Source organism: Lactuca virosa, chromosome 4, assembly GCF_052849685.1.
Source record: "Lactuca virosa cultivar CGN04683 chromosome 4, Lactuca_virosa_CGN04683_v6, whole genome shotgun sequence".
In the NCBI taxonomy this organism is placed as follows: Eukaryota; Viridiplantae; Streptophyta; class Magnoliopsida; order Asterales; family Asteraceae; genus Lactuca; species Lactuca virosa.
This window is the reverse complement of record NC_136429.1, coordinates 269,301,022-269,445,200: the sequence shown is the minus strand read 5'-3', so window position 1 is coordinate 269,445,200 and position 144,179 is coordinate 269,301,022.

The following is a 144,179-nucleotide window of genomic DNA, read 5'->3' as shown; positions in this document are numbered from 1 at the left end:
TCACACACCCATTATTTCATCTACCCATGTTTTACCCAACATTTTTGTAGATAAAAATACATATACATTTTAAATTATTTAAAAACATGTATAAATCACACCTTCAACATCCAACTCAAATAAACAAACAATAAATATTCACACAACACGTATATTATGTGAAATACTTCATATCTATGTGTAAGGTGAAAGTAACTACACACTCACCTGATTTAATGAAAATCGGGCAACAATTCGTTTCCTAAAACGATCGTTTCTAATAAAACCGGGAGTTTTATTGAGAAACCGGGCTCTGCGAAGGGTCGGGCTTCGAAACCGAAAAGATAAATTTTTCGGGCTTCTCGGGCACTTCGTGGCGTATTCCGGGGTTATAATCGATACCGGGGCTTCGGGGGAAGTTAGAATGAAAGAAATATGGGTTTAGGGGCTAAAATTGACAAGTTTTCAAAATACCCCCGGGAGGTCTCGCACCCTTCTATTTATAGGGGCGAGCCTCCTGATCCAACGGCTGAGAAGCCTCCAGGTGTGCTCATCCGAGGACTCACAGGGGATGGCTCGCATATGGCTCGCACCTGCGAAGGGTTGCTGGCAGCTCCTTACTGGACTGAGGTCTAGGGTCCGAAGTAGAGGCATCGTGGCATGCCGCGAGGGTTCGGTCTCGTGCAAGAAGGTACGTGTCGCACCGCTATTGGACCACTTCGGATCAGATCAGGTGCTCGGATGACTCAGCAGCTCGGACACGTGGCTCGCCTGACTCACCCATTTCGGACACGTGGCACGTTCTAAGCGAGGGTGACGTGGCAAATCGTGACTATGCGAATTTTCTCGGTTTTTGTGCAAAAACTTCTAAAATCATAACTTTCGCATACGAACTTCGTTTTTGACGTTCTTTATATGCACACGTAGGTAAAATTACGCTCTACAACTTCCGTTTAGACTTCGTCGGCTAATTTTGACTTTAATTTTTATATTATTATTTTTAACAGACCGGGACAGGAAATCCGTTAAAATTTCATAACTTCTTCATCCGACGTCCGTTTTCGTCAGACTTTTTACCATTGTGCTACTATTTATGAGACCTTCGATTCTCATTTAGGTCGTGTCGGCTAAAAATCACTCGAACTAAAATTCGAGTTTTTAGTTGTCTACTGCTAAGCTGAAACTTCGAAAAATCATAACTTCCTCATACGAAGTCAGATTTGGGCGTTCTTTTTATTGAACTTCTCGGTTTAACGAATACTACGAGTTTCGTTTAGATTACTAAGGCTAAAAAGTAGTTTATCAAAAACTCACTTTTTACGACATTCGGCACCGTGTCGGTTTGTTGCGAAACTTCGACAGGTCATAACTTCTTCGTTATAACTCGGATTTCGGCATTCTTTATATATCTGTAATCCTTGTGATGCCCACCACAAGTTTCTTAATAGATATCGGCTTTATCTAAAATTTAATTTTTGACGCTCATTTTTATTCTTAATTATTTAAACCCTAATAATTAAGCATAAAACACATAAAACACATAATATTCACATAATTCCTTTTCATTTCTCCAAAATGAGTCACAAAGGTTAACCTAGACCATTATGTCAATATTAATGCCTAGCCTAGAAACACGGGCGTTACAACTCTCTCCCCCTTAGGATGATTCCATCCCCGGAATCACACAACGACAAACAACTACGGGTAGCGACTCACCATGTCACTCTCCGTTTCCCAGGTGAGATTTGGCCCATTTATATGTTTCCAACGCACAAGCACTAAATCGACTATCTTACGTTACAACTTCTTAGTCTTACAGTCAACGATTGCCTCAGGTTCTCCAAATTAACCTCTTGCTCTCATCCAACCTTAATTCAGAAATGGGAATTATGTCGGGCACACCTCCCGTGAACTTCCTCAAATAACACACATGAAATGTGTTATGAATACCCTCCAGTTCTTCCGGTAATTCTAGCTTGTAAGCTTGATTCCCGATCCTCCGAAGAACTTTAAATGGTCCAATAAACCTTGGACTCAACTTTCCCCTTCTACCAAACCTTATAAGTCCCTTCCATGACGAGACTTTAAGTAAAACCGAATCTCCAACTTCGAATGATATCGGTTGTCTTTTCTTGTTAGCATAGCTCTTTTGAGCAGCTAATATTCTTTCCCTAATCACTTTCAACTTTCCAGCAATCTGATGGATTATTTCAAATCCCATAAGCTGCTTTTCCCCAGCTTCCAGTCACCATGACGGCATTCAACACTTTTCCCCATACAAAGCGTGATAAGGTGCCATCTAGATGTTCGAGTGGAAACTGTTATTATAGGAAAATTATACTAAAGGTAAATGTTCATCCCAGTTACCTTGGAATTCCAGGGTACATGCTCTCAGCATATCCTTCAACGTTTGAATCGTTTATTCGCTCTGACCATCGGTTTGCGGATGGTAAGCTGTACTCAAACACAACTTGGTACCCAATTCCTCTTACATACTCCTCCAACACCTTGAGGTAAAACGGTTGTTACGATCGGATACAATCGTTAACGGAACACCGTGAAGCCTCACAATTTTCTTCACGTAAGAATTCGCAAGTTTATCCATAGACCATTTCCTGTTGGCTGCTACGAAATGCACACTCTTAGTGAAGCGATCAACGACCATCCAAATTATGTCGTGACCGTTCCTTGTTCTGGGTAGTTTAGTCACAAAATCCATAGTGATGTCTTCCCATTTGCCCATGGGCATAGGCAAAGGTTCTAAACTCCCATATGGTTTCTGATGTTGTGCCTTAACCCTAGCACAAGTTATACACTCTTCCACATACTTTGCAACATCGAGCTTCATCGTCGGCCACCAGTAATAGGGTTTTAGATCCCTATACATTTTCGTACTGCCGGGATGAATCGAGTACATGGTTTTGTGAGCTTCTTCCATCATAAGACCTCTTACTCCTCCCGCCTTAGGTACCCAAATCCTATCTTTGAATACCTTCAGTCCTTGACCGTTTGTATCAAACACCAACGTTTTTCCCAAACGTTCCTCCTTTCGGTCACTTCTCTCTAAAGCTTCCTCTTGAGATTTCACAATTGTCGAGACAACTTCAATTCTCAACGCTCTTGGCCTTTTCTTTTCAAGATTTACCTTCTGACTGAGAGCATTAGCAACAACATTTGCTTTACCAGGGTGGTAAAGTATCTCACAGTCGTAGTCCTTGAGTAACTTTAGCCAGCGTCGTTGCCTCATGTTCAATTCCTTCTCCATACCTTTAAGGCGAATACTACCGCTGCCAACTCCAGACCATGAGTGGGGTAGTTCTTTTCATGCTCTTTCAATTGCCTCGACGCATACGCTATCACTTTATCCCTTTGGGTCAGAACACAACCTAACCTAACTCCAGAGGCATTACTATAAAATGTAAAGTCATCAACTCCTTCAGGTAACGAAAGAATCGGTGCTTCACACAACTTCTTCTTTGACTTCTCAAAGCTTCCTATGCTTCTTATTCCAAGTATAGACAGCTCCTTTGTGGGTCAAAGCTGTCAATGGAGTCGCGATCGAAGAAAAGCCTTGGATAAATCAGCGATAATATCCAGCTAATCCTAAAAAGCTTCCGATCTCCATAGGACTTTCAATCGTAACCTTCGAGTTACAAAGTAAATCCTTATTGAGGACTCCTTCTTCTTCTTAGAATAAGTATTTTCCTTCGTTTATTGTAACAGACCGATGGGTCATGTTCTAATGATCTCTCATTGTATACTGCACTACTTAGACTCAGATCTCCTAGGGACAAATTTCGGAGCAAACTATACCTTCCTTCATGTTCTAATGTGATACAATCACAGTTCAGCATGTATCATTTCTAACTACCTACTTTTTTAACAATGAGTGCGATACTTCTATTGATCGCTTTGATCATTTCTCACGTCAATCTTCTGGCTTAAGTCAAATACTACATCGAACTTGGTTCTCTAAACCACATAATAAACTCATCTTAGTCGGACTTGATTTGATATGACCTCTAAGGTCGGAATAACAATCATCTTCTTAGTCATTACCGAAACGATGGTAAAGACAGACTAGAATAAGATGGAATCAATTACTAGCTCCTTGGTAACCTTGTGACTTTCCCTGATCCAAGTGTGAGTTTTGTGCTTCCAGTAGTATAGATCTCTACTACTATTCACACCTACTCATACTCGTCCCAAGTACTGTCTCGCAGTCCCCAAGTCCTAAAATCACAAAACAATTTAACACATAAGAATGTGTCCAATTAATCATAAAATTTTCCTAGACTCTACTAGGACTTCTTCCATACGTATCTTCAATCATCAATTCTGCTTCAACTTGGTTGGTGATGGAAATTCCAGACGATTGGGACAACTTCAAGAATTACACCAACCATTCATCATCCTGCCAATCGGAGGTGTGCTTCAGACGTACCGTATCCCTCTAAACGTTTCGTTATTTTATTAGACATATTCTAAAGGCAAGATACCACTCTTATGATATCTTCTGATAGGTATCATTCACTATCATAAGCTTTTCATTTCCTCCGTCTACTTAATTCTCTACGAGTCTTCACCATAATGTTTTGTACACCCAAGCAGGCGTTCGGTGTACCGGGCGAGAATTTAAGATAGGAAAGCTTTATTTACGATAGACGTATAAATCTCCTTATCACTTCGAAACGATTACATGTTAGTTCTAATCTCGTAATCATACGCTTAGAATCCTACACACATAAGGTTTCCAGATCCGGTCGGCAACAGACCATAGATCCGAACAAATAATAGCATCATTATAGCTATAACACAAAACATTTAGCACATAAAAGCATTTTAGGCATCTTTCCTAAAATAAACTAGTGCTCGTGTCAATTTAGGTATACTACCTAAAATATAATAGACACACTCAACTCACAATCATCGCTTAGCATTCTAAGTTTAAGTCTAAAAATCCTACAAATTTCCTAGTTCGCTTAAACTAATGCTCTGATACCAACTGTGACATCCCCTAATTTCTCGGCTAGAAAAGACCAATTTAATTTATGCTTTTTAAAATAAAATCAGAGAAATTTTTTCAAAAGATATTGCGGAATAGGTCCCCAATATAAAACATGATAATGTTTATCAAAACCTTTCTTTAAGAAATATATAATTTCCTTTTATATTAAAACCTCGGGATGTCATGTTCCGATACAAATCAAAAGCATAAACAAGACATTATAAGCCTTACAACAGTTATTGATAACTACTGGCCTATAATCCATAAATCACTCATCATCATCATCCGACTATGCTCGGGGTCCACTTCCTGTAATCATAAAAAGCTGAGTGGGTCAGGCTTGGAAGCCTGGTGAGCATATAGGGTTTTCAACCCACAATAAATAAATTTATTGTACTTAAACATCAATCAATCAACCAAATTACCCCAACCCCATTATCTTATTTATTTCTTAAGGTTTTACCCTAAGAATCAACTATCACTCCTTCGTAAGGATTCATCCTAAGGAATAGACACAAGGTCACACCATCACCAGGGTTTATACAACAGGGGCTAAATTCATAGCTCTTATTTATTGACAGTATTCACCCCTGTCATACATGTCAATGGGTTTTTAGAGTATTCCAAATGAACATATAGTTCATTACACCTATAGGTTGCGGGCCTGCTAGTGTTCTACATACCATCTAGAATAGTCCATGGTTGTCATCCCTACTCTGCTGAATGACGGGGGCCAACATTTTGGGTAAATGATTCTCTCAAATTTCACCACTCATCGTCAACTCATGATCAATATTACTGATCATCTCCTTTATCCAACTCACCTATCATCACACACCCATTATTTCATCTACCCATGTTTTACCCAACATTTTTGTAGATAAAAATACATATACAGTTTAAATTATTTAAAAACATGTATAAATCACACCTTCAACATCCAACTCAAATAAACAAACAATAAATATTCACACAGCACATATTTTATGTAAAATACTTCATATCTATGTGTAAGGTGAAAGTAACTACACACTCACGTGATTTAATGAAAATCGGGCAGCAATTCGTTTCCTAAAATGATCGTTTCTAATAAAACCGGGAGTTTTATTGAGAAACCGGGCTCTGCGAAGAGTCGGGCTTCGAAACCGAAAAGATAAATTTTTCGGGCTTCTCGGGCACTTCGTGGCATATTCCGGGGGTTATAATCGATACCGGGGCTTCGGGGGAAGTTAGAATGAAAGAAATATGGGTTAGGGGCTAAAATTGACAAGTTTTCAAAATACCCCCGGGAGGTTTGGGGAAGCCCTAACTCAGGGGGTGGAGGCATTAGTGTGTTAGAAGATGGTGTTTCTGCTACCAGGGTCACCGCTGGATTTGTTCGGCCTTTTCTGGGGCGTCCAGCTCTCGGTTGTGCTGTCGGTTGTGGAGTTGGTACACCTGGGTTTAAACGAGTGCTCTTTCTTGGAGGCATATTGTCGTCCTATAATAGTCAGTAAGTTTGCGATGTTAGTGTTAGCCATTTTAGGAATTTATTTTGGAACAATTATTTCTGTTTGATTTTTTTTAGGAATTGTTGTTTACAAAATGGTTCATATGATAGTTCGACAAGGTTTTGAAACTAAATACATCATATATTTCATTTTAAACATTAGTATCCGTTTACATCGGTCTTTACTTGTAGAAAATGTAAAGACCTAAGTTTTAGGGGTACAAAAGCCCTAAATTTTGTTATAGTACAAGTGAAACAAGCAAAGCTAACGTATGCTCACATCACCTAACATATCCGAAGAGTTATATCCAAATTTGCAAGTTTAACAACTTCCCCTGCCATAACCCGAGTGTTTCATGACTTTCTTCGAGTGTTTCATGGTTTTCTTCGAGTGCTACATGCCTTTCTTCGAGTGTTTCATGACTTTCTCTGAGTGCTACATGCCTTTCTTCTATTCCATGTGTCAGAGAGAGAGCAATATCGTTTTGATTCTCCATAGAAGTCATCCTTGAATTGCAGTTCATCCAATTGCTATGGTGATAGTTCATTCGTTGGTGGAGGTTATCCAGCTCAATCTGCTATTGTTCTTGTTGTCTCCCCATACGAGTCATTCCTCCTCTGGTCTGTGCTACCTGTCCCTGCATGGTGCTCAGTTCATCACTGATGTGCCAGACTTGTCCATGCAAGCAGGTATTATCTTCGAATAGGAGAGACAAGTCGTCAATGTCCATGGGAGACGGAGGTGCCGTTCCCGACGCTTGACCTTTCTCGAAAGTTCCTGCGGCCTTCGTTTCGGATATCCACTTGTTCACCCTGTTGCTCTCCCAAGCAGGTCGATCTACCCTCTTTTGGGTGTAGGAAAACCTCTTGCTTTGCCTCAGAGTTGTGGGTCTCCGATCTGGGATTGATATCCTGGCAGTTCTCCTGGGACATCGACTTGGAGCTGTAGTGAAAGAGTGAATCGGGGTGGATGGAGTTGTGACAGATGATTCTGATTCAATTATCATGATCACTTCGTCATTATGTTCCTCATCTATATCTTCCTCAGGATCTTCCTCGGGATCCTCTTCCATGTCCTCCTCAGGATCTTCTTCCTCGGGATCCTCTTCCATGTCCTCCTCAGGATCTTCTTCGATCTCGATCTCCTTCTACTGTATCGGTTCCTCCTCGACTGGTGGGATAGGGTTGTACGCCACAGGGAGCTCGGGGTAGTATGGATCTCCAGGGATTACAGGAAGCATGGGTGGGTTTGCTGGGGGTTGAACCAACATCTATAGTTCGTCCATCTAGAAATATTAGAACCCAAGGTACATCAATAAATAAAAATATTATAATTATTTATTTGGTTCTATCAATTATTCGTGTCTATTGACTGGTTTCAGTTTCCTTAAAACTCCAAGCTTTTAGTTTATCAATTATTTCATTTAGGTTGGATAATGCACAATGCCCGATCATAATAAAACTTAGGTGCGCAAGCTAGGTCTAGTTGTGATAAAGCATATGTATTATGAAACCTATTTGATTAATTGATCTAAATTCTTGTGTTTTAAGTTTTTATATAATTTGTTATACACATAGATGAGTTTTTATAAAATAAATAAATATTAATTTATGTTTAGTAAAACTCTATTTTTAAGTTTTTGTAGGATAGTGGTATATCTATACCTACTAGAGTAAGCCCTAGACTATAGTTGTATTTTTTTTAGGAAAATACTTAGTTCTCTATAGTCGTTAGCTCTGATACCAATCTGTCACACCCCGATCGACGGCGGAAACGTCGGGGTTGCGACGTTTACAATTGAAACCAAAGTCAACCACATATATCGAACATTCATAAATTGATATATTACAAACTTTGGTTTTGTAAACATTATTACAATATAGTAATTATTGAAATATGAAACAATAAGATAAACCAAATTCATAACAAGAGAAAAGAAATATAATTCTTTGGGACCGATGTTCTACTTCCGGCTTCTTAGTTACCTGAGAATACACATTTTAAAAATACGTCAACACAATTTGTTGGTGAAATCCACAGGTTTTTGACTCTATAAATTTTATATAAAATAAGTTTCATAAAACCTACAAGATTAGCAAAAAAAAATGTTTGTATCAAAAATATTATCGATATAATCCGTGTGAGTTGTATACTTGTAAACCGATACCTCAGTAATAATAATCGACATATTTTCGCGACGTGTAATATAAAGTGTTTATTTTATATAAATAAACACAAACAAATCGGTCAATGTTCTACAAGCGAAGCCTTATACTACATACAACCTTGGCGAAGTTTGTATTAGTATTTATGTGTCTGGGATTTTGTGGAGTAAATAACTGAGCTATGACTTGTTCAAGCCTCTGTGAAGCACAATAAGGTGCTTGTTGTCCCAACGACGCTTCATCAACGTCGTGATAAAAGAAATAAGATAAAAACAAGACGTTATCGTCCGATTTGTCTCATCACACGAAGGTTGTAGCTAACAACCATACGGACGGGGGTGTCAACCTGTATAGATCTATACACAACATTCTTCGCTCGCAATTGATTAACGGTTATTACAGAGGACTTCACTAAGTTGATGTTCTTAGTTTTGATGAATGAGAAAAACCCCACAAAAATCCCAATTTTAATTGTCGTCCTACTATTGTCAATGTTTGGATATATATAGTGTCATAAAATTTGCTAACTCTAAATAAATGTAAGTCAATATGGTTTTTCTCATGAAAATATAATAACTTGATTAAAGGGTTAATGTACATATTATTATCAACAAATAATACTTTCCTTTACCGTTCATTGTCATATATAAATAATGATAGTAAATTTCTAGTTATTTATGTCGTAACCATGAAAATATGCCTTTATAAATCATTTCATATAGATTCATCACATGGAATTTATTTATAACATGGTCGTGATATTTTTAAGAATATAACTGCAAGTGTATATTGTCAATATAAGATGAAACATAGATTTGAAATAACATGGATGCACATAAACTCCAATAAGTGTAAATAAGTTTAAATATCATATTTTGTTGTGTGTATTCCCCCCGGAAATGATTTAAAATATTTTAAATGGGGCCGTAGATACTCACTTTTGTCGCGTGACGGTATTTGGTTCGAGGAAGTCGGGATGTTTCTGGTTCCACCGAGGCTTGAGATTTGAATGCTTATTGGGAGGTCTTAATACATAAATTAACAATAAGTTAGACATCCATTACATTTTATTTTAGTTACTACAAGTTAGTTTTATGATAGGAAAAGAAAGATAATAATCAAGAATTTACCTAGTTCCTTCTTGAGTTCACAACGAGTTACCAAAAAGGGATTGAAAGGTGATGTGATTTGAGTGAATTTTTTTTGGAGAGAGTTTGGTGGACAATTGATAAGAAAGAAGTGAAACAAAAGTGGGAAAGATGGTTTATATAGAGAGGAGGGTACTCGATATCTTTCCTCAGATTTCTTATAATTACTTTGATCTCTCAATCTCTATCTAGTTAGAATCCAAGTGGTTTAGTTAGGATAAATAAAAAAAATCATATATACTTATAAAGCTAGCATTTTTTCTTGAATCTCATGCAATTGAAACCCCCTTTTTTAACTTCCTTTCACCACATTCATTTGAAACTCCCATAACTTTTCAATTTCTTTACAATAATATTATAAATAAGTTAAATAATGTTCTATAAACAAGAAAGGGTGTTTTATTACAATGTCTTCATCCCACATCGATGGTGAGAGTAAACAAGAGAATGTTTCCTCTTCTATAAATAGGAAAGATTGTGAAATGTTTCAAAAGGACCAAACATGAGAACTTCCTCATGCCTACCTTTGTAGGATTTTGAAGGTATTATTTGGTGAGATTGTATATATTGGCAAGTGTCCAATTAACTTTTAGAATTCCAAAAATGGTTTTGAACATAATTTTTTCAGGTTTAAACCGTGTTTCAGTAAGAAAAAAATTTATGTAGTTGGGTATATTGAGTTGAACCGGAGCTGGATCAATTTGGACCGATAAAGGAATCATTTTCCTTTCACATCAAACATTTGAAACTCCCATGATTTTTCAAATTATTTCTGATAATATTATAAATAACTTACATAATTTTATATAAATATAAAAAAACATCTACCTAAACCTAAAATTATAACTGTTTGAAAAATCACTTTGATTCAAAAGCACGAAATATATACAAACCGGGTTTCACTAGAAAAAAAAATATGTAGTTTGGTATATTTAGTTGAATCGGTCCGAGTTTGATCTATTTGGACCATAAACGAAGCATTTTCCTTTCACTACATACATTTGAAACTCCCGTGATTTTTCAAATTGTTTCCAATGATATTTTAAAAAAGTTACATAATGTTATATAAATATAAAAAAACATCTACCTAAACATAAAATTATAATTGTTTGAAAATTCGATTTGATCAAAAGCACGAAATATATACGCAGATTATATTTTATAAATGAATTCTTTTTATAATGAACTTTTGAATCTTGAAAATACATGTAAACAAACTTTCTATATTAAGTACCTAACTGAATTTATGATTTTAGAATTGAACAAAAAGTCATTCAATAAAAACTTACTTTTTTGGATAGCAACTTACGAGATTATAGAAAAATGGAACTATTGAACAATAAAGAAAGGGTAAACAAGAGAAAGGGTGTTTTACTAAATAAGTTGAATAATGTTTTATTAACAAGAAAGCGTGTTTTATTACAATGTCTTCATCCCACATCGATGGTGAGAGTAAACAAGAGAACATTTCCTCTTCTATAAATAGGAAAGGTTGTGAAATGTTTCAAAGGGACCAAACCATGAGAACTTCCTTATGTCTACCTTTTTAGGATGTTGAGGGTATTCTTTGGTGAGATTGTCTTTATTGGCAACTGTCCATTTAAGTTTTAGAATCCCGAAAATGGTTTTGAACAAGATTTTTTTAGGTTCAAACAGAGTTTCAGTTGAAAAACCGTTATGTAGTTTGGTATATTGAGTTGAATCGGTCTGACTTTGATCAATTTGGACCGATAAAAGAAGCATTTTCCTTTCAGCAGATACATTTGAAACTCCCATGATTTTTCAAATTGTTTCTAATAATATTATAAATAAGTTACCTAAACATAAAATTATAATTGTTTGAAAAATAAATTTGATTCAAAAACACAAAATATATACAAACTGGGTTTCAATAGAAAAAACGTTATGTAGTTTAGTATATTAAGTTGAATCGGTCCGAGTTTGATCAATTTGAACCGATAAATGAAGCATTTTCCTTTCACCACATACATTTGAAACTCCCATGATTATTTAAATTGTTTATAATATTATTATAAGTTACATAATGTTATATAAATATAAAAAAATCTACCTAAACATAAAATTATAATTGTTTGAAAAATCACTTTGATTCAAAAGCACGAAACATATACTCGATTATATTTTATAAATGAATTCATTTTATAATGACATTTTGAATCATGAAAATACATATAAACAAACTTTCTATATTAAGTACCTAACTGAATTTATGATTTTAAGATTTAACAAAAAGTTATTCAATAAAAACTTAATTTTTTATAGCAACTTACGAGATTACTGAAAAATGGAACTATTGAACAATAAATTTTCTGGATAACGTTTTATTTTTATTATTTAATATTTTATTTAACAAAATGAAATTATTGGCAAATAAAGAAATGAGTTTAATTAAAATGTCTTCATCCCACATTGATCGTGAGAGTAAACAAGAGAATGTATTATCCTCTATAAATAGGAAAGGTTGTGAAATATTTCAAAGGGACTAAGCCATGAGATCTTCCTTGCATCTAACTTTGTCGGACGTTGAGTGTATTCTTTGGTGAGATTGTCTTTGTCGACAAGTGACCAATTAAATTTCAGAATTTTGAAAATGATTTTGGACCGTATACTTTAGATTTGGATCGAGTTTAATAAGGATCCGAGTGTCTTCTGTCTGAGTTAGGCAAACTCGCTTCCATTGGAGGCCGAGTTTAAGTAACATGCCAAGTAGTTGGTTGTGTTAGCCAAGTTTTACAACCCTGTATATAATACAATTTAAAGTTTTAACCTTATAAAAGACGTCACTATTATCATATGTTCTACATAATTATGGTAATATTTATGATACAAAACATTTTTTTTTACTATTTAAGATAAAAAGTTGTCTCTATTATCATATGTTGTACATAATGATAAAATTTAAGATAGATAAAAAGATGTCTATATTATCGTATTTTCTACATAATGATAATATTTAATATAAACGTTTTAATTTAATATGAAATTATTATTTAATAGATAACAATAACAATTTAATTATTTTTAAAAATTAATTTTTTTTCTGTTTTAATCATATAACTTTGTATATGCAAAACAACTTCAAGTTTCAACCTTATCTCTTATAATATAGTTCAACATAATAACAATACTAAAAATCATTTTTTATATTTTTTATGAAATTATTATTTAATTGTTAATAACAATGATTTAGTTATTTTTAATATAAAATATTTTTTTATATCTCATGCAACGCGCGGCATTCGCTAGTATATAATAATTGTGAGAGAAGGAGGGGGTAACGAAATGAAGTGTGCGGGAATAGGCTATTATAGCTTATATGATGCAATATTTGCAAGTGGCATTGCAGACTTGAGCTTCTTTGCTTATCAAATTTATCATATTCCTTGATTGGATTTTACCTTTTTTATTCCCTGTACTCCTTTCACTTTCTTTCAACACCCATACTTTCTTATTTCTTAAACTTTTATTTATTACTTATGTATAGCAATTAATACTTTGGCTAAAATATTAACGTAGAATATATGTATTGGTATTTAAGAGTTTATATTCTTGGTTGTATTATTTATAAACATTTGGGTGTTTTTAACTATGACTGATAGTAAATCATTTTATATTTTTACAAAATAAGTAAAAGAATGGTTGCCTAAGTTATAACTACGTGATGCGCTTTCCGTCGTATTTGTTCATAAACGACTTAATTTAATTAAATTCAATCTCGTATATAAGTTTATTGACGGTATCACACATAACCATTCTAATTACATTTATGAGATCAAAATCTTCCGTTATTCGAAGCCGTGTGAATATAATGATTTGAACAAACTTTTTTTTTTTTAATCTTTTTCACATAACTAGTTCTAATTAAGGATAATTAATTAAAAATAAACTTTGCTATTAGACGTAATCTTAGACCAGGAAATTTTCCCAAGTTATTATCTAAATTGTAACAAAGTTTCTCCGAATTCTTAGATAATACAACGTTTGTTATTAATTATCAATATATATTATCTTACAAAATTCTATATTTTTTCCAATTGCTACAAGATCAATGAGAGCCTCAACTTCGTGGAAGAACCCATAGAAATCATGGATAGGGAAGTCAAGCAAACGAAACAAAGTCGTATCCCGATAGTGAAGGTTCGCTGGAATGCAAAATGAGGACTTGAATTCACTTGGGAGCGGGAGGATCAAATGAAACATAAGTATCCTCATCTTTTCCCTTAGTCCATGTGTATTTCTTAGTTTTAATTTCGGGACGAAATTCCCTTTAACAGGGGATGATGTGACAACCCGTAATTTCTATCTTGTAAAAGTCAAACTTGGTCAACTAAAGTCAAACATATCAATCAAGGGTCAAGGAACTTGTATATATGAGTAATAGGGTTTATGGAGGAAAGTCATTAGGAACCGAGGACCGCAAACGAGCTTTCGGGCCGTGAACATGCCTTCGGGCCGTGAACATACCCTCGGACCGTGAACCCTCGGTGTACGGCCGTGAACTCCCCTCTATATATATATTAGTGTTGACTGATTTTTGACTTACTTCTATACTTCTAGCCGTGAACTCCAACTTTTCTCCCAAGGATCTTCAACCGAAAACACCTTCCTCTCAACTATCATCCTTTTCCTTTGAATCTTCTTAGAGATATTGCTAAGGATCCTCTAGTGTTCTTGAATCTTCAAGATTTTTGGGCCGTAAACTCAAGAACATCGAGTGTTCTTGGGCCGTGAACCCTTGCATCCTCACCATTTGTCAAGAACATCCAGCCGTGAACCCAAGATCATCAAGATCTTTGGGCCGTGAACTCCTTCCAGCCTCCCCTTTTCGACTCTAGCACCCTCTTTTGTAAGTTAATCTTGCAACTAAATCAGTTTCCTTGCTATATTTATGATTATGATCACTAAATGTATACATATATATGTCTTAATATGCTAAATAGGACTCATTTGTGCTTCGGGAGTTCACCCGTGAAACTTATCTTCCTATATCGAACATCCAAACAACTCACTCACCTAAGGTGAGTTCATACCCCTACAAATTACAGTTTTAAATGCTTTTAAATGCTTTTTAGAGGGGGGGGGGGGAATACAAGTTGAACACAATTAAATTGTGTTAATATTTAACTGTGATAACAATCACACAAAATGTTTTCTTATGCTTTTAAAATATTTTAGATTGTTCTTTATTATCAAAATCATAATAATTAATATATTTATGTATAAGTATGCTTTAACAGACTTAGGACTAATGCTAAATACCTTGACTCATGTTCCTTGTTTGCTTGTGGGCTTAGGGTAGGATCACTAGTCCGACAGTCGGCTAAATCATAGTTATACTTGCTAAATATATACATGAATATTAAACCCCATTTTTAAAGTACATGCTTAACTCAGTTGCAAACATTCAGCAATAGAGTCTTTCCACAAATCGGTTACAGTTCAAACAAACATTCTAGTAAACTATAATAGGTATAGTTTAGGGGATCAATGCATATTATATTCTAGAACAGAGGATCAATACATGATTCACGTACATATACTTTACAATCCAAGTAAACTAGGAAAGGAACGTACCATCAATTCATTTATTTATAACAAAATATAATAATACTTTTAGTATATGGTTATATATATATATATATATATATATATATATATATATATATATATATATATATATATATATATATATGGGGTACATCTACAAAGTACCGGGTTATATATGGGGTACATCTACAAAGTACCAGGTTCTATATAGGGTACATCTACAAAGTACCGGGCCATATATGGGGTACATCTACAAAGTACCGGGTTTTATATGAGGTACATCTACAAAGTACCGGGTTTTATATGCGGTACATCTACAAAGTACCGGGTTTTATATGTGGTACATCTGCAAAGTACCAGGTTTTATTTAAAAGGGTACATCTACAAAGTACCGGTTTATAACAAATAAAACATAACAATCTATAAAACAGTCTTATTATAGTCTTATTGTGAACTAAAAATATGTTATACTATTTTATTAGTACAATGACACTTACACCAAATGGTTTTAGGGAATTAAAAACTACATTTTAGTTGCATCAGGAAATATAGGATTTTCTGGAACAGTAAACATATTAAAGGAACAGAAAACAAACTTTAAACATAAATACTTATGCACTCACTCAACTTTATGTTGATACTCTCTTTCAAAATAACTTGTATTCTCAGGTCGCCGGTAGACAGGTACACTGGACCAGGTTTTGAGAAGACGGAGCATGTTCAAGACTCGTCTTTTATTTTGATATATTTTTGGTTTCTTGCAACTATACACAGAACACACATGTATTAACTATTCTATTAATGCAATGGATGTTGTTGCTTGTTTTACTATTGTGCATTGTTATGATACTGTACATGACGTCCTCTGCCCCGAACGTTTCCGCCGTTCTGGTTTGGGGGTGTGACAGATTGGATCTCGTTGTCTATTGACTTTTTCCATTTAGACGACTCAGGGCCCGCCATGGCTTCCTTATAGTTAGAAGGTGTAGGGTTTTGAGCATTCTAACACTCCTATGGTGTACATTCAACCCTATAAACCTTGGATCTATGTTTTCTCTATTATACATGCAAATATTCAATATTCCAAGGTTTCATCCTAACTAGCATAATATGATATCACACCCCCAAAACGAAACGGCTGAAACGTTCGGGGGCGGAGGACGTCATGTACAGTATCACAACAATTGAATAATAGTAATCAAAGCAACAAAAACCATTGTATTAATAGTATAGTGTTTACATTACATTTGAATCATACACGATTGACTCCAAAAGTAAATACAAGTAAAGACTCGAAGCTACTATGCTCCGTCTTCTTGCATCCGGGCGTGTACTTGTCTACTAACGTCTTGAAAATACGAGTACGTTTTGAAAGAGTATCAGCATAAAGCTGGTGAGTTCATAAGCATTTTGTTTTGGAAAAACTGTTCTTTGTTCTTTTGAAAAGTGCGTTATGTTTCTCCCGAAAACCTTATATTTTCTGATGTAATGAATGTATAAACCTTAAGTAAAAATGATTCTTACCAGTTCCTCCTGCGAGTACTTAGTGTATACAAATCATATACATTCCAGATCGAACAAACAATCGATTGTGTGGTTCTGCCCCAAGCCCACAACCAAACAAGGAACGGGAAATGAGGCGAAGGCCACACATTCCACTGGTTGTCGGATCCTCATGTACATAATCCTGAAGTATTCACTAGATACTTACAAAGTTAACTGTATTGGTCCTTTGATATTTGTTGAAAGTGTTCCTCAAGAAAATCCAATATTTTCTTATGGAAAGCATGATTAAACCCATTCTTTCTATAACTACTTAGCTCATACTAGTTACGTATAAACCAATATCTAATGGACAGTTAATTGCGTGGATCTGCCCTAAACCCACAACCAAACAAGGAACAGGGAATGAGGCGGAAACCACACATTCCACAGTCTATTGGATATTCTTCATACGTAACCCGGATGCATAAACTATGGAATTATAGAATTAATAATGAATATTCGTTAATTGAATAATTAACCAATTGTTTGTAAAGTACCGATATTTGCCCTGGAAAATCCTATATTTTCCCTAAGTGTAAGTTATTGAATCCTCTATTCCAAATCGTAGAGTACAAGTATCTACCATACTTATGTTGTTTAAACATTGTTCTGTTTGAAAACCCTGGCTACCACCAGTAATGTATAGTAGTCTTATTACATAAATAAAACTAGTTGAAAATGTGTTGTTTTGTATACTGAAAGTGTTGTTAATACCCTCCTGTGATCACTTAGTACATATGAGTTATAGAAATCTAGATCGAACAGATAGTCGATTGGGTGACTCTGCCCTACGCCCACAACAAAACAAGGAACAGGAAATGAGGCCGAGATTACACATCCCACTGCATGTCAGATGTTAATTTCATATTACCCTAATGTACATACTAAGTCATCACATAGTTACTAATCCTGTTGACTGTTTGTTAAGTATATTATTACGTGAATGAGTCGTTGTTTCCTCTGTGAGTTCTTATAACTATACTGATGGTCAAATACCAAAACGACGTACTTCGGACGTCGAAAACAGAACAGACGTTTGTCACCCCCGGTTGACTGTAGCTAATAGTCAGGGTGCGGGATTGTCAGTCTCGTATAGATCTATACACAAACTCACGCTCTCCCTCCAGGTGACTCTAGCTATAAGGCATGTCTCACACTGTAGTTCTCTCAATGAATCCACGAATAATACTATGAAAACCCTTTTTGTTATTAACATGAATTCTTATAAAATATTACCTTTTATTTCATAATTCATAAGTTTGTTTCCTTTGTTTTGAAAGCTGTACTCGTAACGTTTGTATCTTAACATGTTTTGTAAAATGATTTCAAGTCTAGTAGTAACTATGTTCATCATGTTTAGTAAGTTCTGTGTTTAATGTATACTAATGATAGGAAAATATAATAAACCAAATTATATTTTTAAACACAAGATTACTTGTACTTTTACTTGTATCCCCCCCCCCTTAAAACATTAAAAACTCGGAAAATATAGGGGTATGAACTCACCATTAGTTGTGTACAAGCGTCGAATCAACGAACTGAAATGGAGACCCTCGAGTTGTAGTGTGTGGCACTTAACGGAATCCTAATAACAATTAAATACATATATGTATCTAAATTAGTGATTTCGTTAAATAAAGTGTTAGAAAAACACTTGCTTTCATTTAAGGAATGTTATCGGGACTTGATTGAATCGAGGAAAGTGGGTTTTCAGTCTAATGCACCACTTAGGAAGTGTTTACGGTCGTGAATGGGGTTTACGGCCGTGAAGGGAGTTTACGGCCATGAACTGTTTATGGTCGTGAATTGTTTCTCGAAGGGTTTACGGCCTTTGAAGGTTTGAAGTGTGTACGGCTGTGAATTGGTTTACGGTCAATGAAGATTTGCAGACTTGAAGGGTGTACGGCCGTACACTCAAGAACAAGGATGTTGGATTCGATGTAAAACATGTTCTAGATGCTCCAAATCAACTCCCAATGACGTGTTCTAGATGATTTTCGGAAGGATAAGGGTGTTTTTGGAGTTTATGGTCAAGAGGTAGAGAGAGAGAATGAGAGAGTTTTCGGCCAAGAAGGTTCAAATGAAGGTGGGGGTCCCATATATATAGACTGGGGGTATGGTCGGTGATGGGGTCCACCTGGCACCAACCGTAAACGAGTGTACGGCCGTAAACTCATTTAGGCCGAAAACTGTTTGGTTTTTCAAGAAAATTTGGGTTCTTCGCGCGATTTTGGTTCTGACTCGTATAAAAATTTAATTATATAAAACTAGATGATTTTCTTAACCAAGAAGTTTGACGGGAACTTAATAAATTCAAATTTTATTAACGGAAATCGGTTAATGGAAACGGAAAAAGGTTCGGGTTGTCACATATGAAGTATATACAATACAAGAATCTAGTAGAATGACATACCTCTTTGTTATAGCTTGATTCCATGGAGCTTAAGAGCCTAGTGCCCCAAGTGTGACACCTCAAATGGCTCACACAACACCACCAACAAGTTGGAATAACTTGAGAGAAAAGTTCTTATGCTCAAAATCGGCTAGCCCTCTCATATGAATCCATAGGGCCGATTTCTTGAGCTATGGGGTCTTTATATATTGTGGCTATTAGGGTTACACCATGTAACTCATGACATTCCATATTCCTCATGATCCATGGGTTTTAACCTCCATGGAGTATCCATGGGTTACCCCATGGGTTTAGCCCAACATGAAGAACTATGGATCATAAGCCCACATATATAAGAATGAATGATTTACATAATCTATCCCCATATATTTAGTTAGTTTCTTTTGATCACATAATTAATTCATAATTAATTCTTGATCAATACTAATTAAATAATATGATTTCATATTAATATATTAGAACTTATAATATATTAATAAATCATAAATATCCTTTTCTCACAAAAGTCTATCCAAATTGTTTCGATGCCATGCAACCCAAATGGACCATGCCAAATCGGGTCAAGTACATACCAATTATAGTTATGGACTTAGACACTAGTCCAACAGTCTCCCACTTGGATAAGTCTAATAACTATTATTGCAAGTATGACTCTGCAACCTGACTAGCAATCATAGTTCTTAAAAGCCGCTGTTGAACTCTGAACAAATCAATGACGCGTCCATTAGATAAGGGATCATATATTCCTCGATTCTAGATATCAAATGGACTGAGACATGGATTATAACCATTCTCTCTGTCCATCTGTTGTTTCACGATTTCCAATTTATGACGACCGACTAATTGAACAAATCAAATCATTTCAGTCCCGGCCGAGCACTTACGTTTGTCATCACTAAATCATCGAGTGGCCCACATATATCGCTTTTATCTCTCCAAGGGTAAACGGAATGGATAAACTTCGACTTAAATGTTCGCTTGTACTTACTCATCAAATTACACACAACGATATGTTTTATAACAACCAAGTTACTAGTTGCGTTTACATATGTCAATGTGCAACCGACGCGCACCTACAACTTACACTTCTCCGTTTGAAGAATATAAGATATTATCGTCTCATGATCACTCGTGATAATATCCATGAAGTGATTCAAATGAGCGTGGGTTTAATCCAACACTCGAATCTCATTCCAGGAGCACTCATGAATGTTGCAGCAACTTTTGCTATGTCTAAATACTTTAGACATCTACAAGCCCAATTCATGACAGTCTTGATTCATACCTACTTCCAAAGTATGATTGACTGTGGAGAGTTTGAATAACCTAGTTATTCGGGAAGTCAAAACATGCAAAGTGAAACACAAGAATAATCGAATCTAGTATGGTCTCAGAACTTATGAATATAAATAAAACACATTTTATTTATCACCATATTGATTACACATTATTTAATGTATAATGTTTCGAATAATCAACTTAATACTTGAACTGGAACAATAGTCATGCCATGCTCCAAGCATGTACACTATGTTTGTCCAAACAATAGTTATGCCATACTCCAAGTATGCACACTATGTTTGTCTATGATCCTTACTTTGTGAAATAGATCAATTGAACATGATTCCAATGATGCTCATTTCACAATCCCAAATCCTTACCATAAATGTAAGAATACAAGATTCTTTGCCATTTACTGAAATCTGTTAGATTATAAACTTATATGCATTGATCCTCTTGTAATGACTATGCACAAAAGTCACAAAGACTTGACAACAAACATTTACAAAATATTCCAATGGAAAGCAATTCCATGGAAACAAAGTCTCACATTCAAAGTACATTCCTTTGAACATCCTTCTTGCATTAAGTTTCCTAATCTTCCACAGATTTAAAGAATAACTTCCACTTATGGAAACATTTCCATATTCTCATTTTTGACTATCACTTCTGAACAAGAGTTGCCTCTTTTCAGAATATGTCAATAAGGTCCTTCCAAAATTAACACTATACTTCCAACTGTCCATGAGCAACCAATCTTTGGTAAACCTCAGATTCTCCTCGACAATTGCTTAATCATTTTAGTAATATCCAGTTCCATTCCTTTTTCCCTCTTAATCATTTTAGTCATATCCAGTTCCACTTGGATAAGTCTAATAACTATTATTGCAAGTATGACTCTGCAACCTGACTAGCAATCATAGCTCTGAAAAGCCGATGTCGAACTCTGAACAAATCAATGACGCGTCCATTAGATAAGGGATCATATATTCCTCCATTCTAGATATCAAATGGACTGAGACATGGATTATAACCATTCTCTCTGTCCATCTGTTGTTTCACGATTTCCGATTTATGACGACCCACGAATTGAACAAATCAAATCATTTCAGTCCCGGCCGAGCACTTACGTTTGTCATCACTAAATCATCGAGTGACCCACATATATCGCTTTTATCTCTCCAAGGGTAAACGAAATGGATAAACTTCGACCCAAATGTTGGCTTGTACTTACTCATCAAATTACACACAACGATATGTTTTATAACAACCAAGTTACTGGTTGCGTTTACATATGTCAATGTGCAACCGACGCGCACCTACAACTTACACGTCTCCGTTTGAAGAATATAAGATATTATCGTCTCATGATCACTCGTGCTAAAATCCATGAAGTGATTCAAATGAGCGTGGGTTTAATCCAACACTCGAATCTCATTCCAGGAGCACTCATGAATGTTGCAGCAACTTTTGCTATGTCTAAATACTTTAGACATCTACAAGCACAATTCATGACAGTCTTGATTCATACCTACTTCCAAAGTATGATTGACTGTGGAGAGTTTGAATAACCTAGTTATTCGGGAAGTCAAAACATGCAAAGTGAAACACAAGAATAATCGAATCTAGTATGGTCTCAGAACTTATGAATATAAATAAAACACCTTTTATTTATCACCATATTGATTACACATTATTTAATGTATAATGTTTCGAATAATCAACTTAATACTTGAACTGGAACAATAGTCATGCTATGCTCCAAGCATGTACACTATGTTTGTCCAAAAAATAGTTATGCCATACTCCAAGTATGCACACTATGTTTGTCTATGATCCTTACTTTGTGAAATAGATCAATTGAACATGATTCCAATGATGCTCATTTCACAATCCCAAATCCTTACCATAAATGTAAGAATACAAGATTCTTTGCCATTTACTGAAATCTGTTAGATTATAAACTTATATGCATTGATCCTCTTGTAATGACTATGCACAAAAGTCACAAAGACTTGGCAACAAACATTTACAAAATATTCCAATGGAAAGCAATTCCATGGAAACAAAGTCTCACATTCAAAGTACATTCCTTTGAACATCCTTCTTGCATTAAGTTTCCTAATCTTCCACAGATTTAAAGAATAACTTCCACTTATGGAAACATTTCCATATTCTCATTTTTGACTATCACTTCTGAACAAGAGTTGCCTCTTTTCAAAATATGTCAATAAGGTCCTTCCAAAATTAACACTATACTTCCAACTGTCCATGAGCAACCAATCTTTGGTAAACCTCATATTCTCCTCGACAATTGCTTAATCATTTTAGTCATATCCAGTTCCATTCCTTTTTCCATCTTAATCATTTTAGTCATATCCAGTTCCACTTGGATAAGTCTAATAACTATTATTGCAAGTATGACTCTGCAACTTGACTAGCAATCGTAGCTCTTAAAAGCCGATGTCGAACTCTGAACAAATCAATGACACGTCCATTAGATAAGGGATCATATATTCCTCCATTCTAGATATCGAATGGACTGAGACATGGATTATAACCATTCTCTCTGTCCATCTGTTGTTTCACGATTTCCGATTTATGACGACCGACTAATTGAACAAATCAAATCATTTCAGTCCCGGCCGAGCACTTACGTTTGTCATCACTAAATCATCGAGTGGCCCACATATATCGCTTTTATCTCTCCAAGGGTAAACGGAATGGATAAACTTCGACCCAAATGTTCGCTTGTACTTACTCATCAAATTACACACAACGATATGTTTTATAACAACCAAGTTACTGGTTGCGTTTACATATGTCAATGTGCAACCGACGCGCACCTACAACTTACACGTCTCCGTTTGAAGAATATAAGATATTATCGTCTCATGATCACTCGTGATAAAATCCATGAATTGATTCAAATGAGAGTGGGTTTAATCCAACACTCGAATCTCATTCCAGGAGCACTCATGAATGTTGCAGCAACTTTTGCTATGTCTAAATACTTTAGACATCTACAAGCCCAATTCATGACAGTCTTGATTCATACCTACTTCCAAAGTATGATTGACTGTGGAGAGTTTGAATAACCTAGTTATTCGGGAAGTCAAAACATGCAAAGTGAAACACAAGAATAATCGAATCCAGTATGGTCTCAGAACTTATGAATATAAATAAAACACCTTTTATTTATCACCATATTGATTACACATTATTTAATGTATAATGTTTCTAATAATCAACTTAATACTTGAACTGGAACAATAGTCATGCCATGCTCCAAGCATGTACACTATGTTTGTCCAAACAATAGTTATGCCATACTCCAAGTATGCACACTATGTTTGTCTATGATCCTTACTTTGTGAAATAGATCAATTGAACATGATTCCAATGATGCTCATTTCACAATCCCAAATCCTTACCATAAATGTAAAAATACAAGATTCTTTGCCATTTATTGAAATCTGTTAGATTATAAACTTATATGCATTGATCCTCTTGTAATGACTATGCACAAAAGTCACAAAGACTTGGCAACAAACATTTACAAAATATTCCAATGGAAAGCAATTCCATGGAAACAAAGTCTCACATTCAAAGTACATTCCTTTGAACATCCTTCTTGCATAAAGTTTCCTAATCTTCCACAGATTTAAAGAATAACTTCTACTTATGGAAACATTTCCATATTCTCATTTTTTACTATTACTTCTGAACAAGAGTTGCCTCTTTTCAGAATATGTCAATAAGGTTCTACCAAAATTAACACTATACTTCCAACTGTCCATGAGCAACCAATCTTTGGTAAACCTCAGATTCTCCTCGACAATTGCTTAATCATTTTAGTCATATCCAGTTCCATTCCATTTTCCCTCTTAATCATTTTAGTCATATCCAGTTCCACTTGGATAAGTCTAATAACTATTATTGCAAGTATGACTCTGCAACCTGACTAGCAATCATAGCTCTTAAAAGTCGATGTCGAACTCTGAACAAATCAATGACGCGTCCATTAGATAAGGGATCATATATTCCTCTATTCTAGATATCAAATGGACTGAGACATGGATTATAACCATTCTCTCTGTCCATTTGTTGTTTCACGATTTCCGATTTATGACGACCGACTAATTGAACAAATCAAATCATTTCAGTCCCGGCCGAGCACTTACGTTTTTCATCACTAAATCATCGAGTGGCCCACATATATCGCTTTTATCCCTCCAAGGGTAAACAGAATGGATAAACTTCGACCCAAATGTTCGCTTGTACTTACTCATCAAATTACACACAACGATATGTTTTATAACAACCAAGTTACTGGTTGCGTTTACATATGTCAATGTGCAACCGACGCGCAACTACAACTTACACGTCTCCATTTGAAGAATATAAGATATTATCGTCTCATGATCACTCGTGATAAAATCCATGAAGTGATTCAAATGAGTGTGGGTTTAATCCAACACTCGAATCTCATTCCAGGAGCACTCATGAATGTTGCAACAACTTTTGCTATGTCTAAATACTTTAGACATCTACAAGCCCAATTCATGACAGTCTTGATTCATACCTACTTCCAAAGTATGATTGACTGTGGAGAGTTTGAATAACCTAGTTATTCGGGAAGTCAAAACATGCAAAGTGAAACACAAGAATAATCGAATCTAGTATGGTCTCAGAACTTATGAATATAAATAAAACACCTTTTATTTATCACCATATTGATTACACATTATTTAATGTATAAGGTTTCGAATAATCAACTTAATACTTGAACTGGAACAATAGTCATGCCATGCTCCAAGCATGTACAGTATGTTTGTCCAAAAAATAGTTATGCCATACTCCAAGTATGCACACTATGTTTGTCTATTATCCTTACTTTGTGAAATAGATCATTTGAACATGATTCCAATGATGCTCATTTCACAATCCCAAATCCTTACCATAAATGTAAGAATACAAGATTCTTTTCCATTTACTGAAATCTGTTAGATTATAAACTTATATGCATTGATCCTCTTGTAATGACTATGCACAAAAGTCACAAAGACTTGGCAACAAACATTTACAAAATATTCCAATGGAAAGCAATTCCATGGAAACAAAGTCTCACATTCAAAGTACATTCCTTTGAACATCCTTCTTGCATTAAGTTTCCTAATCTTCCAAAGATTTATAGAATAACTTCCACTTATGGAAACATTTCCATATTCTCATTTTTGACTATCACTTCTGAACAAGAGTTGCCTCTTTTCAGAATATGTCAATAAGGTCCTTCCAAAATTAACACTATACTTCCAACTGTCCATGAGCAACCAATCTTTAGTAAACCTCAGATTCTCCTCGACAATTGCTTAATCATTTTAGTCATATCCAGTTCCATTCCTTTTTCCCTCTTAATGCCCTAGGCATTTGGAAAATTTAGAACGGATGAATATTATAGCACATAAAATCGATCCTATATCTGAAGCATATGGGACACGATTCATGATGTTTCACATAAAGACATGATACTAGACTAGTCTTTTGCTATAATACTTTCCTATTTCTATTTGCCATGCTCTCATAATTCAGATTATGAAAAGGGATTCCGTAATCATAATCGAATTTTAGAACGCAATTAATGTTCTCATATATAGAATTTCTTTATGTTGAACCATTCCAACATAACATTCATATATATACTTAACAAAATTTGATTAAAATCTCAATCTAAGCTTTTAGAATTGGGATGAAGTATAGTTTCCTCTCCCTATTATAGCAAAACAACTTTTCAAACCCTGCAACTTTGCAAATTGAAACTTTTGTTTTCTATAATTAACATTGCTAACTTGCAACACTTAACATAATAATAATCATGCTCCCACTAACATGATAATTATATCCTTATTAGCATAACACTTATGCTCCCACTAGCTTTGACATGTATCCAGAAATCAGCTGGATTTCCAGAAATCAATACTATTGACTTTCTTACCAAAGTTCAGATTTCTGATACGAGATGCTTCGATAAAACTTTATCAACATCATACACCTTTTCATAGATAGCTCACATGTGTGTCTAAACAATTTTTAGAACTATGAAAAAGGATGTCGTAATCATAGTCTCAATCGTTTAGACCTTTGCCATTTCTCACAAGTCCATGTTAGTGTGTCGGTTAACCACACACGCTCCACTAATGACTTTGAGAATGCAAATATCACAATTTCTATCTACTTAAAATCTACTTAGTGGAAGCGTTTCCTCACCATCATTTTCATGAATCGGAGAGAAACCTTATGACATTAGATTTTATGGTGTATGTGTTCCTATCCATGTGAATTTGTCATAACCACAAGAGGAAGTTAGTGACAAATCCAAACTCATATGGACTGAACTTGTTCAATCTGAACTTCTTGCCACCTGGCAGCACAACGGCCTACCATTGCTTCCAGGTTGTTATGCAAACAATTGAGAACTCATAGAACTCATATGCATAGTCAACTTTAACTGAAATGGACATAGAAACAAGAATATGTCAACACGATAGGTTATAAGCCTCAAGTTGTGTGCTAGTGATTAACAACAGGTTTTATACTTGATTAGTTCTAGAAACTTTTCAAGATCTTTAAGACTCCCACTAACCTCTTGACATATAAGATTCTCTTATCAAGAACCATTCCTTGACAAATAAAATATTCAAGAGTTAGTGCAGATTCTTATCAAGACAAACACTTCACACAATTGGCCTTAGTTGGTCTTTGTTTTATCCAAAACATCACAACTTACCAATTTCAAATGTACAAGAGTAGAAAACATTTTACTCTACATTTGACAAGTGTTATGACTCTAAGACTTGTTTCGGAACGAAGTATGATTCATCCTTTTTTGATTTTAACCATTTCAACAATCCACGATTCCTCTTCTTAGCCAAAAAAATGCACTAAGATGTCCTTAGAGAATCAATTGTGATATGGTTTCATAATCACTAAGATAATCATAAAACAAGATACTCAAGTACTCTCCCATCTTTTCAGATTGGAGAAACTTTTATCTTTCTGTCTAATTTGATTCTTCTTATTCGTTCTACCTTACATTGAAATTTTCCAATGTTTTAGAATTATACTCAACCTTGTAAGCACAACCACATTTACTAAACTTTAGTAAATCATGACGAATAGCCTTATAGCTCTTTGTGGTGGACCTGACCAACGCACAACCAAGTGTACCCGATCTCCTAGTCCTTCACTTGACTCACATATACATGTGAACAAGGAATTAGTCTTAATTTTCCAAAGATGAAAAATTTTCATTCATCATACAATACAAGTTGCATGATTCCAAGTTTCTATCCAACTGAAACTTGGGTGATCAGGAATCTTTCCTTATTTGGTAAATTACGACACTACCACAAACGAAAGAATCAAATCCATTTTCCAATATTGCTAGCAATGGAATCATATAAACAACAATTTTTCACAAATGCCATTGTAAGGATGTTTAAAAATAAATAAAATTAAAACCTCTTCTTTTATTTTTAAAACTTGCGGAAAAACTTATCCTTACAATGCAAATCCATATGAAAACTATGTTGTTATCTATTCCTAAGCAATATATCATAACTCTTAAGTAGCAACTCAAGATTCTGATCTTCAGATCATGCAATTGAAATCCATCTCTTCACGATCAGATTTAGCTTACTCTTCCTTTATGCTTCCTTTCTTCGATTCTACGAAACATCAAAATGTGACCTAGTCACATCATGTAATAAGAATCTCTAAATAGGAACTTAATAGAGTTAGATAGTGGACTTACCTGAAGAAGAGTCATACATTCTGAATTTACAATCCTTATGATTCTTCAGGTAAATGGGCAGCTTCGCAACCAATTCCCCTTCTTATGGCATATGGACTCTTTAGTAATGGTACATGGGACTATCTCAGACTTAGCCTTTCTCTTTACCATTTGGTCAACCGGGTTGACTATTGCCGATCCCTTTCCATTGGGAATAGAAGACTTTTCTGGACTTCCAAGGTTTGGGAAGTAGATTTTCCAATCAAATTTACTTTACCAGTGCCATAAATCATTGTTGATTCAACAGCATCAAGAAAATAGGTAAGATTATTAAGGGTCATGTCATGTTCTGTCATATAGTAGTCCCAAAGGAACTCACTATGTGACTTAGGAAGTGATTTAAGAACTTATTCAACAACCAACTTCCTCAAGACTTTGACACCCAACTCTCCCGGCCTGTCTATATATGACTTCATCTCCAAGATGTGAGCACACACAGACTTCGCTTGCCAATAGAGCTTTAGTGACCTTGAACTTGTGGGTTAGGGAGAATAATTGTAGGAGGTGGAGGAAGAGAAGTATGATTTCCATGATCCAATCGCGGGACATCATCTTCATTACGAAAATCTTGTTCCAAGAGATTTGGGAAGATCATAGTTGTCTGAACCAGACATCTACAATGGGAGAAATTCAAGTTAGTTGATTTAAGTCCTTAATATAACACCCAATATGAAATATTAAGACTAGGACCCAACACAATATTTTATAACTTGGAAGAGGGATGCCGTAATCCAAGCTATAAAATATTTGAAGGTAGGTGAATGACGATTCACCAATTTCCACCATGAAAACCTAATAGGGTATTGGGTTTTAATTGGATTGAAACTCCTAGATCTTTTGAGATTCATTGAACTTTTCAATGGCATGTTTAAATCTCGGTTGTGCCCTCTCAAGTTTGTGACTGGGATGCCGAGGATCACAAACAAGGTGTGAATAACCATGCAAATTAACTTGGTACCCTTAACTTTATCACCCAATCGATGTGTCGGTTAACCACACGCGCTCCACCAATCTATGATAAACATTAAGTTACCCTTTGCCACACTTACTAGTCCATGTTAGTGTGCCGGTTAACCACACACGCTCCACTAACGACTTGGTAAGGTACAAAGTGTAATTTCATGGGTTAGCACCAAATTCACATTTTCCTAAGTAACTAAGATTGAGAATTTATAAGGTTTAGTTACTTTATATTTATCATTATACTTTTAATGAAAGGAGAATTAATGTCCTTTTCTACCCGTTCGGCTAACGACCCTCCACCAGTCAAGGAAGCGGTGGGTGAGAGTGAACACCCATTAAACTGCCATTTTGTAGGCAGTAACCTTATACCCCCTTATAGACCGGCTTCGTGAATGAGGCCTACTAACGGTAAGACTGGCTTACTCTTATACATATATATAAATATTAAACCTATAATATTATAATAGTATCAGAGTTGAATTTTAAACTATTAAAATTCTAAGGGTCTAACTTGGAATTAAAGTATTCATGGGGGGGGGGGGGACTTTACAAATTCCAAAACTTGAGGGCAAGTTTTGAACAATTCAAAAACTTTTGGTTTCTATAACATATGAGTTTAATATAGGTTTAAATAAAAGACTTTTGACATTCCATAACTTGAGGACAAGTTATGGAGTTCATAAAACCATTTATGGGAAAAGACTCTTCAAATGTCTATAACCTATGGCTTTAATAACTATTTTAAAGAAAAACTTTTGGTTTTCCATAACTTGAGAACAAGTTATGGAATCCATTAAAGGCCATTTAGATCATCTAATAAACAAACAAACATGTCAAGAAAACTATGATCTAGATTAAGCTCATATGAACAAGACAATTCAAATCAAACAATTTTCATGTAATTATGCTAACCATTAAACTAATACAAAACATGAATCTATTGACAATTATCTTTTGAATTGGATTAGAATGATAATTACCACATCAAAAACAGTTTTATAAGTTCAAAAACAGCTTAGGGTAATGATTCTAGTCCAATTCCAGCCAAAAAACTTGAAAATCTGCTGTTAGAGGCTCCAACTCGCCGAGTGCAAGAACAAACTCGACAAGTTGGATGAGTTTGTACATGGACTCGTCGAGTCCCTCAATGGACTCGTCGAGTCCCCTGTCCAGACTGCAAAAAACTTCGATTTCCAGGCATTTCCATCAAGTATAATTGAAAACAAGCCTTGGCTCTGATACCACTGTAGGGTTTTGAGCATTCTAACACTCCTATGGTGTACATGCAACCCTATAAACCTTGGATCTATGTTTTCTCTATTATACATGCAAATATTCAATATTCCAAGGTTTCATCCTAACTAGCATAATATGAAGTATATACAATACAAGAATCTAGTAGAATGGCATACGTCTTTGTTGTAGCTTGATTCCATGGAGCTTAAGAGCCTAGTGCCCCAAGTGTGACACCTCAAATGGCTCACACAACACCACCAACAACTTGGAATAACTTGAGAGAAAAGTTCTTATGCTCAAAATCGGCTAGCCCTCTCATATGAATCCTTAGGGTCGATTTCTTGAGCTATGGGGTCTTTATATATTGTGGCTATTAGGGTTACACCATGTAACTCATGACTTTCCATATTCCTCATGATCCATGGGTTTTAACCTCCATGAAGTATCCATGGGTTACCCCATGGGTTTAGCCCAACATGAAGAACTATGGTTCATAAGCCCACATATATAAGAATGAATGATTTACATCATCAATCCCCATATATTTAGTTAGTCTCTTTTGATCACTGAATTAATTCCAAATTAATTCTTGATCAATACTATTTAAATAATATGATTTCATATTAATATATTAGAACTTATAATATATTAATAAATCATAAATATCCTTTTCTCACAAAATTCTATCCAAATTGTTCTGATGCCATGCAACCCAAATGGACCATGCCAAATCGGGTAAAGTACACCAATTATAGGTATGGACTTAGACACTAATCCAACAGAAGGTTCATCCAAATTTACTAGTGTACTATCACTGATAAATGTATCACCATCTGTAGTAATATGGAAACCATAAAACTTTGGTGTCATTCTAACTCGAGTGGAACATCTAAGAGGTAATGACTCGTCAATAGGTTCAACAGGAATTTCTTCCTCGGGTTGAATGCTAGTGTTAGAGGTTCCTTCATCACTTGACTCTTGAATTTTTTCAAGATCAATTGCACTCCCACTATCCTCTTTGCATATGAGCTCTCTTTCTCGAAAGAATCCTCTTCTTGCAACAAAGACCACGTTCTCACTTGGTCTGTAGAACAAGTATCCAAAGAACTTTTGTGGATAACCGATGAAAATACATCGCTCACTTTGAGGTTCAAGATTGTCGTGAGTCTTTCGTCTAACAAAAGCTTCACAACCCCAAACCTTGATATGTGCCAACGAGGGAACCTTCCATGTCCACATCTCGTGAAGTGTTTTGGTAACCTTTTTTGTTGGGACTAGATTAAGAATATGAGCGGCAATCTCTAAGGCATACCCCCAGAATGAGATTGGTAAGGAAGCTCGACTCATCATGCAACGAACCATGTCCAACAAGGTTCGATGACGCCTCTCAGCCACACCATTAAGTTGTGGTGTCCTAGGAAGTGTTAATTGTGAAACAATTCCACATTCCTTTAGGTAGTCGTGGAACTTGATACTAAGATACTCATCACCTCTATCAGATCTGAGCATCTTGATCTTCCTGTCCAATTGATTTTTGACCTCATGTTTGAATTCTTTGAACTTTTCAAAGGTTTCTGACTTATGCTTGATTAAGTAGATATATCCATATCTGCTATAATTATCGGTAAAAGTCACATAAAATCGATTTGCATCTTGTTGTGGATCTGAAGGGCCCACACACATCTATGTGTATGAGATCCAACAATCCATCACCTCTCTCACACGAACCCGTGAAAGGTGATTTAGTCATCTTTTCAAGTAAATAAGACTCGCATGTATCATCCGACCTTAGGTAGAATGATTCCAACACTCCATCCTTTTGGAGTTCTACAATGCGTTTCTTGTTGACATGTCCAAGACGACAATGCCACAAGCATGCTTTGTCTAAACCATTAGACATATCAATTTGCAACACACTATTTCCTAAATTGTCTACAACCATCACAGTTTCATACACGCCATCACAAGGTAATGCTTCAAAATAAAATACACCATTATAATAAGAATAAATAGAAACATTCTCATTATCAAAAAGAATATCTAAAACCTTGTCTATATAAACCATGAAATGAAATATTAAATCTTGTCATTTATGACGAGTAGTAACAATTACTTAAATCTAAACGTAACCCACTACTAAGCACTAAAGAATAAACACCAATCTTGGTAACATGCGACAGTCTCCTAATGCCCATAGTCAGGTTCATCTTCCCATGCTCCACATCTTCACTTCTTTTTAGTCCCTGCAAGTCAGAACAAATGTGGAAACCACACCCTGTGTCAAGAACCCAAGAATTCGAATGTGATGAGTTTTTAGATAGAATAGTGTATATACCTGCCGAGGTTGGCTTAACCTTGTCATTCTTTATATCTTGCAAGTATTTGGGGCAGCTTCGTTTCCAGTGCCCCTTGTCATGGAAGTAGAAGCAAGTAGCCTCTTTAGGGTTAGAGGCGGGAGGAGCTTCAGAGCTAGACTTGCCTTTAGGGCCATTACTTGATGACCCGGCTTGAGACTTTCCCTTCCAATTTTGTTTTGAGGTTACTTTCCTCTTCTTCCCTTTTCCTTACCCTATGGCCAGGCGGGAGCAGCAGCAGGAAGAGTGGAGGCAACACTTTTTCCCTTCATTCCACTTTCGGCATTTCTCAACAAGCTTTGGAGTTGACTCAATGTCACACCCCGCTAAAGCGGAAACACGAGGCGTGGCAGTATAAAGGGTTTCATAGCAAAAGTTAAAAGACAACACCAACCATAGTATTAAAAATCATTACAATTTCACAATGGGTTTGAACAACTTTTAAAAGAAATTACAATGTAAATTGAAATACAACACATGCGAATGCTCCTAAAAGTGAAGTGTCCCTAAGTGCCACTTACTCGATGATTCCTGAAAAAGCATGTAAAACGAGCGTCAACTATAAAAATAGTTGGTGAGTACTCACAGATAAACAAAATAATATTGGTTCCATGAATTGAAATCAAAGTTTTGATAAAAGTTTCCAATAATAAAAGTATATTGTTAAAATGAGTAAATAATTTTGTAAAAACAAAGTTCTTTGTCATCATGAGAGATAAAGTATGTTGCCCAAATAAGATGCAACATTCATATTCTCATGGAAGATAAAGTTCGTTACTCAAACGAGTAAAGAAGTTTCATTGCTAAAATGAGCAATTAATTTCGTTGCTACAAGGAGCAAACAATTTCATTGCTAAAACATGTATATAAGTTTTCAGTAATAAAAGTTCGTTGTTGTAATGAGAAACAAAGTTCATTGCTATAATTAATAACAAGTTTATTGCTATAATGAGAAACGAGTTTGTATGTGTATGAGCAAACAATGAGTCTCAACCAAACCTATGACTGAAGCCCTATCAAGATCTATGCTTATCGTTCCATAGATGAATATGGTATCATGCACTCCAGCAATAGGGCGAGTGAGGAGTTGTCAATTCCTAATAGCGCTATCCATAATGACCATTGGCTCAAAGAGTTAATGGTTAGAGATAAGGGAAGGGCCTTAGTACGATAAGTTCTCATGTTCTGTGTTGCATAGACATACATAGAGAGACATAGCAATAAAATAGCAATCATGTTTGATACAAATCAATTTAAATACAACATTCAAATAATAGTTTTTCGGGACATGCTTTTCCACCCCAAAACATAAGAACTGAAAATAGGGGAGTGCGTGAATACTCACAATATGCATTGAGATGATGCAAATGATGCCTTGAGCTAAGTTCCACTTGTACCACTATCGATTCCTACAATAATGGTGTTCGCTAGTGAGTCTCTAATCGAAATCTAACACTAGTATACTTACTACTACAATAGAATTATGCCAATATTGTGTCAAAATTTAATATTGATAAGTTACAAACATTTTTTTGTGAAAATTAAATTTCAATGAATCAATTGTTATATAACAATTTAAGTGAAAATTTTCCATTATTGAAATGCTAATATTTAACAATTTAAGAGGTGTTCCAATGATTAAATATTCAAAAACTAAATTAATTTAGTTCTAAAATTTCCCAAAGTTTGCATTTCAGTTTTAATTGAAGTGAAAGACCTCAAGATAAATTTTCTTGAATTTTTGATTTATCTGACTATTTTTCACGATTTTAGTTTCTTGAATAACCATAAAATCTTGAAAAATACTAAACAGTTAATAAAAATTACCAAACTTCAGATTTTGGTTCTAAATGTACTAAAAGACTTCTAGATAAATTTTCATGGAGTATGAATATGTATAACCATTTTTCATATATTTAATTCTCTAAATAGATACAAATTCATGAAAAATAGAAATCAGTTTCCAAAATTACCCAAATTTTTTTATTACTGTTATTAAACATTTTAAGCTAGGAAAATTATAAAAATTGATTTCTAAGCTGTTTAACCGAATTTTATGATTTTTGAGCATTTATTCTAAAGATTAAAACTTATCAAAATGTATACATGCATTTATGAACAAAATTTTGTTTCTCAAAAACTCTTAACTTGAGTTTGATGTTTTAATCCTTAAAATCGATTTTTGCACTAAGATCATGAACATGCAACCTTGTTTATCATGCATGCATGGTGTTAAAACACATCCATCATGTTGTAAAAACCATTTTAACAAAAAGAAAACAAGTTTTAAGAAGATGAAGAAGGAGAAAGTGTAAGAAAAAGAGCAAAACTTGAAGGAAAAGTGAAGTAGATATCGATTTTACCTTCAAGAATACCACAAGATGATGAAGATTTCGAGTTTGAGGAGTGTTCTTGGGTTTGTTTTCTGGAAAATTTCTTGGTTCTTAGAGGGAGGAAGAGAGAATGGAGTGGTGTTTGGAGAGAAAAAGTAGAGAGAAGGTAGAGAGAGTTTTCTAGAGAGAGAAAGAAGAGAGATGTGTGTGTGTTGGAGAATGAGAGTGTGAGAGAGATATGGGGAGAGAGGGATCCGATTTTAGGGGAGGAGAGGCTCTCTCTCTCTTGTTTCTTTTATAAAAATTCAAATCTTTTATAAAAATATCCAACTTTTTATAAAATGTGCACCTTAACCTAGTTTTTATGCATAAAACTCTTGATTTTTGACTTATAAATCAAGGGTAAATGTTAATAACTAAATCTTTATTTTTCATTGAATTTTATTTCATAATAATTATTATGATAAGATAATATCATAAGGTTCATAATTGTTTTTATAGGATTTTTAAGGTTAAAGTTTATAAATATGAGTTTTTAGGGCTTTTAGGGTTTTGGAGTTTAATAAACTGTGAATATCAAAATAAATAGAATATTTGAGACTTTAAATTATCTTATGGTATTATAACTCTTTTATAGTTATAAATAATGTTTGTAATTTATTTTTATCGGTTTATTGGCATTCTATGTAGTGATTCCGAGATTCAAGCGAAATTGAGGAATCAAGTATACTAGTCCTAGTCTTCAAATTTGACTTAAGTTTCTATGAGACTTTGAACTAACTTCTACTTCTAGGTCAAGTGCATGATGTGTGTATATGATTCATGAAATGTTGTTCGAGTCAAAGAGTGATCCAAATATGGATAGTCACTACAGCTTAGTAGATGTAGAATTCACATATCAAGGTGAAATCTAAGTACACCATCCATTGTTTCTATCTGTTTCCAAGTTTCTAGTAGGTTATAACTTAGCTTCTAATTACTAAGTTTAATATGTGTCGTGCCTATACATGCAACTAAGTTTAGTCAGATCTAGAACCGAATCGAATTTTGACGGTTGTCACAGTCTCCCCCGGTTGAAAGAATTTCGTCCCGAAATTCAATTCGTGACGTATTCTATTAGAACTCAGTCAAATACAATTGTATAGCTGGAGAGGTGGTGACTTGAAGTGTTCTTTGGTTATTTTGGGTTAATTCCTCAAAGGAACAGCCCAACTCTTTAGCTATAATCAAATTATTGTTTCCCTAATTCGAGTTCTACAGTCTAGATTGCGAGAAATTAGGATCATGGAAATCATGATCCAACCATGGCGACCTAGTTGAAAAAGATTATATAGTTAGATATTATCTAACTTAAAAGAACGTTATAAGTTTTGCTGAAGCACCAACTGCACTGAGCGTTAAATCCGCATTGATGCTTAAGTCGCATTCTAAATTAACACTAAGTGTAACTTCGCCGCTAAAAAAAAAGAAGAGATTAGGAACAATTTGTTCACTTTCGGGTTGGCTACTAAATCTGGAAAAGATATATTCCAAAATAAGAAGGGGTACCACGAATGAAAGAGAAGCGGTCGAGGGTAAGTTCCTAAAAATACGTAGTAAGTGTAGGCAACGAAGTTTTGGTACATCTCAAATGTAAAGGCTAATTAAGTGTCGTCGACAAAATAAATTACGAAATGATTGAGTATCTCCGAGGCTATAATTACTACTACGGTTACTCTTACAATAATAAAACCTTATTCGAAGAATAAATATATTTAGAGAGTCATTGTTGCAAATGGAAGCGATGAAAGTTTATGATAAGTTAAATCACATTGTGTAGATAGCATTTTAAGTGTTTAGAAGTGATAAAAATCTCACTGTTATCAAAATGTGTGTTTAAAAATGATAATTAATCTCACTATTATCAAAATGTGTAATAATTCCAAGATAATGAAGATACATGTGTGGCGATCCAACAAAGTAGTAAAATAATATAAAGATTAATTAAGGTTAAAGGTTTAAGTCGTCATTAAAGGAATTTGTATAGAAATATTTGTATTAAACTTTTGAGAAATTGTCCAATTGTCTAAGTCAGGACAAATTGAAGCTTACGGGTCAGACTATTTATGAAAACAAAGTTGAGAGTTTAGGAACTCACTGAAAATTGCAAAGTAAAATACTATTTTAAGAAAGGTGTAAAAATGTCAATCTTTGAAAATAGTGCATTCATAGTTTAGTGTTTCTACAAAAACAATCATTTAGAGAATAGATAATCGTAAAATTTAAAACTTTTGATGTATTTAAATAAAAGAAGAAACATAAGGATACATATCCTTCACATATATTTTTCGGATATAGAAAAATTATAAGAATAAATGTATTCATCTTGTGTATTACTTATAACGAAAGATACAATGAAACTTGCATTTTAAATCAAGTTTCCAAATTTAGAACGAAAGAGCAAATGTAAATAAGGCTTACTTGTTTATTGTAGATTTAAAAATAAAAACAAGATGTATATGGTAAAAGGCATAATTGAATATATCAAAGTTGACTAAATCGAAGTTATGACTCACAACTATACACGTATTAATCGCTCAAAATGAAAGGGTAGACTTCTAGTCTATATATGTACGAACATGGTACCAAGAGAAGCAAAATAAATAGAAACAAAGTTAGACAATGTATTATGTTAATATTATGGCTTGCGAGATCTAAAATCAGAAGGAGAGCGAGAAATAAAGTTTGGGGGAAAGAAAAAGGAAGGTAGCGGCGGCAATGATTGTTATTGTTGAAATTATAAGAACAATACATATAGGTAGATTTAAAACCAGGTTGAGATATATTTCAAACTTCAATATGTGATGTATATTGATGATTAAATAGAAATGAAGAAGTTTTAAAGTGTTTTCTAAGGTTTGCTAAAAATTCACGAGTTATCTATTAAGTTAAACTCCATTTGTGAAAAAGAAGAAACACTAAAACTTGTAATTGAAAATCTGACAGTTTTGACCTTTTTGACTGGGGTCCAACAATGGTTAAAACGGATAATGTAAAGACTTAACATATTTAGATGAATAATCATGCATTGTCAAAAGTACGTCGCTGGAAGTTTAAAAGTGAACACTAAGTTTTGCAATGCTGTAAGTTTTATAAACACGGATTATAAAACTAATTTGAAATAAAATAAACAAATGATGTGTGTTGGAAATTTAGGAATTAGAGATATCTTAGAAACATGTGTGAAGTAGAAAGTTGTGAAAATATCATGTTGAGATTCAAGAAAACACATTTAAGTAAGGTACAATGCCTAAATGAGAAAGTGGTCAAAAGAGTCAAAACAAAAGTGGTTTGAAAGATCCGATGAAGCTTTTACACATAATATGAACTTCAATGTCATATGTCTATGTTTTATAGCATAGAATTTAAACACTTTTATAAAAGAAAATGTTTCTAAGTTTTTCGAAAACGTGCCAAAATGGTAATCAATGTTTAAAATGGTTTCTATGCCCTTAAAAGCACATTTATCCATTGAAATGGATTTGAAATGAAATTGAAATAGCAAGGTAAAAACCAATATTGGTTAAATTGAGTTTTGAAGAAAAGTGTTAAATTAAAGCAAGTTGTCAAAAGTTTTTTTTTTTTTAGCGAGAATATGGCTTACATTGTTAGGAAATGTCTACTAAGTTGAATGAAGTGGTTATAAAATATTTTGACAATGATAAATAAAACCGATGAAGCGAAATAATTTTTCGATGGAAGATTAAGAAGTAAGGAATAAGTATGTTAGTGTAGCTGATCGTACCTAAATAATAAGGCGAGTACAAGGCGAGTATAAGACGAGTACCGATGTCTTTTTCCCAAAGATAAAGGACAAGAAAAATTGTTTGAAAAACGTTTTATGGTGTCAATGTAGTTTACGACCTTTTATAGAGGTCAAAGGGACATCTTATGTTAAGTTTTAAGCTCAAGGTGGAAACAACCTAGAGCTAAGTCGTAACGTAGTAATAAGGTCTCACGTGTGGGTTAAACCTCCGTATCTCCTCGTGAGTTGAATCTGGAATGCCCGCCAATGGTATCCAAGTGATTATTTAGTGGAGACTCATCTACCTCCTTACGTGATGCTCCAATTCTCATCCGTGTCGATATCAAAACGCTTTTTCATAGTTGTAACTCTAGTACGAAGACGATGAAGAGGTATTGAGGAACAATTCGTATAGGTTTCGACTTATGATTATTACTAGTGTATATCTAGCTACTAACCTTACATCTAAAGTCAATAGCTACCAAGGAATACTCATTCTCAGTACTAAGTGCATTGCTCCTAGAGTGGCTAGTGATATAACTTAAGTGGTTAACCTAGCACTTGATAAGGGACAAGAATATTTTCCTAAATAAAGACATTGTTATAAAAGTGTACTTAGTTTCTAATTGTATCTAGATGAATGCCTATAATATGCAATGCCCGTACGCACACCGAAAAATTTTGTTTTTCAATAGTTTAAGTTGAAAATTGTTTTGAACATAATTCTACTATAACCGTTTCCAGCCTCACATTAACTTTCCTTAATTAAGCATAGTTGGCCAGGCTATACTTAATTAAAGTCCAATAATGCGTACTCGAATTAGTTATACCAGTAGTATGTTCTATATTTTAAAAACGTTTAGAAATTTTTTGGCTATAGTTGTGGTTTTCCAAAGGAAAACCGGTATTCTCTATAACCTTCGGCTCTGATACCATTTTCTGTCACACCCCGCTAAAGCGGAAACACGAGGCGTGGCAGTATAAAGGGTTTCATAGCAAAAGTTAAAAGACAACACCAACCATCGTATTAAAAATCATTACAATTTCACAATGGGTTTGAACAACTTTTAAAAGAAATTACAATGTAAATTGAAATACAACACATGCGAATGCTCCTAAAAGTGAAGTGTCCCTAAGTGCCACTTACTCGATGATTCCTGAAAAAGCATGTAAAACGAGCGTCAACTATAAAAATAGTTGGTGAGTACTCACAGATAAACAAAATAATATTGGTTCCATGAATTGAAATCAAAGTTTTGATAAAAGTTTCCAATAATAAAAGTATATTGTTAAAATGAGTAAATAAGTTTGTAAAAACAAAGTTCTTTGTCATCATGAGAGATAAAGTATGTTGCCCAAATAAGATGCAACATTCATATTCTCATGGAAGATAAAGTTCGTTACTCAAACGAGTAAACAAGTTTCATTGCTAAAATGAGCAATCAATTTCGTTGCTACAAGGAGCAAACAATTTCATTGCTAAAACATTTATATAAGTTTTCAGTAATAAAAGTTCGTTGTTGTAATGAGAAACAAAGTTCATTGCTATAATTAATAACAAGTTTATTGCTATAACGAGAAACAAGTTTGTATGTGTATGAGCAAACAATGAGTCTCAACCAAACCTATGACTGAAGCCCTATCAAGATCTATGCTTATCGTTCCATTGATGAATATGGTATCATGCACTCCAGCAATAGGGCGAGTGAGGAGTTGTCAATTCCTAATAGCGCTATCCATAATGACCATTGGCTCAAAGAGTTAATGGTTAGAGATAAGGGAAGGGCCTTGGTACGATAAGTTCTCATGTTCCGTGTTGCATAGACATACATAGAGAGAGACATAGCAATAAAATAGCAATCACGTTTGATACAAATCAATTTAAATACAACATTCAAATAATAGTTTTTCGGGACATGCTTTTCCACCTCAAAACATAAGAACTGAAAATAGGGGAGTGCGTGAATACTCACAATATGCATTGAGATGATGTAAATGATGCCTTGAGCTAAGTTCCACTTGTACCACTATCGATTCCTACAATAATGGTATTCGCTAGTGAGTCTCTAATCGAAATCTAACACTAGTATACTTACTACTACAATAGAATTATGCCAATATTGTGTCAAAATTTAATATTGATAAGTTACAAACATTTTTCTGTGAAAATTAAATTTCAATGAATCAATTGTTATATAACAATTTAAGTGGAAAATTCTCATTATTGAAATGCTAATATTTAACAATTTAAGAGGTGTTCCAATGATTAAATATTCAAAAACTAAATTAATTTAGTTCTAAAATTTCCCAAAGTTTGCATTTCAGTTTTAATTGAAGTGAAAGACCTCAAGATAAATTTTCTTGAATTTTTGATTTGTCTGACTATTTTTCACGATTTTAGTTTCTTGAATAACCATAAAATCTTGAAAAATACTAAACAGTTAATAAAAATTACCAAACTTCAGATTTTGGTTCTAAATGTACTAAAAGACTTCTAGATAAATTTTCATGGAGTATGAATATGTATAACCATTTTTCATATATTTAATTCTCTAAATAGATACAAATTCATGAAAAATAGAAATCAGTTTCCAAAATTACCCAAACTTTTTTTTATTACTGTTATTAAACATTTTAAGCTGGGAAAATTATAAAAATTGATTTCTAAGCTGTTTAACCCAATTTTATGATTTTTGAGCATTTATTCTAATAAAAATTGAAATAAATAGAAAACAGTTTCCAAAATTGTCCAAAATTTTTGTAACACTTTTATTATACATTTAGAAGCTGTGAAAAATATAAAAGATATTTTTCAATTAGTCTTTCTATTTTTCTTTGTTTTATCCTCTTAAATAATCATTAATTGGAGAATAATTATTAAACAGTTAAAGTAAATTACCAAAATTTTTGTACACTTCATTTTCAGAGTAAATAATCTGGGAAAAATACCAAATGTGGTTTTTATATACTGAAATCCGATTTTGTGTATTTAAGTGTATTTAATCTTAGAAAATAGGAGAAAAATAGTATACAGAAGAGAAAAATCATCAAAATTGTTATGTAGCCTCCTAATATACTACAAGGTGTTCTGGTAAATTTGCATGAATTTTGGATGAACAGAACTATTTTTTCTATTTTTAGTCCATTATAAATACAAAAATCGGAGAAAAATAGGAATACATTATGAAAAATTCAGAAAATATTTTTCTAAGTCTTATACCTCTGGTAGAAGCTGCGAAAATTGATATACAGCCTTTTCAACTTGTCTAATGTGGCTTTATGATTTATTGGGGCTAAACAAAAAGAAAATTCAAAACCATATTAAACAGTAACAAAAGTCATTGAAACTTCATGGGAGATGTTTATTAACTTAAAGAATCATCCAAGAATGTTTCCAGAATTTATTTACTAGTGTAAGTATTTTATATGATTTAACACTCTATTTTCTTATTATTTTCATATAAAAATAAAGAAAATATATATTGAGCTGAAAATTTCCAGAATGCATCTTCATACAATTTAACAACAATGAAAAAATTGTTTTCTTATTTTTGATGTTGAAAACCATGCCTAAAGGCTCAATAAAATGTATAGAGAAAACTTGGTTCTTGTGATTTATGTAAAGATTATTGATGTTACTTTGATAATTTTTGCAACATGTTATAAACACTTTTGAATCAAGATCTTTTTGTTCCTATTAATACATGATATTAAGAGTTTAAAATAATTTTTGAATGATTTTTAGTGATGAATAAGTCCTTTGAACATGCAACACAAAACAAATGTTCATAAGGAAAGTGCTGTTTGAGCAACAGTTTTGTAAAAATTGGTAAAAATCGAAATATTGGAATTTTCCAGTGCGGTCAGATGGGTTTGAAAGCTAACTCAAAATATTATATTTCAGAAAAAGAATAACGAATTTTGGCTAAGAAATGAGTGAGATATGACAGTTTAAAGTCAGGTAAAGAAATCTGGCAGATTGCATGCATGATGATTGGTTAGAAAAGTGGGTTTTCATCATTTCCTTGAGTAAATCTTTTCAAGTATTTTAAATATATCATGATAAACTCATATTTTAGTCATGTTTCCAGAGATCAAAAGATTAAAACTTATCAAAATGTATACATGCATTTATGAACAAAATTTTGTTTCTCAAAAACTCTTAACTTGAGTTTGATGTTTTAATCCTTAAAATCGATTTTTGCACTAAGATCATGAACATGCAACCTTGTTTATCATACATGCATGGTGTTAAAATACATCCATCATGTTGTAAAAACCATTTTAACAAAAAGAAAACAAGTTTTAAGAAGATGAAGAAGGAGAAAGTGTAAGAAAAAGAGCAAAACTTGAAGGAAAAGTGAAGTAGAAATCGATTTTACCTTCAAGAATACCACAAGATGATGAAGATTTCGAGTTTGAGGAGTGTTCTTGGGTTTGTTTTCTGGAAAATTTCTTGGTTCTTAGAGGGAGGAAGAGAGAATGGAGTGGTGTTTGGAGAGAAAAAGTAGAGAGAAGGTAGAGAGAGTTTTCTAGAGAGAGAAAGAAGAGAGATGTGTGTGTGTTGGAGAATGAGAGTGTGAGAGAGATATGGGGAGAGAGGGATCCGATTTTAGGGGAGGAGAGGCTCTCTCTCTCTCTTGTTTCTTTTATAAAAATTCAAATCTTTTATAAAAATATCCAACTTTTTATAAAATGTGCACCTTAACCTAGTTTTTATGCATAAAACTCTTGATTTTTGACTTATAAATCAAGGGTAAATGTTAATAACTAAATCTTTATTTTTCATTCAATTTTATTTCATAATAATTATTATGATAAGATAATATCATAAGGTTCATAATTGTTTTTATAGGATTTTTAAGGTTAAAGTTTATAAATATGAGTTTTTAGGGCTTTTAGGGTTTTGGAGTTTAATAAATTGTGAATATCAAAATAAATAGAATATTTGAGACTTTAAATTATCTTATGGTATTATAACTCTTTTATAGTTATAAATAATGTTTGTAATTTATTTTTATCGGTTTATTGGCATTCTATGTAGTGATTCCGAGATTCAAGCGAAATTGAGGAATCAAGTATACTAGTCCTAGTCTTCAAATTTGACTTAAGTTTCTATGAGACTTTGAACTAACTTCTACTTCTAGGTCAAGTGCATGATGTGTGTATATGATTCATGAAATGTTTTTCGAGTCAAAGAGTGATCCAAATATGGATAGTCACTACAGCTTAGTAGATGTAGAATTCACATATCAAGGTGAAATCTAAGTACACCATCCATTGTTTCTATCTGTTTCCAAGTTTCTAGTAGGTTATAACTTAGCTTCTAATTACTAAGTTTAATATGTGTCGTGCCTATACGTGCAACTAAGTTTAGTCAGATCTAGAACCAAATCGAATTTTGACGGTTGTCACACTCAATGTGGTTTCCTCCTTGTTTAGATGATAAGTCATGACAAACATATCATAACAACTAGGCAATGAGTGCAAGACTATATCAATAGCCAATTCCTCATCGAAGTTCACATTGAGTTCCAACAGCCGATCCACATATCACTGCATGCGTTGCAAGTGGGTCATGACAGATTCTCCGTCCTTCATCTTGCTTTTTATGAGTGACTTGACTAATTCTTACCTCTCTTGACGAGCTCGTTGATGGTACTTTTCCGTCAAGTCCTTGTTCATCTCATATGGCCAATCGTCCTCATAGAACCATTGTAGCTCAGGAGTCATATTTGCAACCATGATGCAAGACACATTGGTCGCATCGTTGCAGTTTCGCCTATACTCAACTATTTCTTCAGGAGTAGCTTTAGTTTCATCGATTTTGTTCAGCTCCTTTTCGAGAACATATTCCTTGTCCTCGAAGCGCAAAGTCTTCTTGATGTTGCGTATCCAATCATTATAATTGGTACCATCGAAAGTGACTTTTGAGCAGATGCTCAAGAGCGGGAAGTGGTTGGAGTTGTTGTTGAAGGAGGCAGAAGCGTTGTTTGAGGTTGACATCTGAAACTGAAAAGGATAAGATTTGATTAGATAAGAAAATCCTTAAAATAACACCCAAATGAAATATTAAGGCTAGGACCCAACTAAATACTTCACCATTCAGAAGAGGGATGTCGTAATCTAATTGCAAATTATTTAAAAGTAAGTAAATGACGATTTACCAATTTCACCACCAAAAAAACGAAATTTTAAGCGAATTAAGTTTTAAATGAAATTCCTAGGTATTTTGAGATTCATTGAACTATTAAATGTCATGTTTAATCTCGATTATGCCCTTTCCATTTGTGACTGGGATACCAAGGATCACAAACAAGGTGTGAATAACCATGCAAATTAGCTTGGTACTCTCGATGTCGTTTATCATCTAATTAATATGTCAGTTAACCACACACGCTCCATTAACCAACAATAATTTACGAGCTACCCATTACAACCCTTTATTAGTCCACATTAGTGTGTTGGTTAACCACACACGCTCCACTAACGACTTTTATAAAGTGCAATTTCATGGATTACCATCAAATTCATATTTTCCTAAAGTAACTAAGATTTGAGAATTTTACAAAAAAAAAAAACATTTATTTACTTTATATATTCCATTATACTTATTAATGAGAATTAAGTGCCCTATCAAACCAGTTCAGTTAACGACCCTCCACTAGTCAAGAGATCAGTGGGTCAGAGTGGATACCCAATGATGGTCATTTTACAGGCCGCTTCCTTAAACTCTCCTTATAGACCAGCTTCGTGAATGAGGCCTACTAACGGTAAGACTGACTTTTCTTATACATATATATATAAATATTAACTTTTAATTTCACAATATATAAAAGGGTGTATTTTAAACTTTTAAAATACTAGGATTCTTAAATTTCATTTCAAAATTAAACTTTTAATTTAAATTTTAAATTTTAAAACCAAGGGTGTATTTTTAAAACCTTTCAAAAATACTAGGTTAAATTTTTAATAATCAAATTAACAAATTAATTTTATCTTTATCAAAATTTAATCCAATCATGATTTCATGATAAGTATATAATATTACTGATTAAATAATCCAATTTTAAACCATTAAAACGAATTTAAGGTAATTATCCTAATCAATCCATGAAACAATTATGCAAACGGAAAATTCAGGATCTGACAGTGCAACTTGTCCAGTCTGGGCAGTGCACTCGTCGAGTTGATGCCAACTCGTCGAGTTCCAATATGAACTCGTCGAGTTCAATGAATAGAATGACGATTTTGTTTCCTTCTCCTTTGATCAATTCACAGTTGCATCATATTCAACAGAAAACTAATCATATGCTCTGATACCACTGATGGGTTTTGAGCATAACAAAAATTCCTGCATGCAACCCTAATGCTTTGGGTCTAGGTTTTCTCTAATTGAACATGAAAACTTGAACACAAAAGGGGAAACCCTAGGAGAGGTATACTATTTTCGAAATTCATATAAAACTAGGGTTAGCTTACATACCTTGATTGTTATATTGTAATAACAATAAATCCCTTGTAGATCTTGAAGCTTGAGAACTTAGTGTCACAAGTGTATCACCTCTAATGGATCACAAACACACAATGTAATAAGATGATATGAGAGAGGAGGAGGTGAATTTTCGGCTCTTGCTTCTTCCAAAGGGTTGGCCGAAAATCCTAGCTTTAGGGTTCTTTATATAGTGCACAAAGGAAAGTTATGGATTAACCCATAATTTCAATTATGTTAATTATCCATATATGATAAGATATTCTAGAAACTCTATAATAATCTTACATATACATACCAAAAACCGTCCACCCTTCCCCTAGGAAGGTTTTGGACCCTTTTGCTCAACAATTGAGTAATTGCACTTTTAGTCCCTGCACTATTAATTAATTCATTTAATCCCAAAATTAATTTCAAATTAATTTTAATCAAATATTAACTAATAACATGATTACTAATTAAATATTCCAATTTATTAATCAAAATAATAAATTATTCCTCTTCCTTAATGAATCATCTTGTCTAGTTGCATGTGTGAAGGCAACCCAAAAGGACCATGTTACTATCAATTCAAGTACATACCAATTATAGTTATGGGCTTAGACACCTAATCCAACATTCATATCTTATTATCATTTCGATGACATTATTTATTTTTCAAAATATGAATTAAAGTCCAATACGTGAGGTTACAAAGAAGTCTGCGGTGAACTGACTGTCCACAGTTTTAGACCTAAATTTCGGGATGTCACAATCTCATTCACAACTGATAGTACTTCACATATCGTCACTCATAGTCGGCTATTTTCTCTTATCCTTTTCTCAATTTTCATCTGGTACTCGACTTACTACTCATTTCTAAGCTACGAGTGTATCACTAATTATCAAACGTGTAAACTTGAAAATCATCAACGCCTTCACCTATTAGGTATCGACTAAGTACCCCGTAGGTCGATCTATGGTAAGTCACACCTTGAATGATGTCACTCATTTCTTAGTAGGTTTACTAGTTCATGAAATACTCAAATTAATTTTGTTATTCTCTATGGTACTCACATTGTACCCAGTCCACTCGAATATCTATAAATCACTCAAATTACTTGGGTTTATTATTCAGATTACTTCAATTTCTCATATCACTAGGTCAATCTCTCATATCATTTACTTAAATTAATTACTCTAATCAATCACTCCGATCAGTATCAATTATTAAGATCAATCTTAATCGCTCAGTTCAATATCAATCGCTTATATCTATCTCTTTGATCAATACAAATCACTCAATTGAATAACTTAAATTACTCGGATCAATTAATCACTCAAATCAATATTAATCGCTCTTTTCAATCTCACTGAATCACTCAGATCATTCACTCAATTCAATCTAATCAATTACTCAAACCACTTACTCAAATTATTAATCGATCATTCTCCAAACCTTTTTCCACACTCAATTAGGGAATTGTTTTTCTCGTAAGATTACAATTTCTCAAATCCATTTATATCATTTCGATAGACATTATTGTTGTAATTGCTAAAGGTATGCATCATGATTATTCATAACGTCATATTCGAAAGACACTCAAATAGTTGATTCTACCCTAAGCCCACAACCATGTTGGATTAGGTGTCTAAGCCCATAACTATAATTGGTATGTACTTGACCCGAGAGTAGCATGGTCAATTTGGGTTGCATATCATCAGGACAATTTGTTAGGATGGACTTTTGAGAAGAGATTATTTATGGTTTATTAATATATTATAAGTTCTAATATATTAATATGAAATCATATGATTTAATTAGTATCGATCAGGAATTAGTTTGGAATTAGTTTAGTGATCAAAAGAGACTAATTAAATAAATGGGGACTAATTGTGTAAATTAGTTATATTTATATGTTGGGCCATTGATCCATGTTGGACGAAGTTTATGTATGGAAACATAAAGAGTTGAGCCACATGAACCATGGATCAGAAACACATGGGTATGGATTATGGTTAACCCATGACCTTTGGAATTCCACATATAAATATGTTACTCCATAGCCAAAATCACTATTAATGTTCTTGGAGTTCATATGGACGTTTTTTGTTGGGTCAAAAATATGGTTTATACTTTACTTTTCTAGGAAAATGTATTTTTCTGTCTTGGACCGTAAATAGCTTGGTGTTTACGGCCGTATACGTGTTTACGGTTGTGTTTACGGACGTGAACAGGTTTACGGCCGTAAACCCATTCACGGCCCATGTCTACTATATATAGGGTGAGGAGTGGTAAGTAAGACATAGAAGTGAGAGAATATTGTAGAGAGAGGAAGTTAGAGAGAAGAGAGGAGCTTTAGTGTGTGTTAGTGTGTGTGAATCTTGTATCTGGATCTTAATTCATATCAATTCATACAAGATTCATCATCTTCTTCTTCTCCTTCTTCTTCATTTGATATGGCATCATCCGTTTGATTGGGATTCCGCACCATCAAACGGATCTGATTGATACACAAGAAGTTTGGGGACTTACAAGTGGTATCAGAGCAAATACGGTGTCAAATCATCTTTCAATCTCGTTTTTGGTCAAAGGAGCTTAGTTTCATCACTGTTCGAGACTGGATTTGGTGTTTTCGTGGAAAAAGGGGATCAAATCTGCTTAAAATTCGTGTTTTCATCAAGATCTGGGCATTTACGGTCAAGGGTTTACGGCCGTAAACTTCTATTCACGACCGTAAACATGCAATCTTCATTAACCGTAAATAGGCAATCTTCATTAACCGTAAACAGGCAATCTTCATTGACCGTAAACTCCCCTTAACCGTAAACTCCCCTTAACCGTGAACTCAACCGTAAAATCCACTCAACCATAAACTCCACTCAACCGTGAACTTCCAACCGTAAACTCCTGTTTACGGCCGTAATCGTGTGACCGCAAACTGTATGTTTGACATTTTAGTGATTTTCTATTAAAAAAAATTTAAAAAATGGATTCTAAAGGTCAAGCACTTCATCATGAATTGGATTCCATCATGGGAACAACCACTCGCATTCCACGATTGTTATCTGCAGAAGGGTTCCCGGAATGGAAATACAGGATCGAGAAATACATCAAAATGAAAGATTTTAAGGTTTGGCGAAGCATTCTCAAAGGACCAATCAGAATCACTACTAATCTTCCAACTGGACAAATAATTGACAAATTATACGTTGATTACACTGATGAAGATTTCGCAAAGGTTGAAGAATAGGAAAGGGCACTGGCTACTTTGACTATGGCTTTATCTCCCGATATTGCTCAAGGCTTCAGAGAATACACTTCAGCCAAAGCACTGTAGGAAGCTTTGATTGAGGTCTACGAGGGAAATGAAGATATGAAAGAGAGCCGTCAGGATATGTTAAGACAAAAGTTCAATATGTTCAATTATATCCTTGGAGAAACCCTGGAAGCTCAGTTGCAGCGTTTTACTACACTCACTACTGTGATGAGTACAGCTGGGATTTACTTGACTAGGTCTGAGATAAACAAAAAGTTACTAAATTCACTTCCGAAGTAGTGGGATATGAATGTGGCTGTCATCAAGAAGACAAGATCTCAATCGTCTCAGTCTTGCTGAAACAATGTCAATCATCAAAGCCTGTAATCTTGATGATAAACAACGAGAGATTAATCATGTGAATTCCTACTCGACTGCAAATCTTGGGATTTCTTTAAATAACGCTTTTTCATCCTTTACCTCCTCTCCAAGTCAAGCTTTTGCTATTCAAAAACCTCAGAATCAAACCTTTGTTGCTCTATCTGTTGCACCATTTGTTGCTTCATCATCTATGTCTCATCCGCAAAGTCAGTCCTTTGTTACTCCACAAGCTGTTTCCTCCTCCAATGCACCATTTATGGTTCCTGCTCCCAATTCCAAAGAAAGCGATGAAAACTTAGCCCTTGCCACTGGACTTGTCAATTGCTACAATGCTTTTGTAGCTGGAGAGCTTCCACCTCAACTCTCATTTGCTGACCTGGATCAAATTCATCCAGAGGATGTGGAAGAAATGGATATTACTTGGCAGATAGCTATGGCAGTGTTCAGGGAAAAGCAATTTGCTAAGAAGACAGGAAATAATAATTGGGGAATGAATGTGGATAAGAAAGTAGGGTTTAAAAAGGTAAAGTTGCGTTGCTACAACTGTCACGAGCCGGGTCATTTTGCTCGTGAGTGTCCTAAACCAGACAGAGAGTAAGTAGTGATCGAACAATGGTTCCAGTGGGAAATGGTTGTGGAAGTGCTGCTGTCAACAGTGAGACTGCTAATCTGGGAGTGGTTGCTCAGTCTTTTGACTGGGAGGACCAGATTCAGGCACTGAATATTTCAGGACCTGAAAATGCTCACTTGGCTCAAATCAATGATACTCATGTGGAAGAAGCTGAAGTTGATCCTGAAGAAGAGATGATGGAGTTGCAGTTTGCCTTTATGGTATCTTCTACTTCAGAACCTGAGAAGAAAGAGGTAAGTCAGTCTTCTTGTTCTCAAACATGCACTGATAATGTTAAAAATCTTCTTGAGCATATAGAATTATTACGTAGAGAGAACGAGGACTTGAAATATGAAGGGTATCAACTTAGGAAAGGACAGAAACCCCTAAAGGCTGAATTAGAAGCAAAAACCAAAGACTTTAGAAAACTTCAGGAAGAATATAGCAATAAGAGTGTGAGTTATAGATATGTGACTGAACAACTTGCTGAGGTAACTGCTGAGCTTGACACATTAAAAAACAAATTTGAAAATGCAAATTTTACTTTTAGAAAATTTGATGTGTCAAGTGAAGTAGTTGCATCCATGATAGAATCTAATTTGAAATTCAAAGAGAATCAGCAAAAGGGTTTAGGATATGACAAAGTGCCTCCTCCTTATAATCATAATTATCAGTTTAAGCCATTGTCTAAAGAAGAGATTGACAGAGAACCATTTCTTAAATATGGATTTGTGTCAGGAGGTAGTATTAATGTTGAAAATACTAATCTTTCTACTTCCCATGCAGATCAATCTTTAAGTCAATCAAAGCAAGAAGCTGACTGATGTGTTGCTGAAAAAAAAAGTTTCTGAATTTGTTGTTTCTGTTTCAAAAAATGACTCTTTTGTTTCTGATGTTAAAATCAATGATACATCTTGTGATACTTCTGCATCAGATCATGTTGATTTCAATTTTTTTTTGACATATTTGATGATTTGTTTGATAATCCTAATGTTCCTGAATTTGATGTTTCTGTTTCAAGCACATCCACTTCACCAATCACACAATCGGATTCACCCTCACCTATCACACAATCTGATTCTTGCATATGTTCTTGTGGATAAAGTAAGGGTGTCAATAAAGAAAGTAAATCAAACAAAGGCAGTACCAGTTACAATAATAATAAGCATATTTGTTTTAACTGTGGTACTGCCAGTCACATCGCTAGGAATTGTCCTAATAGGGCATTTGTGCATTTTTTGTCTCAAAGAGGAGATAATGAGTCTCGAGGAAGGTCTTTAACTAGAAAGTCCTCGAGACTTCGTTCTCGAGATGATGATTGGAAGGCTAATCAAAACAAGAAAAGGACAGTTTTTCAAAAGAACAAACAGGTTTTCAATAACAAAGTCACAAACAATTTGCCAAAATCGAGCACGGCTAAGCCAAGTTCGGTTTCGTCAAAGAGTGAATCTAGATTTTCAACCACTTCTGGTAGAAAATCCGAATGCTCAAAGAAAACTGAAAAGAAAAATGCTTCAAAATCACCCGTGAGTTTTAAGAAACCTAAATACCAGTGGGTGCCCAAATTATCTTCCAACCAATCATCATTATCCTCTGAAAGTGTTTTACATGATGATTCAAAATCCAAAAGTTCAAAGAATAAATCTGTGATCGTAAAGGGTCCACCCAGGAAATAAATGACCTAGGTCCCCAAATCTAAATGATCCCGCTTATTTTGCAGGGACAGTTGGGAGGAATGTCGTCAGACCTTGGTATGTCGACAGCGGCTGCTCCTGGCATACGACAGGAGACATCTCCCAACTGAACAACATTCAAAATTTAATGGGGGATTTGTTTCCTTTGCGGGCGGAGAAGGCGGAAAAATCACTCAAAGAGGAACTGTGACAAACGGAGTGCTGAGTTTCGAGAACGTCAACTATGCTCCCGAGTTAAAGCACAGCTTGTTGAGCGTCTCTCAAATTTACGACACGGGTTATTCAACACATTTTACTGATAAAGAGTGTCTGATCTTAAAGCCAGGCATTGTCATCCCGGATGAGTGGATTCTTGTTAAATCAAAGTGGGATGGAAATGCATACATCATCGACATGAATAGCAACATCCCTGAGCAAGTCACTTGCCTCTTTTCAAAAGTCTCAGAACAAAATGCTATGTTGTGGCACCGACGAGTCGGTTATTCGAACGCTAAGAATCTGAATCGTCTTGCTAAAAACGAAATGGTGCGTGGCCTGCCTTTCAGAGACTTCATAACAATTGAAAAGTGTGTGTCATGTGCCCAAGGAAAGCATCACAGGAAACCACACCTGCCAAAACAGATGAATTCAATCAGCCAAGTGCTCCAATTGTTGCACATGGATTTATTTGGTCCGGTCAATGTCCTAAGCATCAATAGAAATTCATACTGTCTAGTTGTTATTGATGACTTCTCGCGTTTCACGTGGGTTTTCTTCTTATCCAACAAAGTTGGGGTATCTGATCTGATCAAGAAATTCATCGTAATGATAGAGAACCAAACCAATAACCGGGTGAAGGCGCTTCGAACTGATAATGGAACAGAATTAAAGAATGTAGTTCTTGATCACTTTTGCACAGAAAAGGGAATTGTGCGTCAATACAGTTTAGTTCGCACGCCTCAGCAAAACGGTGTTGGTGAACGGAGGAATCGAACGCTACAAGGACGATGTTGTGTAACTCAAAGTTACCAGTTTTCTTTTGGGCTGAGGCGATCAACACTGCTTGCTATGTTCAGAATCGTGTTTTGATCAACAAAGCTCAAATAAAAACTCTATATGAAATTCTATACGGTCACAAGCCATCTGTCAGCCATTTCCGGGTATTTGGCTGCCCTTGTACCCTTCTTCACCTAGAGTCCAACCCGAAGTTCAATGCCAAAGCTGATGACTGCTATTTTGTGGGGTATGCTGCTCGCACTGCGTACAGGTTCTACAACAAAAGAACAAAGCAAATTTTAGAATCCTTCGATGTGCGCTGGCTGGAGGAGAATGAAATGGATGCTAGAGTGGGTCCTGATTGGCTGTTTGATTACACATCTTTGTTCAAATCGTTCAATATGTGTTCAGATAGTTTATTTGATTCTACTTCTGGTTCGAAGACTGTACCTGAAGATGAAGATGAAGAAGTTGTTTACAGACCGCCGATAGTGTCTTCTACAATTCCTACGTTGGATTCATCTGTTCCAATTATTTGTCCAGAATCTCCAAGTCAACAACCTGCTCTAGATGTTGATGCTACACCTCTTACTCCTGTTGAAAGAGAGTTCATGTCCCGAGATGCTTCCGCTGTTACTCAAACTTTTATGGAACTTCAAATTGCAAATGAGTTTGTGGCAGATCCTACTAATGAGACAGGTTCATCTGAAGTAGATCATTCAGCAAATGAAGGAGTTATCAACATTCACAATCTTCCCGTTTCACTCAATGACATCAGCCAGGAGATACCTTCCCGAACTCAACACGATCATCCGATCGATAATGTCATTGGTCAGCTGGGTGATGGTGTTAGAACAAGAAGCCAGAGTGGAGATGTTAATACATGTCTCTATTCTTGCTTTATCTCTCAAATAGAGCCAAAGAACGTTGAAATGGCTTTGAATGAGCCCAACTGGGTAGATGATATGCACGAAGAATTAAATCAATTTGAAAAACTTGGGGTTTGGACGCTGGTTGAACTTCCTAAGGGAAAAAAGTCTCTTGACACACGCTGGGTATACCGAAATAAGCAGGATGATTCTGGAGTTATAGTGCGCAATAAGGCGATATTGGTGGTTCGTGGGTTTAGACAGATCGAGAGTCTTAACTACACCGAGGTTTATGCTCTGGTAGCTCGCTTGGAGGATATCCGTATCTTCCTTGCATACGCTTCCTACATGAACTTCACTGTTTATCATATGGATGTCAAGACAACCTTCTTGTATGGCAAAGTGAAGGAAGAAATCTACGTTGATCAACCCCCTGGGTTTGTTAACTCGAAGTTTCCCAATTATGTCTACAAGTTGGACAAGCCGTTGTATGGGTTACATCGAGCTCCTCGAGCGTGGTATGCAACTCTCACAAAGCACTTGCTCGAACATGGATATTCTCGCGGCACTATCGATCAAACTTTATTCATCAAGCATGTGGGTAATGATCAGATTCTAGTCCAGATCTATGTTGACGACATTATCTTCGGGTCTACAAATCCACAGCTTTGCAAAGAGTTCGAAGGAGTGACGAAAAAGAGGTTCGAGATGAGTTCGTTAGGCGAAATGACCATGTTTTTGGGGCTTCAGGTCCAACAAAGATCAACCGGGATCCTGCTCCATCAAGCAAAGTATGTGGAGGGTATACTTGAGAAGTTTGGGTTTCAAGACGCAAAACCTGCTTTGACGCCAATGGCCGAGAGACCCCTGCTGACTCCAGATACTGATGGCGAATTCGTAGATCAAACTCACTATAGATCAATGATCGATTCATTGATGTATCTAACTGCAAGCCGACCAAACATCATGTTTGCAGTTTGTCAATGCGCACGTTATCAGGCTAATCCTAAACTTTCACATCTTATTGCTGTCAAAAGAATCTTTCGGTAGCTCAAAGGCAGCCCAAAATTGGGACTTTGGTATCTGAAAAATTCTGAGTTTGATTTATATGCATTTGCTGACAGTCACAACCTGGCTATCCTCTTGGCTGATCCTCCGTCTGCTCACGGAGAATTCAAATCAATGATGCATGGACTGCGAGAATGTTGTATGTCTACTGCTCTGGCTGTTAATCCTGATATCTATCAAGGCTTGATCAAGGAATTCTGGAGGTCAGCAAATGTGAAGAAAGGAAATGATGGATTTGTTTCTTTTGAAGCTACAGTCAAAATTTGAAAAATCATCATCACTGAACAGTTCATCAGGGATATTCTCAAAGTTGATGATCCACTGAGTTTACGGTCATTGTCAAAGTTGTACTAGACGTTTTCTGATATAAACATGTGTAAGCTTTGGTTCATTCTTCTTCTACTCAATTCTCATCTTATTTGATTGTTAGATTGCTTGATCACTAGTTACAATTGGTATAGAATTTTGTACGGAGTTTTCATTTGAGCTTTGTTGATCAAAACACGATTCTGAACATAGCAAGCAGCTGAAGAGAGTGTGTCTGATAATGAAATTGAATCAAAGTCTGATGACTTAAATTTTTTCGATATATTTGATGATATCTTTGGTAATTCTGATGTGGTTGTGCCAGAAAGTGTTGAGCTGAACGATTCTAATGCTTCTACTTCTTGTGCAGGTAAAGTAACGGAAGATGAGAACAAGGAGAAAACTATTGAACAAACCAATGTCTCCTTGAACTCTGAATCTGTTGCTTCGAATTCAGTTGCTTCTGATCAACCTGCTGTTGAGAAATACAGGCCACCAAAACAAGCGAGATAGAGTGCTTGCTGTAATTGTGCTTGTGGGAACAACAAGCGACAAGGCAAAGACACGCCACCAGGGGCAGGAAGAAACAACTCCTATGTGAAGAAGCAGACTTGCTTTCACTGTGGAACACCTGGACACATTGCCAGAAATTGTCCAAATCGCGCATACATTCCCTATTACGCACAAGGCTGGGAAAATGCGCCAAGAGGGAGATTTTCCAAAAGAAATCCCTCAAGGTCACGTTCAGACAATGACGACTGGAATGCCACGAAGAGCAAGAATCCAACTCCCAAGAGCAAGAAGGGAATGCCAGCCAAGAATCCCAATCCAAGAAATACTCCAACAAAACCAAAACCGGCTCGGTCAAAGTCATCTCGACAGCAGACCTCAAGTTCAAAATCAAGTGCCGAGGCACCCATCCGCTCGAAAAAGAAATGGGTTAAACCCAACTACAAATGGGTACCAAAGGTTCAATCTCCCAAATCATCTAATGATTCTAATATTTCTACATCTTTTGTTTGTGATAAACAGGACATGTCATGGGAGAGAGTTCCTTGCAAAGACGACACAGGTCAACCCAGTTTCAAAATGGATTGGGTTCCAAAGATCAACTGATCCCGCTCGGTGTCGGAGCAGCTATGGAGGCATATCATCAGACTTCGGTTTGTTGATAGTAGCTATTTATGGCACTTGCTAGGAGGCATCTCTCAACTGTACAACACTCAGAACATTGTTTGAGAGTATGTGTCCTTTGCGGGAAAGGAAAAAAGGAAGGGATCACTCATGGGTTTTGTGCTTAACGATGTGAAGAATTTTTTCAGATCTGTTCTGAGATTATGCGTGATGTTCTCAGACCTTCTGGATGCAAATTCAATCGGTGACTTACGGTTTGAGTTTTCTTCTCTATACTCCTGAGCTTATCTTAAACTAATTCATTTTGAAGACAATTTTTTTCTTATATGTCTTTCTTTAGTAGATTGTTTTAGGAAGTGATATGAAGTATAGTGCTAAAGGGCAATTTATGATGCGTGTAATGCACTAAAGCCGAATTGTCTAGACTCTGTATTCAATGTGCTGGTAGGCACAAAGGATTCAAAAGGACTAGACATTGATTGACCATGAAAGGACTAGACAATATAGACTTAGATAGTTTCATTTGGACTGACCATACGACGCTCGGGTAGATTGAGCAGTGAGATAAACACGGGAACCCACGAGATACACTAATTTAATACGCATCCAGAACTGTGGCTTAACTCTTCCTTGATGTACGGACTTATGTCCTTAATTCTGGTTCTGATAGGGCGACTGGGGGGTTCTGATAAAGTAGGTCTGTAGGAAATTATTTTCTTGCTTTCTATCTGTCAGACATATGTTGCTTCCTCTGCGTGATTGGAAGAGATCCGACCTGGAATGCAACATATGCAACTCTATTTCTATGCAGCTTCTTTATCTATGCAATTCTTCCTATCTGTTAGTCATATGCTGTCTCCTCTGCGTGATTGAAATGATCCGACCTGGAACACAACATATGCAACATTCTACCTCTTAATCCCTCTATCCTAGTTAGCCATATGTTGTCCCCTCTGCATAATTGAAATAAATCCGACCTGGGACACAACATATGCATCTATTTCTAAATCTTTCTTCCTCCTTAATAATTGTTTACTCACCTAAAGTAAGGAGTTTTTTGGAGTTCTTGATTACCGGGGTATATCGGGAAGTGGGAAACACGTTCTAGTGCAACTAAAATTAAACCATTTAGAGGTTGTCTGTAGATCTTGCTGCTTAATTTATGTGGACAACAATATCCTTGGTCGTCAGCTAAATGTCCATTTAGGAATATATATCACAATGACTTGTCACTTATAATCTATCCCAATTGTCAACATCCTTTGTGTTTAAGTGGACCACAATACCGGTGATTGACCAGATCTAGACATGAAGGCGTGTGCTGATAAACGATATTGGATTGCTTGACAACTTTGATCCCAAATATTTTTGTTATGTTAAATTTGTTCATAGTTTTCCTCTATGCACAAATTTAGGGGGAGAATTAAAAAAAAAAATCAAAAATCAAACAAAAATCAGAAAATTCAAAAATCAAACAAAATCAGAAAATTAAAAATCCAAAAATAGTGTTATTTCTGTTTTTATTTTTGTTCAGAAAAATAAAAAAAAATCCAAAAATATTTTTGTTTCTGTTTTAATTTTCAGAAAATATGAAAAATCCAAAAAATATTGTGTGGTAAGTTTTCTTTTAATTTTGTTTTGTCTTGAAAAGTGAATTCAGATATAGATGAGACTCATGGAGACTATATCGAGATTTTCTGAGCCAAGGCTTCATCCGTGATAATCGAAGAATTCTCATTCGAAGGAGCAAGAAATGAAGACTATTCTTGCAACATTCAATCCTTCAACCCCAGAAGCAAGGTCAAGTTGTAATTGAAGATTATGTGACAGATTGCATTGAAGCCTCCTCAATCAATTTGCTGCTATCTTGTACCTGCTGAAGTGATCCAGAAGTTTCGTTCTCTATTCTCTCTGAATATTCTCAAGCTGAAAGCGAAATTTTGAAGAATCTTTTCAAGAAGCCTCCTCACCCAATGTGCGTTTAATATCAAATTTTGAAGAAATGTCCAACTGCCCAAGATGAAGTCATTCATTGAAGATTCATCAAGTTCATCTTGAAGTTGTGAAAAATTTGAAGATTAATGTTGAAGCCAAGCTCCCAATGAAGATTAACAAGAAAAGCCAGCTACTTTTTAGGGGGAGTTTGTTGGGTCAATTAGAAAAGAAAACTATAAATCAAAGGGGAGATTGTTGGGTCAAAAATATGGTTTATACTTTAGTTTTCTAGGAAAATGTATTTTTGTGTCTTGGACCGTAAACAGCTTGGTGTTTACGGCCGTATACGTGTTTACGGTTGTGTTTACAGCCGTGAACGGGTTTACGACCGTAAACCCATTCACGGCCCATGTTTACCATATATAGGGTGAGGAGTGGTAAGTAAGACATAGAAGTGAGAGCATATTGTAGAAAGAGGAAGTTAGAGAGAAGAGAGGAGCTTTAGTGTGTGTTAGTGTCTGTGAATCTTGTATCTGGATCTTAATTCATATCAATTCATACAAGATTCATCATCTTCTTCTTCTCCTTCTTCTTCATTTGATCTGGCATCATCCGTTTGATTGGGATTCAGCACCATCAAACGGATCTGATTGATACACAAGAAGTTTGGGGACTTACATTTTTGGTGTATGAAGATTCTCTCTAAAAATGTCATCCTTTGTCCATGGTGTATTGTGATTCCATTTGAGGCATCCACACTATTGGTGCTAAGTTCTTAAAGGCCAAAAGCTTCAAGGTTTTCAAGCTACAACAAAAGGTATGTTATCTAACTTGTTTTATTACCCAAGTATCAAAGATTTCTATGCTAGTTAGGTTAATACCTTGGAAAATGAAAGTTTGCATGTACAATAGTGAAAACATAGATCCAAGGTATTTAGGGTTGCATGTACACCTTAGGAGTGTTAGAATGCTCAAAACCCATCAGTGGTATCAGAGCCTAGGGTTGTTTTCAATTATACTTGATGCTACTTGCTTAAAATGCTTTAAAAATCGATTTTCTGTTGTTCTGGACAGTGGACTCGCCGAGTCCAAGCAAAAATTCATCCAACTCGCCGAGTTGGTTCATACACTCGACGAGTTGGTGCCCCAGAATGCAATTTTTTGGCTGGAATTTGACTAGGATCATTACCCTAAACTATTTTTGATCTTATAAACCTATTTTTGATGTGGTAATGATCATGCTTATCCAATTTATAAGATAATTGTCAAAGTTTCATGTTTTGTATTAGTTTATATGGTTAGGCTGATTACATGAAATTTGTTTGATGTGAATTGTCTTGTTCTTATGAGTTTAATTTAGATCATAGACAAAATTGTTTGATTTTCTTGTTACAATTTTTGATATAAATGATTTTGATGAATTCCATAACTTGTCCTCAAGTTATGGAAAATGAAAAGTTTACTTTTAAAGAAATCATTAAAGTCATAGGTTATGAACTTGAAGAGTCTTTTTCTCATAAATGGTTTTTTATGAACTCCATAACTTGTCCTCAAGTTATGGAATGTCAAGAGTCTTTTCATAAAATATTCTTTAAACTCATAAGTTATGGAATCCAAAAGTTTTTTTTGAAAAGTTCAAAACTTGCGCTCAAGTTTTGGAATTTGTAAATGTAAAAGTCTAACTTTTGAAACATTTAATTCCAAACCCTATAATTTTAAAGTTTAAAATTCTACCCTTATACTATTATAATATTATAGGTTTAATATATATATATATATATATATATATATATATATATATATATATATAAGAACAAAGTCAGTCTTACCGTTAGTAGGCCTCATTCACGAAGCCAGTCTATAAGGGGGTATAAGGTTACTGCCTATAAAATGGCAGTTTAATGGGTGTTCACTCTCACCCACCGCTTCCTTGACTGGTGGAGGGTCGTTAGCAGAACGGGTTTGACAAGACATTTAAATTCTCATTAAAAGTATAATGAAATACTAAGTAACTAAACACTTATAAATTCCCAATCTTAGTTACTTAGGAAAATGTGAATATGGTGCTAACCCATGAAATTGCACTTTGCACCTTGTTAAGTCGTTAGTGGCGCGTGTGTGGTTAACTGGCACACTAATTTGGGACTAACATTGCGTGGCAAAGGGTAGCTTGATGTTAATCATAGATCAATGGAGCGAGTGTGGTTAACCGGCACATTGATTAGGTGGTTGTAACATCGGGTGTACCAAGCTAATTTGCATGGTTATTCACACCTTGTTTGTGATCCTCGGCATCCCAGTCACAAACTTGAAGGGCACAATCGAGATTTAAACATGTCATTGAATTGTTCAATGAATTTCAAAGGATCTAGGAGTTTCAATTCACTTAAAACCTAAAATTCTTTTTCGTTTTTCATGGTGGAAATTGGTAAATCGTCATTTACCTACTTTCTAATATTTTCCAATTTGGATTATGGCATCCCTCTTCTGAATTGTAAAGTATTGTATTTGGTCCTAGCCTTAATATTTCATTTGGGTGTTATATTAAGGACTAAAATCAACTAAACTTGAATTTATCCCTCATAAATGTCTAAGTTCAGACATCTATGGTCTTCCCAAATCTTTTGAAAAAAAACTTTCTTTATAAAGATGATTTTCCACAAGGCAATCAAGGTGAAAGATTAATCCCTTCTTTGTGCTTTAGTGGAACTTCACTTCCTTCACCTCCTCTAATAATTCTCCCTAACCCACAAGTTCTAGGTCACTCAAAGCCCTATTGGAAGGAAGGAAAGTTTGTATGTGCTCACGTCTTGGAGATGAAGTTACATATTGACAAGCTGGGAGAGATGGGTGTCGAAGTCACAAGGAAGTTGGCTGTTGATTGAGTTCTTCAATCACTTTCTAAGTCATATAGCGGGTTCCTTTAAGGACTACTATATGAGAGACGACAACATGACCCTTATTGATGTTACCTATTTTCTTTTTGCTGCTGAATCAACAATGATTTGGTGCACTGGTAAAGCAAATTTGAATGGAAGGTTCACTTCCCAAACTTCCATGGACATTGACAATGGTAACATTGGAAGTCCAGAAAAGCTTTCTCTTCCCAATGGAAAGGGATCGTCCATGGTCAAGTCATTTGACCAAATGGTGAAGAGAAAGGTTAAGTCTGAGATAGTCATGTGTACCATTCCAAAGAGTCCATATGTTTCTATTGCCAAGAGAAGGGGCATTGGTTACGAAGCTACCGTATCTACCTGAAGGACCACAAGGCTGGTAAAGTCAGAGTGTATGACTCTGCTTCAGTTAAGTACACTATCTAACTCTATTAAGATCCTATTTTGAGATTCTTAATACATGATGTAATGTAATTACATTTTGATGTTTTGAAGAATCAAAGAAATGAAAGGAAGCTTAAAGGAAGAGTATGCTGAGTTTGATCGTGAAGAGATGGATTTCGATCGCATGGTTCGATGATCAGATTTGTGAGCTGCTGCTTAAAAGTTATGATAGATTGCTTAGGAATAGATAACAACATATTTTCACTAGTATTTTCATTGTAAGGATAAGTTTTCCGCAAATTTTGTTATGAATAAAGAAAAATTTTGAAATTTATCTTATTTTAAAATTTTCTTTACAATGGCATTTGTGAAAATTTGTTGCTTATATGTTTCCATTGATGGAAATATTGGAATATGAATTTGATTCTTTCATTTATGGTAATGTCAAAATTTACCAAGTAAGGAAATATTCTCATCACCCAAGTTTCAGTTGGATAGAAACTTAGAATTATGCAACTTGTATTGTATGATGAATGAGAATTTTCATCTTTGGTAAATTAAGAATAATTCCTTGTTCACATAATTATGTGAGTCAAGTGAAGGACTAGGGGATCGGGTACATTGGGTGTGCGTTGGTCAAGATCCACCACAAAGATCAATAAGACTATTCGTCATGACTTACTAAAGTTTAGTAAATATGGTTATGCTTACAAGTTTAAGTATAATTCTGAAACATTGGAAAAGTTTAAATGTATAGCAGAACAAATGGGAAGAATCAAATTGGGAAGAAAGATAAAAGTTTCTCCAATCTGAAAAGATGGGAGAGTACTTGAGTATCGTGTTTTATGATCATCTTAATGATTATTAAAACCATGTCACAATTGATCCTCTAAGGATATCTTAGTGCATTTGTATGGCTAAGAAGAGGAATCGTGAATTGTTGAAATGGTTAAATCAAGAAGATGAGTCATACTTCGTTCCAAAATAAGTCTTATAGTCATACTCCAAGATTGAGCCTTGAGTGACACTAAATTAAGAAGGTTTATAACACTCATCAAATGTAGAGTAAAATGTTTTCTACTCTTGTACATTTGAAATTGGTAAGTTGTGATGTTTTGGATAAAACAAGTCCAACTAAGACCAATTGTGTGAAGTGTTAGTCTTGATTAGAATCCACACTAACTCTTGAATATTTATTTGTCAAAGAATGGTTCTTGAAAAAGAGAAACTTATATGTCAAGAGGTCAGTGGGAGTCTTAAAGATCTTGAAAGTTTCAAGAACTAATCAAGAGTAAACCTATTGTTAAACACTAGCACACGACTTGAGGTTTGTAACATATCGTGTTGACATATTCTTATTTTTGTGCCCATTCCAGTTAAAGTTGACTGTGCATGTGAGTTCTATGAGTTCTCAATTGTTTGCATAACAACTTGGAAGCAATGGTAGGCCCTTGTGTTGTCAAGTGGCAAGAAATTAAGATTGAACTAGTTCAATCCATATGAGTTTGGATTTGTCACTAACCTTGTCTTTTGATTATGGTTAGACAAATTCACATGGATAGGAACACATACACCATAAAATCTAAGTGTCATAAGGTTTCTCTCTGATTCATGAAAATGATGGTGAGGAAACGCTTTCACTAAGTAGATTTTAAGGAGATAGCAGTTATGATATTTTCATTCTCAAATTTGATTATGATTACGGCATACCTTTTCATAATTCGAATTGTGAGGAATGGAAAAAAGTCTAAACATTTGAGACTTATTGTTGTAAGTTCTTAAATTGTTTAGACACACATGTAAGCTATCTATGAAAAGGTGTATGAGTTTGAGAAGCCTAGATAAAGTCTTATCAAAGCATCTCGTATCAGAAATCTGAACTTTGGTAATGAAAGTCAATAAGTATTGATTTATAGAAGTCCAGCTGATTTCTGGGTACATGTCATAGCTAGTGGGAGCATAAATGTTATGCTAGTAAAAGTAATGATTATTATGCTAGTGGGAGCATAATCAATTATGATGAATGTTGCAAGTAAGCAATCTTAATTATAGAAAATAAAAGTTTCAATTCGCAAGTTGCAGGGTTTGAAAAGTTGTTTTGCTATAATTAAGGGAGAGGAATTCATACTTCATTTCAAATCTAAAAGCTTAGATTGAGATTTTAATCAGATTTAGTCAAATATATATATGAATGTTATGTTGGAATGGCCCAACATAAGGAAATTCTATATATGGATGTGTTAATTGCATTCTCAAAATTCGATGATGGTTACGACATCCCTTTTCATAATTCGAATGATGAGAACATGGAAAATAGAAATATTATAGTAAAAGGCTTATCAAGTATCATATCTTTATGTAAGAAATCATGAATCGTGTCCTATATGCTTCGGGTATAGGATCAATTACATGTGCTATAATATTCATCTGTTCTAAATTTTTCCAAATGGCTAGGGCATTAAGAGGGAAAAAGGCCTAGAACCAGATATGACTAAAATGGTTAAGCAATTGTCGAGGACAATCTAAGGTTTACCAAAGATTGGTTGCTCATGGACAGTTGGAAGTATATTTTAAATTTTGGAAAGGACCATATTGACATACTCTGAGAAGAGGTAACTCTTGTTCAGAAGTGATAGTCAAAATGGGAATATGGAAATGTTTCCATAAGTGGAAGTTATTCTTTAAATCTGTGAAAGATTGAAAACTTAATGCAAGAAGGACGTTCAAAGGAATGTACTTTGAATTTGAGACTTCGCTTCCATGGAATTGTCTTGCAACAATATCCAAGGGAATACTGTAATATCGTTGGTCAAGTCTCTGTGACTTTTGGTACCTAGACATTACAAAGGAATCACTGCATGATAGTTTAGAATCTAACACATTTCGGCAGTGACAAGAATTTAGAATTCTTAAACTGGTGATAAAGATTTGGAATTGTGAAATGAGTTTCGTTGAAGATGTGTTCAATTGATCTATTTCACAAAGTAAAGACCATAGACAAACATAGTGTGCATGCTTGGAGCATGGCATAACTATTGTTTACACAAACATGGTGTGCATGCTAGGAGCATGGCATAACTATTGTTTTAATTCAAGTGTTAAGTTGATTATTCGAAACATTATACAATAAATAATAAGTAATCAATATGACTCAAAAGTTTTTGGGCCATATAGGATTAGTATTATTATTGTGTTTCAGTTTGAATGTTTTGACTTCCCGAATAACTAGGTTATTCAAACCATCCACATTGGAAGTAGGTATTGAGGCGAGACTGTCATGAATGGGTCTGTAGTTTTGTCACACCCCAAAACCGGAACGGCGGAATCGTTCGGGGGTGGAGGACTTTATGTTCAGTATCACAACAGTGCAAAGTAGTAAACAAGCAACAACATCATCCATTGCATTAATAATATAATTTTAATACAAGTGTGTTCTGTCAAGTTAAATAGACACCAAAATATGAATCAAAATAAAAGATGAGTCGTGAACGAGCTCCATCTTCTCAAAACATGGCACCGGTACCTGTCTACTGGTGACCTGAGAATACAAGTTATTTTGAAAGCGAGTATTAGCTTTAAAGCTGGTGAGATCATAAGTATATTAGTGTCTGTATTTGTATGAAAGTATTTGTAAGTAAGTGATGTGCGAATTTGTAAAAAGGTTTGAATCTCCTAGAAAACCCTATGTTTCCTACTAAAAGTAGCCTTCTACCAAGGCATCTAGTATATGTGTGTGTGTCTCTTGTAAGAGTATGTATTTTCCCAATCTGACTATTATTTACCAAAAATATAGTTTCTACATTACTGTTTATTGTGTGAAGATCACAAAGTGAATGCAATGGGAAAATGAAATAGTATTGTAGTATTGTAATAAGTAACTACTGCTGTACTAACTACCTTAAACCAATTGTAATTTAAAGTACCATGTGATCGGCTTGTACCCTGCTACCGACTATAGAACGCGACAATGTAAGATGTCAGAAGAAATGACGTTTGTCACCCGTAGACTTGCAAGTCCCACTGTAGCGAGCAGCGAGGTGTAGGATAGTCAATCCAGTATAGATCTATACACAAACTCATACGCTCCCCACTTAAGGAGATTCTGGTTACAAAACGGTCATGACAGGTAGAGCCATGCCCCGTTACGTGGCTCACATAACTGTAATAGTATTCTTGTATATGTATGGAATGTACTAGCTGTATTGTGTGTTCTCTCTATGTCTAGTATGTATGTATGTTCTCTCTGTATGGTATTGTATGTTCTCTCTCTGTCTAGCATGTATGTTTTCTTGTAAAATGTACAGTATGTACTAGTTGTATTGTAATGTATAGACTCATGTATGAACTGACTCATTGTATGTTCCATTGTTCTAGTAATAGTATTAGTAACTTCCTAAACTACGCCTATTGTAGCTTACTAGTAATGTGATTTGTATGTATGAACATATCTGTATACCTTTGCTACCCAAAGGTATTGAATAGAAAGAAGGAACTTTTATATCTATATACATATACATGATATATAACTAGGATTCAAACGACCTTCGGACAAATAACCGATACCCTAAGTCCACAACCAAACGAGGAACAGGAGGTTAAGGCGAGTTATCAGTCCTAAGGCCTTTCAATCCTACTTATATAACTATATCTATAAAGATATACATTTAACGGAATATAAGTTAAAAAGAGTTTAAGTAAAAGTATTTGACATGTAAAAGAGTTTGATAAAAGTATTGGACATGTAAAAGAGTTTGACAAAACAGTTTGAAAAGTAGTTTGTTTGATAACATAGTTTGAAAGTAAGAAATCCACTTGTTTGGTAGTTATTAATCACATGTGATTGATATAATAACTATAAAAGATCAACTTGTATCCCCTCATAAAAGCATTTAAAATCATTTAAAAGATTGATTAAGGGGTATGAACTCACCTGTAGTGAGTGGTTTGGATGAACGGATAGTATAGGATGCTAAGTGTCAAGTGAAGACTTGAACTCACACAAGGATCCTAGTTAACATATAATCACACATATATGTATCCAATTAGTCATTTAGTAACTAATTAACCAAGTTAAGACATCCTAAGACATGTAAAACACTTGATTTAAGTGTTATAAGTACTAAGGAATGCATCTAAGGGTTGTAGGACTTGGCTATTGAGTTTGGGGTCCAAGGGTAAACTCTTTTGGAGTTTATGGTTTTGGGACCAACTCTCATTGAGTTTACTGTCGTAAACCCATGAGTTTATGGCCGTAAACTCATGGTACTTTTACCATTTTGTGTTTTGAAGCTTTAAAGGTCATAAGAAGCATTCCTACTTCATGTTTAAGCCTTAGGAAGTGATTAGGGCACCATTTCACCCCTTTGTGGAGTTTACGGTCCTTGGACCATTTCTCCTTGGGTTTACGGCCGTAAACCCAAATGGTTTATGGTCTTTTTGATGTTTTAAGTCCTAAGCACATCAAGGATGGTATCTAGACTAGTATCCAAGGCTTGGTAAGGGACTAGGGCACACTTTGGCCCCTTCATTAGGGTTTACGGTCCAAGAACATCTTGGACCGTAAACACCTTTGATCATGTGTTTCTTTGTGTTTCCTAGATGATTTAGAAGTGTAACAAGCCTTATAACAAGCCAAGGTAAGAGTACTTACTATGTAGAAGCTTGAAAAGGTGTTAGAAGTCCAAGAACACTAGTGTGTGTTCTTGGTGTTCTTGGTGAAACTAAGAACACTTAAAGATCTACACAAATGGAATGATTTCACGGATGGAATCATGTAAGATCACTAGATTAAGTAAGATATCGACTAAACAAGGCAATAAACACTTACTTTCTTGAAGATCTTGAGGAAAAGTCGGATGATACTTGAGAGAGAAATGAGTTCTAGTTCTTGAAAATGTGAAAAAGTGAATAAAATGGCTAAGTGCCATATTTATACCCCTTGGGGTTTACGGCCGTAAATACCTTGTTTAGGCCGTAAACTCCAAACTCTTGGAGTTTTGGGACATTATTGTTGCACAATAAACCCTAAGGCATCCTCTCTCCTGTTATCTCCTGAAGTACTAGGCTTTAGAATACTCAAACTGACTCTACACAGCTCAAAAGTTAGCAAAAACAGTTCTGACTTCTATTGAAGTGAATGGTTGTACAAGATGGAAATTTCGGGTTGTCACATCATCCCCCCGTTAGAAGGAATTTCGTCCTTAAATTAGAGTTTAAGCAAATAATTAGTTACAACTAACTAAGTAAAAAGACGAGGATATTTCAGTTTCATCTGATCCTCTTGTTCCCAAGTGAATTCAGGTCCTTGCTTGGCGTACCATCGAACCTTCACTATCGGGATACGACTTTGTTTCATTTGCTTGACCTCCCGATCCATGATCTCTCCAGGTTCCTCCACAAAGTTGAGGCTCTCGTTGATCTCGATCTCGTCGAGTGGGATTACAAGAGTCTCGTCGGACAGACACTTTTTCAAGTTCGAGACGTGGAAAGTAGAATGTACGTTACTGAGTTCGCGCGGTAAGTTAAGTTTGTAAGCTACAGGGCCGATTCTGGCGAGAATCTCGAAAGGCCCTATGTATCTTGGATTTAGCTTTCCACTCTTTCCAAAGCGTATTAAGCCCTTCCAGGGTAAGACCTTCAATAGAACATGGTCCCCCACCTGGAATTCCAACGGTTTCCTTCATTTATCTGCGTAGCTTTTCTGTCGGTCTCTAGAGGTTTTCAATCGTTCACGAATCTGAACGATCTTCTCTGTCGTTTCCCGAATGATCTCCGGACCCGTGAGAGTGCTTTTAGGAACTCGTCCTTTAGCTAACTAGGTATCACCCACCTCAGCCCAGCACAGAGGGGATCTGAACTTTCGGCCATAGAGGGCCTCGAATGGAGTAGCCTTTATGCTCGTGTGATAACGGTTGTTGTAGAAAAATTCGACAAGGGGTAAATGAGTATCCCATGCTTTCCCAAAGTCGATTGCACAGGTCGCAACATATCTTCCAAGGTTTGGATAGTCCTCTCACTCTGTCCGTCGGTCTGTGGATGGTAGGCTGTACTCATGTCCAGCCTAGTTCCTAGGGTACTTTGTAGCGACTGCCAGAACCTCGAAGTGAATCTACTATCTCTATCCAAGATAATGGATATGGGAACACCGTGCAGTCGTACAATCTCCCTTATGTAGGTCCTTGTAAGCTTCTCCATCTTGTATGTTTCTTTGATTGGCAGGAAGTGTGCGGACTTGGTCAATCTGTCGACGATGACCCATATGGTATCAAGTCCACCCGTTGTCTTGGGAAACTTGGTTATGAAGTCCATAGTGATCCGCTCCCACTTCCATTCAGGTATCTCCGGTTGCTGGAGTAATCCTGACTGTTTCTGGTATTCGACCTTGACCTTGGCGCAAGTAAGGCATTTACTCACGAAGGTAGCAATCTCTGCTTTCATGTTAGGCCACCAGTATAGCTTTTTAAGATCCAGATACATCTTATCTGAACCTGGGTGGACGGAATAACGAGTGTTGTGTGCCTCGGTCATGTCCAAGTCTCTGAAACCACCGAGTTTCGGGGTCCAGATTCGATCCATGAGATAATAAGCTTCGCCACCCTTAACCTCCAAGTTCTTATCCATCCCTCTCAAGGATTCACCCGCCACATTTTCAGGTTTCAAAGCGTCGAGCTGAGACTCCTTAATTTGGGTGGACAAGTGTGAATGGATAGTCATAGTCAAAGATTTGACTCCACGACCAGAATATTCTTTCCGACTTAGGGCGTCAGCTACTATGTTGGCTTTACCCGAATGATAACGAATTTCGCATTTGTAGTCACTGAGTAGCTCGACCCACTGTCGTTGTCTCATGTTGAGCTCTTTCCGGTCGAATATATGTTGTAGGCTTTTGTGGTCTGTAAAGATAGTGCTTTTTGTACCGTACAGGTAGTGTCTCCAGATCTTCAGAGCAAGCACAACTGCTCCTAGTTCAAGATCGTGGGTAGTGTAGTTAACCTCATGTGTCTTCAGCTGTCTCGAGGCGTAGGCGATGACCTTACCTCGCTGCATCAGAACACATCCGAGCCCTTGATTAGACGCATCACAATAGACAACAAAGTCTTCTATCCCTTCGGGGAGGGATAGTATTGGTGCGGTGTACAAGGCTCGTTTGAGCGTTTGGAACGCTCTCTCCTGCTTCTCTTCCCAGTCAAAGGCCACGCCCTACTGGGTCAGTGTTGTAAGAGGTTTCGCAATGCGGGAGAAGTTCTGAATGAACCTGCGATAGTAGCCAGCGAGGCCTAGAAATTGACGAATTTATGTAGGCGTCTTCGGTGCTGACCAGCTCTCAATGGCTTTGATTTTGGAAGAGTCCACGTGTATTCCCTCTTCGCTAACCACGTGCCCTAAGAATTCGACTCTTCGGATCCAAAATTCGTATTTCGAGAACTTCGCATAGAGCTTCTCCGAACGCAGTGTTTCTAAGACCTGACGAAGATGTTGACTATGCTCCTCCTTACTACGAGAGTAGATAAGTATGTCATCAATGAAGACGATGAAGAACTGATCCCAGTAAGGACGACACACCCTATTCATTAAATCCATGAATACTGCGGGCGCGTTTGTTAATCCAAACGACATCACTACGAATTCGTAGTGCCCATAACGAGTTCGGAAGGCTGTCTTCGGAACATCCTCCCCTAGCACTCGTAGTTGGTGATATCCGGATCTTAAGTCGACTTTTGAAAAGAAGTTCGCCCCTTGAAGTTGGTCAAATAAATCGTCAATACGAGGCAAAGGATAACAATTTTTGACGGTCAGTTTGTTGAGCTCCCTGTAGTCGATGCACATACGAAACGATCCGTCTTTCTTCTTGACGAACAAGACTGGAGCTCCCCAGGGTGAGAAACTTGGTCTTATAAAGCCCTTGCTGAGCAGTTCGTTAAGTTCACTGGACAGTTCTTGCATCTCTGCAGGTGCTAGACGATAGGGCGATTTGGCTACGGGAGTAGCCCCTGGAACTAAGTCGATTCTGAACTCGACTTGACGTTGCGGAGGTAATCCTGGGAGTTCTTCTGGAAAGATATCGGTAAAGTCGTGTACTACTGGAATGTTCTGAATGTCTTTCGTTTCTTGGCTCACATCGACCACATGAGCAAGGAATGCGCGACATTCCTTTCGCAAGAATTTCTGAGCTTGAATGCTCGAGATGATACGAAGGTTCGTGCCGGGTTTGACGCCATAAACTACTAGAGTTTCGCCAGACGGCAGATTAAGGCGTACAGCCTTTTCGTAACACATGATGTCAGCACGATGAAGACTCAACCAACCATGCCGATAATGACGTCGAAACTTTTAATTGAGACCGACATGAGGTCGATCGAAAATGAATGGCTATCTAGTGTTAGGGTACACCCTATGTATATACTGCTAGTGCTCTCTATCTTTCCATTAGCCATTTCTACAGTGAACGGTTCTTTAAGTGCTCGTGATTTTTGCTTAAGTAAATGAGCAAATTTTTGGTTCACGAAGCTGCTCTCCGCTCCACTATCAAACAGAATGCATGCATAAGAGTTATCGAGGAGAAACATACCAGTGACCAGTATGGGGTCGGCAACCGCTTCCTCGTGGCCTATGGCCAGAACCCTTCCCACTCCACCGGCATTCCCTGCCTTCGGGCAGTTCCTCTTGTAGTGGCCCACCTCGCCACAATCGTAGCAAGCTTGGCCCACACCAGCGTCGGGGACTTGGGTGATTGGTTTTGCTGGAGCCTTGCAGAAGCGGGCAGTGTGCCCCTTCCTGCTGCAGTTAGAGCACTGCATTTCACGACAGGCTCCAATGTGGTGGAAGTTGCATTGGTTGCACTTAGGCAAACTTCCAGCGTACTGCTTTATCGGAGCAGCAGCGGCAGGTGCTATCGCAGCATGAACTTCCACGACCTGCTGCTTTTTGGCAGCCTTCTTCTTCTTTTTGTCATCCCAGAACTTCCGCTTGGGATCAGCGGTTTTGGTGGGTTCTGAGATGGCCAGGGTCGTTGTTGCGGCCGAGGTACGAACCCCATGGTTTATAAGTCGCTGTGCCAATCGCTTGGCACTATCAAATGTAGTGGGGTTTGAAGCCAAAACATTTCCCTAGAATGGAGGCACCAGCCCCCATATGTACCTTTCAATCTTCTTCCCCTCTGTATGAACCATGTTAGTGTTGGGTTTTGAGCAAACTAACACTCCTAAGGTGTGCATGCAACCCTAGAAACCTTGGATCTATGTTTGTCTAAAATACATGCAAAATAATTTTCCAAGGTTCATAACCTATCTAGCATACATGGGGTACTTTTAAACATAGAAGATACTAGAAGAATTACATACCTTTGTTAGTGAGTTGATTCCTTGGGAGTTTGAGAGCCAAGCACCAATAATGTGAATGCCTCAAATGGAAATCACAAATCACCACAAACTGACAAAACTTATGAGAGAGCACTCTAATACTCTAGAAATCGGCCACACCTTATGCACACACACATAATGTCTTTTCAAGCACCATAAGCCTCTTTATATAGTGTAGATGATTAGGGTTGTGAACCATGCAAACCGTAATAACCCATGTCTTTTCCTATTCCAAGGATTCATGGGTTAAAAGCTCCATGGATCATCCATGGACTCCCATTCAAGCTTAGCCCATTTCTTAATGAGTGTTAGCCCACACTATATAAGTACAATAGCCCATTATTTAATTCATAATTAATTTAAGATCAATACTAATTAAATAATACAACTTCATATTAATATATTATAACTTATAATATATTAGTAGGCCGCAAATATACTCTTCTCATAATGTTATCCATATAAATAGTTCAGGTGAAGTGCAACTCAAATGGAACATGCCGGGTCGGGTCAAGTATATACCAAATAAGTTATGGACTTAGACACCTTATCCAACAGTCTCCCACTTGGATAAGTCTGATAACTGTATTTGCCTATATAGCTTCAGGAACCAACCGGAAATCGTAGCTCTCGAAAACTTTGTTGAACTATGAAGCGCCATTTTAGATAAGTGATCACATAATCCTCTGCTCTCATGATATCAGTCGGACATATACATGGAACAATGTCTTACTTATTGTCCAGCAGTTTGTTTCCCGATTTTCGATTTGTTTGACAAAGAACTTAATCGAACACATCAATTTAGTTCTGACCGGGCCCGGTACATAGGTCAAAACAAAATCATCGAGGGGCCCAGATATCGCTTCTATTTCTAGAAGGAACAGATAAACTTCGACTCATATGCTTGTTCTACTACTTATTGAATTGCACACAAAGGCACGTTTTATAACATCAAGTTACTGATGCGTTTACGTGCAATCAATGCACAACCAACTCATAGGTAACAACTCATATCTCTAGGTTTGAAGACTTACATGATATTACCGTCTCACGATCACTCGAGATAAATTCCATGAAGTGATACAAGTGAGCGTGGGTTTATTCCAATACTCATAACTTATGAGTACTCATGAATGTTGTAGCAACCATTGCTATGGCTAAACACCTTTAGTCATCTACAATCCCAATTCATGACAGTCTTGATTCATACCTACTTCTGACATATGACCGACTGTGGAGAGTTTGAATAAACTTATTATTCTGGAAGTCAAAACATGCAAAGCTGAAACAATAGTAAATAATTGACAATGATAGCAACACCTTACTCATAAATAAATCACAACTTTTATTCATCATCAAATGTCGATTACATTTTACAAGTTTCAGTAATAACTATTTAATCTGTAAAACTAATATCGTCCCTCAGCCTGATGCGTCTCGCATGCTGCAAATGCTTCACCTTCGTCAGTCCCTTCGTAAGGGGATCCGCAGGGTTCTCATCTGATGATACCCTCTTTGCCACAAGGAGTCCCTCTTCTATCTTGTGTCTTATGAATTGATATTTTCTGTCAATGTGTCGGGATCTGCCATGATCTCTTGGTTCCTTGGCTAAGGCAACCGCACTATTGCTGTCACAGAAAATCTCCATAGGCTCCTTAATAGCTGGTACAACTCCAAGGTCTCTGATGAAGTTCCTCAGCCATATCGCCTCCTTTGCCGCTTCACTTGCTGCTATGTACTCTGATTCACAAGTCGAATCAGCTACAGTCTCCTGTTTGGAACTCTTCCAAGTGATTGCCTCTCCATTTAAGGTAAAGACCCAGCCCGACTGAGAACAGAAGTTATCCCTATCAGTCTGAAAGCTAGCATCACTATACCCTACTACTCTCACGTCATCACTCCCACCAAGGGTAAGGATCCAATCCTTAGTCCTTCGCAGGTACTTGAGAATATTCTTTACCGTAGTCCAATGAGCCTTGCCAGGGTTCCCCTGATATCTGCTGACCATGCTCAAAGCGAAGGCCACATCAGGACGGGTACAAGTCATAGCATACATGATCGAGCCAGCAGCGGAAGCATAAGGTAATCGACTCATCTCAGCTATCTCATCTTCTGTGCTCGGGCTCTGAGCCTTGCTCAGTTTGGCATTGCTTTGGATCGGTAATTCTCCTTTCTTGGAATTCTGCATGTTGAACCTTTTCAACACCTTATCCAAGTAGATACTCTGACTAAGTCCAATTAGTCTTTTACTCCTTTCTCTTAATATCCTTATCCCTAGGATATAGGCAGCTTCTCCAAGGTCCTTCATAGCAAAGCACTTCCTAAGCCAGGACTTAACCTCCTGCAAGGTTGGGATGTTATTTCCTATGAGTAGTATGTCATCCACATACAGTACCAAAAAGCTAACTATACTCCCACTAGCTCTGACATACACGCAGGACTCATTTTCACTTCTTGAGAAACCAAACTCTTTGACCTTCTCATCGAAACAAAGATTCCAACTTCGAGATGCTTGTTTCAATCCATAAATGGATTTCTCAAGCTTGCACACTCTATTGGGGTACTCTGCACTGACAAAACCCTCTGGCTGATTCATGTAAACATCCTCAGCCAACTTTCTGTTAAGGAAAGCGGTTTTGACATCCATTTGCCATATTTCATAATCATGAAATGCAGCAATGGCTAGCATAACCCTAATAGACTTAATCTTTGCTACTAGTGAAAAGATTTCATCATAATCAATACCGAGTCTGAGTAAAACCCTTCGCAACCAGTCGAGCCTTATAAGTGTGCACCTTCCCATCCATGTCGGTCTTCTTCTTGAAGATCCATTTGCACCCGACTGTCTTACGGCCTGTTACATTGTCAACCAAGTTCCAAACTTGATTGTCATACATGGACTGTATCTCGCTGTCCATAGCCTCCTTCCATTTAGCAGACTCTGGGCCTGCCATGGCTTCCTTAACACTGTTAGGTTCATCCAGATTTACCAGTGTACTGTCACTGATAAATGTATCACCTTCCGTAGTAATATGAAATCCATAATAAAACTCAGGTGTGTTCCTAACCCTTGTGGAACGCCTCGGAAGTATAGACTTGTCAGCTGGATCAACAGGAATTTCCTCCTCAGGTTGATTGCTAGTGTCTGAGGTTCCTTCACCAATTGAGTCTTGAATTTCTTCAAGGTCAATTTGCCTCCCACTGTCTCCTTGGTTTATAAATTCTCTCTCTCGAAAGACCCCTCTCCTAGCCACAAAGACCACATTCTCATTGGGTCTGTAGAAGAGGTAACCAAAGGATTTTTGTGGGTAGCCGATGAAAATACACCTTTCACTTCAAGGTTCGAGCTTGTCATGAATCTCACGCCTCACGAAAGCCTCGCAACCCCAAATCTTGATATGGTCCAAATTGGGAACTTTCCCAGTCCACATTGCATGAGGTGTTTTGGCAACCTTCTTTGTTGGGACGAGATTAAGGATGTGGGCGGCAGTCTCTAAGGCATACCCCCAAAAAGAGATTGGTAGCGAAGCTCGACTCATCATATAGCGAACCATGTCCAACAAAGTTCGATTACGCCTCTCAGCTACACCATTCAGCTGTGGTGTCCTGGGAGGTGTCAATTGTGAGACAATCCCACACTCCTTAAGATAGTCGAGGAACTCAGTACTAAGATACTCACCACCTCGATCGGATCGAAGCATCTTAATGTTCCTGCCCAATTGATTTTCTACTTCCTGTTTAAACTCTTTAAACCTTTCAAAAGTTTCTGACTTATGTTTGATTAAGTAGACATAACCATATCTACTAAAATCATCAATAAAAGTCACATAATAGCGATTAGCATCCCTTGTGGCGGTTTTGAATGGTCCACATACATCAGTGTGTATAAGGTCCAACAAACCCTCACCCCTTGCACAAGTACCAGTGAAGGGTGATTTTGTCATTTTTCCAAGTAGACAAGACTCACAACTATCATCTGACTTGAGGTCGAACGACTCCAAGACTCTATCCTTTTGGAGTTGGCCTATGCGTTTCTTGCTTACATGTCCAAGACGACAATGCCACAAAGATGCTTTATCCAAGCTAGTAGAAGAATCAATACATAATACATTATTTCCTAAATTATCTACAACCGATACAGCTTCATACACACCATCACAAGGTAATGCTTTAAAATAAAGAACATTATTAAAGAAAGCATTAATACTACCAACTTCATTATCAAAAGAAAAGGTAAAACCTTGTTTGTACAAAGCATGAAAGGAAATAATATTCCTCGCCATTTCAGACGAGTACACACATTTATTCAAATCTAACTTTAACCCACTATCTAGCAACAAAGTATAAACTCCAATCTTGGCAACAGGTGTAACCTTCTTGTTCCCCATGATTAAGTTTATCTTTCCGTGCTCCACATCCTCACTTCTTCTTAGGCCCTGCAAGTCACAACAGATGTGAATACCACAACCTGTATCAAGAACCCAAGAATTAGAATATGGTGAGTTATTAGACAATATAGTGTAAATACCTGCATGGGATGGTTTCACTTTCCCATCCTTGACAACCTGCAAGTACTTTGGGCAGTTTCGCTTCCAGTGCCCCTTATTTTGACAGTAGAAGCATTCAACATCCTTAGGGATGGCAGAAGGAGTGATAGAACCACCTTTGGTTCCAGATGAGGAGCCTTCAAGGGACTTTCCCTTGGTACCCATCAAAGGGTGCTTCCTCTTCTTCCCTTTGCCTTGCCCGATAGCCAAAACAGGGGTAGTAGTATGAGCAGGAGTAGCAACCGACTTACTCTTAAGACCACTTTCGGCAGTCTTCAGAAGTCCTTGAAGCTTACTGAGTGTGACTTCGTCCATGTTCATGTGGTATGTCATACGAAATTGATCATAACACGAGGGCAAGGAGTGCAAAATGATATCAATTGCCAACTCCTCAGGGAAGTTCACATTCAGTTTCATTAGACGGTCCACACACCTTAGCATTTTCTACATGTGGCTCGTGATTGGTTCACTATCCTTCATACGGGTAGTGATCATGGAGGAGATTATTTCATACCGCTCTTGACGAGCACTCTGATGGTACCTTTCCATCAGATCCTGATGCATCTCAAAAGGGTAATAGTCCTCATAGGACTTTTGGAGTTCAGCTGTCATGGTGGCCATCCTGATGCATGCCACCTTGGTGGCATCTCTTTCATGTGCCTGATACTCAGCGACCTCCTCAGGAGTAGCAGTGGACTCATCAAGCTCCTTTAGCTCCTTATCGAGGACATATTCCTTGTCCTCGTAACGAGTGACCATCCTGATGTTCCGGATCCAATCCATGAAGTTGGAACCATCAAAGATGACCCTCCCACAAAGGTTCATAAGGGAAAAGGAGCCAGTAGGGTTAGAGCCCGAAGCATTGTTGTTGGAAGACATCTGAAAAGAAGAAAACAAGTTTAGATTAGATATATCGAATCCTTAATAATACACCCAAATGTAATATTAAGGCTAGGATCCAACACAATATATTATAACTTAGAAGAGGGATGCCGTAATCTAAGCTATAACATATTTGAAGGTAGGTGAATGACGATTCACCAATTTCCACCATGAAAACGAAATGAATTATTAGGTTTAATTGGTTTTGAAATTCCTAGATTCTTTTGAGATTCATTGAACTTTTCAATGGCATGTTTCAATCTCGATTGTGCCCTTCAAGTTTTGTGACTGGGATGCCGAGGATCACAAAACAAGGTGTGAATAACCATGCAAATTCACTTGGTACCCTTAATATTATCACCTAATCAATGTGTCGGTTAACCATACACGCTCCACCGATCTATGATAAACATTAAGTCACCTTTCGTGATCCTTACTAGTCCAAGTTAGTGTGCCGGTTAACCACACACGCTCCACCAACGACTTGGTACGGTACAAAGTGTGAATTTCATGGGTTAGCACCATATTCACATTTTCCTAAAGTAACTAAGATTGGGAATTTATTAAAGGTTTAGTTACTTTATAATATTCATTATACTTTTAATGAGAATTTAAAGTCATTGTCCTACCCGTTCGGCTAACGACCCTCCACCGATCAAGGAAGCGGTGGGTGAGAATGGACACCCATTAAGTTGCCATTTTATAGGCAACAACCTTATACCCTCCTTATAGACCGGTTTCGTGAATGAGGCCTACTAACGGTAAAACGACTTAATCTTATACATGTATATAATAATTAACCATCAATGCTATAAATAGTATAAGGGTTGAATTTTAACTTTTAAAACTCTAAGGGTTTGGAATTAAATATATTAAAGTGTGTGTAACTTTACAAATTCCAAAACTTGAGGACAAGTTTTGAAACTATTCAAAACTTCTCATTTCATAACTTATGAATTAAAGGTTCATAAAAATGAAGACTCTTCATTTTCATGTAACTTATGTGTTTTAAGTGTGCATAAATGAAAGTGACCTTTGGAAATCCATAACTTGAGGACAAATTATGGACTCCATTAAAACACATAAATGATCAAGAATTATCAATAAACAATTTAGCAAATAATTCCTATGATCTAACAATAATTCATAAGAACATGAACATCATATCAAAAATTCCAAGAACATATGAACACATAAAATCATGCAATTTTGATATAAGCCATTGTAAATGGATTAGCATAAACATTACACCATCTCAAACAAGTTTTAAAACACCAAAACAGTTTAGGGTAATGTTTCTAGTCCATTTCCAGCAGCAAAAGTCGAAAATCTGTTGTCAGTTCATTCTACTCGTCGAGTGCACGAACCTACTCGACGAGTAGGATGAATTTTCACTTGGACTCGCCGAGTCCCCCCATGGACTCGGCGAGTCCACTGTTCAGACAACAAACAATTTCGATTTTTAACACAATTTTGCATCAAGTATCAACAAACAAGCCTAGGCTCTGATACCACTGTTGGGTTTTGAGCAAACTAACACTCCTAAGGTGTTCATGCAACCCTAGAAACCTTGGAACTATGTTTGTCTAAAATACATGCAAAATAATTTTCCAAGGTTCATAACCTATCTAGCATACATGGGGTACTTTTAAACATAAAAGATACTAGAAGAATTACATACCTTTGTTAGTGAGTTGATTCCTTGGGAGTTTGAGAGCCAAGCACCAATAATGTGAATGCCTCAAATGGAAATCACAAATCACCACAAACTGACAAAACTTATGAGAGAGCACTCTAATACTCTAGAAATCGGCCACACCTTATGCACACACACATAGTGTCTTTTCAAGCACCATAGGCCTCTGTATATAGTGTAGATGATTAGGGTTATGAACCATGCAAACCCTAATAACCCATGTCTTTTCCTATTCCAAAGATTCATGGGTTAAAAGCTCCATGGATCATCCATGGACTCCCATTCAAGCTTAGCCCATTTCTTAATGAGTGTTAGCCCCACACTATATAAGTACAATAGCCCATTATTTAATTAGTCACCTTATGATCACTAAATTAATTCATAATTAATTTAAGATCAATACTAATTAAATAATACAATTTCATATTAATATATTATAACTTATAATATATTAGTAGGCCGCAAATATACTCTTCTCATAATGTTATCCATATAAATAGTTCGGGTGAAGTGCAACCCAAATGGACCATGTCGGGTCGGGTCAAGTATATACCAAATAATTATGGACTTAGACACCTTATCCAACAGTTAGGACAGAGGGCCACCAGCTCACAGAACCTGGCGGTGTAGGAGACTATGTCGGAGCCCTTCATGGTTAGGCTCCATAGTTCCTGTTCCAGTTTTTGGATCTCGCCCCTCGGGCAGTATTCTTCTATCATCAGCTCCCTCAGAGTTTCCCAGCCCATAGCATTAGCCACTATGAGAGATAGTGACTTGACATGGCTATTCCACCATGTCAGGGCCTTTGTCTCGAAGATGCATGCAGCAAATTTGACTTTGCTTCCCTCTGGGCATGAGCAGATCTCGAAGATCGACTCTGTCTTTTCGAACCATTGCGAGAGGGCAATGACTCCGCCAGACCCTTTAAAGGACAGTGGCTTGCAACTGGTGAAGTCCTTGTAGGAGCACTCTCTCAAGCGCACAGGGATTTCACCATGAGTAGATTGAACAGGGGTTCCTCCTCCAGTGGAACCAGATGAATGATATTGAGCCATCGCTGTAGCCACAGCCGCAGCTACAGCATCATTTAATGCTGCCGTATCGATTTGAGGAGCAGGTGGTGTTGCAGTTAACGGAGGATCGCGTCTTGTTGATGGACGTGGAGGCATTTTTTAACTATAAGTTTTAGAAAGATGAAGACATTGATAAGAATTTAATAGGAAAATTGATGAGAATGACTCATAGACTAACTCTCCATAGCCCAACAACACAATTGAATAGCACGATTGAAGGATGATCTAGTGTTAGCAGATGATAGCAACTGGATATTGATTTCCATAAGATTAGGTATCTGTCAATAATACTAGTATTACAGATGTAACAAGTTCGGGAAAAATGACCTAGAAGTAGGTCTTACATCAACCAAGATGGGAACATTTTGACAGAACTACGACCTAATCAAGACCTAACAGGTCTAAGATTTACAAAGATAGGAAATTAGACTAGACTTTTTACACAAACTAGGTTATATCCAAAAGAGAAGTCGATGAGACTCTAACGGCGACGAGAACTACTAGAGTGAGTTCTTGAATCCGACAGAAGACGTTCTATGTCCCTCATACGCCTATCAGATCTTGCTTGCTGAGCTCAAAGTTCCCTGACTTCAGCTTGGGTTTCAGCAAGTTCCCTCTGCAGAACTGCATTGCGGACCTGAGTCCTTTCATTAGCAGACTCTAGCTGGCGGATGCGGACTGTGTTAATGCCAGAGTTGGCGTCTATCTCCACGACTCGGTCGATAGTTGCTCGACCTTGTACGGTGTTCCGAGAAATCCTACGAACCATGTGATGGGTTTTCAGCATTCTAACACTCCTATGGTGTACATGCAACCCTAGAAACCTTGGATCTATGTTTGACTAAGATACATGCAAATAATTATTTTTCCAAGGTTCTTATCCTAACTAGCATGGAATGGGGTACTTGAATCAAATAAAACTAGTAGAATTACTTACCTTGGAGTAGTAGTTGATTGCTTGGAGTTTGAGAGCCTAGCACCAATAATGTGGATGCCTCAAATGGAAGTCACAAATCACCACAAACTTGGAAACTTGAGAGAATAGTCACAAACTTCTTGAAATCGGCCCTCTTAGTTTACACACATCAATTAGTGCAATTTAAAGAACCAAAGCCTCCTTTATATAGTGTGGTGGATTAGGGTTACATCCATGTAAACCCTAATACCCATGTCTTTTCATTTCCATGAGATCCATGGGTTAAAGCTCCATGGAGTATCCATGGACTTTCCATGCAAGCCTAGCCCATTCCAAATAAGCATTAGCCCACACTATATAAATACAAGAGCCCATATTTAATTAGTCATACTTTTGATCTCTAAATTAATTATAGATCAACGCTAATTAAATAATATGATTTTATATTAATATATTAGAACTTATAATATATTAATATATCATAACTTATACTATTCTCAAAAGATTATCCGTAAATTGTTCGGGTGAAGTGCAACCCAAATGGACCATGCCGGGTCGGGTCAAGTACATACCAAATATAGCTATGGACTTAGACACTATATCCAACACCATGATGGGTAGGACCCTGTCAGCTGAACCTCCCTCGGTGAGGTTGTAGAAGCTTCTGTCTCCATTGTAGGGAATGGGTTGACCCTGTTCCTGACTCCATCTATTCAAGTTTGTGGCCCACAGAGGTGTGGGTCCTTGAAATGTTGGACGAGGGTTTGGGTTTGGGCCTTGAGCAGCTATGGGGTAGGTTGTTGACTTTTGGCTCTGAGTCAGAACCATCAGAAAAGCCTTCAGCTTCGTGATCATCCAAAGGGATTAGGTGATCATCTTCTGGCTCTTCTCCAAGCCATCCAGCATTGCCGTTGTTGAGGTAGTACGGGTCTCCGAGAAGATGGAATCCAGCCATGATATCTACGCGAGAAAAGGGATATAAGAATCTAGCACATAAGTAGTTTATAGTAACACAAAATACCCCTATAGTATTTTAAGTTTATGTTCTGTTCTGTTGTTTTCATTGTGGTATTGTTGGTTAGTTTTTAGACTTGTTGCAACCTCACAACCACACTTAGGCACATGCTAGTCACTCCTCGGATAATATAGTTGATCAGGCTATATCTTCCCAGATTTGACTCTATGTCTCTAAGTCTACTTGTGCTGCCCAACAATCGTAATACTTTTGTTTTGTCCTAGTGACACTGATTTTAGTATGAATGCAGGCATGTATACTTATTTAAATATTTTATTATTTAAGAGTATAAACTCTTGGTCAGAGTATTTTAATCCCATAGTATTTATAGTCTGTATATCTTTTATGGGTTGATATACTCAATTCACTATAAACAATGCTCTGATACCAATCTGTCACACCCCAAAACCGGAACGGCGGAATCGTTCGGGGGTGGAGGACGTCATGTTCAGTATCACAACAGTGCAAAGTAGTAAACAAGCAACAACATCATCCATTGCATTAATAATATAATTTTAATACAAGTGTGTTCTGTCAAGTTAAATAGACACCAAAATATGAATCAAAATAAAAGATGAGTCTTGAACGAGCTCCATCTTCTCAAAACATGGCACCGGTACCTGTCTACTGGTGACCTGAGAATACAAGTTATTTTGAAAGCGAGTATCAGCTTTAAAGCTGGTGAGATCATAAGTATATTAGTGTCTGTATTTGTATGAAAGTATTTGTAAGTAAGTGATGTGTGAATTTGTAAAAAGGTTTGAATCTCGTAGAAAACCTTATGTTTCCTACTAAAAGTAGCCTTCTACCAAGGCATCTAGTATCTGTGTGTATGTCTCTTGTAAGAGTATGTATTTTCCCAATCTGATTATTATTTACAAAAAATATAGTTTCTACATTACTGTTTATTGTGTGAAGATCACAAAGTGAATGCAATGGGAAAATGAAATAGTATTGTAGTATTGTAATAAGTAACTACTGCTGTACTAACTACCTCAAACCAATTGTAATTTAAAGTACCGTGTGATCGGCCTGTACCCTGCTACCGACTATAGAACGCGACAATGTAAGATGTCGGAAGAAATGACGTTTGGCACCCGTAGACTTGCAAGTCCCACTGTAGCGAGCAGCGAGGTGTAGGATAGTAAATCTAGTATAGATCTATACACAAACTCATACGCTCCCCACTTAAGGAGATTTTGGATACAAAATGGTCATGACAGGTAGTGACATGCCCCGTTACGTGGATCACATAACTGTAATAGTATTCTTGTATATGTATGGAATGTACTAGCTGTATTGTGTGTTCTCTCTCTGTCTAGTATGTATGTATGTTCTCTCTGTATGGCATTGTATGTTCTCTCTCTGTCTAGCATGTATGTTTTCTTGTAAAATGTATAGTATGTACTAGCTGTATTGTAATGTATAGACTCATGTATGAACTGACTCATTGTATGTTCCATTGTTCTAGTAATAGTATTAGTAACTTCTTAAACTACGCCTATTGTAGCTTACTAGTAATGTGATTTGTATGTATGAACATATCTGTATACCTTTGCTACCCAAAGGTATTGAATAGAAAGAAGGAACTTTTATATCTATATACATATACATGATATATAACTAGGATTCAAACGACCTTCGGACAAATAACCGATACCCTAAGTCCACAACCAAATGAGGAACAGGAGGTTAAGGTGAGTTATCAGTCCTAAGTCCTTTCAATCCTACTTATATAACTATATCTATAAAGATATACATTTAACAGAATATAAGTTAAAAAGAGTTTAAGTAAAAGTATTCGACATGTAAAAGAGTTTGATAAAAGTATTGGACATGTAAAAGAGTTTGAATGATATTGAGCCATGGTTGTAGCCACAGCCGCAGCTACAGCAACATTTAATGCTGCCGTATCGATTTGAGGAGCAGGTGGTGTTGCAGTTATCGGAGGATCGCATCTTGTTGATGGACGTGGAGGCATTTTTTAACTATAAGTTTTAGAAAGATGAAGACATTTATAAGAATTTAATAAGAACATTGATGAGAATGACTCATGGACTAACTCTCCATAGCCCAACAACACAATTGAATAGCATGATTGAAGGATGATCTAGTGCTAGCAGATGATAGCAACTGGATATTGATTTCCATAAGATTAGGTATCTGTCAATAATACTGGTATTACAGATGTAACAAGTTCGGGAAAAATGACCTAGAAGTAGGTCTTACATCAACCAAGATGGGAAAATTTTGACAGAACTACGACCTAATCAAGACCTAACAGGTCTAAGATTTACAAAGATGGGAAATTAGACTAGAGTTTTTACACAAACTAGGTTATATCCAAAAGAGAAGTCGATGAGACTCTAACGGCGACGAGAACTACTAGAGTGAGTTCTTGAATCCGACAGAACTGTATTGCGGACCTGAGTCCTTTCATTAGCAGACTATAGCTGGCGGATGCGGACTGTGTTAACGCCAGAGTTGGCGTCTATCTCCACGACTCGGTCGATAGTTGCTCGACCTTTTACGGTGTTCCGAGAAATCCTACGAACCATGTGATGGATTTTCAGCATTCTAACACTCCTATGGTGTACATGCAACCCTAGAAACCTTGGATCTATGTTTGACTAAGATACATGCAAATAATTATTTTTCCAAGGTTCTTATCGTAACTAGCATGGCATGGGGTACTTGAATCAAATAAAACTAGTAGAATTACTTACCTTGTAGTAGTAGTTGATTGCTTGGAGTTTGAGAGCCTAGCACCAATAATGTGGATGCCTCAAATGGAAGTCACAAATCACCACAAACTCGGAAACTTGAGAGAATAGTCACAAACTTCTTGAAATCGGCCCTCTTAGTTTACACACATCAACTAGTGCAATTTCAAGAACCAAAGCCTCCTTTATATAGTGTGGTGGATTAGGGTAACATCCATGTAAACCCTAATACCCATGTCTTTTCATTTCCATGAGATCCATGGCTTAAAGCTCCATGGAGTATCCATGGACTTTCCATGCAAGCCTAGCCCATTCCAAATAAGCATTAGCCCACACTATATAAATACAAGAGCCCATATTTAATTAGTCATACTTTTGATCTCTAAATTAATTCTAAATTAATTATAGATCAACACTACTTAAATAATATGATTTTATATTAATATATTATAACTTATAATATATTAATAAATCATAACTTATACTATTCTCAAAAGATTATCCGTAAATTGTTCGGGTGAAGTGCAACCCAAATGGACCATGTCGGGTCGGGTCAAGTACATACCAAATATAGTTATGGACTTAGACACTATATCCAACAGTGTCCCACTTGGATAAGTCTAATAACTATAGTTGCAAGTATGACTTCAGGAACCGATCAGCCATCGTAGCTCTTTAAACTCTGTTGAACTATGAAGCGCCATTTTAGATAAGTGATCATATAATCCTCTGTTCTAGATATCAGACGGACAAATACATGGAACATGGTCTTGCTTATTGTCCAGCATTTGTTTCCTGATTTCTGATTTGTTTGACATAGAACTTAACTGAACACATCAATTTAGTTCTGACCGGGCCCGGTACATAGGTCAAAACAAAATCATCGAGGGGCCCAGATATTGCTTCTAATCCTAGAAGGAACAGATAAACTTCGACTCATATGTTTGCTCTACTACTTGTTGAACTACACACAAAGGCACGGTTTATAACATCGAGTTACCAAAACGTTTTCGTGCAATCAATGCATAACCAACTCATAGGCAACAAATCATATCTCTAGGTTTGAAGTCTTATATGATATTACCGTCTCACGATCACTCGAGATAAATTCCATGAAGTGATACAAGTGAGCGTGGGTTGAATCCAATACTCAGAACTTATGAGCACTCATGAGTGTTGTAGCCCCACTTTGTCTAACATCTTAGACCTCTACAAGCCAACCCATGACAGTCTTGATTCATATCTACTTCCAACATATGACCGACTATGGAGAGTTTGAATAATATGATATAAACCATAACATAATTATTCTGGAAGTCAAAACATTTCAAAAAGAAATAATAGTAAACGATTGACAAGAGATAGCAACACTTTACTAATAAATAACAGCTTTTATTTATCATCAAATGTCAATTACATTTTACAAATTTCAAGATTATCTAACTACTAAAACTAATATCATCCTTCAGCCCTATGCTCCGAGCATGCTGCAGATGCTTAGCCCGAGTCAGTCCCTTCGTGAGGGGATCTGCTGGGTTCTCATCCGATGATACCCTCTTTGCCACGAGGATTCCTTCTTCTATTCGATGGCTGATGAAGTGATATTTTCTGTCAATGTGTCTGGATCTCCCATGATCTCTTGGTTCCTTGGCTAAGGCAACCGCACTATTGCTGTCACAGAAAATCTCCATTGGCTCCTTTATAGCTGGTACAACTCCAAGGTCTCCGATGAAGTTCTTTAGCCATATAGCCTCCTTTGCTGCCTCGCTTGCTGCTATATACTCTGATTCACAAGTGGAATCAGCCACTGTCTCTTGCTTGGAACTTTTCCAAGTAATTGCCTCTCCGTTTAGAGTAAATACCCAGCCCGACTGAGAGCGGAAATTATCCCTGTCATTCTGAAAGCTAGCATCACTGTACCCTACAACTCTCAAGTCCTCACTGCCACCGAGGGTAAGGACCCAGTCCTTAGTCCTCCGTAGATACTTGAGGATATTCTTTACCGCAGTCCAGTGTGCCTTGCCAGGGTTCCCCTGATACCTGCTAACCATGCTCAAAGCAAAGGCTACATTAGGTCGAGTACACGTCATAGCATACATGATCGATCCTACAGCTGAAGCATAAGGTATTCGACTCATTTCTGCTTTCTCAGCCTCAGTACTAGGGCTTTGTGTCTTACTCAATCTGGCGTTACTCTGGATGGGTAACTCTCCTTTCTTGGAGTTATGCATGTTGAACCTTTTAAACACTTTGTCCACATAGGTGCTTTGACTAAGTCCAATTAGTCTTTTACTCCTGTTTCTCAAAATCCTTATCCCTAGGATATAGGCAGCTTCTCCAAGGTCCTTCATAGCGAAACACTTCCCAAGCCCGGACTTTACTTCCTGCAGGGTTAGGATGTCATTTCCTATGAGTAGTATGTCATCCACATACAGTACCAAAAAGCTGACTATACTCCCACTAGCCTTGATATAGACACAAGATTCATCTTCACTCCTTGAAAAGACAAATTCTTTGACTTTCTCATCAAAGCAAAGATTTCATCTGCGAGGTGCATGTTTTAATCCATAAATGGATTTCTCGAGCTTACACACTCTACTGGGGTACTCTGTACTGACAAAACCCTCTGGCTGAACCATGTAAACATCTTCAGTCAACTTTCCATTAAGGAAAGCGGTTTTGACATCCATTTGCCATATTTCATAATCATGAAATGCAACAATGGATAACAGAACCCTAATAGACTTAATCTTGGCCACTGGTGAAAAGGTCTCATCATAATCAACTCCCAGAGTTTGAGAATAACCCTTTGCAACCAGTCGTGCCTTATAAGTGTGTACATTACCATCCATGTCGGTCTTCTTCTGGAAGATCCATTTGCACCCAACTATCTTACGATCAGGTACATTGTCAACCAAGTTCCAAACTTGATTGTCATACATGGACTATATCTCGATATCCATAGCCTCTTTCCATTTAGCAGCCTCAGGGTCTGCCATGGCTTCCGTGTAGCTGTTAGGCTCATCCAGATTTACCATTGTGTTATCACTGATAAGCGTCTCACCTTTTGCAGTAATATGAAAACCATAATAATGCTCAGGTGCATTCCTAACTCTGGTGGAACGCCTCAGAGGTATAGATTCTTCAGTCGGCTCAACATGAGTTTCCTCCTCAGGTTGAGGGCTAGGGTTTGAGGTTCATTCACCACTTGACTGTTGAATTTCTTCAAGGTCAATTTGCCTCCCACTGTCTCCTTGGCTCATGAATTCTCTCTCTCGAAATAACCCTCTTCTTGCTACAAAGACCACATTATCACTGGGTCTGTAGAAGATGTAACCAAAGGATTTCTGTGGGTAGCCGATGAAAATACACCTTTTTCTTCGGGGTTCGAGCTTATCGTGAGTCTCGCGTCTCACGAAAACCTCGCAACCCCAAATCTTGATGTGTTCTAGATTGGGAACTTTTCCACTCCACACCTCGTGAGGTGTTTTGGCAACCTTCTTTGTAGGGACTAGATTAAGGATATGGGCGGCAGTCTCTAAGGCATACCCCTAAAATGAGATTGGAAGCGAAGCTCGACTCATCATGGAACGAACCATGTCCAACAAGGTGCGATTGCGCCTCTCAGCTACACCATTCAACTGTGGTGTCCTAGGAGGTGTCAATTGTGAGACAATCCCACATTCCTTAAGATAGTCAAGGAACTCAGTACTAAGATACTCACTACCACGATCGGGTCGAAGCATCTTAATGTTCCTGCCCAACTGATTCTCCACTTCTTGCTTAAACTCTTTGAATTTCTCAAAGGTTTCTGACTTATGCTTGATTAGGTAGACATATCCATATCTACTAAAATCATCAGTAAAAGTCACATAGAACCGATTAGCATCTCTTGTGGTGGTTCTGAAGGATCCACACACATCCGTGTGTATGAGGTCCAACAAACCTTCACCCCTAGCACAAGTGCCAGTAAAAGGTGACTTTGTCATTTTACCAAGCAAACAAGATTCACAACTATCATCTGACTTTAGGTCAAATGACTCCAAGACTCCATCCTTTTGGAGTTGGCCTATGCGTTTCTTGCTTACATGTACAAGACGACAATGCCATAAGGATGCTTTATCTAAGCTAGTGGAAGAGTTAATACACAATACATTATTTCCTAGATTATCTACAACAGATACAGTTTCATACACGCCATCACAAGGTAATGCTTTAAAATAAAGAACATTATTAAAGAAAGCATCAATACTACCATTATTATTATCAAAATAAAAGGTAAAACCTTGTTTATACAATGCATGAAAGGAAATAACATTTCTTGCCATTTCTGGCGAATAATAACATTTATTCAAATCTAATGTAAACCCACTATTTAGCACTAAGGAATAAACTCCTATCTTGGTGACAGGTGAAGCTTTCCTGTTTCCCATGATCAAGTTTATCTTTCCCTGCTCCACATTCTCACTTCTTTTTAGTCCCTGCAAATCACAATATATGTGAATACCACAACCTGTATCAAGGACCCAAGACTTAGAATGAGGTGAGTTATTAGACAATATAGTGTATATACCTGCATGGTTGGGTTTTACTTTCCCATGCTTCAAATCTTGCTGGTACTTTGGGCAGTTTCGCTTCCAGTGCGACTTTTCATGGCAATAGAGGCATTCAGCCTCATTAGGGTTAACAGAAGGAGTGACAAAACCTTTCTTGGTTTTGCTTGAAGAGGAGCCTTCAAGGGTCTTACCCTTGGTACCCTTAGAAGGGTTCTTTCTCTTCTTCCCTTTGCCATGCCCGATTGCCAAGACATTGGCCGCAGTTGGAGTAGGAGTAGGAGTAGTAACAACCGACTTACCCTTTATACCACTTTCGACGGTCTTCAAGAGTCCTGAAGTTTGCTGAGGGTGACTTCTTCCTTGTTCATGTGATATGTCATGCGGAATTGATCATAACACGATGGCAAGGAGTGCAAAATGATGTCTATTGCTAACTCCTCAGGGAAGTTCACATTCAGCTTCGTAAACGGTCCACATACCATTGCATTTTCTGCATGTGGCCCGTGATGGGTTCACCATCCTTCATTCAGGTTGTTATCATGGAGGAGATTATTTCATATCGCTCTTGACGAGCACTTTGATGGTAGCGGTCCATCAAGTCCTGGTGCATCTCAAAAGGATAATAGTCCTCATAGGACTTTTGGAGCTCGGCTGTCATGGTGGCCATCATGATGCACGCCACTTTTGTAGCATCTCTTTCATGTACCTCATATTCAGCAAGCTCTTCAGGAGTAGCAGTTGGCTCGGGTACCTTCAGCTCCTTGTCGAGAACATATTCTTTGTTCTCATACCGAGTGACCATCCTGATGTTTCTGATCCAATCTGTAAAGTTGGACCCATCAAAGATGACTCTCCCACAAAGATTCATGAGAGAGAAGGAGCTAGTAGGGTTTGAGCCAGAAGCATTGTTATTGGAAGACATCTGAAAAGAAGAGGGGATAGATTAGATTAGATATAGAGATAGTCCTTAACAAAGCACCTAAATGTAATATTAAGGCTAGGACCCAACATAATATTTTATAACTTAGAAGAGGGATGTCGTAATCTAAGCTATAAGATATTTGAAGGTAGGTGAATGACGATTCACCAATCTCCACCATGAAAAACGAAATATTTAATTAGGTTTTAATTGGTTTAGAAACTCCTATATTCTTTGAGATTCATTGAACTTTCTTCAATGGCATGTTTCAATCTCGAGTGTGCCCTTCAAGTTTTGTGACTGGGATGCCGAGGATCACAAAACAAGGTGTGAAGTAACCATGCAAATTACTTGGTACCCTTAATGTATTACCCCTCAATCGATGTGCCGGTTAACCACACACGCTCCATCGATACTCTGATAAACATTAATTCACCCTTTACCTACCTTGTTAAGTTCAAGTTAGTGTGCCGGTTAACCACACACACTCCACTAACGACTTAAACAAAGTGTAAAGTGTAATTTCATGGATTAGCACCTTATTCATATTTTCCTAAAATAACTAAGATTGGGGAATTCGATAAAGTTTAGTTACTTTAGTATTATCATTATACTTTTAATGAGAATTTATAAGTCCTTGTCCTACCCATTCGGCTAACGACCCTCCACCGATCAAGGAAGCGTTGGTGAGAGTGGACACCCATTAAGTTGCAATTTTATAGGCAACAACCTTATACCCCCCTTATAGACCGGCTTCGTGAATGAGGCGTACTAGCGGTAAGACGACTTGACCTTATACATATATAAATATATTAAACTTATAATATTATAAAGTATAAGGGTTGAATTTTAACTTTTAAAATTCTAGGGGTTGGAACTAAAGTTTTTAATATGACTTTACATGTTTCAAAACTTGAGGGCAAGTTTTGTAAACTTTCAAAACTTTTCATTTCTCATAACTTATGAGTTAATGGTTATTAAAAATGAAGACTCTTCATTTTTTGTAACCTATGTGTTCTTTTAATGGTTATTTATAAATGTGACTTTTGGTTATCCATAACTTAAGAACTAGTTATGGACTCCATTAAAACACATAAAGATCAAGAATTAATCTAATCAATTATTAGCACATAATTTCTATGATCTTCTAAACTCATATGTTAATAAATGTTCATATCAAAAATTTCAAGAATCGTAAGTACATATACAAAACTTGAAATTTTGATACGAGCTTTTGAACAAAACTTCGATTTTCAAGTTTTTTTTTTTTGCATCAAGTATCAAATAAACAAACCAGGCTCTGATACCACTGATGGGTTTTCAGCATTCTAACATTCCTATGGTGTACATGCAACCCTAGAAAGCTTGGATCTATGTTTGACTAAGATACATGCAAATAATTATTTTTCCAAGGTTCTTATCCTAACTAACATGGCATGGGGTACTTGAATCAAATAAAACTAGTAGAATTACTTACCTTGTAGTAGTAGTTGATTGCTTGGAGTTTGAGAGCCTAGCACCAATAATGTGGATGCCTCAAATGGAAGTCACAAATCACCACAAACTTGGAAATTTGAGAGAATAGTCACAAACTTCTTGAAATCGGCCCTCTTAGTTTACACACATCAACTAGTGCAATTTCAAGAACCAAAGCCTCCTTTATATAGTGTGGTGGATTAGGGTAACATCCATGTAAACCCTAATACCCATGTCTTTTCATTTCCATGAGATCCATGGGTTAAAGCTCCATGGAGTATCCATGGACTTTCCATGCAAGCCTAGCCCATTCCAAATAAGCATTAGCCCACACTATATAAATACAAGAGCCCATATTTAATTAGTCATACTTTTGATCTCTAAATTAATTCTAAATTAATTATAGACCAACACTAATTAAATAATATGATTTTATATTAATATATTAGAACTTATAATATATTAATAAATCATAACTTATACTATTCTCAAAAGATTATCCGTAAATTGTTCGGGTGAAGTGCAACCCAAATGGACCATGTCGGGTCGGGTCAAGTACATGCCAAATATAGTTATGGACTTAGACACTATATCCAACACCATGATGGGTAGGACCCTGTCAGCTGAACCTCCCTCGGTGAGGTTGTAAAAGCTTCTGTCTCCATTGTAGGGAATGGGTTGACCCTGTTCCTGACTCCATCTATTCAAGTTTGTGGCCCACAGAGGTGTGGGTCCTTGAAATGCTGGACGAGGGTTTGGGTTTGGGCCTTGAGCAGCTATGGGGTAGGTTGTTGACTTCTGGCTCTGAGTCAGAACCATCAGAAAAGCCTTCAGCTTCGTGATCATCCAAAGGGATTAGGTGATCATCTTCTGGCTCTTCTCCAAGCCATCCAGCATTGCCATTGTTGAGGTAGTACGGGTCTCCGAGAAGATGGAATCCAGCCATGATATCTACGCGAGAAAAGGGATATAAGAATCTAGCATATAAGTAGTTTATAGTAACACAAAATAACCCTATAGTATTTTAAGTTTATGTTCTGTTCTATTGTTTTCATTGTGGTATTGTTGGTAAGTTTTTAGACTTGTTGCAACCTCACAACCACACTTAGGCACATGCTAGTCACTCCTCGGATAATATAGTTGATCAGGCTATATCTTCCCAGATTTAACTATATGTCTCTAAGTCTACTTGTGCTGCCCAACAATCGTAATACTTTTGTTCTGTCCTAGTGACACTGATTTTAGTATGAATGCAGGCATGTATACTTATTTAAATATTTTATTATTTAAGAGTATAAACTCTTGGTCAGAGTATTTTAATCCCATTGTATTTATAGTCTGTATATCTTTTATGGGTTGATATACTCAATTCACTATAAACAATGCTCTGATACCAATTTGTCACACCCCAAAACCGGAACGACGGAATCGTTCGGGGGTGGAGGACGTCATGTTCAGTATCACAACAGTGCAAAGTAGTAAACAAGCAACAACATCATCCATTGCATTAATAATATAATTTTAATACAAGTGTGTTCTGTCAAGTTAAATAGACACCAAAATATGAATCAAAATAAAAGATGAGTCTTGAACGAGCTCCATCTTCTCAAAACATGGCACCGGTACCTGTCTACTGGTGACCTGAGAATACAAGTTATTTTGAAAGCGAGTATCAGCTTTAAAGCTGGTGAGATCATAAGTATATTAGTGTTTGTATTTGTATGAAAGTATTTGTAAGTAAGTGATGTGTGAATTTGTAAAAAGGTTTGAATCTCCTAGAAAACCCTATGTTTCCTACTAAAAGTAGCCTTCTACCAAGGCATCTAGTATCTGTGTGTGTCTCTTGTAAGAGTATGTATTTTCCCAATCTGACTATTATTTACCAAAAATATAGTTTCTACATTATTGTTTATTGTGTGAAGATCACAAAGTGAATGCAATGGGAAAATGAAATAGTACTGTAGTATTGTAATAAGTAACTACTGCTGTACTAACTACCTTAAACCAATTGTAATTTAAAGTACCATGTGATCGGCCTGTACCCTGCTACCGACTATAGAACGCGACAATGTAAGATGTCGGAAGAAATGACGTTTGGCACCCGTACACTTGCAAGTCCCACTGTAGCGAGCAGCGAGGTGTAGGATAGTCAATCCAGTATAGATCTATACACAAACTCATATGCTCCCCACTTAAGGAGATTCTGGATATAAAACGGTCATGACAGGTAGTGACATGCCCCGTTACGTGGCTCACATAACTGGAATAGTATTCTTGTATATGTATGGAATGTACTAGCTGTATTGTGTGTTCTCTCTCTGTCTAGTATGTATGTATGTTCTCTCTGTATGGTATTGTGTGTTCTCTCTCTGTCTAGCATGTATGTTTTCTTGTAAAATGTATAGTATGTACTAGTTGTATTGTACTGTATAGACTTATGTATGAATTGACTCATTGTATGTTCCATTGTTCTAGTAATAGTATTAGTAACTTCCTAAACTACGCCTATTGTAGCTTACTAGTAATGTGATTTATATGTATGAACATATCTGTATACCTTTGCTACCCAAAGGTATTGAATAGAAAGAAGGAACTTTTATATCTATATACATATACATGATATATAACTAGGATTCAAACGACCTTCGGACAAATAACCGATACCCTAAGTCCACAACCAAACGAGGAACAGGAGGTTAAGGTGAGTTATCAGTGCTAAGTTCTTACAATCCTACTTATATAACTATATATCTATAAAGATATACATTTAACGGAATATAAGTTAAAAAGAGTTTAAGTAAAAGTATTTTACATGTAAAAGAGTTTGATAAAAGTATTGGACATGTAAAAGAGTTTGACAAAACAGTTTGAAGAGTAGTTTGTTTGATAACACAGTTTGAAAGTAAGAAATCCACTTGTTTGGTAGTTATTAATCACATGTGATTGATATAATAACTATAAAAGATCAACTTGTATCCCCCCCCCCATAAAAGCATTTAAAATCATTTAAAAGATTGATTAATGCGTATGAACTCACCTGTAGTGAGTGGTTTGGATGAACGGATAGTATAGGATGCTAAGTGTCAAGTGAAGACTTGAACACACACAAGGATCCTAGTTAACATATAATCACACATATATGTATCCGATTAGTCATTTAGTAACTAATTAACCAAGTTAAGACTTCCTAAGACATGTAAAACACTTTATTTAAGTGTTATAAGTACTAAGGATTGCATCTAAGGGTTGTAGGACTTGGCTATTGAGTTTGTGGTCCAAGGGTAAACTCTTTTGGAGTTTACGGTTTTGGGACCAACTCTCATTGAGTTTACGGTCCTAAACCCATGAGTTTACGGCCGTAAACTCATTGTACTTTTACCATTTTGTGTTTTGAAGCTTTAAAGGTCATAAGAAGCATTCCTACTTCATGTTTAAGCCTTAGGAAGTGATTAGGACACCATTTCACCCCTTTGTGGAGTTTACGGTCCTTGGACCATTTCTCCTTGGGTTTACGGCCGTAAACCCAAATGGTTTATGGTCTTTTTGATGTTTTAAGTCCTAAGCACATCAAGGATGGTATCTAGACTAGTATCCAAGGCTTGGTAAGGGACTAGGGCACACTTTGGCCCCTTCATTAGGGTTTACGGTCCAAGAACATCTTGGACCGTAAACACCTTTGATCATGTGTTTCTTTGTGTTTCCTAGATGATTTAGAAGTGTAACAAGCCTTATAACAAGCCAAGGTAAGAGTACTTACTATGTAGAAGCTTGAAAAGGTGTTAGAAGTCCAAGAACACTAGTGTGTGTTCTTGGTGAAACTAAGAACACTTGAAGATCTACACAAATGGAATAATTTCACGGATGGAATCACGTATGATCACTAGATTAAGTAAGATATCGACTAAACAAGGCAAGAAACACTTACTTTCTTGAAGATCTTGAGGAAAAGTCGGATGATACTTGAGAGAGAAATGAGTTCTAGTTCTTGAAAATGTGAAAAAGTGAATAAAATGGCTAAGTGCCATATTTATACCCCTTGGGGTTTACGGCCGTAAACACCTTGTTTAGGCCGTAAACTCCAAACTCTTGGAGTTTTGGGACATTATTGTTGCACAATAAACCCTAGGGCATCCTCTCCTGTTATCTCCTGAAGTACTAGGCTTTAGAATACTCAAACTGACTCTACACAGCTCAAAAGTTAGCAAAAACAGTTCTGACTTCTATTGAAGTGAATGGTTGTACAAGATGGAAATTTCGGGTTGTCACAAGTTTTTCTAGGACAAGGTGGCTGCAGTGTGCACGAGTACTCCTGAAATAAGATTCGAGTATTGGATTCAACCCACGCTCATCTGAATCACATCATGGATTTTATCATGAGTGATTGTGTGTGACAACCCGAAATTTCTATTATGTACAACCATTCACTTCAATAGAAGTCAGAACAGTTTCTACTAACTTTTGAGCTGTATAGAGTAAGTTTGAGTGTTCTAAAGCCTAGTACTTCAGGAGATAACAGGAGAAAGGATGCCCTAGGGTTTATTGAGCAACAATAAAGTCCCAAAAACTCCAAGAGTTTGGATTTTATGGCCTAAACAAGGTGTTTACGGCCGTAAACCCCAAGGGTATAAATATGGCACTCACCATTTTATTCACTTTTTCACAACTTCAAAGCTAGAACTCAAATCCTCTCAAGTATCATCCGACTTTTCTTCTTGATCTTCAACTTTGTAAGTGTTTCTTACCCTAATAAGTTGATATCTTACTTAATCTAGTGATCTTACATGATTCCATCCATGAAATCATTCCAAATGTGTAGATCTTCAAGTTTCACCAAGAGCACCAAGAACACACACTAGTGTTCTTGGACTTTTAACCCATTTCAAGCTTCTACATAGTAAGTACTCTTACCCTAGTGTGTTATAAGACTTGTTACACTTCCTAATCATCTAGAAAACATAAGAAAACACAAGATCAAAGGTGTTTACGGTCCAAGATGTTCTTGGACCGTAAACCCTAATGAAGGGGCCAAAGTGTGCCCTAGTCCCTTACCAAGCCTTGGATACTAGTCTAGATCATATCCTTAAAGTGCTTAGGACTTTAAACATCAAAAAGACCATAAACCATTTGGGTTTACGACCGTAAACCCAAGGAGAAATGGTCCATGGACCGTAAATTCCACAAAGGGGTGAAATGGTGCCCTAATCACTTCCTAAGGCTTAAACATGAAGTAGGAATGCTTCTTATGACCTTTAAAGCTTCAAAACACAAAATGGTAAAAGTACCATGATTTTATGGCCGTAAACTCATGGGTTTACGACCGTAAACTCAATAAGAGTTGGTCCCATAACCGTAAACTCATAAAAAGTTTACCCTTGGACCCCAAACTCAATAGCCAAGTCCTACAACCCTTAGATGCAATCCTTAGCACTTATTGTTGGGTTATGAGCATTCTAACACTCCTAAGTGTACATGCAACCCTAAATACCTTGGATCTATGTTTTCTCTATTATACATACAATTATGAACATCCAAGGTATTATCCTAATCTAGCATACAAAATAATAAATATAACAAGATAGAATACATACCTCTTTGATGTAGAATGTCTTCATGAAGCTTGAGTGCCTAGTGCCCCAAGTGTGACACCTCAAATGGTTCACACAACACCAAATACACTTGGAATAACTTGAGAGAAACTTGAACACTCCTTGAAATCGTCTAGCCCTCACACTCACACATTAGTGCACGATTTCTTGAGCCATGAGATTCTTTTATATGGTGGCTATTAGGGTTACACCTTGTAACTCATAACTTTACCCATTCCTTATGCTCCATGGATTTTAACCTCCATGGAGTATCCATGGGTCACCCCATGGACTTAGTCCAACATAAGGAATCTTGGATCACAAGCCCACATATATAAGAATGAATGATTTACACAATCAACCCATATATTTAATTAGTCTCCTTTTGATCACTTAATTAATTCCAAATTAATTCTTGATCAATACTAATTAAATAACCTTATTAATATATTAGAACTTATAATATATTAACCAACCAAAAGTGTTATTTCTCTCATTATAGTCTATCCAAATGCATGATGCCATGCAACCCAAATGGACCATGTCGGGTCGGGTCAAGTCTTACCAATTATAGTTATGGACTTAGACATTAATCCAACAGTCCCCCATTTGGATAAGTCTAAAACTATTATTGCGTATGACTTCAGGAACCGATCAGCAATCGTAGCTCTCAAAAGCTTCTGTCGAACTCCGACCTTGTCGATGAACTCTGACCTTTGTCAATGACTTGTGCATTAGATAAGGGATCATATATTCCTCCATTCTAGATATCATATGGACTGAGACATGGATTATCAATCATTCTCTCTGTCCATTTGTTGTTTCCCGATTTCCGATTCATGATGACTGACTGATTGAACAAATCAAATCAGTCCTGGCTTGGCCAAGCACTCACATGTATCATCTTTAAATCATCGAGGGGCCCATAGATATCGCTTTTATCCCGAAGGTAAAAGGAATGGATAAACTTCGACTCATATGGCTTGTTCTACTACTAGTTGAATCATACACAAAGGCACGTTTTATAACATCGAGTTACCAATGCGTTTTCGTGCAATCAATGTATAACCAACTCATAGTAACAACTCATATCTCTAGGTTTGAAGAATATAAGATATTATCGTCTCATGATTACTCGTGATAAAATCCATGAAGTGATTCAAATGAGCGCGGGTTGAATCCAATACTCAGAACTTATGAGCACTCATGAGTGTTGTAGCACCACTTTGTCCACCAACTTGGACCTCTACAAACCAACCCATGACAGTCTTGATTCATATCTACTTCCAACATATGACCGACTGTGGATGGTTTGAATAACTTAATCATTCAGGAAGAGCGACTTAGTTATTCTGGAAGTCAAAACATGCAAAGTGAAACACAAGAATAAATGAATCAAATATGGTATCAAACCCTATTAATATAAATAAACACTTTTATTTATCACCATACTGATTACTCATTATTCATTGTTTCGGTTTTATCAACTTTATACTTGAATTTAAAACAATAGTTGTCCCATGCTCCGAGCATGTACACTATGTTTTCTAAACACTAGTCATGCCATACACCAAGTATGCATACCATGTTTGTCTATGATCTTTACTTTGTAAAATAGATCAATTGAACATCACTCCAATGATCCTCTTTTCACAGTCCCAAATCCTTACTGCAAATGCAAGAATTCCAAATTCATGCCATTTACTGAAATCTGTTAGATTCTAAACTTATATGCATTGATCCTCTTAATGATTATGCACGAAGTCAGAAAGACTTGACAACAATCATTACAGAGCATTCCAAAGGAGATCAGCTCCTTGGAAACATCCTTCTTTCATTAAGTTTCCTAATCTTACACAGATTGAATAACTTCTAACTTTGAAACATTTCCATATTCCATTTTGACTATCACTTCTGAACAAGAGTTGCCTCCTTACAGATTATGTCAATATGGTCCTTCCAGAATTAACATTATACTTCCAACTGTCCTTGAGCAACCAATCTTTGGTAAACCTTAGATTGTCCTCGACAATTGCTTAATCATTTTAGTCATATCCAATTCTAGACCTTTTCCCTTCATAATGCCCCAGGCATTTGGAAAATTTTAGAAAGGATGAATATAGCACATGTAATCGATCCTATATCCGAAGCATATGGGACACGATTCATGATGTCTCACATAAAGACTAAACCAGTCTTTTGCTATAATATTTCCATTTCAATTTGCCAAGTTCTCACAATTCAGATTATGAAAAGGGATGCCGTAATCATAATCGAATTTTAGAACGCAAATAATGGACCCATATATAGAATTTCCTTATGTGGAGCCATTCCAACATGAAATTCATATATATATCCTTGATTAAATACGATTAAAATCTCAATCTAAGCTTTTAGAATTGAAATGAAGTATAATTTCCTCTCCCTTAATTATAGCAAAACAACTTTTTCAACCCCTGCAACCTCACGAATTGAAACTTTTGTTTTCTATAATTAACATTGCTAACTTGCAACCTTTGTCATAATTATCATGCTCCCACTAACATGATGATTATTAGCATAACACTTATGCTCCCACTAGCTTTGACATGTACTCAGAAATCAGCTGACTTTCTTACCAAAGTTCAGATTTCTGATACTAGATTGTTTTGATAAAACTTTATCAAAATCATACACCTCTCTTAGATAGCTCACATGTGTGTCTAAACAATTTTAGAACTATGAAAAGGGATTTCGTAATCATAGTCTCAATTGTTTAGACCTTTGCCACTTCTCACAAGTCCATGTTAGTGTGCCGGTAAACCACACACGCTCCACTAACGACTTTGAGAATGCAAATATCACAATTGCTATCTAGCTAAAATCTACTTAGTGAAAGTGTTTCCTCACCATCATTTTCATGAATCGGAGAGAAACCTTATGACACTTAGATTTAATAGTGTATGTGTTCTTATCCATGTGAATTTGTCAAAACCATAATCACAAGACAAGGTTAGTGACAAATCCAAACTCATATTGATTAAACTTGTGCAATCTTAAATTCTTGCCATTTGGCAGCTCAGGTGCCTGCCATTGCTTCCAAGTAGTTGTGCAACCAATTGAGAACTCTCAGAACTCCTATGCAAAGCCAACTTGAATAGGCACAAAAATTTCAACACGATAGGTTATAAACCTCAAGTCGTGTGCTAGTGAAGGACTTTAGGTTTTATTCTTGATTAAGTCTTGAAACTTTCAAGAGCTTTAAGACTCCCACTGTCCTCTTGACATATAAGACTCCCTTGTCAAATATTCAAGAGATAGTGCGGATTCTTTATCAAGACTAACACTTTACACAATTGGCCTAAGTTGGTCTCTGTTTTATCCAAAACATCACAACTTACCAATTTCAAATGTACAAGAGTAGATAACCTTTTACTCTTACATTTGACTAGTGTTAACAAACCCTCTTTAAGATATGTCACTCAAGTTACAATCTTGGAGTATGACTCTAAGAATTGTTTTGGAACGAAGTATGACTCATCTTTTTGATTTAACCATTTCAACAATTCATGACTCCTCTTCTTAGTCATAAGAATGCACTAAGATGACTTTAGAGGACCAATTGTGATATGGTATCTTAATCATTAAGATGATCATAAACATGATACTAAAGTACTCTCCCATCTTTTCAGATTTGAGAAACTTTTATCTTTCTGCCATACTTTGATTCTTCTTATTTGTTATGTCTCACATTGAAACTTCTCCAATGCTACAGACTTATACTTAAACTTATAAGTATAACCATATTTACTGAACTTAAGTAAATCATGACGAATAGTCTTCTTGATCTTTTGTGGTGGACTTGACCAGTGCACAAGAATGTGTACTCGATCCCTTAGTCCTTTCCTTATTCACATAAGGAATTAGTCTTAATTTTCCAAGCTGAAAGTTCTCATTCATCATACTATACAACTTGCATGATTCCAAGTTTCGTTCCAATTGAACCTTGGGTGATGAGAATCTTTCCTTATTTGGTAATATTAGACACTACCACAACCGAAAGAATCAAATCCATTTTTCCAATATTGCTATCAATGGAATCTTATAAGCAACAACTTTTCACAAATGCCATTGTAAGGATACTTAAAATAAATAAAATCAAAACCTTTTCCTTTTATTTTAAAACTTTGCGGAAAAACTTATCCTTACAATCCATATGAAAACATTGTTGTTATCTATTCCTAAGCAATATAAATATCATAACTCTTAAGTAATAGCCCAAAATTCTGATCACCGAACCATGCGATTGAAATCTATCTTCGCGATCAGAATCAGCATCTACTTAATAGAGTTAGACAATGGACTTTACCTGAAGTAGAGCCAAACTTATTGACTTTACCATCCTTAGGTAAATTTGGCAGCTTCGTAACCAATGCCCCTTCCTTTGGCAATAGTTACCTATGGACCCTTGATAATGGGACTATCTCAGACTTCGCCTCTCTCTTTACCATTGGGTCAACCGAGTTGACTATGGCCGATCCCTTTCCATTGGGAAGAGAGAGCTTTACTGGATATCCAATGTCATCATTGTCAATGTCCATAGCGTTTTAGGAAGTTGATCTAAGCAAATAGATAAGATCATTAAGGGTCTTGTCTTAGTCTGTTTCATAGGATTCCCAAAAGAACTCACTATGTGACTTAGAAAGTAGTTGAGCCACCAACTTTCTCAAGACTTTGACACCCAACTCTCCCGGCTTGTCAATATGTGACTACATCTCCAAGATGTGATCACATCTAGACCTTGCCTTGCCAATAGGGCTTGAGTGACCTTAAACTTTTTAGGAACTTGTGGGTTAGGGAGAATAATTGGAGGAGGTGAAAGAAGTATGATATCCATGGGACATCATCTTCATTTAGGAAAGCTTGTTTCAAGAGATTTGGGAAGATCATAAATGTCTAGACCAGACATCTTTTTGGGAGATATTCAAGATAATTGATTTAAAGTCCTTAATATGACACTCAATATGAAATATTAAGGCTAGGACCCAACAAACTATTTTATAACTTAGAAGAGGGATGCCGTAATCCAAGCTATAAAATATTTGAAGGTAGGTGAATGACGATTCACCAATTTCCACCATGAAAAACGAAATAATTTATTAGGTTTTAATTGGATTTGAAAGTCCTAGATCTTTGAGATTCATTGAACTGTTCAAAGGCATGTTTCAATCTCGAGTGTGCCCTTCAGGTTTTGTGACTGGGATGCCGAGGATCACAAAACAAGGTGTGAATAACCATGCAAATATACTTGGTACCCTTAATATTTACCCCTTAATCAGTGTGCCGGTTAACCACACACGCTCCACCGATACTATGATAAATATTAAGTTACCCTTTGCCTACCTTGTTAAGTCCAGGTTAGTGTGCCGGTTAACCACACACGCTCCACTAACGACTTAAGCAAAGTGCAAAGTGTAATTTCATGGGTTAGCACCAAATTCACATTTTCCTAAGTAACTAAGATTGGGTATTAATAAGAGTTTAGTTACTTGGTATTTACCATTAATACTTTTAATGAAAGGAGAATTATAGTCCTTGTCCTACCCGTTCGGCTAACGACCCTCCACCAGTCAAGGAAGCGGTGGGTGAGAGTGGACACCCATTAAACTGCCATTTTATAAGCAGTAACCTTATACCCCCCTTATAGACCGGCTTCGTGAATGAGGCCTACTAACGGTAAGACTGACTTTACTCTTATACATATATATAAATATTATTAACTTATAATATTATAAAGTATAAGGGTTGAATTTTAACTTTTTAAAATTCTAAGGGCTAACTTGGAATTAAAGTATTCATAAGTGAAAACTTTTCAAATTCCAAAACTTGAGGGCAAGTTTTGAAACTATTCAAAACTAATTAATTCCATAACTTATGAGTTTAAAGTAGTTTTAATTAAAAAAAAACTCTTCAAGTTCCATAACTTGAGGACAAGTTATGGAAGACTTTAAACTAATTAATAAAAAAAATAACTTTTTTTTTATTGTAACTTATGGAACTAATTAAGGTTACACTTTTTTTTTTAATTTAATGAAGAGACTCTTGAACCTCCATAACTTGAGGACAAGTTATGGAGTCATAAAACCATTTAATTAGAACTAGACTCTTCATTTTGTAACCTTTGCCAACTTTTATGAGTTTTATGATTCTTAAATGTGACTTTTCATATAACTTGAGGACAAGTTACAAAAACACACTTTGGAATCAACTCTTAGATTGAAATGGATTGAAAACAACTATTTCACACAACTTTTCTATTAATCTAAGAACCTCATAAGAACAAGATAATTCAAATCATCAATCTTCAAGAAATTAGCATAAACATACAAACTAATACAAATCTTGAAATTATGACAATTATCTTAGAAATTGGATTAGCATGAACATTACCACATCAGAAACAAGTTTATAAGTCCAAAAACATCTTAGGGTAATGTTCCTAGTCCAATTCCAGCCAAAACAATCGAATATATGCATCCAACTCGATTTTTCAGCTACTTTTGCAAGTATAACAAGAAAACAAGCCTAGGCTCTGATACCACTGTTGGGTTATGAGCATTCTAACACTCCTAAGTGTACATGCAACCCTAAATACCTTGGATCTATGTTTTCTCTATTATACATACAATTATGAACATCCAAGGTATTATCCTAATCTAGCATACAAAATAATAAATATAACAAGATAGAATACATACCTCTTTGATGTAGAATGTCTTCATGAAGCTTGAGTGCCTAGTGCCCCAAGTGTGACACCTCAAATGGTTCACACAACACCAAATACACTTGGAATAACTTGAGAGAAACTTGAACACTCCTTGAAATCGTCTAGCCCTCACACTCACACATTAGTGCACGATTTCTTGAGCCATGGGATTCTTTTATATGGTGGCTATTAGGGTTACACCTTGTAACTCATAACTTTACCCATTCCTTATGCTCCATGGATTTTAACCTCCATGGAGTATCCATGGGTCACCCCACGGACTTAGTCCAACATAAGGAATCTTGGATCACAAGCCCACATATATAAGAATGAATGATTTACACAATCAACCCATATATTTAATTAGTCTCCTTTTGATCACTTAATTAATTCCAAATTAATTCTTGATCAATACTAGTTAAATAACCTTATTAATATATTAGAACTTATAATATATTAACCAACCAAAAGTGTTATTTCTCTCATTATAGTCTATCCAAATGCATGATGCCATGCAACCCAAATGGACCATGCCGGGTCGGGTCAAGTCTTACCAATTATAGTTATGGACTTAGACATTAATACAACACTTATAACACTTAAATCGAGTGTTTTACATGTCTTAGGATGTCTTAACTTGGTTAATTAGTTGTTTAATGACTAATTGTATACATATATGTGTTATTATATGTTAACTAGGATCCTTGTGTGTGTTCAAGTCTTCACTTGACACTTAGCATCCTATAACAATCCGTTCATCCAAACCACTCACTACAGGTGAGTTCATACCCCTTAATTAACCTTTTAAATGTTTTTAAATGCTTTTCTGGGGGGGGAATAGAAGTTGAACTATTATAGTTATTATATCAATCACGTGTGATTAATAACTACCAAACAAGTGGATTTCTTACTTTTCAAACTTTGTTATCAAACTGTTTTACTTCAAACTGTTTTACAAACTCTTTTACATATCAAATACTTTTATTAAACTCTTTTACACTTATATTCTGTTAAATGTGTATCTATATAGATATAGTTATATAATTAGGGTTGAAAGGACTTAGGACTGATAGCTCACCTTACTTCATGTTCCTTGTTTGGTTGTGGACTTAGGGTATTTAGGTTATTTGTCCGAAGGTCGTTTGAATCCTAGTTATATATTATTTATATGTATATAGATATAAAAGTTCCTTCTTTCATTCAGTTCAACACCTTTGGGTAGCAAAGGTATACACACATGTTCATACATTCAAACAACATTACTAGTAAGCTATAATAGGTATAGTTTAAGGAGATACTAATACTATTACTAGAACACTGAAACATACAAAGAGTCAGTTCATACATGAGTCAATACTATACAGAGAGAACATAACATACACATAGAGAATACTATGATGAGAAACAAACAATACCATACAGAGAGAACATACATACATGCTAGACAGGGAGAGAACACACAATACAGCTAGCACATACATATACTAGAACATTACTATAGTTATGTGAGCCACGTAACGGGGCATGGCACTACCTTTCATGGCCGTTTTGTATCCAGAATCTCCTTAAGTGGGGAGCGTATGAGTTTGTGTATAGATCTATACTGTATTGACTATCCTACACCTTGATGCTCGCTACAGTGGGACTTGCAAGTCTACGCGTGCCAAACGTCATTTTTTTACGACGTCTTACATCGTCGTGTTTATAGTCGGTAGCAGGATATAGGCCGATCACATGGTACTTTAAATAACAATTGGTTTAAGGTAGTTAGTACAACAGTAGTTACTTAATACAACACTATAGTATTATTTCATTTTCCCATTGCATTCAATTTGTGATATTCACACAATAAACAGTAATGTAAAAACTATATTTTAGTTAATGATAGTCAGATTTGGGAAAATACATACTCTTACAAGAGACACACACACAGATACTAGATGCCTTGGTAGAAGGCTACTTTTAGTAGGAAACATAGGGTTTTCTAGTGGAGTTCAAACACTTACAAACATTTTCAAACTTATACATTACAGACTTACAAACACTTTCATACAAATAAAGACACTAATATACTTATGAACTCACCAGCTTTAAAGCTGGTAAACTCTTTCAAAATAACTTGTATTCTCAGGTCACCAGTAGACAGGTACCGGTGCCAGGTTTTGAGAAGATGGAGCTCGTTCAAGACTCATCTTTTATTTTGATGTATATTTTGGTGTCTATATAACTTGACAGAACACACTTGTATTAAATTATATTATTAATGCAATGGATGATGTTGTTGCTTGTTTACTACTTTGCATTGTTGTGATACTGAACATGACATCCTCTACCCCCGAACGTTTCCGTCGTTCCGGTTTTGGGGTGTGACATTGTCAGACGATAATATCTTATATTCTTAAAAACAAATACATGTGAGTTGTAGTTTACAAGTCGGTTGCACATTAACAAATATAAACGCACTAGTAACTTGGTGTTATAAAACACATCGGTGTGTGTAATTTGATGAGTAAGTACAAGCAAGCATTTGAGTCGAAGCTTATCCATTCCTTTTACCCTTGGAGGGATAAAAGCGATAGTTGTGGGCCCCTCGATGATTTAGTAATGACACCCCTAAGAGCTCGGCCGAGCCTGGACTGATTTGATTTGTTCAATTAGTCGGTCGTCATAAATCAGAAATCGGGAAACAACAGATGGACAGAGAGAATGATTATAATCCATGTCTCAGTCCATATGATATCTTGTAGAATGGAAGAATATATGATCCCTTATCTAATGGACGCGTCATTGACTAGATCAGAGTTCGACAGCGGCTTTTAAGAGCTACGATTGCTAGTCAGGTTGTGGAATCGTACTTGCAATAATAGTTATTAGACTTATCCAAGTGGGAGACTTTTGGATTAGATCTCTAAGCCCATAACTATAATTGGTATGTACTTGACCCGAGAGTAGCATGGTCCATTTGAGTTGCATATCATCAGGACAATTTGTTAGGATGGACTTTTGAGAAGAGGTTATTTATGGTTTATTAATATATTATAAGTTCTAATATATTAATATGAAATTATATGATTTAATTAGTATTGATCAAGAATTAGTTTGGAATTAGTTTAGTGATCAAAAGAGACTAATTAAATAAATGGGGACTAATTGTGTAAATTAGTTATATTTATATGTTGGGTCATTAATCCATGTTGGACTAAGTTTATGTATGGATACATAAAGAGTTGGGCCACATGAACCATGGATCATAAACCCATGGGTATGGATTATGGTTAACCCATGACCTTTGGAATTCCACATATAAATATGTTACTCCATAGCCAAAATCACTATCAATGTTCTTGGAGTTCATATGGAAGTTTTTGGTGTATGAAGTGTAAGTCCCAAATTTGCTTGACATATAAATCTAGAACACACCTTGAGTTTCACACACTTAAGCTCCTCTATTCGTGTTCACTCCTCACCCTCACAACTATATATAGTGACCGCAAATAGGTTTATAGCCGTGAACACCTTACAACCGTGAACACCCAAACTTTTAACCCAAATAGCCGTAAACACCAGGCCGTTTACGGTCCTAGACTGAAAAATACAATTGCCTAGAAAAGTAAAGTATAAACCATATTTTTAGACCCAACAATCTCCCCCTTGGTTTATAGCTTTCTTTTCTAACTGACCTAACAAACTCCCCCTAAAAATGTAGCTGGCTTTTCTTGTCAATCTTCATTTGGAGCTTGGCTTCAGCCTTTATCTTCCATTTCTTCACAGCTTGAAGATGAACTTGATGAATCTTCAATAAATGACTTCATCTTGAGCAGTTGGGATTTTCTTCAAAATTTGACTCTGAACCCACATTGGGTGAGGAGCCTTGATGTACTGATTCTTGAAAGATAGCGCTTTCAGTTTGAGAATCGTCAGAGAAAATATCAGAGAGAACGAATCTTCTGGATCACTTCAACAGGTTCATGAATAGCAGCAAATTGATTGAGGAGGCTTCAATACAATCTATCACATAATCTTCAAGTCAGCTTCACCTTGCTTCTGGGGTTGAAAGATTGAATGTTGAAAGAACAATCTTCATTTCTTATTCCTTCGAATGAGAATTCTTCTATGATCACGGACGAAACCTTGGCTCAGAAAATCTCGATACAGTCTCAATGAGTCTCATCTACATCTGAATTCACTTTTCAAGACAAAAAAAAACTAAAAGAAAACTTAGCACACAATATTTTCGTATTTTTCATATTTTCTGAAAAAAAAACAGAAACAAAAATATTTTTGGATTTTTAATTTTTTGATTTTTCGTATTTTCTGAAAAAAAAAATAAAACAGAAATAACACTATTTTTGGATTTTTAATTTTCTGATTTTTGTTTGATTTTTGAATTTTTTTAATTCTCCCCCTAAATTTGTGCATAGAGGAAAACTATGAACAAATTTAACAAAAAAAAATATTTAGAATCAAAGTTGTGAGACAGTCTTAACTTTGTTTATCAGTACCTTCACCTTCATGAATAGATCTGGTCAATTGTCGGTATTGTGGTCCACTTAAACACGAAGGATATCGACAAATTTTTCACATATACCATTTAGCTGACGACGGCGACGGGTATTGTTGTCGACTTAAATTAAGCAGCGAGATCCACAGACAACCTCTAATTGGTTCAATTTTAGTTGCACTAGAACGTGTTCCCCACTTCCCGATATACCCTGATTATCAAGAACTTCCAAAGAACTCCTTACTTTAGGTGAATAGACAATTATTAAGGAGGAAGTCAGATTTAGAAATAGGTGCATATGTTGTGTCCCAGGTCGGATCTCTTTCAATCACGCAGAGGGGACAACATATGACTAACATAGATAGAGGGATTGAGAGGTAGAATGTTGCATATGATGTGTCCCAGGTCGGATCTTCCGATCACGCAGAGGGGACAACATATGGCTAACAAATATAAAGAATTGCACAGAGAAAGAATATGCATACAAATAGAGTTGCATATGTTGCATTCCAGGTCGGATATCTTCCAATCACGCAGAGGAAGGAACATATGACTGACAGATAGAAAGCAATAAAATAATTTCCTACATACCTACTTTATCAGAACCCCCGAGTCGCCCTATCAGAACCAGAATTAAGGACATGAGTCCGTACATCGAGGAAAAGTTGAACTATTGTTCTAGATGCGTATTAATTTAGTGTATCCTGTGGGTTCCCATGTTTATCTCACTGCTCAATCTACCCGAGCGTCGTATGGTCAGTCCAAACAATCCTATCTAAATCCACACTGTCAAATCCTTCGTGCCTATCATCATATTGAACACAGAGTCTGGACAATTCAGATTCAGTCCCTTACGCATGTTTAGACTGCCCGTTATCACTTTCTTGATATCACTTCCCAAAGAATACCTACTAACGAAAAACTATAATAAAATAAAAGATTGTCTTCAAAACAAATTAGATTAAGATAAACTCAGGAGTATCGAGAAGAAAACTCAAACCATAAGTCACCGATTGAATTTGCATCCAGAAGGTCTGAGAACAGCACACATAATCTCATAACAGATCTGAAAATTCTTTACATCATTAAGCACAAAACCCCATGTGTGATCCTCTCCTTTCTTCCTTTCCCGTAAAGGACACATACTCTCAAACAAAGTTCTGAGTGTTGTACAGTTGAACGATGCCTCCTATCGTGTGTCTGGAACAGCCGCTATCAACAAACCAAAGTCTGATGATATGCCTCCATAGCTGCTTCAATACATAGCAGGATTAGTTGGTCTTTGGAACCCAGTCCATTTTGAAACTGGGTTGACCTTTGTTATTTGTGCAAGGAACTCTCTCCCATGACATGTCCTGCTTATCACAAACAGAAGATGAAGAAATATTAGAATCATTAGAAGATTTGGGAGATTGAACCTTTGGTTTCCATCTGTAGTTGGGTTTAACCCATTTCTTGTTTGATCCAATGGGTGCCTTATCGTTTGCTTTTGAACTTGAAGTCGATCACCGAGATGACTTTGACCTAACCGGTCTTGGTTTCACTGGAGCATCTCTTGGATTAGACTTCTTGTCCGGAATTCCCTTTTTGAATTTGGGAGTCGGATTCTTGGCCTTGTGGGTTTGATTCTTGGCCTTTTGTGCGTTCCAGTCATCATTGTCTGAATGTGACCTTGAAGGATTTCTTTTGAAGTATCTCCCTCTTGGCGCGTTCTGCCAGTATTGTGCATAGTAAGGAATGTATGCGCGATTTGGACAATTTCTGGCAATGTGTCCAGGTGTTCCACAGTGAAAACATGTCTTTTTCTTCACTGGGAAGTTGTTTCTTCCTGTCCCTGGTGGCGTATCCCTGCCTTGTCTCTTAGTGTTCCCACAAGCACACTTGCAACAGGCACTCTGTTTAGCTTGAATTGGTGGCCTGTATTTACCAACAGCAGGTTTGTCATAAGTAATTGAGTTAGAAGCAATAGATTCTGAGTTCAAGGAGACATTGGTTTGTTCAATAGTGTTCTCCTTGTTCTCATCTTCCACTACTTTACCTGCACATGAAGTAGAAGCATCAGAAACATTCACCGTAATAACCTCAGTAGGCCCAGATGATTCAGTCTTAACTGAAGCTGGTTTAGGGAGTGGGCCAAACTGAGTGGGTGTCTCTACCTCATTCGTCTCAAGGGGTGGGTTATAGTTGTCATTGAAAGGCGGTGGAACACTGTGATACCCTAGACCCTTGGTTTGATTATCTTTAAAACTCGATTGTTTTTCAACTAAGGACTCGACTGTCTTACTTGACACAGTATAATTTTTGAAACTAACATCTGTTTTTTCACACTTAATTTTCAAAGTGTCAAGTTCTTCAGTTACAGCAGCAACTTGTTTCTTAATGTAATTATAATTTTCACACTTGTTGCTGTAATCTTCCTGCAACTTCCTAAAATCCCTAGTCTTGGCCTCTAATTGTTCTTTTAATGGTCTCTGGCCTTTTTTAAGTTGGTACCCCTCCCATTTAAGGTCTTCGTTCTCCCTTTTTATTAATTCAATTTGCTCACGAAGAAATTTAATCGTAGCTTCACAAGATGGAGTACATGAAACTTCATTGATCGGGATGCTTGAAGAACTCATTGTTTTCTTTTATAAAAAATTTCCCTTTGAATTAAAAACTCAAAAGTCAACCTTAAAAAGTCAAATTTAAAAAATCAAACTTAAAAGTCAAACTTAAAAAGTCAAACTTAAGAGTCAAACCGAAAAGCTAAATTTGAAATTTTGAAAGTTAAACGAGAAAGTCAAAGTTTAAAGTCAAATGTCAAACTTTAAAGTCAAAGTCAATTTTGAGGTCAAAAGTCAATTTAGAAAGTCAAAAATTAAAAACTAAAATTTTGGGTTGAAAATGGAATTTTTTTTTTTTAAAAAAAAATTTGAATTTTGGGCTGAAAGTGTTAAAAATGTGAAATTGGTTGAAGCAACGAAGCCTTTTGAATTAAATCCGGAAGGAAAATACCATCTAGCAATCTAGATAAGTTGGAAAGGCAGAGGGTTGAGGAACCAGGGGACCCAGGTTCGAAACCTGGCAACCCTTAAAAAAAATTGAGTGTACGCTGATAGCTTGCGAACTCTCGCACGAGCTGGCCGAGAATGCGAGGATCAACCACAAACGAGGCTGACCGTGAACCCGAGGCGAGGACCGTGAACGCTGCTAAGCCGTAAACGGATTTCAGGCCGTGAAAGCTTCTTCGGTTCGCGGCCGTGAACCCTTCTTCAAATGGCCGTGAACCCTTCTTCATAACGCAAAGAAACGACGTTTTTTTACCCTTTTAAGCCCAAAAACTCGATCCAAAACTTGTATTTATGGAAAATGCAAAGAACAAACGCCCACTATTTTGCCAAGAACTATCCAAAACCGCAAAAATCCTTCAAAAATAAGATCAAACACGCTCCAGATCTGGCCAAAATGATTGATACAGACCAAGCTTTGATACCAACTGTAAGTCCCAAATTTGCTTGACGTATCAATCAGATCCAATTGATGGTGCGGAATCCCAATCAATTGGATGATGCAAGATCAAAATAATAAGATGGAGAAGAAGAATAAAATGAATCTTGAATGATTTGATGATTACAATGAAGTTCCTTACAAGATTCACACACACTTTCTTCTTCTCTCTACTTTCTCTCTCTATCACACCTTGGATTACACACACTTAAGCTGCCTTCTCTCTCTTGGATGTACACTCACACATGCACTCCTCACCCTTACATCTATTTATATGGAACATGGGCCGTGAACAGGTTCACGGCTGTGAACCAGTTCACGGCCGTAAACACCCACCTGGGCCGTGAACACACAACTTTAAACACATATTACATGACCGAAAACCCAATTGCCTATAAAAGTAAAGTATAAACCATATTTTTAGACCCAACATGAAGATTCTCTCTAAAAATGTCATCCTTTGTCCATGGTATGTTGTGATTCCATTTGAGGCATCTAAAGTATTGGTGCTAAGTTCTTAAAGGCCAAAAGCTTCAAGGTTTTCAAGCTACAACAAAAGGTATGTTATCTAACTTGTTTTATTACCCAAGTATCAAAGATTTGTATGCTAGTTAGGGTAATACCTTGGAAAATGAAAGTTTGCATGTATAATAGAGAAAACATAGATCCAAGGTATTTAGGGTTGCATGTACACCTTAGGAGTGTTAGAATGCTCAAAACCCATCAAACCAAACAAGGAACAGGCAATAAGGTTGAATCAAGCAATCTCAAGCTATAAAATCCTAGTACAGTTAATCTAATCAGATGCTCATAAATTACTTAGATCGGTTACTCTTGGTTACTTAAATTTATCACTCGAACTATTCAAATCAGGTATTTAGATCAATTACTCTTCTAAAAAACAGTCACTTAGATTAATCATTTTGGTCAATTTCTTAATTTAGTTAAGTCAATATCCAAGTTAATATTATTCGCTCAGATCAATCACTCGGTTTATCGGTTACTCAAATTAATTTCTCATATTAATCACTCTTGATCAAATTCAATCATTCAGATAAATTACACGAATCACTTAGATCATTATCATCAGCTCAGATTAATTACTCGAATCAATATTACTTACTTAGATCAATTACTCAAATCAATCATAATAGATCTTATATTAGGATTAGGCCTCATCACCTCTCGGTGGCTCAATCACAGCTATCGTCTACATGAGTAAACCCAATCACCTCTCATGGGTCTAAAGATGTAAGTCTAAATCATCTACATGAAATGATCTAATTGCCTCTGAAAGATCAATCATGTAAGTCTATCAATCATCTACATGAAATAATCTTGTAAGTCTATGATCTTAATCATAATTCTCATCTATCTCGATCTTTTACACAGTGAGATCGAATCACCTCTCATGGATCCATTATGTAAATCTCATGATCTAATTCGAAGTTTCTCGTTACTCAATCTCATTGTACATATATCTTTCTTTCTATCTCTATCATAACTCATCTAATATCCTTCTTTAGATCATCTCGATTATGTTATCTCAACTTAGGAGTGGTGTTATCACTTCTACTCACACTCTTATACTCTATCTCAACTCTTTCACTCTAATTTCTCTTTCAGTTTCATCTCAATAATCTAATCATCTCTTATCTCAATCCAAAGTTCTCATTACAATTTCTCATGTTATCTTTATTTAGAAGTTATGTCATTATTTTAATTCATACTCACTTTTTGAATCTTGAAATTTATTCTCTTAATTCTACTTAATTTATATCTATGTGGACTCTAACTCATTTCCTAATAAGCATTGCATCATAGTAAGCTTCTCATCGCGTCGTGATCTGCGTTTCTCGCTCTTCATTTTCAAGTTGTGGTATCATCTTCACCATGTTGTGGTCCATCTTCCTAAATAAACATATAATAATAATAATCTACTTTTAGTCAGTGTCGTGGAAGACTCTCGTCGCATCATAGCTACCTAAAGTACACTACCTTTATCTATTCATTCTCATAATCACGTCATGGTTTGATCCCAACCACGTCGTGATGATCTAGTCGTCACGTCATGATCTTATTCTCTCCATGTCATGATCTTTACAACTTAATTATAACATCCTACTATATTTTCACGTCGTGGTCACTCTCCTTTCACGTTGTGATTAGCAGAGTACATTGCTATTTATCGATCCAACTAAATCAAGTATCTCGGATCAGTGCGTCGCGTATCACCAGTCACCGCGCTACGTATTCCACTGTGGATCTCGCAATATTTATTTAGTTATCTCAAAAAAAAATTATATTTATCTAACTCATGCTTATCATATCAGATCAATTATCATCTCTAAATATCAACCAATTATCTAACTCAAAATCATGAAATCAAATAAGTTATCATCTTTACTCTATTGTTTAAGATTAGGAATCTACTATAAGAACCTAATTCACTTAAACCATGGCTCTGATACCAACTTGTAACGCCAAGGATTTCATACCAAGTACACCCCAAAAATTTCATTTCTCAATTAAAATTTACAACAATTTTTGTGTACATTAGCATTCTGGAATACAAGTAGTTATCACAAGGATCATACTTGCCTGAAGTACAGGATCGAGTCGGGTGTCACAATAATAAACCTGGAAAACAAATCATCATAACAACATAAGCCTTATGGCTTAGTGAATAACAGATACTAAAACATAATCAGATAAATCTAATAAATCACATAATAATTCATTTTCTTAATAGCTTTTAATTTATATCAATTAGTGGTATTCTCATAATTAACCTCTCAGTAATAATTTATGACTCATTCATAATCTATCTTTAAATTAATAATCTATTTCTCAGTCAATAACCTATCTCTCAATCGCGATCACTTACTCGATTGAGGGAGAGAACCAACAAACTTTTTATCTACAATGAATTTAGTTACCAAATTTCACATGTGCATGAACATACATATATTAAGCTAAATGCAAAAAAAATTGAAAAAAAAATTATATGCTTGTACATGTACACATTTTTTTGAAAATATATATACGCATAAAAAAATATAAATATGCACTAAAAACGTTTTTTTTTCTTGAAAAACTCTTTTTTTAAATCTTATTTTCGAAATATAAGGTATATTTTCATATATTTGAAAAAAAATCTTTTTTATTTTTTTTATTTATTTCATTATTTTCTTTTTATTTTTTTTAAATCAGCAAAGATATTCCTAATATTTCGAAATTAATATTAAAAAAAATTCAAAAAGCCACATTTTTAATGCATATTCATATTTTTTTTGTGTATATGCATATTTTTAAAAAGAAAAAAGAAAAAAGAAAAGAAACATGTGCATATGCATATGCATATGCACATGTTTTTTTTTAATATGGATATACACAAAAAAACATATGAAGATGCATATTTTAAAAAACATTTTTAATGTTTGTATATGTATGCATAAGAGTAAGCATATACATATACATATGAATAAATATATGCATATGCATATGTATATGTATAAAAATAAATGTATGCATAAGGCAGTTAAATAAATATGATTATTATGCATATGCATATGCATAAGAATAAGTATATGACATATACATATTCATAAGTATATGCATATGCATATGAATAACTATATGCATAGTTATAAGTATATGCATATGCATATGCATATGCATAATAATAATTGTATGCATATGCATATGCATAATAATAATTGTATGCATATGCATATGCATAATAATAAGTATATGCATATAAATAAGATATGCATATGAATAAGATATGCATAATAATAAGTATACGCATATATATATGCATAAGAATAAGTATATACATATGCATATGAATAAGTATATACATATTCATATGTATAAGAATAAGTGTATGCATATAAATAAGTAGATATGTATTGATATGCATAGGAATTAGAATAAGTATATGCATATACACATAAATAAGTATATGCATATGCATTAGAATAAGTATATACATATACATATACTTATTCATATTCATATGCATATGCATATGCATATGCATATGCATATACTTATGAATATTCATATGCATATGGATATGTATAAGTATATGAATATTTATATGTATAAGAATAAGTATAATACATATGCATATTCATATGAATATGCATATGCATATACATTGTTACTAATTTGTTTGAATGAGGCCAAGCTTCAGTAAAAATCAAATTTTTATTTTATATTTTCATCTTCTATTTAAAAAACAGGAGACAGTCTCGCCAAACCCATATAGATTTTTTTGTGAAAAAAATCCCAACTTTGTTTACATTACAAAAGAATTAAACAAAAAGCAAAAAATATAAACATGAAGGGGCAGGGGTATAATGGGAAAAGATTAATAATCAACTTTTGTTTTATCAAATTACCAAGAAAATGATTAATAGTTAACACTCCAAGTAGCCAAATCCCAACTAAATTTCATATGAAAACTAAACTAACAAAACATCCTCTTCTTTCTGAAAATAAATACGAGGCTTGCTATTTAGGAACTAAGAAAAAAAGATTATTGGACACGAAAAAAAAAAGACTAATCAACTGTAAGTGCCAATCATCTGTTCCAATCAACATACAAGCTTACTTAGACCTATCAACAAGAAAACATGACAAAAAAAACTCTCGTCATGATAGAACTACGGAATATCAGTAATGTAAAAAAGAATATGATCATAAGATGTGAAAAAACCCCAACAAAATAGAAATTTTTCTGAATTCAGATGACCCTAATTTAATAACATATGCATGAAGAGACTCACCAAAATCAGTCCCAGAAGAAGGGATTATAAACACAAAAGTGACCATATCAGGTGTGAAGTGATCACGAGTCATTTTTCGGAATAACTCAGTTATATCATGAGATTTCTGGTCTTTCAAATATTTGAAACTTTTGATTACTTAGAGCTTCGAAATCAGGCGATTAATCAAGAAAATTCTTATCAGGTGATTAATCATAGAAATACAAACAAATTTGTGTGTGAACATAGGTGTAGGTAGGAGAAAGGGTCAATAAGTATCGAAAAATTTCAATAAAGTTGCAAAAGAACAGATAGATAAAGGATAGGTTTACTTCTGAAGAACATGTAATCAAACTATGAAAAAACTCATAGGGGAATTAAAATAAACACTTGGAGGGAATAAAAGTAAGCAAAAGAAACAAACAAAGAAACTGGAAAGTTGTGCACAAGAACAACATAATTCATCTAATTGCTTAATGGATCATGATTTTGAAGGTTTCCTAAGAAACAAATAGGAAAAAAAAAACAATGCATCATTCAAATGCATAAGATTTTTTTTTTTAAATTTTACTTCAAATTAATAAGTTTTCAATCTCTATAATCAAACAATGATTTAGTAATTAGTTTGATGATCATAAAACATGAAATTATGACTAATTTGAGTAATTTCAATGAAAAACAAAAATCAATCCTTAACCTTAGAAGAAAGAAAAGAGACCTGATCAATAAAACTTCATGTCTACTCAGCATATACCTAAAACAAAATGTTGTTTCAGCTAGTTTAGATTTTCATAAAACATCATGAAACGTGTTGAAGTTATTCAAGTCTTTTTGGCAACCATGTTCGTGCGTCGACAAGAAAACTCTTACGGCTTTGTCGGGTTTTCTAGAGGATGTGTACCGCTTGGTTATGATAACGAATGTTTTCGGAGTCGATTCCAAAAAGTAATGATGATTTGGAATCGGTTAATGATGATTTGGTTTCTGAAATTGAAACTGGCATTGTTGATTCTGATAATATAGAGAAAACCCAGGTTCATGAAGAAGATGAGGCAGTTGCGGAATTGGTTAAAAAGAGTGTGGATTGGGGGAAGAGTTGTAATGTGCATTCTGGGAAATGGCTGAGAGATGAAGAGTACCTGATTTATAAACGTGGATGTTACCCTTATGCCTGAGCTTCCAAGATTCAAAAATGTTTGTTTTTTGAAAAAAAAACTGATGCACAATTTGTTTGTTCACTCCTCAAAATGGTGTTCGCTGTTGAACTTCATTCTATACATACATATATATATATATATATATATATATATATATATATATATATATATATATATATATATATATATATATATATATATATATATATATATATATATATCAAGGTGAATCTCTCATTTACAATCAATTTATCAATTAATCTTTATCTCTCAATTAATAATCTATCTCTCTCAATCGATGATCTATCTCTTAGTCATAATATCTCTTTCTTTAGCATAATCTATCCTTCTCAATATTAATAAATCTCTCTCTATTAAGATCCATCTCTTTCAATGGGAATTAATTTCTCTATCCTAATCTAACACTTGTTCTTGACTAGCCTATCAATCATGATCTACCTGTTAATCGTAATTAATCTATCAATTATAGTGTATTTCTAGATAATGGTCTAACTCATATAAATGAATAATTTCTCAGCAAAATCAGTTATTTACATCTTTGTACAATTCATACATTGTATATCACAGATATCATAAATATCACTTATGTGTGATAACCCGAAAATTTTTATCTTGTAAAGTCAACTCAATCAACCAAAATTCAGACTTATTCCTATTGTCTTTTAGCCTGGATAAGGGTCGTTCTAATGGTTTCTAAGCCTAGTGCACTTAAGGATGAGTGTTATGAAGTATTAGTTCGAGATCAGAAGGCTGCACCCGAACCAGAGAACCAAACACTTGAGGTTTATGGCCGCAAACTTAGTTCACGGCCGTGAACTCTCTTGGCCGTGATCTTTCCCCATTATGTATAGATTTCCCTCATTTCTTCATCATTCTTCAAAATCCCAACTCAAGAACTTCCATTCTCTCTCAAGTATCATCAAGAATTGCTCCCATTTCTCATCCAAGTTGTAAGTGATTCTTCCATTTGTTCCTTGATATCCTTCTTGATCTAGTACAACCCTATGATTTCATCCATAAATTCACCACTTTTGTCTAGATCTTCAAGATCATCATCTTTCACCAAGAACACACACTCGTTCTTGGTGGCCGTGAACTCCCAAGGGATCCCAAATCGTAAGTGTTTCATCATTTATCTTGTTATACTTGAAAGACTACTAGATCCTAGCCTTGATTCCTCAAAATTCATCACCATCTTCATGAGCTTGAGGTGTTCACGGTCGTGAACCCTTCATAGGGTCGTGAACCCTTCATAAATTCATACATGGCCATGAACCATTCATCCATTTGGGCCGTGAACACTTTCCTTTGGCCGTAAACTCCCTTTGATCAATCACATGTGATTTTAACACTTCATTTCAAGTGTTTCCTAGTCCCTAAGGTAGTTTCCTTGCATGTTAGTTGTTTTAAACACTAATTACATGCCTATATATGCCATTATATATCATTTAGGACTCGTTTGTGTCTCGGGAATTCATTCGTGGAACTTCTCATCCTTACGCGAATCTTCAATTGAATCACCCACATAAGGTGAGTTCATACCCCTATAATCAATCTTTTAAATGTTCTAAATGCTTTTAAGGGGGGGGGGGGAATACAAGTTGAACACAATGATAATTGTGTAAATGTTATATGTGATAAACATCATTTTAAAGGATTTCTTATGTGTTATAAATGATCAAATCATTTCAAAAACTCTTTTAAAGTTATGTCACTTTGTTGTTTATAAAACTCTGTTTTTAAAGTACAATCATAACTCGGTAGATAAATGAGTCTTTTCTTCAAAGTCAGTATTAGTTCAAGTAAACATACTAGTAAACTATAATAGGTATAGTTTAGAGGTTCAGTGCATACTATAACTAGTACTGGGAGGAACATACTATATCTAGTACAGGGACGAACATACTATAACTAGTACAGGGAGGAACATACTATAACTAGTACAGGGAGGAACATATTATAACTAGTACAGGGAGGAACATACTATAACTATAACAGAAGAACAAATCATGATTTACATACTTATACTATAATTTCCCAGTAACCTAGGAAGGGAACGTATCATTAACTCATTGTTCTAAACAAAAGATGATAATAAACATGGTATAAGGTTATATATATGGTGCATCTACAAAATTCCATGATTTATATATATATATATGGGGTACATGTACAAAGTACCGGACAATAATAAATAAAACATGTAAATTATGACAACCCGATATTCCAAGTCAATGTATTGTTCAAAAAGTCAAATATTATAATCTATTTTTTGAATCAATAAATATAGCGTCAAAAATGAAGTGTTCTAAAGTCTCAATTGGGATACATAAAATGTTATATATTGTGTCAAGGTTTTCAGAAGTATAAAGAACACTCAAATCCGAGTTATAACGAAGAAGTTATGACCAATCGAAAATCCGCGACACAACCGGTAAAACACTGTTAAGCGTAAAAAGTGAAATTTCAATAAAATACTTTTTAGCCTTAAGTATCTAAACGAAAGTCGTAGATAATAACAAACCGTGAGCGTACATAAAAAGAACGTCCAAATCTGACTTCGTATGAGGAAGTTATGATTTTTCTAAGTTTCAGAACAACAGTAGACAGCTAAAAATTCAAAATAAAAATCGAACGATTTTTAGCCTACGCAACCTAAACGAGAATTGAAAATCTCGACAATAATAGTACAACGGTAAAAAGACAGACGAAAACGGACATCGGATGAAGAAGTTATGAATTTTTAACGGATTTATCCTATCCCGGCCTATTAAAAATTATATAATTAAAAATAAAGTCAAAATTTGCCGACGAAGTCTAAATGAGAGTTGTAGAGTATATTCTCACATACGCGTGGATATAAAGATCGTCAAAAACGGAGCTCGTATACGAAAGTTACGGATTTTCAAAGATTTGGGCACACACTTCGAAGCTTATCCGAAGGATTACGCCCCGCGTACGAGGGTACGCCCAGCGTACGCAGATGAAGGGCCTCGGATCGACCACGTCGCCCCTATGCCCTCTACTCCCGTCCCATCCGAATACCGGCGACCGATGACGTCATCGTTGACGTACGCCCCGCGTACGAGGGTACGCCCAGCGTACGAGCTACGGACGAGGTACGCCCCGCGTACTTCGGAGTACGCCCAGCGTACGAGGCTGCCTTCACCCCTATAAATAAGATGCGAGGGTTCCGGCTTCTTTTGCCAATTCACAACCTTTCTCCCATATTTTCTCCCTCTCGAGCCTCCCGAAACTATCCCGATGCCCCGGGTTACATATCCAAGTCCCGACGAAGGTCCGAAGCTCCGAGATTCCCGAGGAATATACCACTTTCCGGTCGAAGTGTTGCCCGAGAAGAATCCCGTTTTCTTCAAATCACCACACTTTCCAGGTGAGTTCATACCCCTACATTTTCACGTCTTTTTCATGTTTTAGGGGGGGGGGGGGGAATACAAGTGAAACACGAGAAAAACTTATGTTAAAATGTGCATCGTTACATATGGTTTCAAATACTTTACCTACATTTTGTTTATAAATGTTAAACAACATTACTACCAACACTACACTTTACATGCAAAGTTGGTATTACACCGAGTTTTATCACCAAACAGAACACACTTTTAAAAAACTATAATGGGTATAGTTTACAAGTTATTCATGACATCTTCACATAAACATTATAAAAAAGAAATACTTTCATTTACAAGAAATGTGGACTTTTCATTCCGTAAATCTATTGATACTAAGTTTTGTGAGACATTCGGCTTCACCGTACTCTCAAGTACGCATTTCAAGTCCTGTATTATCAACCATAATCTCTTGTAGGGAGAGCGTGATACTTGTGTATAGATCTATACGGGATTGACAATCCCGCACCTAAACTGTAAGCTACAGTTAAACCGGCAGGTCTGGGGTGACAAACGTCATAACACTGCAACACCTGAAGAACGTTGTTACAGGCAGTCTGGGTCAATAGCATGGTTATAAAACTCACATGGAGTATCAAAATATTTTTGATTTACGAGACTCTTAAATGCATTCAGTAATTACATTATATATGTATAAATCCACTTTCACCATTTTAGCATGAAAGATACGATTGCATTCCAGTCTTTGGAACTTTTTCAAACTACCACACATACATGGAAAATATTGGATTTTCTGGAAACACGCTCAGTTATTTTTACCGAAAGACATACAAATTTTAGTACAAAAACGCTTATGAACTCACCAACTTAATTTTTGACACTCTTTCAAAACTACTTGTATTTCTCAGGGAATCAGTAATACATGTAAAACATCAGCTTTTGGAGAAGGGACGCTAAGACGTCAGTTTTCAAAACTTATTAAATCATCATATTTGTAATATTCTTTTGAGACATGTATCACATGCAACAATGTAACTTTTAAATTATATTTATGATGGTTGTGTTTACTTTCTTTACAAATATTCAACTGTTATGATACTACGTGAAGTCATCCACCCCCGAATGTTTCCACCATTCTGGTTTGGGGGTGTGACAAATTGGTATCAGAGTATTGTTTATAGTGAACTAAGTATATCGAACCACATAAGATATACAAACTATAAATGCAAAGGGACTAAAACCCTCTGAGAAAACGTTTTCACAAACTATACTTTTAATAAATTAAAATGAGATATATTTTTTTTTTATAAAAGTATAAGTACATGCATGCATCGGTCTAGTATCATAGTCAAAACTATACAAAAGTATTAAGACAAGTTGGACATTGCGATTAGGCCTCGGAGTATGTAATCAGATCAAGAATGAATATAGCCTGATCAACTATATTTATCCTAGATGTGACCAACGTATGTCGAGGAATGGTCGTAGTGAGCAACAAGTCAAAAACTTACCAAAGAAAATACTAGAATCAAACTTACAAATTTGAAATACTATAGGAGTATTTTATAAAACTATAAGAACTGTAATAATCGTGCGAACATCGATATTTAGTTAAAATTAGGATTCGTCAAATAAATAAAAATTATACTTATCAAAAATTACCTTTTTACTCCCAATTTTTATATACAATTCTTGTACCTCTATTCTCGATCAGACGAAATGGCAGGATTTCACATTCCCGAGGATCCCTACTACCCTAACCAGGGTAATGGAGGCTGGATTGAGGAGGACCCAGAGGAAGATCCCGAAGAGATTCCTGAGGAAGAGCCAGAAGAGGATTCCGAAGAGGATCCCGAGGAAGAGCCAGAAGACGATTCCGAAGAGGATCCCGAGGAAGACCCAGATGAGGATTCAGAAGAGGAAGGAGATGGTGGGAGAACTGACTCGGAACCGGTGATCTACAATCCTCCCCGAGGAGCAGCAAATCCCCGAAGGAACTTTCAGGGCCCGGCGCCCCGCTGGGCTGTGGACCTGAAACGATGGAGCAAGGAACAAGGACAACGCCCACCGTACGGCATGGGACCAGGCTTTTATAACCTCAGCAACGGAGGTTCGGCTGACAGGGCACTCCATGTCATGGTTCGTCGCATCGCCAACCAAGGCGAGCAAGCAAGAGTGAACGCCGACCGGCTCTTGGACATTGGCGCCACCGCTACAGTCACTGCAGTACGTCTTCGTCGTCTGTACGAAGAACATGAGCGAACAATAGAGCACACCTTTTCCCTTCAGAAGGACATTACTGCTGCTAGAGCCGAAGTAAGGGAGTTCCGTAAAAGCCAAGCCGCATTGGAAAGGCGCGTCATCGAGACTGAACGTCAAGTAGCCCGAGCTCAGACTTCCACAACCACATACCATGGTCTGCAGCGTACCACCCGCTCGGAGTAGAGCGCATACTTCTGGCGCTATGTATATACTTATCGACTAAGCGTTGGTGCTACTCTTCCTTTTACGAATGTAAACCCGACGGATTGTGAGTACACAGTTCGGGGGTCGAGATGCTGTCAAATTTTCCCATTTTCATTGATGTACCCTAGACCTATGTAAGGTCAAATTTTCCTGATCGTTGTATCTAATATTAATATCAATGAGATTGACACGCATTTATTATTTCTTTGAGTATTCCATTAAGCTCTTAAAATACTAAGTAAATCATACACTTATTATTGTAAGTTTCCATTAACTTACAAAATGCGGTAATGTTCGGAACACAAAACATATAATACTAAGACTTTCCATAATCATTTATGAAGACTTATCAAGAATTCATCTCTTAACTTATGGCAGAATCATGCCGCCAAGAAGGAATCCCCGACGCTTCAATACTACCGGAGCACCAACACCTCCACCACCACCTCCATCAATGGATGTTGCAACCTTTCAGGCAGTTGTAACGGTTGCCGTAACCGCAACAATGGCACAAATGAGTAACAACGGATCTGGAGGAGGAATAAATAGCTCTACTAATGGCCAAAACCAGGGTCGTTCCGGGGAATGTACTTACAAGGACTTCACCAATAGCAAACCCATACCCTTTAATGGAACTGGGGGAGTAATGCCTCTATCCCAATGGATAGAGAAAACGGAAGCCGTATTCGAGATCTGCTCATGCCCCGAAGGGAGCAAAGTAAAATTTGCTGCCTGTACTTTCTCCGAACGAGCCCTAACATGGTGGAATGGCCACGTCAAGTCACTAACTCTGGTGGTGGCAAACTCCATGGGTTGGGAGAACCTGAAGAAATGCTATTGCAAGAGTACTGCCCAAGGGGCGAGATTCAGAAACTGGAACAGGAGCTTTAGGGCCTTACTATGGTGGGCTCGGACATCACAACCTATACGAATAGGTTCAGTGACTTGACAATACCTTGCCCAAGGATGATGGCCCCAGAAAGTAAGAAGGTGCAAAGGTATATCTAGGGGTTGTCGCCCCAGCTTCGAGGAAGTGTGCTAGCTTCCAAACCCACGACGTTCGACAGTGCCAAACAACTGGCACAGTCCCTCGTTGATCATGGAGTCTGCCAAGATGTCATGACCGTCGTCTAGGAACCAACCAGAGGAAGCAATAACAATAACAGCAATGCCAACAACAACAACAACAAGAAGTTTTGGAATAAGAGGAAGAGTCAATCTTCGCAAGAATCTTCCAAGAAACAACAAATAGTGGAAGTCCATGCCGCTACTGCCCCCACTGCTGTTCCCGTACCCCTACGCCGACAAAACAATATGCTGGGAACCTACCAAAGTGCAAAAAATGCAATTACCATCACAACGGAAATTGCCGGGAGATGCACTGTAAGAACTGCGACACGAAAGGGCACACTGCCCGTTTCTGTAAGGCACCGACGCGACCAATCACCCAAGTTCCTGGTGCCGGAGTGAGCCAGGCATGTTATGGGTGTAGGGAAACTGGGCACTACAGGAGGGATTGCCCTAAGGCAAAGAATGTTGGTGGCGTAGGAAGAGTGCTGGCAATAGGCCAGAACGAAGCAATAGCCGATCCCACGGTGGTTACGGGTACGTTTCTCCTCAACAACATTTATGCATGCATACTCTTTGACTGTGGTGCGGAGAGAAGTTTCGTGAGCCATAAGTTCAAACACTTACTTAATCAAAAACCCCAAGCACTCAATAAGATATTACAGTTAGGGGTGTTGATCGGGTAATTTTTTCGGGTTTCGGGTAATTCGGGTTTTTCATGTTAAAAAAATTACCCGTTACCTGACCCAAATTAAATTCGGGTAATTCGGGTTTGGGTAATTCGGGTAGCGGGTCGGGTTTGGGTAATTCGGGTATTACCCGAAATATATAATTTTTTTTTTGAATTGCACCTGAAAATAAATTTAATGAAATAAATACGTTGTGCTTTATTAGTCATGTTTGTATAAACAAACGAGGCATAAATGAAGTTACTCAAGCTTTGAACATTGAGATTTTTTAGTCAATAATACTTGAGATATCAAACAATTTTTTAACAACTTAATCTAATCTAATAAGATGTTAAAGAAACAAATACTTAAAGATCTTAATTTAAAAGTTTAAAGTGTTTAAGATAATTGTAGCAATAAGTTTTGCCATGTTCTGAAGTTTCGTTAAGATAATGAGTTTGTTAGTTGTAATAAAAACTATAATCTAGAAAACAGTTAAGTTTTAAAGAACATGGTGATATATAAACAATTGCTTTTAATATTGTTAGTGTCATTTGGTCATAATAAAAGAGATTCATGTTTTACATTAATGATAGTTAGTTTAAGTGTGATCAAATACCTGCTACAGTGTACAAGCTCTATGAAAAAAAAAAGAATTTTTAAAATAATTTGGGTAATTTGGGTAATTTGGGTATACCCGAAACCCAACAAACGTACCCTTTACCCGACCCGAAAAAAAATCGGGTTACCCAATTACCCGAAAAAATTTACCCGATACCCGAAAAAATCGGGTGGGTAATTCGGGTATCGGGTATTTTCGACGGGGCTATTTACAGTAGAAATGGAAAACGGTAAAACAGAAAGCACAAACGATTTGTATGTAGGCTGCACACTAGCTCTAAATGAACACTTTTTCCGAATCGATCTAATGCCGATCACTATAAGAAGCTTTGATGTCATCATCGGTATGGATTGGTTAAGCCTTCACCATGCCGATATATTGTGTCACGAAAGGGTCGTTCGCCTTAATCTGCCAAGTGGCGAAACTCTTGTCATTTATGGTGACAAACCCGGTACCAAATTACAAATCATCTCTTGCGTCAAAGCCCGAAAATATTTGCGCAAAGAATATCATGCCTTCCTAGCCCACGTGGTAGATAAGAAACGAGAAGTGAAAGACATTAAAGACATTCCGGAAGTCTGCAACTTCCCCGACATTTTCCCTGAAGATCTTCCAGGAGTTCCACCAGAACGTCAAGTCGAGTTCAGAATCGACTTGATTCCCGGGGCTACCCCAGTAGCAAAATCGCCATACCGTCTAGCACTGGTTCTGTTTGTAAAGAAGAAGGATGGATCTTTTCGCATGTGCATCGATTACCAGGAATTAAACAAGCTCATGATCATGAACCGATATCGCTTACCCCGAATAGACGATCTGTTCGACCAACTACAAGGAGCGAGGTACTTCTCAAAGATCGATTTAAGATTTGGGTATCACCAGCTGCGATTCCTGGAAGGAGACGTTCCCAAAACGGCATTCTGAACTCGCTATGGTCACTACGAGTTTGTAGTGATGCCCTTCGGATTGACAAACGCACCGGCGGTGTTCATGGACTTGATGAACTGAGTATGTCGTCCTTTCCTGTACAAATTTGTGATTTTGTTCATAGATGATATACTCATCTATTCAAGGAGTAAAGAGGAACATAGCCAACACCTCCGACAGGTCTTGGAAACATTAAGGACAGAGAAGCTATACGCGAAATTCTCAAAGTGCGAATTTTGGATTCGGAAAGTAGATTTCCTAGGTCACGTGGTCAGCAAGGAAGGGATACACGTGGAACCTTCCAAAATCAAGGCAATCGAGAACTGGTCAACTCCAAGGACTCCAACGGAAATCCGACAATTCTTGGGCCTTACTGGGTATTACCGAAGGTTCATCCAAAACTTCTCGAAGATTGCTAAGCCACTTACCACCCTGACTCAGAAAGGTGTAACCTTCAGCTGGGGAGAAAAACAAAACACTGCGTTCCAGACACCGAAGCGAGATCTATGCAGCGCACCTATATTATCTTTTCCAGAAGGAACAGAAGACTTTGTGGTCTACTGTGATGCGTCAAACCAGGGACTTGGATGTGTTCTACTGCAATGAGGAAAGGTCATCGCATACACCTCGAGACAGCTCAAGACGCACAAGGACAACTACACTACGCACGATCTCGAATTGGGAGCAGTCGTTTTCGCTCTAAAGATCTGGAGACACTACCTCTACGGCAAGAAATGCACAATCTTCACCGATCATAAGAGCCTCCAGCACATCATCAATCAAAAGGAACTCAACATGAGGCAAAGACGATGGGTAGAACCACTAAATGATTACGAATGCGAAATTCGTTATCATCCCGGAAAAGCTAATGTAGTAGCTGATGCCCTTAGCCGAAAGGAATACTCGGGCCGCCGAGTGAAATCCTTAACCATGACGATCCATTCACACCCGTCCGCACAAATCAAGGAAGCTCAAATAGAAGCCTTGAAATCCGAAAATGTGGCGAGTGAAGCCTTAAGAGGAATGGATAAGAATCTTGAAGTCAAGGATGACAGAGTTCGTTATTTCATGAATCGGATCTGGACGCCGAAGTTTGGCGGATTCAAAGATGTTGTCATGAATGAGGCCCATAAGTCTCGATACTCCGTACATCCCGGTTCAAACAAGATGTATCTGGATCTCGAGAAACTATATTGGTGGCAAAACATGAAAGCTGAAATCGCTACCTATGTAGGCAAATGTCTGACTTGCGCCAAGGTCAAGGTAGAGTACCAAAAGCCCTCGGGATTGTTACAACAGCCGGAAATACCCGAGTGGAAGTAGGAGCGGATAACCATGGATTTCATAACCAAGTTACCCAAGACAACGAGTGGACTTGACACTATCTGGGTAATCGTCGACATGTTAACCAAATCCGTGCACTTCCTACCAATAAAGGAAACGGACAAGCTGGAGAAACTAACTAGGACATACATCAGGGAGATTGTACGACTGCATGGTGTACCAATATCCATTATCTCGGACCGAGATAGTATATTCACCTCGAGGTTCTGGCAGTCACTACAAAAATCTCTAGGAACGAGGCTAGACATGGGTACCGCCTACCACCCACAAACCGACGGCCAAAGCGAGAGAACCATTCAAACCTTGGAAAATATGCTAAGAGCTTGTGTGATCGATTTTGGTAAGGCTTGGGATACCCATTTACCATTGGTTTAGTTCTCGTACAAAAATAGCTATCACACTAGCATCAAGGTTGCTCCATTTGAAGCCCTCTATGGTCGTAAGTGCAGATCACCTCTGTGTTGGGCTGAAGTGGGTGACACGCAACTAGCTAAAGGACAAGTACCTGACAGCACTCTTACTGACCCGGAAATCATAAGGGAAACTACAGAGAAGATTGTCCAAATCCGAGAACGATTAAAAGCTTCAAGAGACAGACAAAAGAGTTATGCGGACAAAAGACGGAAACCCTTGGAATTCCAGGTTGGGGACCGGATACTATTGAAAGTCTCCCCCTGGAAGGGATTAATACGTTTTGGAAAACGTGGAAAATTAAACCCAAGGTATATCGTACCATTCGAGATCCTTGCCAGGATCGTCCCGGTAGCATACAAAATACGACCACCGCAGGAACTCAATAACGTACACCCTACATTTCACGTGTCGAACCTAAAGAAATTCCTATCCGATGAGACTCTCGTCATCCCTCTGGACGAAATTGAAATCAACGAGAGTCTCCACTTCGTAGAAGAGCCTGTAGAAATCATTGATCGGGAAATTAAAAGAACAAAACAAAGTCGCATACCCATTCTGAAGGTCCGTTGGAATGTCAAGCGAGGACCTGAATACACCTGGGAGCGCGAAGATCAAATGAGACAAAAATACCCACACCTTTTCCCTATTCCATAAATACTTAATGTAGAATTAATTTCGGGACGAAATTCCCTCTAACATGGGATGATGTGACAACCCGATATTCCAAGTCAATGTATTGTTCAAAAAGTCAAATATTATAATCTATTTTTCGAATCAATAAATATAGCGTCAAAAATGAAGTGTTCTAAAGTCTCAATTGGGATACATAAAATGTTAGATATTGTGTCAAAGTTTTCAGAAGTATAAAGAACACTCAAATCCGAGTTATAACGAAGAAGTTATAACCAATAGAAAATCCGCGACACAACCGATAAAACACTGTTAAGCGTAAAAAGTGAAATTTCAATAAAATACTTTTTATCCTTAAGTATCTAAACAAAAGTCGTAGATAATAACAAACCGTGAGCATACATAAAAAGAACGTCCAAATCTGACTTCGTATGAGGAAGTTATGATTTTTCTAAGTTTCAGAACAGCAGTAGACAGCTAAAAATTCGAAATAAAGATCGAACGTTTTTTAGCCGACACAACCTAAACGAGAATTGAAAATCTCGACAATAGTAGTACAACGGTAAAAAGATAGACGAAAACGGACATCGGATGAAAAAGTTATGAATTTTTAACGGATTTATCCTGTCCCAACCTATTAAAAATTATATAATTAAAAATAAAGTCAAAATTTTCCAACGAAGTCTAAATGAGAGTTGTAGAGTATATTCTCACCTACGCGTGGATATAAAGAACGTAAAAATCGGAGCTCGTATGCGAAAGTTACGGATTTTCAAAGATTTGGGTACACACTTCGAAGCTTATCCGAAGGATTACGCCCCGCGTACGAGGATACGCCCCGCGTACGCAGATGAAGGGCCTCGGATCGACCACGTCGCCCCTATGCTCTCTACTCCCGTCCTATCCGAAGACCGGCAACCGATGACGTCATCGCTGACGTACGCCCCGCGTCCGAGGGTACGCCCAGCGTACGAGTTGGGGACGAGGTACGCCCCGCGTACTTCGGAGTACGCCCAGCGTACGAGGCTGCCTCCACCCCTATAAATAATATGCGAGGGTTCCGGCTTCTTTTTCCAATTCACAATCTTTCTCCCATATTTTCTCCCTCTCGAGCCTCCCGAAACTATCCCGACGCCCGGTTACGTATCCAAGTTCCGACGAAGGTCCGAAGCACTGAGAATCCTGAAGAATATACCACTTTCCGGTCGAAGTGCAGCCCGAGAAAAATCTCATTTTCTTCAAATCACCACACTTTCCAGGTGAGTTCATACCCCTACATTTTCACGTCTTTTTCATGTTTTAGGGGGGAATACAAGTGAAACACGAGAAAAACGTATGTTAAAATGCGCATCGTTACATATGGTTTCAAATACTTTACCTACATTTTGTTTATAAATGTTAAACAACATTACTACCAACATTACACTTTACATGCAAAGTTGGTATTACACCGAGTTTTATCACCAAACGGAACACACTTTTGAAAAACTATAATGGGTATAGTTTACAAGTTATTCATGACATCTTTACATAAACATTATAAAAAGGAAATACTTTCATTTACAAGAAATGTGGACTTTTCATTCCGTAAATCTATTGATACTAAGTTTTGTGAGACATCCGGCATCACCGTACTCTCAAGTACGCATTTCAAGTCCGGTATTATAAATCATAATCTCTTGTAGGGAGAGCGTGATACTTGTGTATAGATCTATACGGGATTGACAATCCCGCACCTAAACTGTTAGCTACAGTTAGACAGGCAGGTCTAGGGTGACAAACGTCATAACACTGCAACACCTGAAGAACGTTGTTACAGGCAGTCTGGGTCAATAGCATGGTTATAAAACTCACATGGAGTATCAAAATATTTTTGATTTACGAGACTCTTAAATGCATTCAGTAATTACATTATATATGTATAAATCCACTTTCACCATTTTAGCATGAAAGATACTATTGCATTCCAGTCTTTGGAACTTTTTCAAACTACCACACATACATGGAAAATATTGGATTTTCTGGAAACATGCTCAGTTATTTTTACCGAAAGACATCCAAATTTTAGTACAAAAACGCTTATGAACTCACCAACTTAATTGTTAACACGCTTTCAAAACTACTTGTATTTCTTAGGGAATCAGTAATACATGTAAAACATCAGCTTTTGGAGAAGGGGACGCTAAGACGTCAGTTTTCAAAACTTATTAAATCATCATATTTGTAATATTCTTTTGAGACATGTATCACATGCAACAATGTAACTTTTAAATTATATTTATGATGGTTGTGTTTACTTTCTTTACAAATATTCAACTGTTATGATACTATGTGAGGTCATCCACCCCCGAATGTTTCCGCCATTCTGGTTTGGGGGTGTGACATAAATATATACAAAACTCACACCAGTATCGACTGAGGCGTTAAGAGTGCAGGATTTCATTACTCCTAGTAATCGTCCAAACAATAGAGCAACGCTACCTAACTTACTAGTAACATGAACATTCAGTTAGAAGGGTGCCTATAATGCTAACTTTATGATTACTCGGTAGATACATCAGGGATATATATTAATCGGGTCCGGCAGACAGTAGGATGTGTGCTTTCTGCTTCATTTCCTGTTCCTTGTTTGGTTGTGGGCTTAGAGCAGATTCACCCAGTCTACTATCTAATCGATCTTAGCTATATATATATATATATATATATATATATATATATATATATATATATATATATATATATATATATATATTCCGTATACACCAAGTAATCATAAGGAGTACCATGTATGGGCCAGGTCATAGTATACAAATTCAATACACCGTTTTCTAGTACAAAAACATACTTTTTAGATAGAACATTTAGTAGGCTAAACTAGAAACTTATCAGTAAAAGGTTTTAATTCATTTTATTAAACCAGTATAACTTAAAGGACCTTTAGTGGTTAATTCTGTAATACCTTAGTTTATACATCAGGGTTATATATAATTAATATCCAATAGGTAGTTGGATGTGTGCTTTCCGCCTTACTTCATGTTCCTTGTTTGGTTGTGGGCTTAGGGCAGATTCACACAATTAACTATCCGTTCGATATTAGATTATATATAGCTTGTATAAACTAAGTTATTATAGAATGAACTATTGTGGTTACCATTTATACTAAAGGAAATAAGGGTTTTTCTTAAAGAATGTTTTCATCAAATATAAAGGAACTATTACAATTAACTCCGTGACTACCAAATGAATACACCAGGGTTATATATAGTGAAGATCTAACAAACAATGGGATGTGTGACTTCCGCCTCATTCCATGTTCCTTGTTTGGTTGTGGGCTTAGGGCAGATTCACGCAATCGATTGTCTGTTTGATCTGGATTTTATATAACTTGTATCCATTTAGTACTCATAGAAGGAATTGTAGAGTCATTTTTACTTATCTTTCATCATATTATAAAATATATGATTTTCTGGAGGAACAGGCAAACTTGTCTAAAATAACTTACAACTTACTTTACATCACTAAAATACTTATGAACTCACCAGCTTAAATGTTGATCTACTCTTTCAAAATAACTTGTATTCTCAGGAGAACAGTAGATAGGTACGTGCACTGGGATTCAAAAGATGGAGCATAGTAGCTTCATGTCTTGTTTTGTTATTTACTTTTGAAGACTATCTTATGTGAACCACATACTTTGTAAACACTTTCATTATAATGAAATGGTTGTTTGTTACTTTGATTACTATGATGCATGTGTTGTGATACTAAACATGACGTCCTCCGCCCCCGAACGTTTCCGTCGTTCCGGTTTAGGGGTGTGACAGATTGGAATCAGAGCATTGTTTATAGTAAACTAAGTATCTCAACCTATAAAAGATTTACAACTATAAATGCAATGGGGCCGAAGTGGTCTGGATAATAATATATTTTAGAAATATAAGAATACTTTATAAAAGTATACCTACAGAACAGAAGTATTTAAAGGTTGAACATTGCGGTCAAACCTGGACAGTTATGTAATCATATATGGGATCAATATAGCCTGATCAACTATATTCATTTGAGATGTGACCGACATGTGTTTGGGAGTGATGTGGTGTTGCAACAGTCTTAAAACTTACCTAACTCTATTCAAGGGATTTCTAGATCGGAACATAAAGTTAAAATACTATCGGAGTATTTTATGATACTATAAGACAACAACAAGTTTAAAACATACCAAGTTCAATACATTAAAATACTATAGGAGTATTTTAGGCACTATAAATAACTAATGTGAGAATTTAAAAGACCCTTACGGGTAGGTCTATAATTTTGGAATGTATACTTCCAAGGTTTTATATAATTGAGATTTTATAGACTTAGAATTTGTGATCTATGCTTCACTACCTGTTCCTTGTGTGGTTATGGTTTTGGAGTAGGATCACTTATTCGAAGGTCTATTTAATCTTAAATTATATACAACTTGTATACATTACGCGGTTATAGGAGGACCCAGTAAGGATCACCCCATAAAGTTTCACTTATTCTTATAGATTCTTTAGACATTTCCATTCTCGTACGACAAACCCAGACAGGTCTAACCACTCCATCATAGCAGTCAGCAGAGGTGTCAAGGAGGAACAAGAAGAGATTCAAAATGAGTTTCCAAGAAGTGATCATCCAGAGAAACTAAAACATCATATGCGTCACACTAATAAATAATACCCATGAATGACTTAGTGACCTAGTGAATACACTACTCACACTATGTGTTAGGATATTTTTCTTCTTTTCATGCAACTGATAACAGTTATTCAATTCACTGATACTCATTCGAGGATAGCCACTTCTGATTCATAAAGTTTATTTTATATAGACTCCCTTATGAATTGTTTCCAGAACCCTATGAAAGTCAGAACCAGAGACATTCAGAACTAGGATAACTTAGTCTTTCAGCTTTCGGCTTATATCCACTACTATAGACTTATTTCCATCTCATCTTTCTATTCTTTTTAGCAAGATGCATCCTCGTAGATCGAACAGGCACACTACTCCAATAACTCCAACTCAAACTCCAGTACCTTCTCCACAATTCGATCATGCTGCTCTCCAAGCAGAGATATCAGTCGCAATAGCAGCTGCTCTAACTCACATCAGCGAAAGTGGTACCTACAGATCTGGTAGCGGTACCCACTTAACCAACCCCGGAGTGACCCACAGACACCCACGGTAGTGTTCGTACAAGGACTTCATGAACCCAAATCCTTCAATGGAAATGGGGGATTCATTGCTCTGATGCGATGGTTCGAGAAAACAGATTCGGTCTTCGCAATCTGTTTGTGCCTAGAAGGGAGCAAAGTTAAGTCTGCTGCTTGTACCTTCTCCGACAGAGCCCTAACATTGTGGAATAGCCACGTTAAGTCACTTACCCTATCAGTGGCTAACTCAATAGGTTGGGAGAACCTAAAAGAGATGATGTTGGAAGAATACTGCCCGATGGGAGAAGTCCAAAAGCTGGAACAAGAACTATGGGAGCACACCATGGTCGTCTCAGACATAGTGACCAACACTGACAGGTTTAGCGACCTGGCAGCACTATGCCCCGGGATGGTTACCCCAGAGAGTAAGAAGATAGAAAGGTACATCTGGGGTTTATCTACCCCGATTCAAGGGGATGTACTGTCTTCTAACCCAACTACATTCGATAGTGCCAAACACCTGGCCCAGCGACTCATTTACCACGGAGTCCGCCATAGCGTGGAGGTGCCTGTTCCCGAGCCATCAAAGGGAGGGGACAATAAACGAAAGTTGGGGAAAAAGAGGAAAGATCAAACATCACAGGAAACCCTGCAGGAGCAACAAATGGGTACTATATACACCGCCACAACACCAGCTACTCCAGCACCTGCCAGTCGATATGCTGGAACTCTCCCGAAGTGTGATGGTTGTAACTACCACCACACCGGAGTATTTCGGGAAATGCAATGCCTGAATTGCCACAGGAAGGGACACACTGCCCGGTTCTACAGGGCACTGGCTCAACCGATCTCCCAAGTCCCCGGAATAGAAGTAAACCAAGCATGATATGGCTGTGGTGAGACAGGGCACTACAAGAGGGACTACCCAATAATGAAGAACTCAGGAGCGGATGGACAAATTCTTATGATCACCACAGGAGAAACTACCCCGGAGTCCCCAGCAACCAGCGGTACGTCTTCGAAATGAGAATTACTTTAAAATTTAATTTATATTTATATAAGATTAAAACTTGGGGAAAATTTAAAAGTAATTATAAAAGATTTTAACTCATATGAACAAGTCACAGCATTCATGAGAGAACTAAAGATTCGTTCAGGGAAGCTATGATGGCTTAGTGTGTACATCAGGGTTGTGCATAGCTAAGATTTTGCAGACTTAGAGTGAGTGATTCCGCCTTATCTCCTGTTCCTTGTTTAGTTGTGGATTTAGGGTAGAGTTACCCAGTCGACCGTCTTATTCATCTTAATTATACATAACTTATATATGCCAGGCAATCATAGAGGTACCAAGGAGGATCATAACATAGAGTATCGACACTAGTTATCAAAACACTTTCACTGCATGTAGTCGCTCATTGCGGTACGATTTGTGGCAGTGGTAATATCAAAGAGAAAACAGAAAGCACTAGAAAGTTTACACATAGTACATTGTCGAGCACACTAGGGATACATCATCGTATAACAAACGTTTCTTTCAAATCGTCCTAACATTCGTTTCTGTAAAGAGTCCGTTGTCATCATTCGTCATGGACTGGTGTGGTCCCCACCATACTAAGTTCATATATTTCGAAATTCCATCGCCTTAACCGTCAAATTCACGAAACCCTCGTCATTCGTAACGAAAGCCCGACCCAGACCTCAGAATCGTCTACCTTGTATTCTAAACCCCGAAGTACTCATGCGAGGAGTACCTTGCCTTCCGAAACCTTAACACCGTATATTCAGCAGACCTTCCCAAACTACCACTCGTCCAACAGATCAAGTTCAAGTACAGAGGCTAAGGACGAATACAGCGCAACTATCACTATTAAGTGTATACGCGAAAGTGGTCTATAATTATGATTACGCAGAATTAGTATGTGCGTTTCCGCCCTATCTCTTGTTCCTTGTGTGGTTGTGGACCTCGGGCAGAGTCACACATCTGACCGTCTTACTAATCTTAATTATATACGACTTGTATACACGAGGTGATGATAGATGGACCAAGTATGAATCTTATCATGAGCGTCAGGGAAAAGTTGCCCAGGTCTACGAGTGGGTATTCTGCCATTTAGAGAAGTACAACCCCAGAAATACTGCTAAGAAAGCTAATTTCGGGACGAAATTCCATCTAACGGGGGGATGATGTGACAACCCGAAAATTTTTATCTTGTAAAGTCAACTCAATCAACCAAAAGTCAGACTTATTCCTATTGTCTTTTAGCCTGGATAAGGGTCGTTCTAATGGGTTATAAGCCTAGTGCACTTAAGGATGGAGTGTTATGAAGTATTAGCTCGAGATCAGAAGGCTGCACCCGAACCAGAGAACCAAACACTTGAGGTTCACGGCCGCAAACCTAGTTCACGGCCGTGAACTCTCTTCTGGCCGTGATCTTTCCCCATTATGTATAGATTTCCCTCATTTCTTCATCATTCTTCAAAATCCCAACTCAAGAACTTCCATTCTCTCTCAAGTATCATCAAGAATTGCTCCCATTTCTCGTCCAAGTTGTAAGTGATTCTTCCATTTGTTCCTTGATATCCTTCTTGATCTAGTACAACCCTATGATTTCATCCATAAATTCACCACTTTTGTCTAGATCTTCAAGATCATCATCTTTCACCAAGAACACACACTTGTTCTTGGTGGCCGTGAACTCCCAAGGGATCCCAAATCGTAAGTGTTTCATCATTTATCTTGTTATACTTGAAAGACTACTAGATCCTAGCCTTGATTCTTCAAAATTCATCACCATCTTCATGAGCTTGAGGTGTTCACCACCTTAAACCCTTCATGGGGTCGTGAACCCTTCATGAATTCATACATGGTCGTGAACCATTCATCCATTTGGGCCGTGAACACTTTCCTTTGGCCGTAAACTCCCTTTGATCAATCACATGTGATTTTAACACTTCATTTCAAGTGTTTCCTAGTCCTTAAGGTAGTTTCCTTGCATGTTAGTTGTTTTAAACACTAATTACATGCCTATATATGCCATTTAGGACTCGTTTGTATCTTGGGAATTCATTCGTGGAACTTCTCATCCTTAAGTGAATCTTCAATTGAATCACCCACATAAGGTGAGTTCATACCCTTATAATCAATCTTTTAAATGTTTTAAATGCTTTTAAGGGGGGAATACAAGTTGAACACAATTATAATTGTGTAAATTTTATTTGTGATAAACATCATTTTAAAGGATTTCTTATATGTTATAAGTGATCAAATCATTTCAAAAACTCTTTTAAAGTTTGTCACTTTGTTGTTTATAAAACTTTGTTTTTAAAGTACAATCATAACTCATTAGATAAATGAGTCTTTTCTTCAAAGTCAGTATTAGTTCAAGTAAACATACTAGTAGACTATAATAGGTATAGTTTAGGGGTTCAGTTCATACTATAACTAGTACAGGGAGGAACATACTATAACTAGTACAAGGAGGAACATATTATAAATAGTAGAGGGAGGAACATACTATAACTATAACAGAAGAACAAATCATGATTTACATACTTATACTATAAATTCCCAGTAACCTAGGAAGGGAACGTATCATTAACTCATTGTTCTAAACAAAAGATGATAATAAACATGGTATAAGGTTATGTATATATGGTGCATCTACAAAATGCCATGATTTATATATATATGGGGTGCATCTACAAAGTACCGGAGTTATATATGCGGTACATCTACAAAGTACCGGATTTATTTATAAAGGGTACATCTACAAAGTACCGGACAATAATAAATAAAACATGTAAATATATAAAAAAAACTCACACCAGTATCGACTGAGACGTTAAGAGTGCAGGATTTCATTACTCCTTGTAATCATCCAAACAATAGAGCAACGCTACATAACTTACTAGTAACATGAACATTCAGTTGAAAGGGGGCCTATAATGCTAACTTTATGATTCCTCGGTAGATACATCAGAGATATGTATATTAATCGGGTCCGGCAGACAGTAGGATGTGTGCTTTCTGCTTCATTTCCTGTTCCTTGTTTGGTTGTGGGCTTAGAGCAGATTCACCCAGTCTACTATCTAATCGATCTTAGATATATATATATTCCGTATACACCAAGTAATCATAAGGAGTACCATGTATGGGTCAGGTCATAGTATACAAATTCAATACACCGTTTTCTAGTACAAAAACATACTTTTCAGATAGAACATATAGTAGGCTAAACTTGAAACTTATCAGTAAAAGGGTTTAATTCATTTTATTAAACCAGTATAACTTAAAGGACCTTTAGTGGTTAACTCTATAATACCTTAGTTTATACATCAGGGTTATATATAATTAATATCCGATAGGTCGTTGGATGTGTGCTTTCCGCCTTCCTTGTTTGGTTGTGGGCTTAGGGCAGATTCACACAATTAACTATCCGTTGGATATTAAATTATATATAGCTTGTATAAACTAAGTGATTGTAGAAGGAACTATTGTGGTTACCATTTTTACTAAAGGAAATAAGGGTTTTTCTTAAAGAATGTTTTCATCAAATATAAAGGAACTATTACAGTTAACTCTGTGAGTACCAAATGAATACACCAGGGTTATATACAGTGAAGATCTAACAAACAATGGGATGTGTGACTTCCGCCTCATTCCATGTTCCTTGTTTGGTTGTGGGCTTAGGGAAGATTCACACAATCGATTATCTGTTTGATCTGGATTTTATATAACTTGTATCCATTTAGTACTCATAGAAGGAATTGTAGAGTCATTTTTACTTATCTTTCATCATATTATAAAATATAGGATTTTCTGGAGGAACAGGCGAACTTTTCTAAAAGAACTTACAACTTACTTTACATCACTAAAATACTTATGAACTCACCAGCTTAAATGTTGATCTACTCTTTCAGAATAACTTGTATTCTCAGGAGAACAGTAGACAGGTACGCGCACTGGGATTCAGAAGATGGAGCATAGTAGCTTCATGTCTTGTTTTGTTATTTACTTTTGAAGACTATCTTGTGTGAACAACATACTTTGTAAACACTTTCATTATAATGAAATGGTTGTTTGTTACTTTGATTACTATGATGCATGTGTTGTGATACTAAACATGACGTCCTCCGCCCCCGAACGTTTCCGCCGTTCCGGTTTAGGAGTGTGACATTATGTCACAAATCTATTGTAAACAATTACTCAAAAATATTCTATCTTTAATGTAACTTATCTCTGAATTATAATCTATCTCATCAATCAGAATCAATCTTTCAATCAGATATTTATCTCTCAGAATAATCGATTTCACCAGTATTAGTTCATTACTCTTAAATAGTTTGTCATATAAATCACGCAATATATATCACAAACAATACATCAATGGATGTTAGAGTAGTGTTACTCACCTGGTTAGTTAGCAGACTAATTCCAGTTTCTGTTTCAATCATTTGCTTCCTATCAGCTCGACATATGGTAATACCTAGTTACTACATAAGAAGTTCCTAAGAACTTGTCTCAACTCACTACTAGATATACTCTATGACTACTCGTTACAATAATAATCAAATCTCATAATATAATCATAGTAGGCTTAACCGGTAAGCCGTTAGCTAAATCTATCATAATAGGTAAATTCTCAAATATTAGGGTGTATAACCCCGACAGTCTCGACTAAATCTAAATCATAAAATTTACTCACAATCTTACCAAAGGGTTTGTAACAGTACCGTATCACGAATACCCATAATATACTCGGGCCTATCAGATCTAAACAATAATCACATATCGTAAATAAAATTTAACGGGTAAAAGATACCTCGATGTATATCGTAACTCAACCCTCATATTACCCATATAACGATATAAATTCACCGTAGAAATCTCCCGCAAACGACCCCCGAGCAGCATCTTCAATCATGTGTGCCAAACTCTCTCAAATGACACAAAAGCTCTTGTATTTATAGCCAGATGTTAGTTACGTCGTGACCTCATAAGTGTCACGTCATGACAATCTAACGTCGACATGTATTGTACTATTCTACGATGTGTCTTGATGATCTGACTAATCTCACATCGTGACCATATATGTATCACGTCGTGAGGACCAATCGACTCTGGTTTTGACACGTATCACTCTTGAATGTTCCGATGACTCGTCACTCTTCACATCGTGGCATACTTACTGTCACATCGTGGCATACTTACTGTCACATCATGACATACGTAACGCCATGTCGTGGCAAACATTCCTCCACGTCGTGAGATTCAAGAGTTGACCGTTGACGTACATATGTTGACTTTCTCAAAATAGCAACGTACTCTCGTCTCAACTTCAAACGGCCATAAATTTCTCATACGAACTCTGTTTTCGACGATCTTTATATCCAAGGAATCCTCTCAACAAGCTCTACAACATTACTTAATTGTCTTTTGCTAAGTAGAATTTCTCAATTTAAAGTAACGTCATGCTCTATTTCTCCTACTCGCATCATATTGTTTTATATATTCTATAGGGACACATGATCACAAAAGACAAGTATTACACCTTTTGCCTCTTCAAGCATCTGCTAGTTGGTTTAATTTGGATGTGTCTCTTAAGTATGTTGCTAAGTGTGGGGTTTCTTGTTTTGTTTTGTTAGGGTTTTCCTGTTTATGGGGTGATCTAGTTGTTTTGACAGGTATTACACCTTTTAGTACTTATATTTGTAATTTTGTTCTTGGAGTTTTGTTGTTGTTTGTGTACTGGTTGTAGTTGTCCTGTTAACATTTTCTTTTTTTTTTTTATACTTTAGTGTCTTTCAAAAAAAAATAGTATGCAGTTCATTTCGTATTACGGTTATTAATTGATTCCTTGAGGTTATGTTCAAGGCCAAAACGTGTTCATGAATTTTCTAGACCACACATTGATGTCGATTTTAAGATTATTGGCAACTATGTAGGGATATCGTGTTCGGGGTTGTTTATTTAAAACATCTTTATGTTCATTTGTAAAAGTGATTTTTAATTTATCCAGTGTCAAAATGAGTTTTGAAATATATTTAAATTAATTTATTTGGTATCAAAACGTAATAAACCGATACTCTAGTTTTTAATGTTTGACAAATTCTTAATGATCACTTAATGAATTTAGTTAAATGTTTGACATGATAAAACGTCCTCTAATAGTTCTTGGAAACATTTAAAGGTGTTACAATTGGTTACCTAAAAGACCAAAACCATCCACTCAAAAAGTGAGTTTTTAGGTGTGTTAGGGTTGCCTCATGGGGCGACCCGCGGTCGGGTGCGCAACCCATGTTCAGGGGTCAAAAAGCTTAGCTTGACCAAAATCTGAACTTTAGCATTTTCCTCATAACTTTTGCATACATACTCGGATTTACGTTGTGGTTTTCGCATAGATTGATATTTTTACATAACGAATGAGTTGAAGCAATAAAAATTAGTGATGGAACCTATGAGGGGTATTTTGGTCATTTATTGACTTTAATACATTTAATATAAGTGGTGTTTGAGAGTGTTGCTCCAAGGAAAAGAATTAGAAAAGGACTAGCCAATCTTCGTGTGATTGAGTTGAGTATGTCTTTGCATTTTCGCACTTTGGGCTACATGGAAAAATGATTTTATTGATAATGAAATACCAATGCCTTGATATATGAAATGTTTTGAAATGAAAGTGTTAACTACATTTGAAAAGAATGCCTTGAAAGTAAAAACGTTTAGAAAGCAAAAATGTTTGGAAGAACAAATGTTTTGATATATGAAATGTGTCTTTTCAAAGTATATATTTCTAGTAGTCTATGTTATTATAAACGATGATATGATTATTGATAATGTTTGAATGTGAAAGCTAGAAAGAAAGTAAAAATGCACATTGAAAATTGTTCGTACAATGATACCTCATAAGAGGCACTAAGAGGAATCTACTAGGAGGGTATCTTCCCTTTGTGAAGTAGATATTATGATATACCATGATACCTTGGTGAAATAATTTTGTTCTTTTCAGGCACTTGGCTTGAAAAGGGATCAAATGAAATGATACCTTAATGGTTGATTGTCTTTTTATGCAAATTTTGGCAAGGCCTACTCTACATTTCTCTTGGCTAAAGGAATGCTTAGTTAAAAACCCACTTACACAAATCATGTAGTAAAAAACAAACTAACAAATTTATCGAGATGTAATTTATGAATCAAAGAGTCTCTAATACCTACACTTAGAATCGACATTTTGCTGTAGAGATGCTATTTATGAAACAAAATCTGAAACAATTCATAGAGTTATTAACACATACACTTATATTTCTTACCCTTTTATGCCCTTCCTCCCCAATTTTTATTTGCATACCCTCCCTCGTTCCATCTTGTTCTTGCCCAAACAAAACAATCTTTTTATATAATCAGGCAAATCAGTCATCCATATAGAACTTTATCTATTAAGGAGCCTGTTACTATCTCTTCATGTGAGGATTATGCCTTCCAAAATTTTAAGGCGGCGTTTGGTTCACAGAATGTTTTTGAAGGAATTGGATTATGTTAAGATATTGAAATTTGTCTTGATTTGGAATCTAATTCAATATTTTGTTTGGTTACCAGTAAATGGAATTTGAATCCAATTTTATATTTTGTTTGGTTGGCGGAAAATGGAATTGGAATAGTGTAAAATGACAGAACTATCATTCTTGGTTTTTGCTTACTTTTACTTTGTTTTATAATTATATGTAAAGATACATTATATAAACTAGGAAAGGGCCCATGCTTTGCATGGGTTAGAAGTTTTTTTTTATGGGTCAAAATGTAAATGACAAAAATGATGTGGCCAAATTCAGAAACCTTAAAGATTCATGTTCCAAAACCCCATGGGATTTAATATATATATATATATATATATATATATATATATATATATATATATATATATATATAATTATAAAAATAGTAAACAGTGGTGGTGGCGGCGA